This window comes from Lotus japonicus, chromosome 1, assembly GCF_012489685.1.
Source record: "Lotus japonicus ecotype B-129 chromosome 1, LjGifu_v1.2".
NCBI classification, from domain to species: domain Eukaryota; kingdom Viridiplantae; phylum Streptophyta; class Magnoliopsida; order Fabales; family Fabaceae; genus Lotus; species Lotus japonicus.
The window spans coordinates 105,860,328-105,977,914 of NC_080041.1; the positions used below are offsets into that span (position 1 = coordinate 105,860,328).

The 117,587-nt window shown below is 36.3% G+C and overlaps 13 protein-coding genes, 1 long non-coding RNA gene and 2 other non-coding genes across 18 annotated transcripts; 8 read left to right on the plus strand and 8 right to left on the minus strand.

The window, feature by feature from the left end:
* Window positions 1–2,219: 2,219 nt before the first annotated feature.
* LOC130732380 (uncharacterized) lies at window positions 2,220–2,690 on the minus strand. The gene is made up of 2 exons (XR_009017023.1): window positions 2,563–2,690; window positions 2,220–2,459 (listed from the first exon to the last, which is right to left on the minus strand). It is a non-coding gene; the product is annotated as an uncharacterized LOC130732380 (long non-coding RNA).
* Window positions 2,691–12,234: 9,544 nt separating this feature from the next.
* Window positions 12,235–15,214, plus strand: LOC130728789 (uncharacterized). Its single transcript, XM_057580358.1, has 4 exons — window positions 12,235–13,090; window positions 13,506–13,746; window positions 14,389–14,506; window positions 14,722–15,214. Exons 1-4 carry the CDS (start codon window positions 12,441–12,443, stop codon window positions 14,811–14,813), a joined length of 1,101 nt encoding a protein of 366 aa, XP_057436341.1. The 5' UTR covers window positions 12,235–12,440; the 3' UTR covers window positions 14,814–15,214.
* A 4,316-nt stretch (window positions 15,215–19,530) lies between these two features.
* LOC130732381 (uncharacterized) lies at window positions 19,531–21,641 on the plus strand. The gene is made up of 2 exons (XM_057584439.1): window positions 19,531–20,417; window positions 20,512–21,641. The coding sequence occupies exons 1-2, from the start codon at window positions 19,656–19,658 to the stop codon at window positions 20,704–20,706; spliced, it is 957 nt and encodes a 318-aa protein (XP_057440422.1). The 5' UTR covers window positions 19,531–19,655; the 3' UTR covers window positions 20,707–21,641.
* A 255-nt stretch (window positions 21,642–21,896) lies between these two features.
* Window positions 21,897–24,106, minus strand: LOC130728792 (uncharacterized). The gene is made up of 3 exons (XM_057580360.1): window positions 23,805–24,106; window positions 22,263–23,272; window positions 21,897–22,177 (listed from the first exon to the last, which is right to left on the minus strand). The coding sequence occupies exon 2, from the start codon at window positions 23,265–23,267 to the stop codon at window positions 22,686–22,688; it is 582 nt and encodes a 193-aa protein (XP_057436343.1). The 5' UTR covers window positions 23,268–23,272; window positions 23,805–24,106; the 3' UTR covers window positions 21,897–22,177; window positions 22,263–22,685.
* Window positions 24,107–24,202: 96 nt separating this feature from the next.
* LOC130728790 (glucose-6-phosphate 1-dehydrogenase 2, chloroplastic) lies at window positions 24,203–29,498 on the plus strand. The gene is made up of 10 exons (XM_057580359.1): window positions 24,203–24,575; window positions 25,060–25,298; window positions 25,394–25,488; window positions 25,773–25,887; window positions 26,963–27,168; window positions 27,244–27,393; window positions 27,476–27,596; window positions 27,692–27,921; window positions 28,157–28,357; window positions 29,056–29,498. The coding sequence occupies exons 1-10, from the start codon at window positions 24,371–24,373 to the stop codon at window positions 29,309–29,311; spliced, it is 1,818 nt and encodes a 605-aa protein (XP_057436342.1). The 5' UTR covers window positions 24,203–24,370; the 3' UTR covers window positions 29,312–29,498.
* Window positions 29,499–36,158: 6,660 nt separating this feature from the next.
* Window positions 36,159–39,832, plus strand: LOC130728793 (ACT domain-containing protein ACR4-like). 2 transcript variants are annotated; one of them, XM_057580361.1, is made up of 7 exons: window positions 36,159–36,470; window positions 36,560–36,605; window positions 36,691–36,805; window positions 36,921–36,988; window positions 37,641–38,240; window positions 38,948–39,052; window positions 39,310–39,832. In XM_057580361.1, the coding sequence occupies exons 1-7, from the start codon at window positions 36,397–36,399 to the stop codon at window positions 39,655–39,657; spliced, it is 1,356 nt and encodes a 451-aa protein (XP_057436344.1). In that variant the 5' UTR covers window positions 36,159–36,396; the 3' UTR covers window positions 39,658–39,832. The 2 variants fall into 2 exon arrangements, with proteins under 2 accessions (XP_057436344.1, XP_057436345.1); XM_057580362.1 differs by lacking the exons at window positions 38,948–39,052; window positions 39,310–39,832 and adding an exon at window positions 38,356–38,674.
* A 2,169-nt stretch (window positions 39,833–42,001) lies between these two features.
* Window positions 42,002–44,479, plus strand: LOC130728794 (uncharacterized). Its single transcript, XM_057580363.1, has 2 exons — window positions 42,002–42,146; window positions 42,505–44,479. Exon 2 carries the CDS (start codon window positions 42,537–42,539, stop codon window positions 44,295–44,297), a length of 1,761 nt encoding a protein of 586 aa, XP_057436346.1. The 5' UTR covers window positions 42,002–42,146; window positions 42,505–42,536; the 3' UTR covers window positions 44,298–44,479.
* Window positions 44,480–45,559: 1,080 nt separating this feature from the next.
* Window positions 45,560–49,495, plus strand: LOC130728795 (uncharacterized). The gene is made up of 10 exons (XM_057580365.1): window positions 45,560–45,771; window positions 46,180–46,248; window positions 46,446–46,525; window positions 47,444–47,543; window positions 47,622–47,675; window positions 48,210–48,287; window positions 48,430–48,527; window positions 48,598–48,655; window positions 48,930–49,051; window positions 49,188–49,495. The coding sequence occupies exons 1-10, from the start codon at window positions 45,586–45,588 to the stop codon at window positions 49,327–49,329; spliced, it is 987 nt and encodes a 328-aa protein (XP_057436348.1). The 5' UTR covers window positions 45,560–45,585; the 3' UTR covers window positions 49,330–49,495.
* A 497-nt stretch (window positions 49,496–49,992) lies between these two features.
* LOC130717221 (BAG family molecular chaperone regulator 6-like) lies at window positions 49,993–51,246 on the minus strand. Its single transcript, XM_057567373.1, has 2 exons — window positions 50,508–51,246; window positions 49,993–50,393 (listed from the first exon to the last, which is right to left on the minus strand). The coding sequence occupies exons 1-2, from the start codon at window positions 51,244–51,246 to the stop codon at window positions 49,993–49,995; spliced, it is 1,140 nt and encodes a 379-aa protein (XP_057423356.1).
* A 6,467-nt stretch (window positions 51,247–57,713) lies between these two features.
* On the plus strand, window positions 57,714–58,173 carry LOC130732382 (putative glutaredoxin-C14). Its single transcript, XM_057584440.1, has one exon. It carries the CDS (start codon window positions 57,743–57,745, stop codon window positions 58,142–58,144), a length of 402 nt encoding a protein of 133 aa, XP_057440423.1. The 5' UTR covers window positions 57,714–57,742; the 3' UTR covers window positions 58,145–58,173.
* Window positions 58,174–61,303: 3,130 nt separating this feature from the next.
* LOC130732383 (uncharacterized) lies at window positions 61,304–62,680 on the minus strand. The gene has a single exon (XM_057584441.1). The coding sequence runs from the start codon at window positions 62,536–62,538 to the stop codon at window positions 61,678–61,680; it is 861 nt and encodes a 286-aa protein (XP_057440424.1). The 5' UTR covers window positions 62,539–62,680; the 3' UTR covers window positions 61,304–61,677.
* Window positions 62,681–71,214: 8,534 nt separating this feature from the next.
* Window positions 71,215–71,410, minus strand: LOC130734807 (U2 spliceosomal RNA). Its single transcript, XR_009018148.1, has one exon. It is a non-coding gene; the product is annotated as a U2 spliceosomal RNA (small nuclear RNA).
* Window positions 71,411–81,130: 9,720 nt separating this feature from the next.
* On the plus strand, window positions 81,131–85,521 carry LOC130728796 (uncharacterized). Of its 2 annotated transcripts, XM_057580367.1 has the most exons (5): window positions 81,131–81,418; window positions 82,111–82,188; window positions 82,346–83,556; window positions 84,142–84,310; window positions 84,686–85,521. In XM_057580367.1, exons 3-5 carry the CDS (start codon window positions 82,378–82,380, stop codon window positions 85,300–85,302), a joined length of 1,965 nt encoding a protein of 654 aa, XP_057436350.1. In that variant the 5' UTR covers window positions 81,131–81,418; window positions 82,111–82,188; window positions 82,346–82,377; the 3' UTR covers window positions 85,303–85,521. The 2 variants fall into 2 exon arrangements, with proteins under 2 accessions (XP_057436350.1, XP_057436349.1); XM_057580366.1 differs by lacking the exon at window positions 81,131–81,418 and having other exon boundaries at window positions 81,787–82,188; window positions 82,344–83,556.
* Window positions 85,522–86,616: 1,095 nt separating this feature from the next.
* LOC130728799 (uncharacterized) lies at window positions 86,617–94,044 on the minus strand. Its single transcript, XM_057580369.1, has 4 exons — window positions 93,863–94,044; window positions 89,940–90,015; window positions 89,721–89,826; window positions 86,617–87,158 (listed from the first exon to the last, which is right to left on the minus strand). The coding sequence occupies exons 2-4, from the start codon at window positions 89,979–89,981 to the stop codon at window positions 87,013–87,015; spliced, it is 294 nt and encodes a 97-aa protein (XP_057436352.1). The 5' UTR covers window positions 89,982–90,015; window positions 93,863–94,044; the 3' UTR covers window positions 86,617–87,012.
* Window positions 94,045–94,527: 483 nt separating this feature from the next.
* LOC130728797 (probable pectinesterase/pectinesterase inhibitor 21) lies at window positions 94,528–96,719 on the minus strand. The gene is made up of 2 exons (XM_057580368.1): window positions 95,553–96,719; window positions 94,528–95,434 (listed from the first exon to the last, which is right to left on the minus strand). The coding sequence occupies exons 1-2, from the start codon at window positions 96,586–96,588 to the stop codon at window positions 94,698–94,700; spliced, it is 1,773 nt and encodes a 590-aa protein (XP_057436351.1). The 5' UTR covers window positions 96,589–96,719; the 3' UTR covers window positions 94,528–94,697.
* An 837-nt stretch (window positions 96,720–97,556) lies between these two features.
* LOC130734974 (U12 minor spliceosomal RNA) lies at window positions 97,557–97,712 on the minus strand. The gene has a single exon (XR_009018301.1). It is a non-coding gene; the product is annotated as a U12 minor spliceosomal RNA (small nuclear RNA).
* Window positions 97,713–117,587: the final 19,875 nt, after the last annotated feature.

Below are 117,587 nucleotides of genomic sequence, written 5' to 3' on the forward strand. Positions count from 1 at the left end.
ATTTTAAAATAATTTTAATTTTTAATATTTGTAAAATGCAAAACTTAAATAATTTTAAATAAATATTTAATATTTGTCAAATGCAAATAAATATTTATTGTTTTATAGTTTAATGTATTTAATGTAAAACTCAAGTCTCCTTCATATTTTTTTTTGTACATCGGAAAGATAAGTTGCACTCGCCAGGAATCGATTCTTGGACCTCCCACTATCCAACCCATATGTTCCCAGCTCTTACCACTTGAGCTATCCTACGGGGACCAAGTCTCCTTTACATATAAACTCAAATGCACATATTTATTTTTAATTGTATTTTTTGATTGTAAGATCTTTATAAATTATAATTTTTTATAAATATAAGAAATATATTAAATAGAAGAAGAGTCACTATTTCCGTCTTATAATTTTGTTTTTTAATTAGGTAATGGCTTTAAACATTGCAATTTTATTAAGTTTTTAGAGTTGTGCTATGCCACACGATTTCATATTATAATCTCATTATTTTCTAATAACTGATACTTAAATTTTTTTTAGTCGGTTACATCTCCATGGATATGCATGTAGTATAATTCTTTGCGAGTTCATTTCATTGACCTTTCATTAAAAGAAAAATGAAAATACATCATAAAACACAAATACATTCTAGGAGTACATTATTCATTGTATATTGATTATACATATTCATCTATTTATTTATTTAACCATTATTGAAGACTTTTCATTTTTGTCAGTTTTTTAATCCTTACTCCCTCATACTAGGATTATACCCGTGCGTTGCACGTAGGGTACAACATTTTAATATCGAACATGATTACTTTGACAAACGTAATTAATATTGTTGATCACTTAACAGTCCATTCATTGACGAACAAAGAAGTCACCAAACCTCATTATACTCAATTGTTATATTGCTTAAAAAAGATTAAAATTACGTTTTAAATATGGTTCTGATTGGAATTTAGGTAAGACAAAATCTAATCATTTTTTGTTGTTATTTATAATCATATATAAGAGCATTTAGCAAATAGTGACAACGTGAATTCGCGGGACATCTTCATTAATAAACTTTCTTCCGGATACCAGCAGAACACTTCAAAGTTAAATAGTAGGCAACGACACTGGATGATAAAAACATTCTCCAACACAACGGCACAGACACAACAACACAAAAACCAGATAGAACATTCATTATACGTGTAGATGAATCACTTCAATGTTGTATTACAGAAATATATATATATATATATATATATATATAATTTTTACAGTGTTATTATAATTATAATTATTTTATAATAATATTGTAATCATGAATTTATGCTTCAAAACTCAAACAACACCAATGACAAAAAGAATTGCATAAATGAGATTTATTTTGATGCACGAAAATATTAATACAAATAACAACATCAACATTGCATCGGTCATTCTGAGTATTGAAGATGTCAGCGACAGTGCTAGTGCCATTTACATGGGCAACACCATTGAGGGTAAGTTGAGCCCAACATCCTACAGTAATGACTATATGTGTTATTATTTGTCCTTATTGCATATAATAGATTCCAGTTGTATGACACAAAATATTAAAGAAGAGGTCGATCAAATATAAATATGAGCATTGCATGGGTCCTAGAATGAGAAACGATTTTACAATTTCTTAAAATGAATTACCAATTAACGAATAAGTTTCACATGTACACTACTTACAAAGAAGGGATAGAAAATAGCTCACTTCTCCGTCATCGTCATTCCTGATACATTCAACAGACATATTTTTAATGAGACCAACACTGATGAACTTGTTGCTCCAAACCCAGCCAGTAATGCTTGGTGGCACGACATGCCATATGCACACTTTGCACAACTAAGTAGATTTGATAACAAACATTTAGTACTTACTAATTTTCTAATTTATTTTTATTTTCAAAAAATATGATTTAACACTGGTAGTGCACTCTCGTGCTTCATTTACTTGTGAAATTCACCCACAAGTCAAAGAAAAAGTTGTAACCGGGAAACGAAGCTTGCCCTTTTTTGTTCTTTAGCCCTTTCTTTGTGCTGATAGTTTTTCTTGATTTTCATTGTAACTACTGGTTTACTGTCTTTGCTTCTTGTCTTTCCTTTTAGTTTGTTTGGTTGTAATGAGTAAGTGTTGCTTTTTGTACTCTGGCTCGTGACATTCAATTATTAATATATATGTTTGGTTTTCCAAAAAAAAATAATAATAGAGCCAGCCTTAAATTCATTCTTCTCAATAATATGGAAACAATTTTGGGATTAAAACTTTAAAGAGCTAGTATAGTAGATTATCAAGCAAAAGGTGACCACATCATTTCAAACTTTTCATCATTATTTCACATGTCTGCCACATCTAATATCCATTCTTCCACCATGATCTTGATTGACAAATCATTTAGCCAACAAATTATAGAAATCCCTCACATCTTTTGCTGCACAAACTGCAAAACAGTGTTGGTTGTTAGAGGTGGGTGACAGTACTATAGAACAAAATTTGTAAAGCAATAAGGTACATTTAACAATACAACCAAGTAAAAGCAATACCTTTGGACGGTACATTTGACAATTTTTTCAGCACCTGTGCGCTGCTATTTTCGGCAAAAGCTTCACACTCTTCAACCCTTTGCTCTTTTTAACCTTCTTAACAATTGTGCCTTCTTTGATTCCATAACAATTGGGAAAGAATTATAAGTTCGAGTACATAGATCCTAGCTATACAACCTCTTAAGAAAAAACCAATAGATTAAATAATATATTGAACATAGGGGTGGGAATAGGCCAGACCGTTCGTAGGGGCCTATGGCCTAGCCTACCACAGGCCCAGGCCAGGCCAGGCCAAATTGGTAAATAGGCAAGGCTTAGGCTTTTTGAAAAGTCTATTTAGTTAAAAAGGCTAGGCTCAGGCCATTTAAAAAGCCTTTTAAGCCTTATAGGTTAGCCTATTTAAGTAAAAATAATTAGTATTTTTCTGGTACATTGTAAATATGATTAGTATAAATATATTTTACTATTGATGATGTCTATATATTAGAAAATTATCATAATATCTTAATATTATATACTTATTAACATCTTTATATATTTAAGCAAATTGACTTATATAATGACTCAAAGATATAAGTCTATTTAGAAATAGATATATAACGTATTTAAATACATTAATATAAAGTTTGATTTTATACTGGCTCTCCGACTCTAAGAAACTAACATAATCTCTCATTTAGTTTCATTTCTACCTAATAGCTTACAATATTATGAGTCTGATTGTTGAAAAAATTATTTTAGTATAATTTAACCTGTTAGTTTATAAGTTTAATAGCTTCTTTATAAATAATTTTGTTAGCAAACGTAAAACTCTTGTTGTGAAATAGACCTTTAAATAGGCTACCAGGCCTGGCCAGGCTTTCGAGAAGGCCAGGTCAGGCTCGAAAAAAAGCCTTTGACAGGCCACAGGCCAGGCTCAGGCCTTAAGATTTTTAAACAGGCTAGGCCTATTCACGAAAAGCCTACCTAGGCCCATCCTATTCCCACCCCTAATTGAACACTAATGCATATGCCTAGAGTTTAACATAATATTTTATTGGTCTGCCGAACCTCAACATACAATACAATGAATTAACAGAAAGAGTATATCTGAGTATCTACCTATATTAGCATCAAGTGTCAAGTTGGATGAAGTTACCTAACCTCAATATTCTATATTCCTTGTTTTCTTGGCTTCTTGCTCTGAAAATTGTTAGTTATTCTTTTGGCATGATTGTGTGAATATGAAAATGAATCATGTGAATGCACAAGCCACTGTCTCGGCCTCAGATTTAGTTGTTTTTCCTTCATCATTCCTTACTTATGAAGACCCCATCTCTCCAAAATCCACCTCACTACTTTCACTTCCCATCTTTTCTTAGTTCTTATGAAATCAGCAAATGATTTAGCTTGCCTATATGTATTGCAAAGGTGAAAATCATGATCCTATTCCTACCAAAAATTGGCCAATGCGCTGTTAGAACACAATTGTTACATTTTAAGATTTCCTACCTCTTTGGTAAACTATTGACTATTATTTTAAGCTTGTATAACCCCTCAATAGTCAATACGTATGGAAAAAGTCGCAATAGATAAAATGTACTGAGTAATCTGCTTTGCTATGGCCTATGGTCTTAAGTTTAGGAGAAGGAATAGAGAAGGAGTTGCCACATCCATGCATCTTTTAGTTTTGATTGGGTTTCATGAATTTTAGGAGTCACTTCAATTTATTTTTTTAGGCGGGGGCTCTTAGGGATTCAGAGCTTAGAGAACAAATTATATCACTTTCAAAGTATTAAAAAAGTTTCTTACTATCTAAAAGTGTTGAATAGAAGAGGAACAAACCAGCAAATAAACCAAAGATCTGTGGAGGTGCCTTGAAATCGGGGCCAAGCCATCAACAAAGACCTTTGCTGCAAATCATAGAATCAAGAGTCAAAGTGATTACTGAATTACACAAAACCATGAAAAACACCAAGAATTTAGGGAGACTAATGCAACCAAACAATGTAATAGCATGCATTCCTAATACAAAACTGAATTTAACTATCAATACTAAAACACTAATATCTATAGATCGCCTAATTATTAGTCACATAAGAACAAAATCAGAGGTAACCAAGTAATTATGTCCATAAACAGCAAAAGGTATACAAAAAAGCAAAGTGAAGGCTAAACTTGGCAGCAGCAGACAAACTGTTCTGTATTCACTCTTCACAGCATCATATTATTATGATCAAATGTCAATATAATGTTGACAGCGGCAAATTAATGTTAACAATGTAAAACTATTTTTGAGTTCCCTTGTCTTAGTTGTTGATTGCAGCAAAACATTGGAGGTACCTTAAGGTCACAAACATCACTTGATAGCAGCACAAAGAGCTTAAGAAATGCTAAATAATTTGCATTTGAAAGAAATATAATGAACTTGAGAAATGAAAAGTAATTTGAAGTCCTTTGGGTCAAACTCATAATTGCAGCGAAATGAAATTGCTTTAGTTTTAATCTGCATTAAACACACAAAAAACAATCTTACATGTGAACCTGTGATTGCAATTTGGAACCCCATATTAAGTCACTCCATAAAATAACCATGAGTAAAAAAATACTGCACCAGAATCATGATGTACCTTAAAGCCTCACATGTAAAAAGGAAGCATTTACCTGTGAGTGATTATTAAAATGTCTCACATAAAAGAAACAGAGGAAATACATTCATAGGTATTAATAACTATGTTTCCCATTATGTTCAAAGTGATTTTAGGTAAAGGGTAAATGAATATAAAAATATTTTAAGGAAAGTATCTTCTCCTTGTGTGCCTTCTTCTTTGCCTTTGGTGGTCTAAATGCCACCATTACAGCAACATAGTTAGTGTCTTCACATTCTGAAACACAAAAAATTTAGTCTGTTGAAAATAGTTACTTGCATCATCCTTAATTTTTTGAACAACTTGCATGCCTTATTTCCTAAGTTTGGCTTAATATATCAGATTCAGCGTTGATTAAGTTATTAAATTGATAGAAGGAGGAGGTATCATTAAGTGGAGAAAAGAGAAATTCATATACATACTCTAAGAAGAAAAGATCAAAAAGGAACACAATAATAGATGTTTGATATAAGGAAACCTGGACTAAATGCATGACACCTTGAAAGAAAATGAAGCACGAGCCAAACCTCACACCTCGATGACCATGTTGTAGAACAAAGGCATGGAACATGAGCATTAGCCATAGTTTACTCAACAAAACAGGTGAAAGCACAACAAACACAAACAGATAAGGAGATTGAAGAAGCTAAACGCTGATGAGCAACAACACAACAAAAGGTGTATTTATAAACATATAATTGCAATTGAAGATAATCAACATTTATTTCTAGATGAAATCAATTCCAATATCAAATGTATCAAATCAATTTGCAAACCAGATAGAAGCAAGAATGACAGATTGAGGTCGCAAGGAAGATATACAGAACCAATAAAATAGAAGCAAATATATATGCTTTATTTTCTATATTTCAAGCTTCTTTTCTTCACCTTAATATGGATGTAAATAATGAAACCTAAAGAACATATTACATCTATCTTTTTCTCTGAAACTTGGAAAAACTTGAGACTTGTCAATTAAGGGTCCAAGAACTCAAGAAGCCAGATTAATGTTGACAATGAGCATTCACATCTGCACAATTTATTCCAGGATGATGAAAAATCTGAAATTGCTTCCAAAGTGAACTGGGATTGTTGCCGACAAAAATGATCATGCAGGGCAAGGAGCTTTCTCAACTCTCAGGAGAAAGACAAAAAGCCATGATGTAATAATTTCCTGTGTTTCTTTTGATGAACTTGTCAACATACTTGATACTGAAAGGTTCCACTCCTAGCTGCATAGAGAGATTGGTCTTTGACGAATTTTCCGAGAATTCAAAATAAGACGCCGCTTTCTGTCCTTCATTGCGTTGCTTCCTAAGTTAACCCTCATCTACAAAATTTGCAGAATCTGCTATCTCTGCATTACTCAAAGTCGAGTCTGTTGCAGTCTTTATTTCTTCCTTGTGTTGATTACTTCCACTTTATTTGTTGCCATATCATTAGCAAAAAAAATCATAATAAGCCACTGAATATCACAAAACACAAACTGATGACTACTAAGTACTAACATACAAAACATTTGCTTGTGAGATTGGTATATATGGTTAAGACTCAACCTCAGCATCAATTAATACAATATGGATAGCAAATGGATTCAATGGGTCGTTCACAGGGCATATATCCCACATCCTGATAATTCTACTCCTAATTCTCAGGAATTTCTTTCCTGTACTGAGAGTCTTAATGGGGTTGACACGGGAACTCATATCTCCCAATAAGAACAGGACAGTAGACTCAAATACACACAATAAACACAATACACACAACAAAAGTGAACTATGAACTGATCAAAGTATGAGCAGTTATATTTATAGACCAGAACTGCAAGTTGTGGCCAGCCAAATTACAACTGTAAATGACCAAGAAAATAGATTATAGCTAATAGATGATAGCATATGGGGGAGAGAAGGGCCAAACAGACTATAAAGCATCAAAGAAATATAGAAGAAGATGGTTGAAGGTGGAAAGTACCATTGATTATAGGAACAGCTGCAGGAGGATAGGCATCAGATCACCTCCTTAGGGATCGACCTTCGATGCAACAGCTGGCCGGTGGGACGTCGTACCTCCTACATCGGTGCAGAGTGAGCTGGAGCAATAGGCACAGCGGAGTCTCGGTGAAGTAGGGGGACGAATGAGGATGGTAATCAGGGGAAGATGCAAGGTGGGAAAGAGAGCTGCTAGCGACTAACCCTACTTCCAAAGGCAAATAACTTCCCCCAACGCAGCCCATGAAACAACACTGCTAGCAGGTTTCGAGTACCCTCAATCCTAACCCTACGTGAATTCACACAATACAGCTCAATACAGCTATGGTTTTCCATGCTTGCTCCATATCGATGATGTAGGGAGGACGATTGGGGAGGGGATTCACGATTTCACGCAAGTTGCAATCTGGGTTGAGTGTACACTGCTGCTAGTCTGCTACTAACCCTATTTTTTTTATTACTAACCCTACTTGAAAAGATAGTATCCATGTATCCTAACGCAGCCCATAAAAGGGCCAGACCCAAAAAGCAACCTCAGTTGTAACAAAAAAAAATGGCACTTGGTGAACAGTAACAAAACCTTGAAACTTAAGTTAGAAGATGCCAACTTGCTAATGTGGATTATCATGCTTATAAAAAAAAACTAATGTAGATTATTATTTTAATTCAATCTTTGTATTTAATACAATGATGAAGTCTCTTGTACATATACACATTTAATGCTTAAAAAAATACAAGTGTGCTTTACATATATATATATATAGAAGATTTGTAATGGATTAAATTATATGTAAAATATTTTTGTGTTTTCTTCTGCGCAAAAATAATATAAATTGATTACCTTTTTCGTTTTATAACTTGCTTTATTTTTTTCTCATGAACTCTCAATCAACTGTAACAAAAAAAACTCTCAATCAACTGTAATAATATTTTTGTGTTTGATAGGAATTTTTTTGTTATGTATTACCCGTGAATGATGACATACATAGTACAAATAATTTGTTTTTCGTTATAGGAACACACCTACCGTTAAAAACATACTATCATTTAATAAACATCAAATGCAAACACAATTCATACTTTTAGTCATGTTTTCAATTTAGTCCTTTGTATGGTAAAAAAATAAACTGAAAGGTACTTTCAATGGGTACTAGAGCGAAAGTAAGCAGTGTAGTGTAGGGGTTGGAGAGCGAGGGTAGAAGGGGGTAGAGTAGGGTAGGTAGGGAAGGGTGGGGGTAAGGCGGGTAGGGTGGGAGGTAAAGGGGTGGGGAAGGATGGACGGATGAGGGAAGGGTAGGGGTAATGAGGATAGATGGGCAGGGTAGAGTGGGCAGGGTAGGGGGTAGGGTAGAGGGTATGAGGGGTAGAGGTTTAGCGAAGGGAGGGTAAAGTGGGTGGGGGTATAAGGTAAGAGGGAGGTAAGAGTAGAGTGATAGGAGGGGTAGAGGATAGGAAGGGTAGGGCGGTAGAGGATAGGAGGGGTAGAGGATAGGAAGGGTAGGGCGGTAGAGTAGGAGGGTTGAGGGTAAGGTATGTCGGGTAAGGGTCGGGGAGGGGGGGTATGTCGGGGATGAGGGGTAAGGGTCGGGGAGGGGGGGTAGAAGTAAGGAGGTAGGAGGGTCAGTGGGGTAGGGTATGAGGGTCAGGGAGGGGTAGAGGTAGGGGAGGGTAAGGGGAGTGGGGCAGGGAGGGTACCCCTCACCCACTCCCCATATCCCACTATCCCCTGCCTACCCGTCCCCCGACCCCTCTCTACCCTACCCTCGCCCTACCTCTACCCATCCTATCCCCTACCTAGCTCTAGCCCTAACCCCCCTCTCTCGCACTCTTACCCTCCCCACCCTCACCCTCCTATTCCCGACCCTACGACATACCCCCCACCCACTCCCCGTATCGACCCCTCTGACCTACCCCTAACCCTTCCTATGACCCTTCCTATCGCCCCCAGCCTCTACTTGATCCCCTGCACTCTTACCCTCCTACCCCTCACCTTGCCTCCCCCTCTACTCTCCCCTCACCCTACCTCTACCCCCTCCCTACATAATCCCCTTCTACCCCATCCCCCTAATCCCCATACTCTCCCCTCCTACCTCTCCCTACCTCCTACTACCATTGGCCCCCTGCCACTACTCTTACTCTACCCTTGCCCTAACCTATCCTAACTCATTCCCTACCCCTGCCTGCCCCTTCCTTGTTCCACCCATACCCTTCTTGTTTGTGTTTACATTACTGAATTAAATCCAAAAGAAGAGAAAATTATGTCACCAAGGAATTGCAATTTCAGCATGCCACCAACCAATAATACCCAGACAAATCAGCATGTTAAAAAATCTACAAGCCCCATCTCAGTAGCAATTTGAGCATGCGTCTTCTTTTCTTGAAAGCATAATAAAGTCATAAACTAATATATTGTTTGAACTGCAATAGTCCTCATAATTTTTGTACTGGTACGATTTTAATCTACCAAACATTAAACACTAAATATTTTTAACGGTAATTATTTGATTGAGCACATGAGAGGGAAAAAATATTACCATGTACTACTCTAGATAAGGTTAAGCATTCATATATGTGTTGTACATTTTCAAATATGGGGATGAGGAATTGATTTAGCAGTTAAATAAGTGTTGCTTTACAAATTCAAATATGGATAGGGATGAGGAATTGATTTAAAAACAGACCCAGAGAATAGTTATATTATATTACAAAGGAATTTAACAAAGAATTGTAATTTGGGTATGTAGCAATAAGACCCAGAAACTAATCTATTTGGTGTGTGTTCTTTAAAGCATAAAGTCATGATAAACTAATCTATGTTTGAACTGTAATTGCCATAAATTTCTATCTCTGTATAAGCCGCCATAAGCTAATTAAAGTAATCTAAAAACTGAAAACAAAGACGGTGAATTCTACAGGATGATGATGCATATTTTACCCAATCTTTACTCTACCCTAAACAAACATGCAGATTAACTCTAGTCAGGTCTCCTTCCATCTTTCTTTCTCACTCGATTTCTCGTTCTTCTCTGTCAACTCATTCTCTCTATTCAATTCCATGCCCACCCCTCTCTCTCTCCCTCTCCTCGTTTAAACTGTGTGATCGAATCGAATAGAATGAAGAAAACAAAAGGGGAGAATGAATGTCTATTTATAATCCTTTTTTATTACCGATGTTGGTAGTTGGAGGATGGGTTTTAGCCGTAACCTTGGGGACCTAGCACGTCGATCTAACGCATTTGTGGTGGAGCTGCTAGCTTTTAAGTCTACCATGGACTTGATTATAAGTTTGGATCTGTCGCATGTGATCGTCGAAAGCGAATCCATGGAGGTGGTGAACTTGCTGATAGTTGGAGATGGTACTAACCATCAGGAAGCTCATGGAGCTATTACTTTCTCTCACTCCCCTAGAGAGGTTAATTGCTTAGCGGATTACATAGCCAAGGTGTGAGAAAATCTCTCTTTTTATTTAATTTCTTTAATTAACATCACATCCTTAAAATCTGATTGGCTGACGATGTAAAAAAACTTTACACCGTCGGTGCATCAAAATTAAACTCATGAAATAAAGTAAATGTGAAGTAATTATTTAGTAGAATGAGATGAAATATATTTTCATGTCCCATTTTATTCTATGTAGTCAAAACAAAAAAAAGGTTTATTTTCTTATCTATTTTTAAAATGATTAAAAAATATTTTTAATTATTTAATTCCTTTAATAACAATAAATTTACTTTTACATGTACTTTAAAATTTCATAATGAAATGTATTTAGCTCATTTGTACCAAAAAAAAAAGTGTTTAGCTTATGCTTTTGTAAAATTCAACATTGATCCCACTAAATTAGATGTGATTTTATATCTTAAAAATGTAAAATCACATTTATGTTTGCATGGACACAAAACAAATATTTTTTTGTTACAAAAGCTAAAAAAAACCTAAAGCTTCAAGGTAGACCGCCTTGAGCATGAAGAAAGCACACAATCATTTCAATAGGGGTGGAATGAACCACAAGGCCAATATCAACTTGGGCTACCAATTTTCCAAGGTCATATGCAAAGGCATTAGGCTCGCGGAGTAGTACCAATGACGCAATACTCCTCAAAATAGTACTATACTGCATGCAGTGTATTCACCTCCTTGATAATGAGAGTATGAGACTGATATGTTACATACGTTCATAAAACGCAAACACTTTACCGGAATCAATATCTTTGCAAAGTAGAAGACCTTGCCAATTCTCAATGGCTCTGCCCTTGGAAAGCCAATACTACCATGGAAGCCAATACGCCAATTGCTACACATATTCCTCAAACAATAATGTTTTATTCACCAATCATTTCCACCTCCACCTTGGGAGGTAGTGAAGGAATGAGAGAGAAATTAGTGATATGATATGTGATGTGACAGGAAATGCAGAGAGAGATAGGAAGAAAAATAGATGAAAATGAGATGGAAGAGAAAGTGAGGTGTGTATATATCATCACTCTTCCTCAAAAGACCACCAAAGCCAGCTCTACCCGGGTTCCCATGGAACTACCATCCACCCATCTATATGACACTTTCCATCCACTAACCGCAAAGTTGCAAAATTGAACACTTCACAACTTCAAACACCTAAAAGCTAGTCCTCACACAATCGGCAAATCAAAGCAACAAGCTTAACCTACCTTTCCAAACAGTCCACACAACAATGACAGAGAACAATTGATGACAAAAAAGAGTGTCAGAGATCCAATCCAAAAATGCAATGATAAAAAAAGAAGAAATGTGAAATCTAACCAAAATGCAATGCAGACCAAACCCATGAGCAAATCTACACAAAACCTTCTATACATTTTGCCTATAACAGTGTAACTCAATCAAGAATATTAAGTACTAACCTTTCAGTTCAACCAAAAAATATAGATATTTTTTTTTTTATGAATACAATATTAAGTCAGTACCATAAAATAACAATAATATAAGATTTATTATTAATATTCGATGAGGAAAAGTTATTATTATTACAATTGTAACGTTCACATTAATATATCCACGTGTCTTATTTTCCCGCTCCGTCCATCTATCCGTTAACCCTACTCTCTCTCTTCTCTCTTTCTTTCTTTCTCTCTCTCTCTCCTCTCTTCCTCTCTCTCTCTTCTGCAACTCCTCCGGCATTGCACAGAACGCAAAGCACACACCAAATTTCCTTTCTTTTTTCTTCAATTAAACAAAAAATTCCAAAATTTGAGAAAAAACTGATTACCCACATTCATTCATACCAATGGGGAAGATTTTCTGCGATTCCACCACCGTCGCCGCCGAGCCCTTCCAAGGTTCGCCGGCGGCCACCGTTTCTTGGATGGATCCCAAATCTCCGCCGCAGGTGGAGCCCATTGGACCTGTAGATCTCGTCGTTCAGGCCAATTCCATTTCCTCCGGCGGATGGGAGGATGTCGTCGGCCTGGAGGAGCAGCAGCGGCGCCACCTACAGAGGCTCTACAACAAGGGCGTTCTCTGGAAGCCTCCACCAGAGAAGGACGAGGATGAGGACTCATCGTCGTCGGAATCTTCCTCCTCGTCCGCCGATCTCAGATCTGTTGTCTTCCGCCTCTCGCACGGCGGCGAGGTTTCATCTGACGGGAACTGCCTCTTCACGGCGTCGAGGAAGGCCATGGGTGGCGGCGAGGAGGATAGGGTCGATCCGCGGGAGCTACGGCGGCGGACGGTGGCGAGGTTCTTGGAGGATTTTGGATCTGCGGGTTTTGACGAGAGGGAAACGGTTGATGATGCGATTCGGCACATGTACTCGCCGGATCTGAAGAATGGGTGGGGGATTCATGTGGTTCAGGAGGTGAAGTTGTTGGCTAAGAAGGAGGATCGGTTCGCTCTTGATTCGGCGATCGAGGAGCTCGTTCACCTCGGCATGCAAAGGTATTGGATCTTCTCTTTCCTTTTTTCTTTGTTTTTCGAACGATTTGTTCAGGTAACAGATTCACTGAGAAATTGTGTGTAATCTTCTGTATTGTTGTCTGTTTTCGAGCTTTGAATCGAAAAGAAGAAACCAGATATGAGCTGTTCTATGTTTGTTTTTTTTTAGGGTTTTAGAAGTGTTGGAAAATCATGCATAGATGTTTTCATTGTTATTTCCAACAGAAAACTTGTAGCAAGAAGAAATGAATTGAAGTATGAAACTGTTCTTGTTTGAATTTCTTTTTCCCAATGAAAATGTGATAATGAATCAGACACATGTTTTAGAATGGTTGAAATGGGGTTTGTTAGTTTGATCATGATGTTTGTGTTTGGCTTTGCTTGTTTTTTCACTATCTGTTTTTTTTTTTGATTGAAGAGAAATGGCGGCAGAGTCTATATACAAGGAGAGATGTATTCCAGTGACTGATGGTCCAAGTTGGGCCAAATACATGTTGATCTCTGGTTCTCCTGAAGATGAACATGATATCATCACTTTGCAATATACTGAGGAGGGTTTATTATCTGTAGATGAGAATAGAGAAGGCCGTGCTGCCGCTTTTGGTGATGATATTGCAATTGAGTGCCTTGCTACAGAGTTCCAGCGAGAGATATATGTGGTAAGAAATACAGGACCCTTTTGTGGAGACTTATAGTTGCTTTCTAATGTCTCTGTGTTCTGTCCATTAAGATGCTGCAGGAGTTGATGTGATATCTATTGGAGTCTCTTTTTGTAATGGAGCAGCTCATTTCATTTTTTAGAAAAAATTATCCTTATTTGACGACAATCCTTATGTTCCTACTTGTTTTGTGGCAGTTCTGTGTATTGTAGTGAAAATAACGGTTAATTTCTTTCTGCTGCTGCATGTAGTGAACTGAAATTACATAAGCATTTTTTAAAAGAAGTTTCCATAACATATTTTCGTTTGTTAATGGTTTTCTGGGAAATAATTGGCAAATTGATGGTACACACATATGTTATGAGAATGTCAAGTATTTGTGGATTGTGCCTTGCTGGATCTAATTATAATTGGGAATTCTTTTACGGTGATCCAAGTTTCATGTTTTCCCATTCTGAACATGGGTATTCATATTCAGTTATCCTGATATATGGTGCAGGTTCAATTATATGATTCAGACTCTCACAAAATAAAAGATAGTGCAAATGCAAATTTCTTCTCATACTGTTTAATTTGTTTAGATGTTTTTGTTGTTAATAGTCTGTCATCATCCTTCCATCTGAATTTTTCCATTATTTTTAGGTGCAAGCTCATGGTTCAGATGCGATGGTTGATGAAGAAAATTGTGTATTTTTCCTTCCGCATCGTCCGCGGAGCCAAATTTCAGAAATCCCCTTCTTCCTTTTCATGAAAGGAACAGGTAATATAGAATGTGTGATATATGGTTATTTTTTGTTCAAGCCTTCAGAAGTTTATTTTCAGGGAGGTTATCAATTTTCCATTCATGTCATTTTAGAGAAAGTTCAACCAGCAGCTTGAGATGTTTTTTGTTGTCTTTCCCCCTTTCTGCTTGAAGTCTAATTAATTAAAATGTTTGAATGTCTCTTTCATTATCTAATGAACATTCACGTGCAGGTTGGTGCGGTGCTGGAGCTGACCACTATGAGCCCTTGATTGCTCATCCCTCCCCCCTTGTTTCCCAAGAAAAGGTTGCTGTTGTTCTGTGAGGCTTTTGCAGCCTGCAATTTTGTGGAGTAGAGATTGAGTAGAATTAGAAATTCTTCACCCTATTTATGGCCACACAAATGTTTGGTCTATTAATCTGCTTCTCCTGAATACTGGTTTTGGTTCCAAGGAGAATCTCATTGTGTGGCTGTGGCATTTATTTTGTTACTGACATTTAGAATCAATCATCTTTGACTCTCCCTGACATTGGACAAGCAGGTTTTCCTGCAGTTTGCGCGAGTCTAGAGAATTGTAGTAGAGTTTCTCCGGGTTTCCGGCTTCTGTTTTGTTGTTTCGATTACTGAGTTTATCAGAGGCTTTATGCTTTCTAGGTAATCAAATTGGAAGAGTTGTATCTCAGTTGGACTTCGTCACATTAATGAAGCAGATTCTTTTCATTTTACGTTGCGTTTCCAAACGTGAAATGTGGTTGAGTTTTCACTTTTCAGGTGATAATACCGTGCTTCTTGGAAGCTTTTAAGCTTTGTAAATGGTAAATGCCAGCACAGCTGATTCAGTGTGAGTCAATGAAAAATGTGCTTATGTCATTGTTTTAATCTGCTAATAATAATTTGTAGTTGTGCGATTTCAGCAAGTCTATACGAAATATTCATTTTGTGAAGGAAGCTCAGAAATGCACTTTCAACGTGGATCCAGTTGAAGTTTGAGTTCAACGAAAATTCCACCTAGTAGATTGCTTTTATTGGCACTGTCTACAGCCTAATAAAATGATTTGATTTTGAAAATGATATTAAATTTGTTTACTTTTGAATCGTAGGATAAAATTACTTGTTAGGAATATAGTTTGATTTTACGGGTCTCATTCTCAACACTTTTTTTTCAACGGAAGTAAGGAATTTTTACTCCTCTCAAAAGTTTATTTTAAAGTTGAGTAGAACATAGTTAGCATCTTCTAAAATTTCTGGCGTAGAGGCTAGAGGAATTGAGACAGCCTACATCTGGAAAGGATCCTGATCTTGAATTTAATGAGTCGGCGGTGACTTCTAATTCTATTTATTGTGGAGTCAAATATCTTGGAAGAATGCTCACGTGTAGCAAAATAGTCCAACAACGGTAAGATGTTAATGTCTCTAGCTTTAACAAATTTTTTTTTTGAAACTGGTCTCTAGCTTTAACATGATTGATTAAGATAGTTTTTTTTTAGGGTTAATAGTTAAATTAGTCCATGAATTTGTAAGAGAGTTTGATTTTAGTATTTTTGAAGAAAAATGACATTTAGCGGCGGTCATTTTTACAATTATTGACGGTTTTCGACCGCCACTAAACGTCATTTTTTCTCACAGGGACTCAAATCAAACTCGCTTACAAGTTCATGGACTAATTTAACCATTAATCCCTTTTTTATAGGTAAATGTTAGTTGTTAGTAGTGTCACTAATTAGCCTCTTCTCAGGGTTCGGACACTGGACCTTCACTTTTTATCTCACCAACCCTTATGTCTCCCAACTCTTACCACTTGAGCTAACTTGTGGACGACTAAGATATGTGTTAGATAAGAAGAAATCTCAATGCTAAAAGTAAATCAATCAAAGCAAATATCTCTTTATGAATTTTATTTTAGATTTGAGTACTATGAAGAAAAGGTTAAAAGTGGATATGAGGGACAGATGAGGATCCTCATGCTGTATTATTTAAAAGTTTTGTGAGTATTTATCTCTTCGTATTAAAAAGTGAGATACTTAAAATATGTATGAAGAGATGTAAATATTTGACTTATCATTATCATGTCACATAGAATTAAGATGATGCAATGTAACATGACTCTACTAAATTTATCAAGTAACATTGGAAATTGTGACTCTAATATGACAAATTAAAAATAATAAAATCAACTAGTAAAATAAAATTAGCTCTAATTAGTTTTTTTTTTTAACTTTGACGAAGGTCACTCCCTGTTTGATATACGTTTCTCCGACTTTCTCCCAACAAATGTCTTTCTCAGATTTAAACTTGTGCTCTCATCTTTACATAAGTTTATCTTACTTCCCACTAGACTAACACCTTTGTCGGTATCTCATAAATATTTTTGAAGTATATTTCATTTTCTAATTTTTTTCAATAGCACCAATTTAGTAAATTAGCCTAAGAATTGGAAAAAATGGCAAAACTGAAACTCAATTGTCAAACCTAAACATTACATTACAATTTACAAGCATACATTGGGGAGTTGGGTTTGGGGCCTCCCCTATGGGGCTGCGCGCCCCACCCTTTTTTTTTAAACCCAAAAATGCCCTACGGAAAGGTACTTTCCGTATTCAATTTAACTGAATACGGAAAGATACTTTCCGTATTATATTTTGATGACTACGGAAAGGTATTTTCCGTATTTAACTCTGACAGGATTCCCCCTTTTTCCACCATTACTCCTCCCTCACCAACCTTCACCAACCCCTCACCAGCCCCCCTGAACCTCCTCAATGCCTCCAGACCACCCTCTCTCTCACCCTCTCCTACCTCACTTTCATTCCCAAGCTCTCCACCACCATCCACTCCTTCATTTCCCAAGCTCTCCACCACTACAACAAGTGTTGTAGTAGAGGTAAGTCTATGTGTTTATTTGTTGTTATTTTGTAGGATTAAGTAGTGGAAGTAGTTAGATTAAGTAGTTTAAGTAGTTAGATTAAGTAGTTTAAGTAGTTAGAAGGATGGGTTTTTGAATTCTGAGTCGTGATATAATACGGATTGTTATCTTCCGTATTGAATATGGAAAGGTACTTTCCGTATTCAGTATGGAAAGTAACAATCCGTATTCGGTATGGAAAGTATATTTCCGTATTGAGTATGGAATGTAACTTTCCGTATTCTCTTCCAGGGATGACAGATTCATTTTTCTTTGGTGAGTCACAATTGATTGAAGCTGGATTTCACAATGGTCAACCTGAAGAGGCCACTACAGAGGTGCCACCACCAGCATTTGTGCCCCCGTGTATAAGTATAGATGTCTCGCATTTATTTGCAACTGATCAGGTATTCTTTGAACATATTTTTGCATTGTTTTGAGAGTGTAATATATCAATTCTTATTATGTCTTGATCACCCTTGTAATCAATTCTTATTATTATAACAGATTTTCCCTACCCGTGATGATCTTATCAATTGGGTTCATGGAATTGCGATTGAAAATGGATATGTTACGTTGATCACAAAGTCAGATTATGGTGGGAATGGAAGCAGAAAAGCTTATGTCATGTTGGGGTGCGAGAAGCATGGTAAATATGTTCCTTATAGAGACCCTGACCTTGTTGAAGGGACGAGATCACAAAAGACAGGTTGTCCTTTTAGACTAAAAGGACGACCTAGGAAAAATGGCATAGATAGAGATTGGCGGCTAAAGGTGATGGAAGGTATACACAACCATGAACCAGCTAGGTCACTACTTGGGCACAATTTTGTTGGTCGTCTAAAACCCGGAGAGAAGGAGCAAGTGGGAAAAATGACAAGGAGTTGGGTTCCACCGAGAAAGATGTTGTTGACTTTGAAGGAAAACAATCCTTCAAACTTGACTACCATATCTCAGATTTATGGTGTTTGCAAGAGGTTAAGAAAATCCCTCCGCGGGGGATTGACAGAAATGCAACACTTGTTGAAGAAGTTGGACGGTGACAAGTATGTCCACTTTGAAAGACATGAGCCTGGATCGGAAGTCATTAGGGATGTATTTTGGGCTCATCCAAATGCTATCAAACTGTTCAACACATTTCCATATGTAGTGATTATGGATTGCACATACAAGACAAACAAATATGCAATTCCCTTGCTTGAGATTGTTGGACTGACTTCCACAGATAAGACATACTCCATAGCCTTTTGCTACATTGTTAATGAGGGCACAGATGACTACGTTTGGGCACTGGAGTGTATGAAGTCTCTATTAGCTGATCAAGCCATGTTGCCTAAGGTGATTGTTACTGACAGGGATCTTGCCTTATTGAGTGCTGCTAAGCAAAGCCTTCCTAACACTACACATTTATTATGCTTGTGGCACATCAACAAGTGTGTTTTGGCAAAGTGCAAACTCTATGTTGGCACAGATGATTTTGCTGAGTTGGTTATGATGAAGTGGGCAGAGGTGGTGGATGCTGCAACAGTTGAAGAATTTGAAGTGAAATGGATGCAATTGTTTAATATGTGCAAGGCAAAATACAGCAACTTTACCTCCTATTGTTCTACTACATGGTTGGTTCACAAGGAGAAATTCGCCAAGGCATGGACAAATCATGTGATGCACTTTGGAACAACAACAAGTAACAGGTAAAAAAATTACATGAGCTTAATTTATGCGTTGTTTGTTCATTTGATAGATTGTTGTTAATAAGATATCTATTTGTTGTTTGCAGGGCTGAGGGTGCACATGCCAGTTTGAAGAAGATGTTACAGGATTGCAAGGGTGACCTGGCCACTTCATGGGATGCGTCGCATAGTTTGACATGTAATCGACATACTGAAATATTAGCATCGTTTGAGCGCAGTATTCACAGAATTGATCACATTTTCATGTTCCCATTTTACACAAATATTAGAGGATTTGTGTCAAACAAATGCCTGCAGCTCATCGACGATGAACATATAAGAATGAAGTCCTACGGCGGATGCGATTGCTTGTTGAGAGAGACTCATGGACTACCTTGCAGTTGTGAACTTGCAGGTCACCGGTCAACCACTCTCTTGTCAATTAATTCTATTTGTTATTGAAAGTGAGACTTTTGTGAACTTGCAGGTTATGAAAGAGTTCCATATGAGTCAATTCATCCATTCTGGAAGAGACTGAGTTGGGAGCATGTACCTGAACCTGTTGCAGATACTACCAGCAACCATATTTGCGGCATGAACCATGGAGATATGCAACCAGAAGTTGAGGCATTGACACATTATTTCAGTTCTTTGGATACTGGAGGGCAGAGTATGGTAAGGAGGAAGCTTCAAGCGATCTATTGTCCTGAAAGCAGTTCACTTTGTACTCCTGCGGTTAAGATAAGGTCCAAGCGCACTCTTAAGGCGAATGAGAAAATACCACCTAAGAATAAAGCAATAGGATCCTTGACTCGTGATCTTTCAGGTTTTGAACATGTTGATAGGGAGATCAGAGAGGCAAAGAAGGTTTCACAACCACCAAAGAAGAAGAAGCGTGTGAAGAAGTCTGATACAAGCTATTTCATGGGTCATTTTCCAGCCTTTTTCCACCCATATATACAAACAGTTCAGAATGTTGAGGATGATGGTAACTGTGGCTATAGAGCCGTTGCTGCATTACTCGGACTACCATCAGGTGAGGAAAGTTGGTCATGGGTTAGGGCAGCGTTGATAGAAGAACTTGAACGACACAGAGGGTTGTATGATGAAATGTGGTCCAGACATGTGGTTAATGCCTTACATTCCCGACTCACTCTTCCTCCTGGTGATCCGGCTACCGAGGATAAATGGATGCAACTGCCAGAGATGGGATACCTTGTAGCAACCAGGTTCCAAGTGGTTTTCATATCCATCTCCTCTACGGGTTGTTGGTCATACCTTCCACTAAGAGGAGAAGGTCCACCGGATGTACATCCTGTTATAGCTGTTGGTCATGTGATTAATCACTTTGTACAGGTATTTTTTGATTGAGTACACTAATATCCAATTGGTGAATTGATTTGTTGTATTTGCAAGTTATCTAATTTTATTGTTATTCTCTATAATGTAGCTCCATCTAACTCCTGGACATTCTATGCCGCCAATTGCTCTCCAGTGGGAACGGTATGTTGATCCTACATCAGTAAGCTGGTGCGCCCCATATGGTACACGTTTAGGAAGATTCACATCAGAATACGAAGCTTGGCTTGTTACTTTTGGTGTTCCTCTTATTCACCAAAGCTATGTAGACATCACCTCAGATTGACACCACACTTTTGTGTGATATTCATTTGTAAACGCTCTGTAATATTAATCTGATGGGCCTTGCCTTTATGATGTTCATTTGTTGCTTTTAATAATATTAATTTGATGGTCATTGTTATATTGATGGGCCTTATTATTTTGAATCAGCATCAGGGATAATTAACATAGACAACCACTCTGTCATCAGAGTCCTGTCATTTTCATCCACCCCATCATCAGAGTCCTGTCATTTCCAACCACCCCATCATCAGAGTCCTGTCATTTCCAACCACCCCATCATCAGAGTCTTGTCATTTTCATCCACTAAATGACGAACTTGAAACCTGACATTACTATCTACCACCAACCAACCCCAACCACACTTGTATTATCCACCAAACACCATAAATCTTTTGACCATTCTGCTATAAATCTCTCTGGGTTCTTTATTCTTCTTCATCCTTTTCTTCATGTCTTGCTTTCGAAGATAAAAAAAAACAATGGAACAAGACTGGGATGCATTAGTCCGCCGTTGCAAACGTCAAGGCAGCACTTCTAGCAGCTCTCGTCCTCTCATTCATGGGCCAGCTGGCGCCGTCCAGGCTGCCATGTATGGGCGTAGATCCAACCCTAACACACTACTCATTCCGACCCAAGAATTTGTGAGGCGTGCGCTCGAAGACAGATCAACCGAAACCGATCCTGATTTCAATTCAAATGCTTGGCTTACAGCCCTGCAATTGGTGGAATCTGCCACTCCGCTGGGCACAATCACAACGAATGTTGAGAGAGTAGAGAGTGTTGTTGCTGTTATTAAATCATGCACTCCCAATGGTTTCGGAGATGCCAAAGTTACCCTCAAGGTATTTGCTCGCTTTTGTCCAGCTTCTTTAACCGTCAATTTGTTGTCTCATTTTCTCTCACGATTGCATTGATTTAGGACCCTACGGGCACCGTTGACGCTAGCGTCCATCGCAAGACCTTCACTGACGGGGAATTTAGGAATGTCATAACTGTTGGATCTGTTCTTGTTCTCCAAAAGGTCTATTACCTTAAACATTAATCTTGCTTCCTTTGAACAAGTACGCATTAATCTTTTAAATTTGCAATTTACTTGCAGGTTGCTGTGTTTGCACCGAGTAAATGTGTTTTAGCTGTGTTTGCACCGAGTAAATCTGGTTGCTGGTCCTGCGAGTACTCCGGATCCGCCCTACGGATAATGACGCGGTTAGAAAGGTACTCGTAGACCCATCCTAGCAGGAGCGAGCTAAAACCTCCCATCTGGGCCGTCCCCCTCCTGGACGCTCGACTAAGCTGGTCGTATAGCGTAGCGAGCGCAATCGCGCCCCACGCGTACTCGCACACTCGACCAAGATCCTCCAACATCCCTATCCAGTAGACGGTCGTATGGTAGCCTCCGCTCTTGCTAGCAAAGAGCGTGGCGCCTAGCTGGTTCACCAGCCAAATCCGTGCAGCGTCCTCATATCGGTGCTCTACAATGAAGTGAATTAAGTTAATAGTTTATAACAATACAATAATAATAGATACAAAGACAATACAATAATAATTAAGACATACCCGCCAACGCAGCCTCATACCGGGTCTTCAAGACCCCAAAGCGAATAGTCTGGGACCTATTCGTATCAAACTCAGCCTCATAAATACCAACAGATCCTCCCATCAACTGAGCACAGAGCGCTGCACACTCGTCCCTCTCCCCCCTCCCAGGCGTATAGAACCTCGACCCCATGGGGAGATGGAGAAGAGCCGACACGTCGTCCAAGGTGATAGTCATCTCCCCGAACGGCATGTGGAAGCTACTAGTCTCCTCATGCCATCGCTCCACAAGGGCCAAAATAAGGCCTGCATCTGTCACCGGGTAGCTGCAATAGGGTAGCTGATGAAGACCCGTCTGCTCAATCAACTCTCGAACCCGCCTGTGACTGTCTGAATCACCATCACAAGCAAGGTTCCAAACCTTCCCCCCAGCTGTGGCCACCTTCAACTGTGACGGTCCACATACCGCTCGTCTGTGCGTAGGAGTGCATGCCACGCCCAGGGAGCCTTGTGATCAGCATAATGGGTGAGGAGCGATAGCTCAACAGGCCCCCCCGGAAACGGCGGCAACCTCTGGATCAGGTCCTCCTCGCCACCCTGTGCCCCCTGCTCCCCCTGCTCTGGCGGCAGGACATCAGCATCAACAGTAGGCGGAGGAATACTATCCTCGTCAGATCCTCCCATGCCGGATGAGGCCTCGCCTGATGACTCCTCGCCGGAAGACTCCTCGCCGGAAGACTCCTCGCCTGAGGACTCCTCGCCTGAGGACTCCTCGCCTGATGACTCAACCATGGGAGAGGGCGGAGAAACAACTGTAGGTATCTCAACCGTGGGAGACGGCGGATAATCAACCAGAGGAACCTCAATCATGGGAGACGGCGGAGAAACAACTAGAGCTGAAGCCTCCACCGCCTGAGAGGTTGCAGCATGATCGCCGCGCCGGCTAGAAGCATGTAACCGCCGGTGTCTATCCTCAGTAGCCCCGACATCCTCACTAGAAGCATGAGACCTCTTTCTGTTCTTCATTCTCACTATATATTCAGAGCAAACATTCACTATATATACCATTTCAGCCATAGACAGAAACATGATGCAAGCAAATGGAAAATTCCTAGAATTTTATAAGTACATAGATGATAATCGGATCTTCTGTGGATTATGCATGCTTGGATCAACTTTTATTTTCCTAATAATCAATTATGGCATCTAGAAACTACTCACAAATGCTTTGGAAACCTTCTATAATTGATTCTGAACCCATAATCAATTATAAGTGTTGGGTTTGGTTCTGAGATGAATACGGAAAACGTTTTTCCGTATTCAATACGGAAAACCATGTTCCATACTGAATACGGAAAACCATTTTCCATATTCAATACGGAAACCTGTGATCCGTATTTACCCAGAAACGCCATTAACGACAATGAGCTATCAGCCCTAAACCCAAACCACATTCAAGACATTTCAGCCAACAATACCTCTACACAAGCAACAATCGACTACCCTAAGGTTCAATGATTAACATAATTTCAAGTTAAATGGGGAAAATCAAAAAATCCTTACCTCTAGGTTTCAATTCTGAGAATGGGGTTGTGAAGAGCTTTGATGGAGATGATGGAACCTTTCAAGTACACGGTTCAAGCAAGGGGAGCGACAGAGATCGAAGGTTGAAGAGGGGAGAAGAGCTTGGCAAAATACGGAATGAAGTTTGAAATGGGTTTGAATAAACCCTTGTCGGTTTACATACTAATATAATACGGATATAAGACTTCCGTATTGAATACGGAAATGTTGCTTCCGTATTCTATTAAAGGGGGGCGTTCCAGTAATTTCCCCACTTTAAGTGGGGCGGGGAGCCCCATAGGGGGGGCCAAACCCAACTCTCCATACATTGGTTGGTTTTACTTTTTGTTTTGTTGGTCAGCATAAATAAAAACCTAACGAATCGGAGATTCGGAGGAATCAAACATTGTATTGTCCTCTACAACCCAGCAAGGGAAAGAGACAACACCCCTTCGGAGATCTCAAGGGGTCTGGACGTCTTCTTCAACCCCCACCATCCCTCGTTCTCTCAAAACTCTCACTCTTCCCCTTATTAACCCTTTTTCATTCTCCAATTCTTGCAAACCATGGCGACCCTTTATTCAACGCATTGCCCTTCATTTCTATCATCATCATCATCTTCTTCTTCTTCTTCTTCTTCTTCTTCTTCGCCATCCAATCCTGCTTATCTTCATTGCATTAACTTATCCAAGCGATTTCTTGCCGCCAAGGTTTCTCTGAAATCGCAAACCCCTTTGCATCAGATTTCAGTCCTTACCCAGCAACAGGAAGGTTCGTCCCTGCTGATGCACTTTGCTATTATTCATAAGAACTTTGTTTTCAGCTACCCTTTTGTTTGCTTTGCTTAAATTTTGAATCTTTACTCCTTTCGTGGCACTTGAAAACTGTGAGCTAAATAGTGGTTCTGTGAACTCATTACTCATTAGTACATGGTAGAATATTATGGTGTCTTTTGATTCATGTAGTCAAACCCTCCTAGTGAGGAATTAGCTTAGCTATTTTTATTGTTATACTGCTTTTGTAGCATATGTGATGTGATGTGATCTGTTTCAGTTCTTTCCCATCCATTGTATTGTACTATATTACAATAACAATAGCAGCAACAACATCATGTCTTGACATGAATTTCAGTATACAGTGTGAACTTTTGGGTTGTGTTAGGGAGAGATGAGAGGATTTAATATGTATTGTTGATATTATGATATATGGTTTGGAAATTGGTTAGTGTTAGTAAGCAGATGGAATGTGAATGTAGGTGGAGTAGCTGCCACTGTAACCCCTAGTGAAAATGATGCTAGTCACCAGCGATTGAAAGCTGAATTATTGTCAGTTACATCATCTGAGTTGGAGGAGTCTCAAGGTGAAGCCATTTTTGAAAAGGGTGAAAATGAGTCCTCTGTTAGTATTACTGTTGTTGGAGCTTCTGGAGACCTTGCCAAGAAGAAGATTTTTCCGGCACTCTTTGCACTTTACTATGAGGGTTGTCTCCCTAAGGTTGGATTGGATATATTCCTTTTTTACTGTATATTTGGGAAGGTTTGGTTCTATGTTTGTGGTTGTGATTGAACTTGTGCTTTGGTTCATGGCAGCACTTCACCATCTGTGGTTATGCCCGAAGTAAGATGACTGACGCAGAACTGAGAAATATGGTTAGCAAGACCCTCACTTGTAGAATTGATAAGAGGTAATTATATCTCCAACTTGCTGTCTTTTGGCTTCAGTCTTACAGAATGTAGTCTTTGCTCAGGTTGTTCCTCGATGATAGGTCTTTCTTTATCTGTTTTTTTGTGGGGACGGGGTGATTTGAATTTTGAGATTTGGACTTCTCATGATGGGGGTGGAGTTGATGCCATTTGTATCGCTAAATATACAAAATTCGAGTAGCTATGGTTATTTTAAATAATTTACTTATTTACTATGTGTAGGAGACATCTTTAATGTTTGGAATTTTATGTTATGGAATTTCAGAGAGAACTGCAGTGAAAAGATGGAGCAATTTCTTGAAAGATGTTTCTACCATTCTGGTCAATATGATTCTGAGGATAACTTTGCAGCTTTAGACAAGAAGCTGAAGGAACATGAGGTAAGAAAAGGGGATAATCATGAATGACTTTAATTTATATCTTAATGTCATTAATCTGATGCCTCATTGAGTTTTTATTTTACTAAGAAAATATACTTGGATCATGAAGTGATTGACGATCGCACTCTCTTGACCGATGTAAAAATGAAGAAGAATAGTCTGATCAAGAATTGAATTTTAAGCAGAAAGACAGATTTTTAGTGGACAGTGATGTCGCTGTAAATAATTCTTATATCTATCAGTTCTTTAAACTTTTACTTGTGCTGTTACCATGACATTCATAAGTAAAACTTGTAGGTTGACTTCAACCATGTCTTGCATGTGTGGCTGGTGTGCCTTGCATGTGTGGCTGGTATATGTAATGCAGATTAAGACCTTTGGATGTAGAGCTCAGACATTACATCATCTAGATGGGTTTTGATCGTTACCCTAATATGTTTTAGTCTTCTGCTGCCTGATTCCTTCTGTAAAAAGCAAACACGGCCGTCAATCTAGTTTTACGAAATAATAGTATTTCCCGAAACGAAATAAAAATTTCTAAACTGAAAGCTTAATTACATATTTGTGTTGGGAACAGATGAAGAGGATTAAGAAAAAGAGGGTTGATATTGAAGAAAAGATGAACTAGAGCAAGTCAGCTATTATATCATTTCATCTCTATAGTTGATAACCCGCCATGTGTTTAGCCTTTTTCTTTTTGGTTCTTTCATCTATTGTTATTTATTGACATTCTAACTTTTCTATTTATTCACCAATTTCTATGACTTTATTGATGAAAAAACTTATTTGTGCAAGTTGCAATTAGAATTAGTAAATATTTAACGATTATATTTCTGAATGTGATGCTTATTTTCTTTTCTGCTCGCCCCACTCTGTACTTTTTTCATGTTGCATGCAGTTTGTGTTTTGGCATGTAATTTCAATTTGCGTCATGATCAATGTATTAAGGATGAAGGAGCTTACTCTTTTGCTTTCGTTCTGTGATTTTTTATTGTTATTGAAACTAATATGCACTTTTATTTTTTTACTCTGAATTTAACCATTCTGTTTGAATACAAAAATTGCTGTTATGTAGGGTGGGAGAACATCTAATCGTCTGTTTTATCTTTCAATTCCTCCTAATATATTCATTGATGCTGTAAAATGTGCAAGCTTGTCAGCTTCTTCTGGTAATGGTTGGACCAGGGTCATTGTTGAAAAACCTTTTGGTCGAGATTCTGAATCCTCAGCCGCGTTAACAAAATCACTCAAGCAATATCTGACTGAGGATCAAATTTTCAGGTTTTCTAACTTAGCAAGTTATTTGTGACTTTAAGGATTGTAAAGTACATCATTTAATATGGAAGTCTAATACAGGATTGACCACTATCTTGGGAAAGAGCTTGTGGAAAATCTTTCTGTTCTACGATTCTCAAATCTCATTTTTGAACCATTATGGTCGAGGCAGTATATAAGAAATGTACAGTTCATATTCTCAGAAGATTTTGGCACTGAAGGACGTGGCGGGTAACCTTTCTTTCTTGTCAGCATTCACATTTCTGATTTTTAAATGGGGATTCTCATCAATTCTCATCTTTACCATATGCAGGTACTTTGACAACTATGGCATAATTAGAGACATTATGCAGAATCATTTACTTCAAATACTAGCCCTCTTTGCAATGGAAACCCCTGTTAGTTTGGATGCAGAGGATATTAGAAATGAAAAGGTCTCCTATGGTTATATACCTTAAATTCATTCATTTGTTGGAAGTTTTAAATAATTGTGATTTTTGATCACTTTGAATTGCTTAATGGATGACAGGTCAAGGTTCTTCGTTCCATGAGACCGCTGCGGCTCGAGGATATGATTATTGGGCAGTATAAAAGCCACACAAGAGGAGGTGTTACATATCCTGCCTACACTGATGACAAAACTGTGCCAAAGGGCAGCTTAACCCCAACATTTGCTGCAGCTGCACTCTTCATAGATAATGCACGATGGGATGGGGTGCCTTTTCTCATGAAGGCTGGAAAAGCATTACACACCAAGAGGTATGTGGAGGGAGCAGATTTTGGAGATACATGTCTTGTATTTTTTAATGCCTCATTTAATGGACGAAGGTTGTGTTATGCTTTTGGCATCCAACGTAAAATTAAGCAATATCTTTAATATGGATCAAACATGACAGACGTCAGGTGTTTCATATAGCCGACCTCACATTGTGAGATAGGACTTTGTCTTGTTGTTGCTGCAGCATTTAAAGTGCTATGTTGTTTTTTGTTTCAGAGCTGAGATACGGGTCCAGTTCAGACATGTTCCTGGCAATGTCTACAATCGAAACTTCGGGACAGATCTTGATCGAGCTACAAATGAACTTGTTATAAGAGTTCAGCCTGATGAGGCTATTTATTTGAAGATCAACAATAAAGTGCCGGGTCTAGAAATGAGGTTGGATCGCAGTAATCTGAATCTTCACTATGCAGCAAGGTATTTTCCTTTTACTCCAAAAAATCAACTTTATGGGACCCCTTAAATACATTTCACATTAGATTACTTAGCTGCTTTTGTACTGCAAGTTCACCTTACTCTTACCATCTTCTTTGGCCATGGCAAAATGCAACACTAATGTAATGCACATATAATCTTTGACGCGCATGCTTGCCTCCATCAGTGCAGGTTATTTCTTGCTCAATTAATGAAATTCATCAACTTGTAAAATAGGGAAACTCCATTTGTGATTGCATTTTATGTGATCATTTAGGATGTGTTTGGGTAAATAGCTTATTAAGCGCTTATCGCATAAGTACTTATTTATAGGCTAATTTGAGAAACTTATTGAAATTAGCAGAAAATAGGTTATAGGTAGGTATGAGCGCTTGTTCATATGCTAATCTGAGAGGCTTTTGAGAATAAACTTAAATCAGCTTATTATAGTTAGGTCATGAGTTATTTTTATCAGTTCACCGAGACACTTAGTTAAGCGCTTATTCTTTAAAAATAAGAATGGCTCAAATAAGCTCTTCCAAATGCAACATTAAGCTAATATTACTTAGTTAAGCGCTCATGCTATAAGATAAATTTTCCCATATACGACCTTAAGCTAATATTACTTAGTTAAGAGCTCATGCTCTAAGATAAATTCTTCCATATGCGACCTTAAGCTAATATTTTCATGTTTATTTCAGATACGCGAAGGAGATTCCAGACGCTTACGAGAGGCTACTTCTGGACGCGATTGAAGGGGAAAGAAGACTCTTCATTCGCAGTGATGAACTTGATGCTGCTTGGTCACTCTTCACGCCTCTACTGAATGAGTTAGAAGAGAAAAAAGTGATTCCAGAGTACTATCCTTATGGTAGTCGGGGTCCTGTCGGTGCTCACTATCTTGCAGCAAGATACAACGTGCGATGGGGTGACCTTGGTATAGACGTAGAACAATAGCCCTTTTCATTTTGTTGTAGTTGTGATCAGCCTCAGATGTTAGCTAACTTGCATGTTGATTTGCAGTTTGTTGTTGGAGTGCTGTTTGTTATATCTTGTTAGCATGGTTGGCATACGTGAAATCATGTAAAGCAATAAAAAGCAAGTTCAAAGAAGAGTAATAAAAAAGCACTGAGATTTTGACTTATTTTTTGTTTGGGACAGTATGGAAAATGTTCCATGTATTACTATTCAATCTAGCTAGGCAATGTATTTTGATTCTGAATTTATACACAGATAAAATATAACGAGTTTGACCAAAAAAAAAATATATATAACGAGTGAGGTGAATCTCATCTCACTCAAGTCGTTTGTTCTCCAATATAGAATGCGTGGCACACACACTCCTCCAATTGAACTATTCACAGAGCAATATTATGAAGTGAATTTGAGTTAACTGTTTAATAAATGACATTTCCGTGATTTGTACTTATATAATATAACAATGATTGTCCCTTATAACAAATAACTTTTTCATGATTTGGACTTGTATAATCACATTTACTAGAGTCTAGCTTAGCTTCCTTACAACACATTGTTGGTCACTCCCTTCAACTTATAAACATAAAGGAAGGGCAAGATTGAACGCATTGACATTATTTATAAGAGATTGATTTTCAATCACAATCACTGTGATGTAATGATGTATTATTGTTAGTCATTAATGTTAATTGAATAACAATAACAATGCAACGTGAGACATATGTTAGTATCAGTGTGAGTCTTGTGTGTGACACCACCAAGTATGGATGCGACAGATAAAAGAAAAGAGGGACAAAAGGGAAAAAAAAGATATGATATGGCAATCAATACACTTTGTCAATGTACCTATCTTTCTTCATTTCTTTTATATTATTTTTGGGTTATAGACATCACACTTTACTTTATTTGAGTTTTGTTTGTACACGTAATAGCAGGGTAGGGAAAAATTCTAAGAGAAAAAAAAAAAGAGAGCAAATTTGTGTAAATTTTGTAGATATTTAAAACTCATGTAATTTATCTATTAAGTTCACGTTGATTTGAAAATCCCTTTGTAGAGGTATAATTTTTTTTATATCGGAAAGATAAATTGCACTCTACATGAATTGATCCCTAGATCTTCTTCACCCAACTCATGTGTACCCTAGCTCTTATAACTTGAGCTATCATTCGAGGACTTTTGCAAAAGTTAAAACAATTAAGTGTTCAAGTGTAAAATCATATAGAAAATTGATTTATGACAATAACCATCTTTTGTGGACACCATGAAGTCTCAATTATTATTTTTTCTATATTTTAAAATTTTATTTATGACATAACATGATGGATTCTCAATTTTCATTTTTACTTTTAGAATTAACTAGTAATATATATATATATATATATATATATATATATATATATATTGAAAACTGAAAAGGATTGAAATTACAGAAACAGATTGAATAACTGAAACGAATTGAAAAGAGAAAGTAAGAAAAGATAAGACTTACAGTTTATCTCTCTAAGATCTGACTATCTCTGTGTCTAAAGTTTGCCTCTTAACATAAGAGGGACTCTCTACTTATAGAAAAAATACGAGCACTGTTTGAATAGTTCCGATTATCGACAGGAACTGTTCGGTACTAACTATAGTGGAAAGTCAACTTTATTACAGTGAAAAAAGTCAACTTTGCTACCGTGAAAAAAGTCCCCCTTCTTCAATATATATATCCTTTTGATGCAAATGCAAATGAAGAGGAAGAGAAGTGAAAAAATAACTAAAGTATCATAGGAGGAGGTTCTCACTATGTTTTGGAATGTTTCTTGCCCTGACACTCATTAATTTATGTCACGAAGTCAAGACTACATTCACTTCTGGTATGAAAGAATTTAATGTCCCACTAAAGAAGATATTGAATTTTTAAAACTAGGTTTCCATACTTTTTTAGTATATAACGAAGACTTCTAATAAGGAGATTAAATGAGAGTATGAATGAGACTAGTAAATTAATTTACATTAGGGATGTCAAAATTACCCACACCCGTGGATACCCGTGGGTAAAAACCCGCTATGGATAAAATTACCCGCGCTCACGGGTATCCACGGATTTATTTAATGGGTATTTCTAATATCCATTTATTAATGGAGCGGGTACGAATATAGATGTATCCATACCCATGGATACCCACCCGATATATAAAATACTAAATATCTTTATATATATATATAGATGTATACTAAGTCTAATATCTAGTGAATTTGTGTTTGAGTTATGGTTCTCCTTTAAGTAAACTTATATACCGGTAATGGTGAAAAAAAGCCCTTTAGACCTAAAAAATGGTAGAAAAGAAGTATTTCCCTTCACACATTGATTGACTGTAAAGTCCAATCTTAAATTTTACTTTTAATATAATTTTCTTTTGAACAAATACATGTGAATTCATTTATGTTCATGGGTGTCGAGTGCCCATGGATATCCACGGATATTTTAAAATCCGGTTAAAACCCACTTAATGGATATTCATGTGGGTATGGAGCGGATACGGGTATAAATTTTACATATGGAGCGGGTGGTGGGTATATACTATCAATGTCCACCCGTACCCATTGACATCCCTAATTTAGATACATGAAGTGCATATATAAGTTAGACTAACAAATTTTTTTTTTTACATCGGAAAGATAAATTGCACTCATTAGGAATTCCATGGACTTCTTCCCACCTAACTCATATATGTAGTGACGGATCCAGAAATTTGACGTAGTGAGGGCAATGTATACATATAAGTTCGAAAAAAAAATAACATATACTATTAAGAGTGAGGACATTTTTAAGCAAAAGAGATACAAGTGATGACATTTTTTTACCAAATGGATCATAAAAAACCACATACTTTTGCTACTCAAGTGATAACATTTAGCAATGTGGGACACAAGTGAGATCATTTAGAAATGTGAAACATAAATGAGGGCATTATTTATCAAAGGGACCATAAAAAACCACATACTTTTACCACTAATTTTTTTTTCTAATGTTTTTTCCAAAATTAAGTGAGGGCACTTGCCCTCATATCCTTACACTTAAATTTGTCCCGGCATATATGTTTCCCAACTCCTACCACTTAAGCTATCATTCGGGGACTACTAACAAATTACATTAGATACATCTAAAACTTAAATTATACACATGCACCCACATAACTTATTAGTGGAAAATTTTGGGTCCGCATCCTCGATTATTTTTAAGTTTCATCTTTAATTAATTAATATATACTTGTGAGTTGTGACTACAACATTTTTTACCCATCTAGTCACACTCAGCTCGAGAGTTTGTTATACCATGATCAATGCATGTTTCTACTTTTGGCATATCATAATAAAATATTATTAGTAATTGATAATATATATTTTAATGAATTAATATCCATTATGTATAAGAAAAACATCAAAGAAAAAGCTTTATCATTTATATAAGTGAAGACATTCACGGTGGATACCACTTCATTCTTAAGCAGCTCACATTGCTAACTCATTTACAAGCTAGTGAAGCTACTTATGAAAACATCCACTACATATGCATGCCAACTCAATTATCAGCAACTTCCTGAGAAAATGCGTGTTATGATAAACTTCGACATTTGGATATTTCACCTCCAACCGCAAAAGGATTTTTTTAATGATGTGTTCATGTACTCTAAAAAGCTGTTTGAATGATAGAAGAAAATAAAAGGGAAAATAGGAAAAATAAAAATGACCAAGAGAAAAAAAATAAGAAGAAAATAAAGTGATTTTGTATTAAAGCCTTTTGTATATATGTATGAATGAAGAGAAAAAGAAAAGAAAAAAAGAAAAAACATTCTTGTATTTTGTTTGTTCAAGTAGAAAGTGAGAAGAATGAAAAGATGTGTACAGAAATTAAATTGACACAAATGTCTCAAATTTAAAACGTGTGACATTAATTAAGAGCAAGGTAAAATAGTATTTTTGGTTGAATTCACTACTTACCGATCTCATGGCTGATTTTTTTTTTTGGTGTGTGAAACCCGTTATTTTTATTTTTCAATTCCATTTTTAACTGTTTTCTAACTAAGAGAAGATACCCATTGATCTTCATTTTCTCTCGTTGAGTTTTCATTCATCGTTTTTTTGATAAGTTTTAAATGAATTTAAAGTGTGAAGGTTAAAACACTTATGTTTTGTTTATTTTATGGGAAAATAGAGGAAATGTGAGAATACGGAAAGAAAATATTATTAAAAGGGTTGTCTAAATGACCCATGATAAAAATTGGGTTAAATCACCCATATCTATGTGTACAAATCATATTATAATATGTGTCCTTATATTATCCACCTCACTTAATTAAAAAATTTTATTTTACATTTTTGTAATATTTATTTTATTAAATACTTTAATTGCAAAATAAACCTATTAATTTAGATAATAACATATGACTCCATTTCTAAAAACACAAAAATCCCTAATTCCCATTTTCTGTCATGCTTTCTTCTCAGTACCTCTTCTCCTCTGAGCAACAACCTCGTAGGCGAGAATTCCCCCACCCATTCTTTATATATGTCACTAGATTCTGGTATTTCTCAGGCTGGTATTAACTTATGCTTTGACTGCTACCATTCTTATATCACACCTCTGGTATTTCTCAGGCTGCTCTCATTTTATCTCCACCAAATTAAGGTTTCATTAATCCGTAAAAATTGAATAATGATTAAAGGGTTTTTTGTCTCTTATAATATATAGTCCGATGTCAAAACACCATGCTCATCAACCTCGTATATGACTGCAAGGTTGTTGCTGGCCAGAACTCAACAATAGAAGAGCGTAGAAGAATTAGGGATTTTCTGTTTTTTTTAGAAAATTAAAGGAGTTTTATGTTATTATCTAAATTAATAGGTTTATTTTGCAATTAAAAAAATGCTTCATTATACTAAGTTTGGAGAGTGAAGTTAGGAAAGAGAGAGATAGCAAAGAGAGAAATAGAGGGAGAGGAAGGGAACCACCCTCATTTGGTTGTGGAGAAAGTTTGAGAAGAAAAGAGAGACAACATTTGGTGGACCCCACACCTTTAGCAATCTTCTATCATTTGAGGAAAAAGTATAAGGACTTGTGATATTTTTATTTTTTTTCCCTTATTACCCTTTTGTTTTCCTATACCATCATTATTACTCTTAATTTTCAATATTTTATATTTGGGTAGAAATGCCATTTTAGAGAATCCACACCATTTTTTTTCTTCTCTTTCTATCATATCAAGCAATCTACCAAGTTTATTATATTTCTCACATATTTCTCTCTATTCATCTTTTCTATTTCTCTCATAAACTAAAGAGAATGTTATGCTTTGTTTGGTTTAGAGGAAAGATGAAGAAGAGAGAAAAAGAGGAGAGAAATGATAGATAGAGATAAGATGTGAGAAATAGAGTGAAGGAATTAGAAAACCCCTAAATTTCTTATTTATTGTGTCTTACCACAACCAAACTGAGAGAGAGGGGGAGAAGAGATATCTCCACAAGCTCTCTAATCCCTTTTTCTCTCTTAAATTTTTTTCTTATAACATAATGTTAATGAAGAAACTAATCATCACATGCTAAATTCTAGTTCACTTTAAATTTGGAGGGAGGGGACTACGAGTCATATCTTAAACTATACTTGTGATACAGTTTTTTTAACCGGCAAGAGACACACTATGTTCAAGAGGTATGTAATATTCGTGGAAAACAAACTTTTTTGCTTGACGACATTGTGTTTGAGAGGTGTGTCTTGCTCGTGACAAAACTACTTTTACCTAGCAAGCCGCACTTTGCTCAAGAAAATGAGAACTTTGCTATATTGTGATCGGTGGATGTTTCTACTTTTAGTGCGTGATAATTAAATACTTATAGTAAAAGTATTTGATTTAGTTTATTTTAGCTCTAATAATTAATAACAACTATCCTGATAAAATAAATATTTGATTTAGTTTATTTTTCTATCATCTTGGCCTCAATTTTCGTCGATAAAAAACTAAAAATTCAACATTTTTTTTCTTTTCCTTTTTTTTTTCTTCCATTTTCCTTCCGGAATCTAATAGAACACCAGCGAATAACACTAAAATGTTATAAGAAATTACTTTTTCATTATCCTCATCTTTATTATAAAAGAGAAATTGCTAACAACACTCCTTTTTATACATTATTTCACACATCTGGTTGATTAATTTTTTTAAAATGTCATTACGATATTTAACAAGTGGAAGAAATATATTAATCATTTTAAAAGTAGATAAATCATGTGTTGAAAATAATATATTGCTAGTTAAAAAAAAGTACTCTTTTATTTTATAATGATAAAGAGTAGAATTTTTCTTTCAAAAAAGATAAAGAGTAGAGTTTTGATTTACTATCATAAATGTTTGCAAAAATATACCATGTATGACAAGTTACTTTGTTCACTCAATAAATCCTTTTAGTGGTAGAAAGCAATAATCTATACTTCACCTTTTAGAGGTCAAATATCTCGGTAACCATAAAAAAGTCAAACATCTTGAACCAATAACCAATATAGCTAATCATTTATAAATTATAATGCTCGGAACAACTCAATTAATAAACTCCGGGGTGAAATGATGAGATTTGCGGTATGATAATTGTTCACTTCATCTCTTAACCATATGATTTGATAGTTTGACTCTCGTCGATAAGAATGAAATAGATTTCGTTGTCATCAATTTACTATTTAGTGCGAACATTTGCGATTGAGATTTAGTCATTGTAGTAGGCAGTGATACCCGGTTTTTCTAAAACCTCTTATAAAATGTGTAAAATTGATTTGGGGTGTTAATCTTTGTTTTGTGTTGTCGTCTGGGAAACTCTTGGTCCACCCTCACCAAATCTATCACCCAACCAAATTCCGAAGCCCCAAACACAAATCACAATCCTAATTCCGAAGGTACAAGGAAAGTGCAACAAACACACACACACACACACACACACACACACACTTTGTTATCTATCTATATATCACAATCACACCACAACTTCACTCTCCTCTGTTTCTGTTCTGTTTTTGTTCTGTTTCACACACAACCCCATGGATTGTTGGTCCACTCCTCTGCATCTGGATGATGAATTCAAGAAGCTTGTCATTCGCATGAATCCTCCGAGGTGACAATTTTCAAACAACATGTTCCTCCTTTCTCATGTTTTGTTGTTGTTCTGGAACTGAATTGTCATTTTTGTTGTCTTCTTTGCAGGGTCACTGTGGATAACACTTCAAACAGAACAGCAACTGTGATCAAGGTGACAAATTCTGAATCTTTATGGATTATCTTTTCTGCATTGCAAAAGGGTCGTTTTGGTAGCCAATTTTCTGTGGGAATTGCAGGTTGATAGCGCAAATAGGCGTGGAAGCTTGTTGGAGGTGGTTCAGGTTCTCACTGATATGAATCTCATTGTGAGAAGAGCTTACATTTCTTCTGATGGTGAATGGTTCATGGATGGTATGTTACCCTTCACAATTCTTCTCAATTTCCCTTCAAATAATCACACCATTGTTGCTTTTGTGAACATGTGTTCCTCTAATCTTGTTTTCTATGGTTTTTCCCCCTTGACCAGTTTTTCATGTTACTGATCAAAATGGGAAAAAGTGTCTTGAAGATGATGTTGTTGATCGCATTCAACAGGTAGTAGATCTGCAAAACTAACTTGAAACATTTGTTGTATGCTTATATCAATTCATGTATAATTTAGCAGTGGGGTAAAGATTAATTTTAATCATTGTTGTCAAATAGTGGATATGGCGTAGCGCTTCGAGCACTCACCGTTATCCGTTATTTTCTGTACTGAGGGCTTGACATTGCGGATTTTTGGCTTTCTTGCTAGTTTCCGCAATCCGGTATTAAAAACACTGATTTTAATTGAAATCAATGCTCTTATGATGTCTTTGTTCTGGTCAATTTTTCAAATTTCAGCTTATAATTGTGTGAATTCATGAACTTGAATTTGTGCTATTCAGCTTTTAGTCCTTAACCTTGGAATGGAATGGGAAATCAAAAACATGGGGAAAAGGGGGTAGTAATGGAATTGAAAGAACAATTGCTTGGTTTTCTGCATATTACTCCAAGAAAGAAGATAATGCATGATTCTGTTTAAGATATTTTTTTTCGACAAATCAAATCAATCACTAGATTGAGATAAAACAAGACAAAACAAGAAAAGAAGAACTAGTTTGTTTTCAAACTAGATTAGTACAATTTTGCTATTGCATGTCATTCTCTATATGAATTCATCTGAATTATTGAATGTGTACTTACAATTATCTTTTGCTTGTTCCAGTCACTGGGTCCAAGAGTCCGTAGTTTCAGATCCATGAGAAGATCTGTTGGGGGCCAACCTGCATTAGAACACACAACCATCGAGTTAACGGGACGAGATAGGCCAGGGTTGCTTTCAGAAGTTTTTGCTATTCTTGCAGACCTCAAGTGCAATGTGGTAGCAGCAGAAGTCTGGACCCACAATTCAAGAATGGCGTCGGTCGTTTACATCAATGACGAGACAACAGGGTTGTCAATAGACAACCCGGATCGCCTCGCAAAGATCGAGCAGCTTCTGCTCTATGTGCTGAAAGGGAACATTGACAAGAAGAGTGCCAACACTGCTGTTTCTGTTGATTCTACTCACAAGGAGAGGAGGCTGCATCAGTTGATGTATGCCGATCGCGACTATGACATATATGAAGGGGATTACATGGCAACAAGTGACAGGAACAAGCTATTTGTAACTGTTGATAATTTCATAGACAAGGGGTATACTGTTGTGAACTTGAGGTGTCCGGATCGACCGAAGTTAATATTTGATACCGTGTGCACAATCACAGACATGCAGTATGTTGTGTACCATGGCACTGTCATTGCTGAAGGACCAGAAGCATATCAGGTTTGTCATTGATGTTGTTGGAATTGACATCTGAGTTAGTATTTGTGTATGTTATAGCAACTTTAGGCTTTTACTTTAATCAGGATTTTAATTCGCAGTTGCGATTATATCACAGAATTACGCACGAATGTGGTTGATGCGGCCGCGATCTATGCCGTTGCAGGGACTAAAAAATGAAATTGGATTTGGTGCAGTAAAAAATGATGCAGTCATCAATCCGTAATCATTGGATGGAGATTGGAAAGCTTGAGTTTAAGTTCATGTTTTAATTCTAATTTATTGCAATTGAAGTTAGACTGTCCGATCTTCATTCAACAGTTTTGATTTACTGACTGCATTGATTGCACTCAATTTTAACTGCAACAAATCCAGGTCCCTCAAAAACCCTGTACTTTGCGGCCGCAATTGCAGTTGCTGACCGCAATTTAAAACCTTGATTATAGTAAGCTTGATTCCATGTCATGTTACTTGAGTTGAGAAGCCTATTCTTACCAATCCTTTCTATCAGCATGTTTTGTGGTTGCTATTGGAAATTAACGCATAATTGGAAAATTTGTGATATGTGCAACCTTGTAATTTAGCTTAAAGTAGTCCTTTTGAAGCTCTTTATGCGATTCTTACGATGAAAAATGCCCAAGCAAACACACTAGTATTCATCACTCAAATTACCATTAAACTTCACTAACATGTTTTGCCCGGTTCTACAGGAATATTATATAAGGCATATGGATGGATATCCTATCAGTTCTGAAGCAGAAAGGCAAAGAGTGATTCGCTGCTTGGAGGCTGCTGTTAGAAGAAGAACTTATGAGGTACTACTACAACACATGACCTGGATTCTATGCCACAAATTCTTGCAAAATGTATATCACTAACATGATTTAATTTTTATGCACCGTCAGTATTCAATCATATCTTGCTCGGTTTCTCTTTTGATATTTTCTAATTTTATTTATGACGTGACAAAAATAGTGAATTGTGACTGGATGTACGTGTAAAACATTTTTTCACTGTCAATGCGTAGTTATTAAATTGACACTATTATTATTGTTACTTGTATTTGATATAGGGCATCAAGCTAGAACTATGTAGTGAAGACAGGGTTGGTCTTCTATCTGATGTAACCCGCATCTTTCGAGAAAATGGCCTAACAGTGATCCGAGCTGAGGTTACAACCAGCAGTTCTCAAGCCATGAATATTTTCTATGTGACTGATGTATCAGGAAATCCAGTTAAGAGTGAAACAATCGAGGCAATTCGAAAAGAGATTGGCCTGACCATACTGCAGGTGAAAGATGATGGTGTGTGCTCAAAATCTCCACCCAAGGAGAGTGGAAAGTTTTCTTTGAGTCATCTCTTTAGATCAAGCTCTGAGAAGTTTCTCTGTAACTTGGGTCTGATGAAGCCTTATTCCTGAACCTGTTTCTATATGTTCTAATTTGTAAATAGCAGTTTAGTTTTCACCTAGATTTGAAGCTTTGTGGTAGATATTTGTAGATTTGGTGTCGGTCTAACTTGTATTCAGGTGTCAAATTGTAGAGTTATACTAGGCATGTTTCTTTGAAAATATTTATCTTAATATGCCTTTGTTATATCCTTGTGGTCTCATTGCCTAATCCCTATATATAGGGTTTTAAATTGTGGTTGCCGCTGCATCGTGGAATTGCAGACAATTGCGGGTTGATGCGGCTGCAATGCTGATGTGGGGACTCCTTAACCCGTTACATTACGGCTTCAATTGCGATTGTGGACGGCAATTTGAAACCTGTATACATATATAGAGCCTACTGTTAGTTCTTAAGCTGCACCAAAGCAATTCTTTTTTAAAAAAAATTGTCTTGGAAAGACATAAACATGAATGATGAATGTGGGGTAGAAATTAGGATCATAATATACAGTGTAAATGCTGTTGTCTTCTCTTAACCTGGGGATGATTTGGTTCTCTTGTGCCCTATGCAAAGTAGAAAATTTACACCAAAGGTAAAACTGTTCGAGTCAGTAATATTTATATCATGGCGGAGCTAGTTCTTTCTGCGACAGTCTTACATTTACAGGACTGGAATTTCAGACTTTGCCTGTGACTTTAACACAACAGTTAAATACAATGCACCTTAATTCTTTAGGTACCACTACTACACATAGAGGCTATGGACTATGGTGCAGTTATGTGGAAAGAGGGAGTGTAATGTGGCACACTGAGATGCTAGCAACTAGTACGTGTCCTTTACATTCTACAAGAGCTCGTGTAGTTTCAACACAGTGCTTGTTTGATTGAGATGTTTCTTAACGCTTTCAAATGTTGGTTCAGAGGAAGACTACAATTGTTTTTGAACTGCAATCACTGATTATGTCAGAAAGGCCTGACATATAAAGCCAAACAGGCATATAATAGGTTGAATATACACGTCCGTTTATAGCATGTTTCATTGGTGGTAACACACAATCCAAAGCACCATAAATCTAGAAGTTACACTTTATAGAGTTTCACACTACAGAACCAAACTCACTTGTGTTCTAGACAATTCTAAACTAACAAAAATCCTTTTTATTCTTTACTTTTGGTGCATTTTTATATGCAGCACTTATTATCTTAATTAAAAGCTCAAGAGTACTCAAAACCTGTTGTTCAATCACACATTAGGTTACTTGTCTTTAGAGGTAGTTTGTTTTACAACTTTTTTTTGGTTATAGCTGTAAAAACGGAAAAGCAACAACTAGCTTCTTTTGCAAATTAAAAGTTCCTATTTGTTTTGCCATTTCAATTAAAAATAATTATGGATATGTTTTCTTCAATGAAGAAGTTATTATACTTTTTTTTTTGAACAAGAAGAAGTTATTATACTTGGGACTACTTTGTTTTACATGAGAGGTATGAAAACGGAAAAGTAGCTATTAGCTTCTTTTACAAAACTTGCTTCAAGATGGATATTTTTTTTTGTTGCTGCAATTCTATTTCAGTTGGCATGCATATAAAAATAATTTTATAAACTTATTATTAGAAAATTATTTCAAAATATAAATTCATGCTCTCAAACTTTAGGCCATAGGGAGGAAAGATGAGAGGGAGGAAGGAAAAGGAAATAAAAATGCTCAATTTTCTCATTTGATTTGATAAAAATGAAGCGAAGTTTGAGAAAGATGAATCATATACTAAAATCTATTTCGCTCTAAATTATGGGAAACTAAATTAATTATAACATTTTTTTCGAAATATATGACAGTTTTTTTACTTAAGTTATACACTGTTTAAAAGGTATCTCAAGAAAGTATGTAAGTGCATCACCTCTCCCTTTCTCCCAAACCCTAATATCATCAAAGAAGGACTTATACCCACTCAGGTGGGTTTTCTCCCTTCTTAGTGCAACATTTCCCATAATCTTAGTAGGATTTTTCTTTTCTATCCCTTATGGTCGCTTTCCTCCTCTTTTAGTATCACCTTCTACCTCCCTGTCCACCATCTCCACCTTCTTTTAGTTGTACATTGAAAATAAGAACAAGGAAGATAAAAGGAGGGTTATTATATAAGAACCTTAGTTTTCTCTAGTGTTTGGTTGGAGGAGAGTTAGAGAATAGAGAGCCGAGAACATAAGTTTTTTTTTTTTAACTTTTCATGTTTGGTTCGATTTTTATGAGAGAGATGAAGATGCAAAAACCTTAGAACTCAATTTTGCCCTCCAAAAGTGGGGGAGAATTTGATGAGGAATATTTAATTTTTAGACAAAAATTAATCCTCTCCCTTCTTAACCAACAAACATGATAAAAAAATTAGAAATCCATCACCTCCTATTCCTTCCTGTTCCAATAAGAACCAAAAACTGTTCAAAAAAAAAAAAAGAACCAAACTGAACCTAATTTTGCTCCCTTCACACCAAAGTTTCGTCCTTTATCTCTTGCGATCAATGTCAAGTAAGTTCTCGATTTCATTTCGATCAATGATCTCACCCATGTGATATTTGCTTCATTTCCATTCTATATCTTCCAGAAATTTTGGATTTTTTTTTCTTCACTTACTGAATCACTGTTTGATAACAAAACCTAATTCCCAATTATCATTTGCTTAATTGCTTCACTTAGAATGTATGATACCACTTATGCTTCTCAATTCATGTTGGGTTGTGACATTACACTTTGAGGTGCTTAGTTAACTGTGTAGTGTGTACTGAGTGTATCATATGATAATTTAAAGCATGAAATTAGGTTTTATCATCCTTGGAAATCATTGTTTATGTTTTTTTTTTCTTTTTTGTGTTCATTTTTTATCCAGATTTGTACTATACTCATGGATGAGAAACCAAGATGAAAAGGTCTGAGAATGACAAAAGCAATTTGGTGGGAAGTAGTTCTGAGCAAGAGAGCCACATCCATAAGAAAAAGGGGAGGAAAGATATTGAAGTGATGGATGGTAATGTTGCTGATAGTGAAGAGGTGCATGTCTTTGATGAGAAGCAACAAAGCAAGATGAAGAAAAGAAAAAATTATGATGATGTTTTACCAACTGGAATACGGGAAGTGGGTTCTTCGAAACGGAGCAAAAAAGGCAAAATGACAGAGGATGGTGAGTTAAAAAACAGTGAAGGTGGTCATAGAACTGAAGAGGAAGATGATGACCAAGGTCAGAAGATGGAGAAGAAGAAGAAGGAACTGAGTGAAGAAAGCCAACACAATGAATATGATGGGTTTAAGAGTAATGAAGGTGGAGATGATGACCAAGGGAAGAAGATGAAGAAGAAAAATAAGAAGAAACTGAGTGAAGAAAGCCAACAAAATGAGTGTGATAGGTTTAAAAGCAATGAAGGTGAAGATGATGACCAAGGGAAGAAGATGAAGAAGAATAAGAAGAAAAAACTAATTGAAGAAAGCAAAAGTAAGGAAGAGGATAACAAGTTTAGAAGCAATGAAGGTGAAGATGGTGACCAAGGCAAGATGATGAAGAAAAAGAAACTGAGGGACAAGAGAAAAAATAAGAACAGTGAGTTTAACAGCAATGGAGGTGGTTCCTCTTCGGCTAGAGTCAAGGCAGGTGATGCTAATGCTCACGGTGTTGTCACTGCAGTTGGTGATCAAAGCAAGAATATGAAGACAAAAAAGAAAGCCAAGGAAGATACTGGTGAATCTTCTAACCCTGCAGCATATGATGGAACATCCAAACCCAAACGTGTAACTTTTTCTGATCAAGTGGAGGTTTGTGATGATATTTTAGTGCGTGGGAAAAGGTTTACACCAGAAGAAGATGAGAAGATCAAAGAGGCTGTTTTTGACTATATAGAGTCTCATGGTTTGGGAGATGAAGGTCTAGACATGATTCTCCATTGCAAATCACATCCTGAAGTTAGAGATTGTTGGAAGGAAATTGGAGCAGTCTTGCCTAAGAGGCCTCATATCAGCGTGTATTATCGTGCTCATATTCTGTTCGAAAGGGATGAGACGCGCAAGTGGACACCAGATGAGTTTGAAGTTTTACGAAAGCTACAGAATCAGCATGGATCTGATTGGAAAAAAATAGCTGGAGTTTTAGGTAAACATCCTGTTCATGTTAAGGATGCATGGCGGAGAATAAGGCAAACCGATACAAACAAAGGACGTTGGACCCAAGATGAGTATCAACAGTTATTTGATTTAGTAAACAAAGATCTACGCGCAAGAGCTGCAGAGGAATGTAGAAAATCAAAACATGGTATGTTGCGAGATAATGTTAGTTGGGAGGCAATCAGTAACAAATTCGGTGCGAGAAATGGTGCACGGTGCTGCCTAAAGTGGTATAAGCAATTAACATCACCTATGGTTGCTGATGGTGTGTGGAGTGATACAGATGACTACCGCCTGCTAAATGCTTTATATACTTTGGATGCTTACTCAATGGAAGAGGTGGACTGGGACAATCTGCTTGAGCACAGGTCTGGTGATATGAGCCGAAAAAGATGGAACCAAATGGTGCAATATATTGGGCAACATGGAACAAAGTCATTTGCTGAGCAGGTGGAAATTCTTGCTAAGAGATTTTGCCCTGACTTATTGGAAGCAAGAGAGGCCTTTGATAGCAAACCTGTGGTTGGTTAATGTTATGATCCTGTAGTATGATTTTCCCTGGGGTGAAGTGATTTTGTACAACTGGAGTGTGTTCTCATGGTTATGATGTTTTTGTGTGACCATGCAAACCTTTAACTGGATTGTGTTGGAACTTTAGGGTGGGTTTATAGTAGTGTTTACTTGTTATAAAATACTAATCCTGCTCACTGTGATCTATTTATAATAGAAGTAGATATCTGAGTGCACAACTTGTACTACAATCACTGATTATATGATTATATCAGAAAGTCCTGATATATAAGCCAAACAGGCATATAAACGTTGTCCATCTAGAGTTCAATACAATCCTAAACTGAATTTTTTTTTTTATTTTACTTTTGGTCCATTTAAATGCAACACTTGTTTTCTTAATTAAAAGCTTAACAGTGCTGAAAACCTATAGTGGACCTTTTTTGTTGGTTAAAAGTAAAGTTTATATCTTATTAAAGTTTGATGCTCTGCTGGTCTCGAACTGAGTCTGTTGATGACAACAAACCACACAACCGGCACTATTCAAGAGAATTGGTTCATTTTAAGTATATCTATATTCACACTTTATCTTAACATCCAAATGAAAATCAAATTTAGACTTACTTTTGCAATACTCTTTTCAAATACAAACTCAACTCTCAAACTTAAGTTTGTAAAATTTAAGTTTACCAAATATGGATTTATAAAATTCAATTTTTAAAACTTAACAAAAGTATTGATGAATTAAATTATTGTCTTTTAATTAAATAGCACAACATTCTTAATGTTGCTCTTCCTCAATATTGATGAACTAATACACAACTCCTTCATTCATCCACTAAAGAGTGCTTGCTTTTCTTTAGTTTTTGTTTTTTCTTAAAGCCAAGTATGAACTTTAGATAAAAAGTGGCAATTTTGAAGTTCTCATTTTTTCCACCTTCTGAATTCAGATTTGGATTGTTAAGTAAGCATTAAAAAAGGAAAAAAGTAGCAAACTACTACTAAAATACATAAATAATGTTCTATTCACACTTCTATCACACTCACACTAAGAAGAGAATAGAAAAAAATAAAAATATGATAAATGATGTAATAAGAAAATTAAAAAATATAGAAAAAATAAGTGAAAATGAGACAAAAGAGAAAATAGACAATGAAATGCATCATGTGAATGTAGATGATTGCTTCTAAGACGTGGCAAAATCTTACAATCTGCACGCTGCACGGTGTAGAAAGAAAAAAAGTAGATAAATAAACCATGAATAAAAAATATTAATGAAATGAACAAAGTCAAGAAACACCACCTGAAATGGCTCTAAGGCTAAGTAGTGTGCTTTCATTTGTAGGTCCGAGACATTCGAGGAAACCTACGTTGACCTGCAGAGCTCGTGCTGCTACAGTTACAATGGCCTTCAGTGTTGCTGCTGCTGGTGAAACTCCTTCAACCTCCAAAGTTATTGATTCACATCTGCACGTGTGGGCTTCCTCTCAAGAGGTAACATACAGCAAATTTTCACTCAGAGGGTTCTGTTAATTTTCTGTGAACAACACTTTACAATTACAATAATTGTATGTACTTTTTTACTACTAAATTTACTTCAGTTCATCAAACCTTAGCTGCAGAAATTTGGATATGGCTCCTTAGACTTAGAGTATAAAGGAAACTGCCATAAGCATTGATCTAAATCATTGGTTGAGATAAAGACCACTATAATTTGTTATACATGTGCAAATATATTGTATATGATATCAATCAGAACTGTTGGAGAAGCCAAATCCCAGAAATTTATGTGCACAAGTGATGATTTTATTATGTTTATGATTTCATTTCATACCTTTGTGATTATATTATAAGGTTGTTCATATACCAAGAATTATCCTTTCTTTTTTTTGGAAAATGAAGGCAGGTAAATTTCCATACTCTCCTGGACAAGAGCCCACTTTACCAGGACATGTAGATTTTTTGCTCCAGGTATACATTTAGTTAATTGACTCACTGCCCGTGTTCATTTTCAAAACTTTTTCTTTTCTTCTCTTGATATTCCATATGTGTCCATGCTTGCTGTTTCACACATATCCTAATTGCTTCTGGTTATTTACATGGAATCTTATTTTTGTTGGATTTGTGTTTATGTATCTATCATTGATGATGATACTCAATTTTCCCAGTGTATGGAGGAAGCAGGAGTAGATGGTGCACTCATTGTGCAGCCAATTAATCATAAGTTTGATCATAGTTATGTCACAAGGTATGATCCAGTGCTTTTATAGCTTTAAGACAATACTGAAAAGGGCATTTGGTGTTGATGGAATATCTAGTGGTAGTGTGATATCAGCATTTGGCATGGTTTCCTGACTAGAATTACTGGGAAAGAAGAGAACAGGGTATGCGGAGAAAGATAAAGAGAGATTTTGTTAACTCAATAATGCTAGTTAAGTTTGGACGCTATGGTACAATGAGATTTTTACATAAAAGTGGGAAAATAGCCTTTTTTTGGATAGGAAAAATGAAGAAAAGATCTCCAAAGTCTTGGAAAACTAACAATTAACCGTAGACCGGGTGAAATTATATAACCTAGAATTCAGTTATTTAAAAAGCATAATCTGCCAGGTGTATCTTCATGTGATTATTCCAAATTATGGAGATCTGTCAACTGTTCTTTGTATCAAGGGAAGTTAGAGGTTCATATAGCTTCGTCCATTTTTAGAGAAGGATGGGGCGATCTATGATTTAGTTGATGCTCATTGCATGTATCTAAGTTTTTATCTCTTAATTCAGAGAAGTTGAAGGTCAGTTTGTGAGCTTTGATGACCATGAAGTTGAGTCAAGTAGTGTTTCTGGTTTACACAAAATGGGAAAATGATTGCATTTTATGTGGCATGGAGAAATAGTTTTTATGTAGCAATTTTTTTAAGAGTAATTTTAATAAAAATACAATTTTCTAAAAATAATGTATGAGATGTGTGATTTTTTAATGCACTTCATCTGATTAGTTACTATCATTATATTAGCCGCACAGTGAGTTGGATGGTCATACACTACAGAAGGAGCTTCTAGTTTGACTTAATTGTGCATTCATTGTACTCATTACAGTTTCCATACAATGGCTTCTTTTAATTTTTGTGATATGTATGGTATTACTCATGTGAGTTTGTTCGTTGGACAGTGTATTGAAGAAATACCCCACCAAATTCATTGGTTGTTGTCTTGCTAATCCAGCTGATGATGGAAGCGGGCTTAAGCAGTTTGAACATCTTGTTTTGAAGGTACAATGATTAATTTCAAGATATCACATAGCTGATTTCTTTCGAAAGCAATTGAAGTTTTGTTTTCATTGATGTTAGGATGGTTATCGCGCTGTCCGCTTCAACCCTTATTTGTGGCCATCTGGGGAAAAGGTAGGCAGACCCTTTTCTTTTTCACGTGTCTATCTGGTCACGATATAAACTGAAAAGATACGGATGAGTCATAATAAATGTAACTTGTGCTAGAGTTTATGTAATCCACTCTTAGAGCCAGTACGGATACGGGCTAAAGAGCACTTATTGGAGCTTATCTACTAGAAAAAGCACTGGATAAGTTCCAATAAGTGCTCTTTGATCCGCATCCAAATGGAGTAACATTTTATACTATTGAGAAACAAGAAAGTGCCATATTATTCTAGACTTATAGTAAATGATTTTTCTTACTTCTAGTAAAAGATACTGCTTTTTAGATATGTGGCATCATATGTTTCACTCTTAGTATACAATCTTTTTACATTGTATTGAATCAAAGTTAGGGTTTCAGACATAACAGAATAAAATGGCATCATTTTATCCATGTAGGAAACCTCATTTCATGGGCAAATGCTTCTGTTGTTGTTCTTTTTGTTTATTGGATCAAAAATGATATATATTTTTCTGGATTATATTCAAACAATCTCATTGCAGATGACAAATGAAGTTGGGAAAGCACTTTTCCAAAAGGCTGGAGAACTTAATGTCCCTGTAGGCTTCATGTGCATGAAGGTGTTTTCAATTTCCTCGTGTAGCAAATACCCAAGAACTATTTTGCAAAGCTTCTTCTCCTCCCATTAACAGTTGTAGGAACATCTTTTTGGATATTATGTTGATCGATGAAACTATGAATTACTGAGCTGAATAATTTCAGGGGCTTGATCTCCATATCTCTGAAATTGAACAACTTTGCACCGAGTTTCCATCTACAGTTGTATTGCTTGATCACTTGGCCTTCTGCAAGCCACCAGTGTAAGCTATATAATATGATCATTGTTACAAAGGCCAAGAAACGTACCCTTATTTGGATATTATATTGCAGAAATGATGACGAAGCTCTTATCTTTTCTCGGCTTTTAAATCTATCAAGATTCCCTCAAGTAAGTGCCTGATTGTTTCTTCATGGTCAGAACTTCAAGGAGTAAAGCATGCTGAAATATTTTCATTAATGGATTTTACTATATTGCTAAAGACCTTTAGAGAAGCAGAAAACTAAAATTCTTTTAGATACTTGTTCTGTCTTTTTTAGCTAATGGCATCAACTGAAGGATTCTCATGTCAATTGAACTAGTAAATTGAATGTTTATGAGAGAAGAAGCAGAGTCTGTGGCAATACTGAAGACTTGCTCATACTAAACTTTGAAATTTTGATAGGTATATGTGAAATTCAGTGCCCTTTTCAGAGTGTCAAGGGTTCAATTTCCTTATCTGGATTTGTCTCCTCTGTTATACCAAGTTGTCTCTAGCTTTGGTGCTAACCGTGTAATGTGGGGCAGGTACCTTCTTATCATACTTGTGTTCAACTAAAATAGAACAACTAAACTTTGTGATGAAACAGTAGAATGGGGAAAAGGGTATAAGAATTTTGTCCATAAATAATCACATAAGCTTTTTTCAATCATGTTGTTGCAGCGATTTTCCATTTGTTGTTCCTGAATGTGACTACAAGGTTGCCAAAGAGGCTGTGCATCTTATTGCCAATGATATCTCTTTGCCTTCATCTGATTTAGATTGGATTATGGGGAAAACGGTTGCACAACTATTCCAAAGCTAATTGACTTCTGCTAAGCAAGGTTTTCACTGAGAGTTGAAATGCTGTCTATTGGTTGTGCCTTATAGAACAATTTTAGATGTTGCATTACAAATTTTATGTCTAAATGTATATCATTGTGTCACCATTGAAGATGTTTAATTGTCTACCTGTTCGCTTCTTTTTAGCACCATTGAGATATCGTTTTTGGCACATTTTTAGAAGTTGTATTATTAGTAGGGAATTGATAGTTATATCCAGATTCACCCCATCAGGTTAGGACTGTTCTAGTTTAAACATAAATTTTTGATTCAAGTTCTTTCGTAGCAAAATCTTCACCGTTTATAGTGATTCTATCCGAGCTATAGTGATTATAGCTGACTCGAACACTATTTGGTGGAGAAAACATGTGGTATAAAAAAAAACTTATGTATTCTTTTGAGCTTTAGGAATAAAAAAGCTTCAATTGTATCTTAGAAATTTATTTCTACATATAGAAGAGGCAATGAATTTCCAAAACTCATTGGCAAGCCACTTCGTTGGAGAATATCAACAACTTATAACTGAGTTCCATTGATCACAACATGCACCAATTTCAAAGACAAAATCAATATTTCAAAAAAAAAAAAAGAACATAAGCAAGCCAAGATCACAAAATGATAGAATCCTTTGAGGGAGGAGCAAAACTCAGCAGCATCCATTTTTAGGGTCATGATCTCTGTGTTTGGCATCAACATTTCTTCTCTTCTTCCTCCTCAACTTGTCACAAGCAAATGCTCTCTCCAACATCTCCACCCTTTGTGTTAGACAGCTAAGAAGCTTAGTCTGCTTCTCATTCTTCTCAAACAGCTGTGCCATCATCCCCATCATCTTCTCATTGTCCTGCATCATCCTCTTCAACAACTCTCTGTTCTCACCCTCACAATCCTTCCCCTTTTCCTCCTCACACCCAACTTCTTCACCCTTCTCTTCTTCAACCAAACTTGTTCCCACACTCTCTTCTGCCACACCATCCTCCTCCTCCTTATTCACCAAAGCTTCAATTTCCTTCCCTTGTTCATGCTCATCATACACAACTCCACCCTCATCTTCCTTCACCAAACAATTTTCCCCAAAACCCTCTTTCTCCTTTTCTTCCACCTCCTTCATCTTCTCTTCCTCACTCAAAGTTCCAATAATTTTTCCTTCTTCATATTCCTCACATCCACCTTTACCCTCCTCTTCCTTCACCAAAGGATTCTCCTCTATCTTCTCTTCATCCCTCAAAGTTTCAATTTGTTGACCTTCCTCATGTTCCTCACATCCACCTTGACCCTCCTCTTCCTTCACCAAACAACCCTCCTCAACTAACTTTTCTTCCACACTCTCTGCCCCCACACAATTACCCTTCTCACCATCCTCTTCCTCCTCCTCCACATTCATCTTCTTCTCCTCCTCTACCTCCAAAGCTTCAAATTTTCCACCTGCAGAATCAGTCACCGCCATCATCTCAGAAGAATCAGCAATAGAATCACCAGTACCCTCAATTTGATCAACCATTTCTTGAAGGGCAATGGCTCTTTTGATAAGAGACTTTCTACAATCCCTCAAAGCAGAGCAATGCAGAACCTTAACAGAGTCCAACCTGAGAAGCAAATTCATAATGCTCTCACCGACCCTCACCCTCTCTTTTTTCTCCTTCCTCATCTTCTCCACCGTTTCAGGAGCATGAACATTAGTCTCAATCTGCTCCAACTCCACCTTCATTGCTACCATCTTCTTCACGCTCTTCCTCACCAGGTACCCTCTCAGAACCTTCTGGATCTTTGTAGCAGAGTCTGCTCTGTTTCGCTCTGACCCAACGAAGTGCACAGGTATCTGCCTCACTCTCACCTTGGAGGGTGCCCTTTGGCGAGGTTGAGGTTGTGGCATGCCCCAGAACGGTGTCTTGCTCTTGTTCATCTGCATAATAAGGATTGGTTTTCTGAGATTTTTTGAGAATGTGAATGATGTTGTCGGAAATGTAGATGTTTTTGTGGAGATTAAGGTTGTGGATTGAGGAGATTTATATAGGAAGTTGGAACATGAATTGAGAAAGTTCGAGAAGTTTCAGGAAAATAGAGGAATGAATGAGATTAACTGCTTGCTTACGTGGAATGTTTCATTGTGTTATTCTAGATTACTGTCGATTCTTCGGATACTAGAAGAAACCAGAGGCATTTATGCATACAGCCACGTCAGCACTTTTGGTCAGAGATATTTTTCTTTTGACGATTTTTAATAGAAATAAATTAATTATATATCCATACAGCACTTTTATGATCAGTAAAGGGAAAAAAATTAGCAATCCAGATCTGTAAAAATTAATGGATGAGAAAGGTAGTTGTTTTTTTTGGTCAAAAGAAAGGTAGTTGTTGATCAGGCCTGAGGGAGAGTGGGCTTAGAGAAGATGAAGAAGCCTAACAAAAAAAAAAGGATAAAATAATAAAATATGTGAGTAAAAACATTATTTGAATGGTCAATTTATCAAACAAAAATTTGTGTTCATTGCTTTCAAATTCGACACTCATAACCAAGTGGGTTGGTGTAGTGGTTCAGCACTTCATCCTTTAAGCAAGTGGTTGGGGGTTCGAATCCCAACTCTTGCGAATAGAAACAACTCATTGGCCAGCCCCCTACCGCTCAGTGCGCTGACCGTGGGGCGAGGGATTAGTCTCATGGCTGTCGGCTATGGGGATACCTTGGTTAAGACCAAAAAAAAAATTCGACACTCATTTAATATCAATCCTTTGGCGGGTGTCTAAGAAGAAAAAATTATTGGGAAATGTCTACTCACTTAATATGATCTCAGAGTCTTGAAAAAATAGTTTCATGACAGGCGGCCGTGAGAATTCCTTGAAAGAGAAAAACACTCCCTTAATTTAAAAACCATACTGATTGATAAAAAGGAGTTTGATATAGTAAAAATGAATTTGATATAGTAATCCTCCATTTTTCCTTGATCCTTCCTCAAAATTGGTTGGCAATCTCGCCTAGTTGTATTCCGGTTCTTTTGGTTTTTGATGAACGCGTTAAGTGAGAGATTATTGTACGAGTTTGGATATTCAATACATGATTGGATTTTTCCAAATTGGGTATATTTTTCTCTTATTTATTGAAATGCGTTCTCAACATTATTTATCAGCGGTGCCTCTGGGGTTGTTTCTTTCGGGGAAGCTAGCTACTCTCTGAGAGTGTTTCTCGAAGAATTTGCTTAGATGAAGACTCTTCATCGGACGATAATCATCTTCGTGTTTGAACATCAATATCTTAAGAGTATTTTCACGTAACTGCAAGATACCATTTGGATTATTTCTATAGATACAAAAATATAAAATTCATACATGTCCATTTGTTTCTTATATTGGAGTAGGGATGTTGGAAGAACTCATGTGGTTGGAATCATATGATGAAAGTGCGATTGCTCATTCATTTGACAAAATCCATGCTAACTATTTTGTGACATTGGCTGAGTTGGTTATTTCAAATATGACATTGAGTTGCACCGAAGTTGTTCCAGCCATCTAGGCATTGGAAATTACTTAGTGGGTCTGAACTAGTAACAAGGCCCAACTGCCCATGGCTGACAATTTGTACCATTGGTTCCTTATTGAGCTGTTCTGGATAAAAAGTGAAAAACTAAATGATTGAACTTTTATTGAGCGTTCCTTACTGGTTCACTGATCTACACATAGAAACTTCTCATATCTTGACTAGCCCACTTGGTGTGCTAAGTGGCCCAGTTCAAGCCTTGATATCTTTTTTCCTTGCTGCCATCAGCCCATTTTTGTATACTTTGCTGACCACTAGTCTTGTCCAGCCAAAGTTGGATTAATGTCACTAGCTATTTGCCTTATTGACAAATATTGAGAGGTGAGAGAGAGGAAAGAATATACATGTGTGACTTCCGAGGTATATTCATTGATTAATCATTCTACAAGGTAGCTAGCTAGGGACAATTCATTCTGAAAGTGTCGCCGCGTGAGTACGGTTCCGCCGCCTGATTCCGTAAAAAATGCTGCATGCTGCCATTCAAGAACAAGAAGAAACAAGAAACAAGACCACGCCTTAGAACACCAACTGCCACTTTGTCACTGCTTTAGGTGAACACGTACCGGCCCCCTCTATATGCTATATGCTATTCCTACTACTCTAGTACTCTATATCATAAGCATCTACATGTTTTAATTTATTTATATTATATAGTATTATGTTATCTTAATTCATCTAGCTTTGTTGACTCTACGTACTTTCCTATCTCTAGCAATGTGTTTAATTAACCACACAAACTCTGAAACCAGCATGCATGCATGCTCCATTGCTGCCTGTTTCATTTGCACTGTCATTGCCTATATATACCTATTGGATTAGGAAAGCCCCTTCTTGCTTTAGTACTCCTCACCGTATCCTATCCTTAGTTAAACTGTTACACAATGTCCAGTTTCAAGTTAAATGTTTTTAGAATCATTTTTCTCTCTCCAAAACTACTCTTGAATGCATATATATTTAGAATCTTCCACAATTGATGATAAAATTAGAGTTTGTTTAATTTAAATGATACATGAGAAAGTTTTGGTTTAATGATCCATCGTTTAATTATATTGAAGATAAGTAGGTTAGAATTTTTATGTCATTTATTAATTTATTTATAATAAATCATATTGGTCCATTGAGTTTGTGATTTAGTAACACTAAAATCAATTTTGAAGTGAGTAGCTTTCAAATGTGATAACTAATTTGAAGAAAAGAGAAGCTGATTTAGAATTATACTGTGATTAATTCTAAAACTAAAATTAATGCTGGATTAACCCTATATGAAGTAGTTTTTGAATGTTAGAATTAATTTTAAAAAAAGAGAAATTAATTTAAGGCACTTCAACATAAAAATATAAAATAATTTTTAAACTCCGCACACTACCCGCCATTAAATCAACATATATAAATTATGACATTAATTTTTGGCCGCCATAAACAACAAAAGTATATAAAAAATGGGAAAAAAAATATTTTTTGGTATAGTTTCAAGCCCCTGTCCGAATTTCTGAGAAATTTTTTTTTGGTACATTGGCCAAAGAAAAAACAAAACTAAGGCCTCTCAAAGGCTACACCCGACGCATCCGCGAGAAGCAACAAACCCAAGTCTGGAGAAGGTTGATCAATAGACACAAACTCTTGATCTTGCCCAGCGCCATGCTTAGCTAAGAAGTCCGCGCACACATTTCCCTCTCGAAAAATATGATGAATGTCCACCAACCAATCTCTGGCCAAAAGATCTTTAATATCCCAAATAAGAGAGACATATAAGTGCCGAGTCGGAGGCACCGACATAACTAGAGTCTCACATTGAATCCTGAATACCTATAGGTCGGATCCAATAAAAAGGCAATATTTGAGTGTCGAGTTAGTTTCATTACTGCAAATTCCGAGGCTGAACTTATGTTTTAATGTATTCAAGGTTTTGTTGACTTAAATTCGGTTTTGGCTTCGGTGGGACAGTTGAAAAATGCTCCACCGTGGTGCAGTTGAATAGTAGCCGTTTGATAAATAAATATAAAAATGGATGGTCTAGATCTGTTACTGGGTAAGGGCTTTGAAGGTGTACTGCAGGTTTCTCTAGAATGGATAATATTGCAAATTAACCCATAGATTCAATCTAGGTAAGGGGTTATATTCTTTTACTCTGACCATCTTCTCCCATTCTTGCAATTTCCATAGGTCGCCGGCGAACCTCTGCAAATTCTCTAACCGTTTCAATTCCCATTCCTTTACTAGTTTTTCATGTCCTTCTCTTTCTGATCTCTAACATCTTCACCTGCAATGATTTAGAAATTAAAAAAAAAACATGAAAAAAAAACGAAAATTAGTTCTAAAACCAAAATAAAATGAAACAAAGATGAAATCTCCAATTTTAACACAGTATTACACGGAAAAACAACCACAGACAAAAACCCAATACCATTAACTCTCAGACTTCTCATCTCCTACCTTAGCCGGATCTACAGTGCCACCGGGCCTCAAAGTCATGCCACCACAGTCTAACCCCAAGCACTGGCAACCGAAACTGAGTCGCCGCGGAATCTCCCGTCGCGTTCGCTGAAACCACCATGGAGCGAGGTTGAAAAAGAAAACAACCTGGTTTGGGTGCGACCTCAGAAGCCATACCACTTGGGTATGGGTTGTGCGTCTCTAGATCTGATGGCCGGAGGGAAGGTAGTGGTAGCGTGAGGTGTTGGCCGGAGGTGGGAGTTTGCTGGTGAAAAGTGGTCTGAGAACTAACAAGGTTCAGAGGGACAAAACCAATAAACGGACTAATGTGTAAATATCAAAATATTCACTATGGATTTAATAGCAATTATCAGTTTATATATACCCGGTATGACCTGTTGTCCTAGGTTAATTTTTATATTTTTTAAGTGACATACGGTGTGTCACTAATCACACTGCTACACCAAAGACATAGTCCTTAAATTCTCTATTGAAAGGTTTATGAAGTAAATAGTACATTATTATTTTAAAAAAGATAGTGTAGTTGACTAATAGATAGATAAGTGCAAAAACCTGTACACACATTGCCTTAAAGTTTTAAGTGAAGGGTGTAACGTTTTTCACTAATGTGGTTTACTAGTTTGATGTGGTTATAAAAAAAAGTAGATTTATGGCCGTGCCCCTCCATGCCATAATTGAGAGATACTCTTCACACCATAACATGAACCGCACAAAGGTCGCACTAGGGTATATTTTTTAATCTTCGCAGTGGCGGTAAAAACCGCCATTAAACGCATAAATTGAGAATCCCTTGTGTTCAAATATTGGATTGGGCAAAAATCTAACTAAAAACACCTTACTATACAAATTTTTTTCATTGTGGAATAAATGATATGATACACATTTTCTTTTTTGAATTTGTTGCAACAAGGTCGTTTTTTTGGTCATAATTTGATGATGAAGAGAAGCTATGAATTGCTTGCTTTAGATGAGTTGAAGTAACGTTTACTTTAGCATGCATGTTGTAGGGAATGATAAAGTAAGCGAGTGTACGTTTTACTTTTGTGAATGACGACAGTGATTGATAAAACGAAGTTGAAGGCATGCATGCATCGTGGAGTTTGACTCTGAATTAAATTTGAATTAGTTTGTTGATACTTCTACATTTTATTGGTAATGCAGATCAATGCAAAGAAAGCAGAAACATAAGCTAGAGCTAGTGTAGTACTAGTACATGCATTGCATTTGCATATATGTCATGGGGTGAATATGCATGTCAGACAGAATTGAAGCAAAAAGGAAATGAGGCTTTGGTTACTTTGTCGACAACAAGGACGCACCGAGAATATGCATTTCACTTTTCTGTTGTCTCAAAAAGCCTGCTTCTTATGTCTCTCTAACCCTCACTACTCAATCTTCTTTTCATGCCTTTTTAGTTTTCCTTTTTAAAAAATAGTTACATGAATTTTATGGATTTCACAAAAATGTTAATGCTTTAAAAATTAAGCCTTATATCATGATATTAACATGTGGAGAATGTTTGTTTGATTGACCACTAAGAAATGTAGACACTAGCTAGAAATGAAAAGAAGAAAAGAGAAGGAAGTAATACACAAAGAAAATTACTCAAGAAGATATAATACCATTAGCACATAATTTTATTTATTAATTTATTTCCAACTCACTTATCTCTAATGTGATTGGATTATTTAACCCAACTTTATTATGGGTATTCTTAGAACATTTCCTTTATGCAAATGTTTATGAATTGTGTGCTAGGATATCAGTTGAATATAACATTTATCTCAATTTATAAAAAGATATTTTTTATTTCTTTTCTTGTAGGAAAGTGCTAACATTTGTTGGTGTCCACAGTTATCTAAACACAATCGATCTTCCATTTTCTTTTTTTTTTCTCTGGAATTATATATTTTCCCACTTTAGCTTCTTACTTCCCTTTCATTTGTCTCTATCTTGGACAAACATCAGCAGTAATCTCCCACATTCCAAAGTCCACAACATCACCTTCTGACTTTGGCTGCTAGCCAACAGTAATTTTCTCTTGTTCTTTTTCTTCTTTTTAATTTGTATGCTTGCTTTCCACACTGTTTGACATAAATGTATGCACCATGACCACACCATGCAATTGGAGTAACCATTATGGCCGGAGGTATAAACCATATCACACTAGACATAACAGAGTACACTCCTCTGAATCATAAACAACAATAACAGAACAAAAACAGAACATGCCCTGTAGACAACAGCAACAGAAAAAGCACCTGGGGCCCCATACTCTTGCCTCTTCTCCACACACACATAAACCCCTTATAAAAACCCTTCATTCCCATCCCAAACTTCACAAAAAACAAATACTTACCTTACAAATCATAACACTCCTTTTGTTAATTTCTTCAAACTTTCTGATTTTCCAATGAGCCAAGAGAAAATCATGCATTATCAAGTGGAGCAGCCAACATGGAGCTACTACATGCGGCGAGTTCGGAGCATGGATGAGGATCAAATGGAGAGGGTGGCGAGGCTGGCCTCTCAGAGTGCTGTGGTGATATTCAGCATCAGTAGCTGCTGCATGTGCCATGCCATGAAAAGGCTCTTCTGTGGAATGGGGGTTAACACAATGGTGCATGAGCTTGATCAAGATCCAAAGGGGAAAGAGATGGAGAGAGCATTGATGAGGCTTCTAGGAAGCTCAACTACTGTTCCTGTGGTTTTCATTGGAGGAAAGCTTGTTGGATCCATGGACAGGGTTCTGGCTTTTCACATAAATGGTTCACTTGTCCCACTTCTCAAACAAGCTGGAGCCTTGTGGCTTTGATTCTGAGTCCACATCATGTATTTCAAGTTATGAGTCACAATGCTCAAAGAAAATAAATAGATGCACTGACTTGATTTATTTTCACAATGGTTGAGATCCAACAATCTCCATACATGAGAATTTGCTAGTTAGTTAGCCAGAAAAGTTTGAACTGTCTCCACTTTCTTTTGCTTTGTAGTTTGTATAAAGATGCAGCACATGTAATTTGAAAATGAACAAGGAGCTCTAGTGAAACTCTTGATTCTATTTTAATTGGAATTCTATGTTTGTATTTATATGCTCCTCTACCTCATGGACCTTTTTCTCTCACTGACACCATGATTCTCAATGAAAGTGGTAAAAGAGTGTAGCAACTTGTTTTTCTTTTTTATCTAAAAATTAAAATGTAATATAAGAATTTACTAATAATGTATGTGTAAGTAAGAACGGATACAAAGTAAGATTTTTTTTTTTCATATTATACCCTGCTACTGATAAAAGAAAATAATTTTCACACATAATTAAATTTTCAAACATTGTTTAGACTTATCTGTTCACATGTGAAAAGAGAGGCATAAAAAAAATACTAATGAATAACATATATCACCCTAACTAAATGGATGTGCAGGTTTCATTGTTGCCTGCAAAATATTTTTGATTGTACATTTTACAATTAGCATTTATGTTGTTCATTATATAACAAACACATTAGATCGCATTCTTGTTTAAACTCTTGCAAAACAGAAGTCTCTCAACATGGTACAAGTGAAAAAACATGTGAATTAATAATATCTACATCTCACTTCAAGATGTGAATTTTTGTGTAAACTCCTTACAAATTGTGCACAAGGCCCCCAAATATCTCTTTTTTTCTCTGCTAGCAAGTAGGCTCAAATACCAATTGTTGGGTTTGGTGCATGGAGGGCCCAAAACTACTAGATCAGGGATAGTGGGCTTGAAGAAAGGTGTGTAGTGCAGCCCAAAAATCTTAAAAAATGTACTTGAAATCAGAACCGTTGACCAGAAAAAGAACGATATATACCTACTCATTTACTTGGTGGACTGGCCGGTGTGGGACTACGAGACTACTTTTATCACTTTCCCTCAAGTGAAACTTCAAAAACCGTCGCTTTTGGGAAGGATGTGTGAACCTCAATCTCAAAGGTCAATGGCTACATTCTTTTTGGCTGAATATTTTTTTCTAAGCTCATTTTATTTTGGTTTAGTTTTTTCTTGTTTAAACTCCTGCAAAACACAAGGATCTTAATAGTAATATCTACATCTTTTCTAATGAAAAGGTTTAACACATCAATTCATTATAAAGAAAAAAAAATGTGGCAATATCAGTCTAAATTTACTTCAAAGTATCGTGCCCCATCCCTTCCAGCAGTGCAAAGCATGGGCGAGGGCGACTAGCTGCAGTATCAGTTTTCCGATGTTGGACTCATGTAAGTACTTTTCAATGCAGAGTCCCTTGGCCAATGTGCATTCTGGAGCAAAATGATTAAGTTAATTTAAAATTCCAATCCTTCTATACTAAGAATTATCTGAATTTAACATGTCATATGACTATGTTAATTAACTATGACATGTTGAACATTTGTAGCCGTGGAAAAATTTCTTATCTCATCTGTCATCATGGGATCATATCCTTGGAGTGTGAACAAATTACAAACACTCAACAGAAGAATCATCCACAAAATGCAGACGAGATAAAAATTAATTCCAAGCTCAGTTAAAGAGTAAATAGGCGGAGATGAATGCTTGAACCAATCACTTGTTCTGTTTTTATATCAAACACATGTGCTTTAGTTTTAATGCACAAACAAGGTGGGACATAAAATGCCATACTCTCAGAAAGCATCCTTGTATTTCATTTTTCTCAGAAAAGGTCAATCTTCTTTATGCCTCAAACTAATGCTGAATATGTCTGTCAATCTTGTTTCCTTTCACTCTGTAATCTTCCTTGTATTTACAAATCACTATAATCTTCTGATTAAACTGAAACTGTGGTTTTGAGTGAAGGAACCTGTGGACCAATAGAGGGTCAAAGTACTTTTGAAAAGCATCAGAAAGTGTGGTTGAGTTTAGAACTCCATAAGGATGAAGTATAATATACAGTTTCTTGCAAAATTAATAAAAAAATAGGACCAACATCAATTGCATCAGTAGCTAACTAAAAGTGTCCATTGGATTGAACTCCCTTACAAAGGGGTTTTAAAAAATGTTGAATTAACATGGACAACTCATTTGAAGAATTTCTTTTAAGCTCGGTCCTTCTATTTAACTCTTATCATGCCTCTAAGGATGGTTTCCTTGTCCCACTTAAATAAAAGCACTGATTTCATCGTCCCGGTAAACATTTGAACTGTCTCACATCTTTTACAAAAATGATGCAGATTTAACTAATTCTAGTTTTGAAATACCAGCCTTTTACAACTTCCAAATTCTACATTTTCTTAGTTATTAAATACTAATAACAACATATAAAATATGGAAGCCCTAAAAAGTATTTCCGACTATATTTATATGTAGTAGAGGATGACCATTTTCTACCACTTGTCTCTACTTTTATATCCAATACACATAGTTTCGTTTCGAGGCACAAACAATGTGGGACATAAAGGCCACACAGTGAGAAACAAAATTGCCATCGAGAATCAGTAGAGTAGACGTTACAATGAACATGCTATTAGTTTCCACATGCTTCGTTACAATTGCTAGAAATATAACCAACCAGCTATAATTCTCACAAGGTAAAACTAAAGTACCTAAACAAAACCTTTCATTTTTGTCAGCTGAATTAAACCATTCAAGGTGCACAACTTACACAAGAAAAGAGGTGCAAGTTTTACTGTCTAAGAACATGGCTGCAACCACAACACTCACATGTTCTACTCCTACTGTTTCTCTGATCCAATTGAGGCTGAAGTATTCATTATTTTGGTAGTTTTCTCTCCGTTTCTCTCTTTTCTCCAACCACAATGTTGCTTCTCTTCGGATTCTACATTTTTTACTTATTATTTGATGCAAAACATGAAAGCTGAACTGTTATCAGAATATGGCAGATGAGGGTAGAATTCCAGAAAAAAAAATTCAAACAATTAGATCAAAACATGAAGCTCTTAACTTGCTTCTATTTTGAATACTATGTTGGTAATTATACGCTTCTATGCGCCTCACGGACTTTTTTGTCACTGAAACCATGATTACCAATGAAAGTGGTAAAGTAGTGTAGGGTGCAAGTTATTTTTCTTATTCATCTAAAAAAATCAAGAATGTATGTGGAAGTAATGGTGGATATAAAGCAAAAATGTATTCATATTACACATGTTCAGGGCATGTTTGGCATTTGGCACTCAATTTATACACAACTCTTTAATCTTGAAGACAACCTACTTATGTTTGATCATCATCCCACTCTGTCCCTGCAATGGTGGTAAACTTCAAGTGCAGTACTCCCCACGGTTCAAGTGCAGTACTCCCCGTTGGTGTTCATGATCGTAAACTTGGCATCCCAAATCCTAAGTGGCATCAAGTTGGCAAATAAACACTCACATGAAAAGTTGGCAGTTAACGGGTTTGCCCCCATTATCCAACGTGCCAAACCCAGTATTATTCTGAAACACAACCTTCAACCCTTGACAAACTGCAAGCATCAACGCGTTTCTAGTGGAAAGCGAGCTTGACTTAAACGCCGTCATTGAAGACACCTTCAACCCAAACGTGACAGACCCACTTTCTCTCTCCTTGGCCATCAAATCCAGGTCCAACTTCTGAAATGACATGCTATTTGCTACGTTTGATGACGCTCTCATGTCAATTTGCTTCTTCTCCTTCTTCTCCATCTCGAAATTGGGCATTGAACTCGCTGCAACGACGTTGTTTACTCGCACCATTTCCACCTTGAAATCGGAGAAAAATCCTCGCAGCTTGTCGTTAGGGTTCTCGATCACAACACTGATGTTCCAATCGCCGGTTAGCGACGGCGTCGTGTTGAAATTCGCCACGGATAGGGAGGTTACGTTGTAGAGAGGGAGCTGGGGGTGTAGCACTAGTGCCATGACGACGGTGGCGACGAAGAAGGTTGTGAAAATTATGCATGTGCACATTATGAAGCCGCGGCAGAAGCCGCTGCCTCGGTTTCCGGTGCGGTACGGCGGCGGGGCGCCGTAGTATTGGGGAGGGTAATTGTAACCGTTAGGTGGCTGGTTTGGGTAGGGAGCGTAGCCGTGCGGTGGTGGTGGTGGATAAGGATTCTGATAGTGGCCTGAGTACCCCGTTCCCGGCGGGTAATTGTACATCATGTGCGGCGGTGCCACAGGTGGTGGTTGTTGTGATGAATCCCTGTTTGTTGAGGACTGGTCGCCGGAGGTGGATTCTCTTCTTCCATTGTGGGGTGGTGGTGAATCCATGATGAATATTTTTTTTTGGTTTGATCCCTCTCTCCCTCTGTGATTGTGATGATAAAGAGAGAGGGAGGCTAGGGGAGAATCAATGTGAATGTTAGCTGTTGGGAGATGAAATCAAAGTAAAAATAGATTGACAGGACAGGAATGCTTGAGCATCGTAGCTAGCTAGGTTGTTAATTTGTTTCTATTACACTATATTTTGTACCCATCGTCCAATCCGTTTTTTAAGTTTGATTCCCATTTGCTATAAAAAGTCCTGCTTATTCTGTTCTTAATTTGTAACATTATCGAACAGACCATTAATCCTTAAACAGTGATGCATTCTTTCTCCTTTTCTGTTCAGATTATGTCAAGCCACAAACCCAAATGGGATTAAAAGTCACTTATTTTCAATGCATGAGATTAAAAGTCACTTATTTTCAATGATTTGCAATTATTTGTTTTAACAATGCATGTCGATCCCCAGCATCCAACAATGTTCATACATGAGAATCAGCTAGTTAGCCAGCATATATATAAACAAAATCACTAGTGAAACTCTTTTATTGCTTCTATATGTTGGTTATTATATGTTCCTCTACCTCATAGACCTTTTTCTCACAGAGACCATCTCACTAGTCTATTGCCATAAGGGAGCTCTTTCTATTCTTTGGGTTGTTATCTTTCTACATATAAGGTGGGTTGGTCATGTTTTTTATTTTCTACTCTATTTTATTTTTCTAACTTCAGAAGACTGTAAGAAAAGTAACCACTTGTGGGAATGGTGACACTGTTAGGAATGTATAGCATTGTCAATACACTTGAACATTCTCCATTCTTATTTCTTGGACATGACAAAGCCTTTTGTTGCATGGTTGGCATATTGTAACTCAACCTTCTATTAGATTTTTCAAAACTTGCTTTCAAACTAAGGTTCACGTGAGTTCACGTGATACTCACGTGCTTCCCTCTCTCCTCATACCTCATTTTTCTCTCTAACTAGACGTCCACGTAAGTCTCCTCCATTAAGAAATAAACGGTAGGACTAACGTTGCACACGACCTACAACGTCGGGGACCATCCATGTAATTAAATTAGGTGGGGGACCAAAATCGTGGCATTGATAAACGTCGGGGACCAAAGTTGCAATTAAGCCTTTTCATTTTCTACTTTACTTTATTTTTCCAACTTTAGAAGAAGACAGTAAGAAAAGTAACTATTTGTGGGAAATGACACTTTTAGGAATGTATAACATTGTCAATACACTTTACATTCTCTATTCTTATTTCTGGGAAATAAGAAAGCCTTTTAGTGCATGTTTGGCGGCTGCGCCTACCATGGGTCAGTTTGAAACTGACCCACCGTGGTGCAGTTTTACTGTACATATTAAAAGACAAAAATAACCTTTATTCTTCAATTTTTTCCATGTTTATCCTTCCCTCAAATTCTTTCTTCTTCATCTGTTACCAGTTACCACCGACAGCACCAAGCCTCGCCGCTGCAGCACCACCGTAGCCTCGCCGCTCCACCCAGTTCTTGTCCGCCTCATCTCTCCCCTTTCTCTCCCATGTTCTTCATGCAACAATCAATCTTCAACAACCATGCTGCTCCTCCCATGCAATTCTATTTGATTGATTATTACTAGTACAAATTTATTCGAATCAGTGGTCTCCATTTGCCCCCAAAATGGTTAAATTCAACCATTTTCTCCAAGAATCACAAAACCATGAAACCAAAACAGAGTGTGAGTGATCATAACAGAACAGAGTGTGATCAAAGATAAACCATGAATTCTTCAACTCCATCGCCTCCTCTACAAATCCATCACCAAAACCCACCTTTACTTCCTCACCGCCCTCCTCTGCACCGCTCAAACCAGCGTACCCGACCTGTTTCCTGCAAGCGAACCAGATCTGGTTGTGTTGAGAGGTGGTGGCGGCGCTGCGGTACGCAAAGGAAGTGGTGGCGGCGTTGGCATGGGAGGGAGAGGGAGGTGGTGGCGGCGCTGCCATGGGAGGGAGAGGGGTGGTGGCGGCTATGGGTTCTTAGAGGTAGGAGAGAAAGCTTCTACGGGGCTTTGGGTGGAGATGATGGGTTTGCATGTTGCTTCAACTTCGGATCTGGGATTTTGGTGGATCCATGGTGGCGGTGCTGGTAGCTGAGGGAGATTAGCGGTGGCGGTGTTGGTAGGCGCAGGAAGATTGGCGGACGAACCGAGTGGTATCGACCCATGCGGCTCATGGAAACGATGTCGCCGGGTTTGTAAGCGAGAGCAGTGGAGAAAAGCGACGGAAGAAGAAGGAGTAGCAGTAACAACGGCGGCGAGAGAAGCGGTTTCACGGTGGCTGAAGCCATGGCTAGTTAGTTGCTAGCTACCAACTGAACTTTCTTCAGATTTCAAAGTCTTGACTTTCACTACAAAGGGTAGTTTAGTAAAGTTATATATATTTAATTAATGAATTATTATTATTATCAGTTAATCTGGACCATCCAAATAAAAAACATTAAATCTAATGGTGGAGAGTTGAACTGATCCACGGTGGGTCAGTTTCAAACTGACCCACTCTAGGCAAAACCATGTTTGGCATTTTGAAACTCAACCTTCTATTAGATTTTTCAGATTTTTCAAAACTTGCTTTCAAACTAAGGTAGCTCTTAAGCCTTGAGTATTTGACTCTTGAGTATTTGACTGATGCAGTACTAATGTCCTTTTATTATCATGTACTGATTGATGTCTTTGAACTTTTCTAATTATCTTACACTATTAACGTCGTCAAACAACCATGTTGATGTCAAACTAGACAAAGATGTGAAAGTAAATTACTCAATAGATGAAATGGAAGTTTTTTTCACATATGCCTATGGGATAAATATCTTGCCTGAGATTCACTACAAGAGATGAACAAATTTCTAAGAGCATTAGCAGTAGAAATCAAGAAGTGAGTGAGTGCGTAAAAGTCAACAATAAAAACCACATGACCAAAATGCCATAAAGAAGTTAAAGTAGTTTGGTCAAATATGTATGAAATAAAACCCCAAGGGTTACCAAACGACACTTACATCATGCGAGATCTAGTCTCTAGGAGTGCTACACAATGCACAAAAACATATAAAAGTGAAGAACAAGCATGCCCACCCAAGCTGACAACCAGCCGAAAACATGATATAAAACCCTAAAGGCCAATCAGTAGCCCTCTAAAATCCCCAAAGACCAAAGAAGCAAATTGACTTCTAAGCGAAAAGATCCTATCCTTTTTGACCAGCGCTCCCAAACACAAACAACTCAAGTGGCTCTGCCAAGGTTGTGAAAAGTGTGGCTATCAAGAAAGCTCAACAAGCTTCTGCGACACTATGGGGGTCAAAACACCAACTCTGGAGACATGGGGAAGACAAAGGGGCTTCTGAAGTTCCATACAAACCTCAGCCAGAACTGAGTAAGGAAGCATAGTCAACAACAGACATCAACTAAGGGGTGGAGGTGGTGAAAGAGGCGGGGAAGAAAGGCAACCGTTGCAGGCACACCACCATAGATGGTGATGAGGGGGCGGAGGTCCGGTGGCTGTTGCTGGCGGCGAGAACTGGTGGTGGTCTCAGATCTGAGTGATGAGGAAAGAGGCGGATGATAGGCGGTCATGGCCCAAATTTGACAGTGAAAAGACGGTGATGGTGCGGTGAATCTGCGGTGGTGGCCTGGAACTGCTGCTGGAGGCGAGACGGCGGAGGAGGTTGCAGATCTGAAGATGAAAGGGGAGCGGCGGTTGGACGCAGATCTGCTGCACATGTGGAAGGGCGGCGGTGGGGAAGGCAGAAGATGAAGGATGGTGGTGGTGGTAGAACAAGAGAAGAGGACAAAAGACCCACTTATTTGGGTAATAAACCACCTAATGTGGTACAAAACTCACCTAAAGTGAGAATAAACCTGCCTAATGTGGGAGACAAACCTACCACTTACAGGAAAGCAACCTCCCTAATGGAGGAAAGAGGATCCCCCAAGGGGGAGAGGCCCCCAAGGGGGAGAAGCAACAGATCTGGTTTTCTGAAGAAGCCCTAGCAGAGCAGTTTTTCTTGAGCCTATTAACCTTGTAATCTTTCAATTCCACATTTTGTACTCACTTCCAATTGGGCTTAGCCTAACTAGCCAAATTACCAGCTCAATCAGGACTGGTTACACGGATGGGCTGGCCCAATGGGCTGGATCCATATTGACATCCCTAAAATATCTATTCTATAAATACTTCAAACACATAAAAGCCTAAATAGTAAATACTATTAAAATGCTTATCTTTCAACTAATAATTGAAGTATTAAAGATCAACTAAGGCCCCGTTTGGAAAAACAGCTTAATTAAGCGCTTATGGTCATAAGCGCTTATGACATAAGCGCTTGTTCATAAGCTATTTTTAAAAATTTATTGAAATAAATTGAAAATAAGCTGTACATAAGCATAAGCTGTTTCTCATAAGCTATCCTGAGTAGCTTATGAAAATAAGCTGAAAATAGCTTATGGCTTGCCATAAGCTGTTTGCATAAGCCATCCCAAACACTGACATAAGAGTTTATGCTGTCAGATAAGCTTAAATAAGCTCTTCCAAACTGGGCCTAATTTTCAATAAAAGTTTCAACTGTATCTCTGGATTAACGTTTTTTACCGAAAGTTTAAGGCTTAAAAGCATTTTTGGTCCCCCACAAATGCTATGTGTGCAAACATGGTCCCTAAATTTTAAAAATAGCATAATGCATCCCCGACGTTACTTTCCGTCAACACTTTTGGTCCCTCTTCAATTTTCCATCCAAAAACTAACGTTTTCTCATCCCCTTCTTCATCTTCTTCACACATCCTTCTATCATCATCATCATATTCTTCAAATTTTTTTTCCAGAAAATCCAATTTCTTCAAAAACAAAAAAAAAAATCAAATTATTTGAATCAAATAGTGAGACAGATTTTCAAATCAAAAGTCCATTAACACCAAAGATAAAGTCCCAGTTGTTAATCTTGCCAAAAGCCACCTAATAAATTAAGACCCCTTCTTAAACCTTCCTCAAAATCCTTCTCACTTCCTACTTCACTAGCAAGCATTTACATTGAACAAGGGAACCAATAATCTTCAACTAGGCTATCCTCCTAGCATATAATGAAAAACGCTCCATGTCAGCAACCCCAGAATTTCCCCAAGCAACAACACTTTCTTTTACAATTCCAAAAGTTCTTTCATGAACGCCAAAACACCATCACCTCAAATCCTTTCCATTTCTCCTCTCACTCAAAGGATTGAAATTGAAGTACCTCTTTGTGGATCCGAGTTCAGATCTGAGGCTGAGAAAAAAATAATGAGAATGAGGACCAAATTAAAGAGATTAGTGCAGTAATACAGAGGACAGAGAAAGCAAAGCAACCAGATCTGAAGGGAATGACGCGAGTTCCAGATTAGAGAGAACGACCAGCCACACAACCAGATCGAACCAAATTGAAGAGAATGACAACGAGTTCCAGATCTGCTTTCTTCTTCATCTTCTTTGTTATGATCGAAAAGGACGACAGCTAGATCAAACATTGGTGGGTATGTAGAAGAAGATGAAGAAGTGTTGCTGCGAGGTCATTGATGGAGGAGGTAACAATGCAAATGGGTTCGGTGGTTGAGGAACCTGGGGTTTGACAAAGGATAGAAGAGGTCGAGCTTTTTATTTTCCTCTGTTGTGGAATTTCTGGTTTGAGTTTGAGAAATTTCAGAGAGGGTGGCTTGATTGAATGTTAGCTGTTAGGGATTCTGAAAATCTGGAAAAAAAAATGAATTTTTTGGTTTTGAAGAAATTGAACTTTATGGGAATTTTTTTTTTTTTGAAGAATATGATGAAGATGATGGAAGGATGCATGAAGAAGATGAAGAAGGGGATGAGTTTTCTGGAAAATCCAGAAAACCGTTAGTTTTTGGATGGAAAAGTGAGAAGGGACCAAAAGTGTTGACGGAAGGTAACATCGAGGATGCATTATGCTATTTTTAAAGTTTAGGGACCATATTTGCACACATAGCATTTGTGGGGGACCAAAAATGTTTTTAAGCCAAAGTTTAACTAATTTTAAGGCATTAGAATAACTTTTTGGCGGGAAGAATCCGTGAACAATTATTCTACTAAAATTTATTCTCGTATGAAAATTTTAAAAAAATAATGGTTCGAGGACTTTCCAACCAAAAATTAATTCAACGCCAAAATGAATACCTCAGCATAAGGAACGGTAATGGTAGATAAAAGTTTACTAGTGTCTTATTTTATATCTAGTAGATGTGCTTTAGTTTTGATGCACAACCAATGTGGGATATAAAAGGTGCCTAGCTACAGTACAGTGAGAAACAATTATGCTAATATTGAGCATTGCAGCTGCTGTTACTATATCAAGAAAGACATTTACTTGGCTTCATTCTGGTCTGTGCATGCTTTCCAATATCACCATCAGAAGAAATCAAGAGATGCAGAATTTGCCAGTAGCTAGTTCTTTTCACAAGCTTCAATGCTAAAAAGTTTGATTCAAAACATGAAAGGTGAACTGTTATGAGCATGTTGCAGATTGAGTACGGTAGCATTCAAAAGAGTAGTTCAAATAAACTTTCCATACAGTTAGCACTTGAAACACATTACTAATAGACAGTGATTGTGTGAGGGAACCGAAAATAAGAAATCTAGCAAGTAACAAAAGCACTCTCCAAAATAAAGTTTTTGATTTGATTGGAACTAGTAGGAATTGGGAATAGATTTCGATGTGGGACTCACCTTCAGAACATAGAAAAACAAATATGATTCAACTATCGGCACTATTAGTTTTCCGATGTGGGATATACCTTCAGACCAAAACAATATCAAACTTGCATAAATGCAACTCTGTCTTAGCCATAGTTTAAGATAAACACCAAATTTTTAGAAACACAAATTTATAATATTGTATATCAAAGATAAATATAAAACTAGGTTTGGTGGGGTGTACTAGGCCCTTGCAGAAGTGTCTATTATTTGGTAGTTTTATCTCTGCTACAATCCACAACTAGTGCTGCTTATCTTCAGATTGTACATTTACTTATTATTTGATGCAAAAAATGAAACCTGAACTGTTATGAGAATATGGCAGATGAGTGTAGCTTTTAGAAAACAAACTCGTAAACCATGTAATTTCTACATCTCACTTGAACATGTGAATTTTTGTTTAAACTCCTTACAAGATTTTTATTTAGTAGTTTTACTTTACTAATTACACAAAACAATCAGATAGTGCAAGGCTTTGGTTTCTCTGCACGACCAGTGTGGGACTTGGAAGATAAGTTGGCATAGCTCACAGGAGGTTATAACTATAAACTTTCACCTTATGAGGCTCTGCTCGGTGGGGTTCCAGCCTCCAGGCACACTCTTTGAACACTATAGTTGCATTAATGTATTTGGGTTTATTTTTAATGGTATGCAGAAGGAGTTCCGGTCAATAAAACTTCAAACACATTGCATTGCACATACTGCTGGTTTTAGGTTTGTAAATTGATTTTGGTTTTTAGTCAAGGAACCTGTGGCCAGAGGAGGGCCAAAGTTTTGCAAAGCATCAGAATATGTTCAGACATATATTCATGAGCTCATCATATCAAATTCAAATAGACCTCTCATATTTTAAAAATTCATTGTGCATCAACAACAGTCAACACTAATGTAATTAACAGTACTGAGAGGACAATTTGCTGACCATGTACGCAGATTATAACAACAAAACTTTGAGTAAGCATAGTTGAACTGCTAGGAAGTGGTAGAAATTAAGTACAAAATATTTGTAGATAGCAAAAGAGGACTGAATTTGGGCTCTTTGAGTAGTATTCTTTATTATAAATGTTATGTGTTAAATTGTTTTCAAAACTTTTAGATAATTTTAGGCACAAAACTTTTAAATATTTGTATGCACTAGAAGAACTTCCTAGCACTGAACATCCTCGTATTAATTAACGACACTTGATCAGCCAAGAGATGATGTTCAGAAGTGAATGGACTACAGGGAGTTGCCCCACGCTTCTTCAATCAGAATCGCTTCTAACCATTAAGCAGGGAAGGGTCATGTTGCTGATTTTATACCTAATACATGTGCTTTAGTTTGCCTGCACAACCAGTGTGGGACTTGAAAGATAAGGTGATATCATGTAACTCACAAGTATACTACAAGGTTCAACTCAATGTGCATATGATATGATATGAGACTCTTCTTATGTCTCTAAATCTCTAATGCTGAATATTTCAATCTTGTTTTCTGACTTGTGCTGCTAAGTAACCTAACCAACCGTTCTTCTTTTTAATTTGTGTGCTTACATTTTTCTGTTTTTTTCACTATTTGACATATATGTATCCACCACACCATGCAATCCTGGAGCAACCATTATAAAACCATACCACACCAGACATTACAGAGCACAGTCCTCTGAATCACAAACAAGAAAAACACGTGACCTAACCTCCAAACAACAATGGTGCATGAACTTTGATCAAGCTCCAAAGGGGAAAGAGATGGGGAGAGCATTGATGAGACAAACAATGATTGGATCAAAAGACAGAGTTTCAGTGCCTCTGCTTTGAAGTGCTTCTCCTTCTATCTATGTTGTCATCATATTTTGAATTTAATAAAAATTAACTTTTGTTTCAACTATAAATAACTGAAAGGAAATTCAAGTTTAAACTAGATTTGGTGGGGTGTGCCAGACCCTTGCAGCAGTGTAAGGCATGGGCGACACATGAAGGCCCATGTAGCAAGCTACATTAGTAGACCCTCCCCCTTAAAAAATTAATTTAATATCGTGTGGGCCTATGACCCACATATCAGATATTAAACTGATAAGAACAGATACTACACTTGATCTTAGCCAAAAGGCCGAGAAAGGTATGCTTCTAACCGAGCCATGTCTCTTCTTTTATACTCGATACAACTGCTTCCGTTTTGGTGCATAGCTGATGTGGGACTTGAAAAGGTGGATACGGTGAGAAACAGAAATGCCAATAAACACTCACATGTCCTACCTACTCTTTCTCTGATCCATTTGAGGTTCAAGTATCCATTATTTTGGTAGTTTTTTCTCTGCTCCAACCCACAACTAGTGTTGCTTATCTTCAGATTGTACATTTTACTTATTATTTGATGCAAAACATGAAAGCTGAACTATTATGAGAATATGTCAGATAATTTAGAAAACAAACTTTAGACCAAAACAGAAGAAACTTAGGGGATTAATGACAACGAGTACAAAATTTGAGGAAAGAGGAGGCCATACAAAAAACTTACTGACAAAATTCAGAATTTGATTTACAACTAAAGAATAAGTGCAAGCAATGAGGCCTCAAAGGAGTTGGCCTAAGTATTGTGTGACCTGATTGTCAAGGACAACGCCTTAATCCATTTGAGACCTTGTGTCCCTATTGTGGATTTGAGCTTTTGAGTCCCTCTTGATGGAGCCAAAAATAAAAGTATAGGAAGTACATCTAATAGCATGTATGGATGATGGATCAGTTTAATTGTCCTCAGAATGAGCCAACACTCATAAAAGACTACTCACATGAGCTATTTCGCATTATTGTTTTTGCTTTTAATATCAATTACATAAAGATTGTACTAGCAAGCTTCATAATTCCATATATATACATATATATATATATAGTCAATTTTGGGGTGTGAAAAGGGCAATGAACTTTTGTACAACCCATGGATGGTTACTCATTGGAAACCAAATCCTAACACTAATAGTAAACTTTATAGCATGTTTGGAATCACCTTCAGATCTTTCTAGAATCAATTCTACTATCATAAAAGCTATTAGGAGCAGCTTCTCCCATAATCTATTCACCTTCCAACGTGAGAATCTGCCATATATCCATAGATAATCATCAAAATCTGATTGTCAAACCATGGCTAGATGTTGTTGTTCTCCTTCTATAGGTGTGGCGGGTGCAGGCACAACCTTGATGCTACTTTGGATTATGTAAAGCACACCACAGCCAGAAAATATAGCAAAGACAACAAAAGCAAAGGCAAAGATCATGAACAGAGCAATGCCAAACCCTGCCCACAGCACTTCATGGTGTCTTCTAGCACCATCTGTGACAGATGCCATCTCCATTATGAAATGAATCACAAGGACGAAGCAGAAACAAACCATGAGTGCACTGAAGAAAAGTGAAAGTGCAAGAATGGCAATTTTTTCTCTGCCATTCAGCATGGCTTTATTGTGAAGACAAATCAGGAATGAATTTGTTAGAAAAGGGAAAAGAAATTGCTCCTGTATTGTACTATATATACTCATAGGCTAGTAGGCTACACAATAATCTTGAACCGAATGAAATTTTGTTAATTATAAAATAAGAATGATAGAACTTGTAGCAGTGGTATATACTCCAAATTTATGTACAATTTTAGTGAAAACTTATCATTGGATTTAATATTATATAGTTAATATATGTGACGTATATTCATATTTTCTTAATATATAACTTTTAGCAATCACTGAGGGGGTAACTTGTCTCTCACCAAAGCCTTTGGTGAAAAGTTGTTTGTATTGTTTAGTGCCTAGAGTGGCCTGATCAAATATTTTAGAGTCATGAAAAATAAAATAATCAAGATTGTTTTGTGTGCTTGATATGATATTATTATGAGTTTGTGATGTACCAAGATTCAAATAAAAGTTGTAAATAAACTTCAAATTGTAACTGGTCACCTCATATTTTAAACCCCTAATGCCCCATATAAACATGAGTCAATGGCTAAGATACAAAGGCTAAGAAAGACATGATTTTTTAAGGCTTCCTCTTGTTATTTACAAGTAAAACTACGTTACAATTAATCATACTTGAATTAAGAGGCTTATTATTGCACAAAAAATATAGAAAGAGTGGTAAGCTAATTAAGTTTATCTTAGTAACTTGAAGTCTAGCTAGTTGACATAGCACAATGTGAGGGTGAGAGAGAAAAATAGAGCCTCCTCATTCTCTAGACAGACTTCTCCTTGTTAGGTGTTTCCCCATAATAAGTGGCTTCTCTACTATATCACGTAGGTTTGCTACTCGAATAAGTGAGTTTTTTTTCTTCTTGCTTTTAGTGTGGTTTTTTTACTTTCTTGTTGATTCTTCCTCCACTAGTTCAGTGACCACCACACTGGAACCTTCGTTGCCACCTAAGAGACACCTCCATCTCCACTCACTCACAAAATTTGTCACCAGCCACCGGTCGCAGCTCCTCCAACGACCATCACCACCCTATGTTTGGCTTTGTCCGGTGTTCCATGGTTTTCTCTTCATAATTTCTTCTTTGCATTGTTCCTCCTCTCCCCTCGGACAACATTTGTCAACCTCCAACATTTGCCAAGGATTCATTAATTTAAAAGGGATTTTCTGGATGGGTCAAAGTTCATGGAATTGGAAAAAGACTATGGATTAAGGTTTTTGGAGGCTGATGAAGAACATGTAGCCAAGCTTTTGCCTGGATATGGAGGAGGCAGTGATGGCGAGATTCTAGCGATAGCAATGGGTCTCGGACCCATAGGGTACCCGCAGAAAATACCCACTATGGGTAGGGTAAAAACCCGTTAGATGGGTATGGGGTTGGGTATGGGTAATTACCCGCAAAAAGTAGTGGGTATGGGGCGGGTTGGATACTATAGTACCCATACCCGCACACATATATTATTATTATTATTTTGTAATATATTAAGTTATTAACAAATTAACTTAAAATATAGCTTTTCAAACTTACTTACTCTTTTTCTAAAAAAATAGGTGAGTATTTAAGATATTGATAATTATTGCTAATTTACTCCAACTTATTTTTAAAATTAGTAATTTAGTAACCTACAATTTATGAATGTATTATAAATCTAAAATTATAAATTTGAGTTATATCTTTCTCGCTTATTTTTAAAGTTGTATTTTTGTTTTCTATTAACAAAAGTAGTGAAAAATTATATTTTGGTTAGCTAATTTGCAGGTAATGGGTTCGGGTACGGGCATATAGGTATCCAGAGGGTACGGGTACGGGCATTCAAGTTGCTACCCACGCGGGTATGGAGACGGGTACGGGTAATTTTTGAAAACGCGGGTATGGGGATGGGTACTATAGTACCCTACCCAGACCCTGCCCATTGCCATCCCTACAGGATTCCCAAAATTCAGTCCGATCAAATTGAGGTTTCTGATGCTAATACAGAAAAATTGGTGCCTTTGTGTTATTCTTGACCTTAGTTAACTAGTAAGAATGATAAATTAGAACTAGCTCTTGGACTAGGAATGAATGGTGCTCCTTTAACGGCGGTGATGGCTGAGCTCCGACGACGTTGATAGGGAGGGAGAAAGGAGAATGTGGGGCATCAAGGGTTTGAGTTTGGAGTAATTTAAAAAAATTGTTTCGGGTAAACTACCAAATAGGCCCTTGCTCGACTTGTGGAAAAAAAAAGTGATCACCTCAATCCTCCTTATAAATAATATTTTTTTTTAGGTTTTTGCAACTAAAAAAATTATCATGCTTGTATGTAAGCCATAGGAGACTAGAAGTTGATCCAACATATAAATAATATATTTACAGTCATTTTATATAATATTGAGCTCAATTTGATTTTTTTTTTAAAACCAAGTTAATCCTCAAATTAGTCCATGTCTTTATTTCGTCGTCTGACCTAGGTCCCTTACCGGAAAAATTATTGAAAAAATTCTCTTCTTTATAACTTGTTTGAAGCAGATTCTCGCCTGGGTCCGAAGTTCCGATGAGTGATAAAGTGTCACACTGACTAGGCTAATAACGCCTTAATCCGCATAAGTGGAGGCATTCCGAGCGAGAAAGTCAGCTAAAAAATACCCTTTCATTGCAGAAAAGCAAATAAAAAAGAACTACAAAATGAAATAGCAACACTACATTATTGAATCTAAGTAGGAGTGTCCTCTAGATCCCTTCTTCCACCAAAGAAACAAACCCAAACAGTCAGTCTCAAAAATCCAAGCTCCCAAGCAATTCGTAAAGCCCACCTAAAAAATCTTGAATTATTAGAAATGATAAAGTATAAACATAATATAAAAGAACAATTCATGGCTTAAAAAAAAAAGCGATTCACAAGTGCTTCAGTTCCGCTTGAATAAGCGATGTGGGACTAGGAAAATGTTACAGAGAGGAACCGAAAGGGTCAAACGAATGTTGGACTTGTTCTCTGACACCAAACTTGAAAAGGGTACCAATGGAAGTAGAGATTAAGCTTCACCCCTCAGACAATGCCACTCACAGAAAGTCTACAACTTGCTCAAGGAGATCGATACTGAAGAGGGTGAAAGTCCGAGAGATGAGGGACAACCAAGATGCACGCTGCAGTCGCAAGATTAAACACGATATCGATTAAAGCCAACATTCCACCTGCAATGTTCCATCAAATTCGCCACTTTAATTAGAGAAAACTCGGAAACTATAAATTTGCATGATAAACCAATGGAGAGCCATGTGGAAGCCACAGATCTGTCCAAATATTCAGAGTCTGACATCACCAATCCTCCATATATCTTCCTCCCCTTTTAAATGCCCGACTAGACTTTAAAATGTTTGACCACTCATAACTCGGGCTATAGCCCTTCTTTGCACGCAAGAGACTTCCACTAGGGAAATACACCGATTTGAACACACGGCTCAACAAAGAATCAGGATAATTATAAATTCTCCATCAATTTTTCGCAACAAGGGCCATATAAAATGACTTAAAACCCCTAAAACCCAATTCCCCCTCATCCTTTGATCGACACAACTTGTCCGATTTGGCCCAATGAAGGCTACGTTTTGTAACATCATCACCCCAATAAAAATTGCTAATCATTCCCTCAATTTGATTACAAATCCCATTCGGGAGAATAAAACAAGACATCACATAGGCCGGTATAGTCTAAGCCATTGCTTTGACAATAACTTCGCGACCCGCACAACGCACATGATAAGGACCTCTCTTTCCAACCCTTTAGCTTCTTCCAAACTCTATCTTTAACCAAATTAAATATTTGGGTCTTTGACTTTCCAATAATAGTCGGGAGACCCAAGTATTTATCAAAGCTTTCATAAATAGGAATATGTCAACTCATGGAAACAATATTTTGGCACATTTCAGCTTTCACAAAGTATTTGGGTCTTTTTCGGCTATTGGGTCTCCAAACTTTTTCGGTTGTTGAGTCTCCTAACAGCTCGTTAACAACTCTTTCAGCTCATGGAAACAATTATGTGGCACATTTCGGCTAACTAAAAGCATTGATTTGTCAAAATTAATAGCTTGGCCTAAAGCCCGCTCATTGGAGGCAAGGATCCCTCGAATACACTCCGCCTCCTGCACATTTGCTCGTGCAAAAATTACACTATAATCTGCAAACGGTAAATGGGAAATAATGGGCACAAACCTCAATATTTTAACCTCATGCAAAGAGGAATCTAACACTACCTTATTAATCATTGCAGAAAAACTTCGCTACACAAAATAAATAAGTAAGGAGATAGGGGTTCCCTTCAACACAACCCTCTATGACAGGCAAAATGAGCATGCCTATTACCATAAAGCAGAATAGATAAATTCAATTATGAACCACAATTTATAATCAAATCCACTCATATCTGAAATTCCACAAATAGCATTACACTTTAAAGGAAAGGTCACTCAACTCGATCATATGTCTTAGACATATCTAGTTTGAGTGCCATACTAGGTCATTCCGGCTCAGAATCCACTTCTTAATAAAATGAAAATATTCAATAAGCGTGATCAGGAGAGCAGGAAAGTTTCAGTAGGAATTTAGATTTAACAAATTTAAAGCATTATCCAATCACAAAATAACGAGCAATATATTCATTGTAATTTCAAACTAGGTTTAGGTGAGATGGTCCTCTAGGAAGAATTTAGATTTAGATTTAATTTAGGGTGACCTTTACCTTCTAACACAAATCTAATAATAAAATTTAGATTGAAAGTAAAGCACCACACTGAATCGGAACTAAAAGAACGAGATATGAAGAAACGTATACTTTGCGACAATCCATGTGGCGTGTTTTATATCTAGCACATGTACTTTGGTTTTGCTGCACAAACCGATGTGGGACATAAAAGGTCATAAGAAACGGAAATGCCAATAAACACTGCAATTGTGGCTATATATCATGAACACATATACTTGGCAAGAAATTCTCATATAACCCAATTGGTAGAACTAGCAAGCAGCTAGAATTCTCACTTGACAGAACTAAAGTACCTAAACAATCATAATATAATCAGTACTTGTAGTCTTGTACTCTTTCACTTAACTTCAGTCATCATATCTGTATCTGTTATAATGTTAAAGAAAAGAAGCAAAAAAAAGCAGACAGTTACAGAAATTCACAATTTTAAGCATTAGAACTCTGTATGAGAAGTTCATCTTCAGTTTCTTTCTATTTTGAACTAATTAAAATCGCCCCACATTGGCACCCTAGTACCCTACCAATATATAAAGAAATTGAAAATTGGCTTTAAGTGAAGAAGAGTAAACATTAACAGAGCTTAAATTCCATCAAACATCAATGGGCAACATTCTTTTAGATATACACACAAGAAAGAATATATGTAGTATGTGAACAGAGTTTAGCACTTTGAAAACTACGCTAAAAGTAATATAAGAGCAGCATTATATTGGAGATATGAAAAGGAAGGTCTTGTTTTTTCTCAGCTTATAAATCTATCTAGATCACCTCAAGTAAGTGCCTGATTCATTCCTCAAAGAAGAAGTGAACCATTGCTTATTTTTTTTATTCAATAATTTCATTTTTGCTATATTGCTGAAGACCTCGAGAGAACAGAATTTGTAACGTAACTCCCAACTCCCAAGTCCCATACATGCTTATTCTGTCTTTTTTTGTTGATAACAAAGGCCCTTATATAAAAGATGCTAGTTGATATTGATATGAATTGTAATTTGTAGTTTTTGTACTAATAGTACAAAATAATTTCACTATTCCTCTTTCATTTTTTCACTCTCTTCTAACTTTTTCTCATTTTATATTTTCTCTCATTTACACTCATTTCTATCTAGCCAATTACCTCACTTAGTAGGTCATTTCTACCACCTGTTTCTAAATAAATATCATTTCTCAATTTTTTTCACTCTCTTTTACTATCTTTTTCCCATATATTTATCTCATTCTCAAATAATTAATTTGTAAAAAATCAAGGATGAATCATAAACCATTGAGTGTGTTTTTTCTTCAACGTTACTTTTTAGAGTAATATTGTGAAGTCCAATTGTCTCATGATTGATTATCCTTAACATACTCCTTGACTCTTTGTCATGGTTGTCAATCTCACAATATATATTATAATCTCAAGCGAGATTACGAGTTTAGGTACCTAAATCGCAATATGTAGCATGCAAACTTGTTTTTTCATCAATATTGTGTGATCTCGAGCAATCTCGCGATATTGAGAGCAAGTTCATGAGATCAAAATTCATGGTCCAATGGTAAAAAAAATAGTTAGGCAAAGGGACATTTTAATCATTTTAGGTACCGTATTAGGGTTTCTCATTCTCTCTCATCGACCCTCTTCTCCTCTTCTCAGTTCCCTCCTTTTCTCTCTAAGATACCACATGAGGAGTGACTTCTGACGCACAACTCCATGGTTCCTCTTCTCCTTCCTCCACAACATCGCTCCTCTTCTTCTCCTCTGCACGGCAACGACTCCTTGCTGCGAAGTTAAAACCTCATCTCTCTTCAGGTGTCTTAGTTCTGTTTTGCAATAGTCCTAACTCATGAGAGGAGCATCAGAGGATTTTAATCTCTTTTTTGTTTGGGGTGCTTACTCTGGTACCCAAAAATTCAAGTGAGTGTACCATACAGGAGTGATATGTACCAATTAAATGAATACACTTAATAAATGAGTGATGACTTGGTACCATTTCTAATTTGTACCCTTTCTTTTCAGTATTTACTCAATAACCCCACTTTTATTAAACAAACTCCCCACTTTTATTTCAAACACCTGATTCAAATGTTCTTGATGTTCTTCATCTTCTTCAAGCACCCATTACAGACCCACACATTCAATCTCTTCCATTTCCACTTTCTCACTCTTCTTCTTTTTCAATCTCACCCAAAACAAAACCTAAAAACCCTTTAAACCCTTTAAACCCAGAAACCCTTTAACCAACTTCTTTCTATTTTAATGGTTTAAGATGAAATTGACTCATACAACTTCTCCGCTTTCCCCTTGATATCGACGGTTGAATAAAATTTGTCCCTTTATATGGGTTTTGAGGTTCAATTTTGAACCAGGACCATGTCGATTATCCAGGGCATGTCTTCCTTCAGTATGGATCTGGTGTTTTATAGGTGCTCTCTAGATATCAGTTGTGTCGTGGATCGGATCTGTTGTTTGGTTTTATTAATCGAGGGAGATAAATTATACGTTCTTTGTTTTGGGCTTTGAATTGAGTATTTTATGCCATTTTGGCATAATTTCCCATTTTAAATCAATGATCTTCTCTTCCAAGAAAAACTGAATCATCCTCAGTAGCGTAACAACCCATATTTTATTTGGGTTTGTTGCATGTGTCAGCCAAACGATGATCTCATAAGAGGACTGAAATGATAATAATAATACTACGGGGCTGATTTAAAATTATAATAAGTCTGTAACCTTAATTACTAAACAAAATAATATTTACAGATGTAATTATGCAATTGGTACATGTCATTTTTGTACCATACCCATAAAAATTTTCCTGTACCACAGAATCCACCTTTGTTTGGTATCTAGATACTAGTACGATTTGAACAAGAATTGTAATCTATCAAGTACCATTTAGGCTATCCGTACCGGTAGTGAGTTTTAATCCCTAAAGCAAAACCTTGTTTTTTTTAATGTATTCGAATACATTATTTGGTGCGATGGTATAAATACATACTAAATAATGTTTAGAAGCTAAGAGCTTTGAATAGTTAAAATCTCAACTCCACCATTGAAATAATAAAATTCCATAAGGAACACCATGACTAGGACTGTTCATGGTTCGGTTCTTTGCTTGAACCGAACCGAACCGAACCTGAACCAAAATTTTGGTTCGAGAGAACCGAACCGAACCGATATAGTATGGTTCGAACCGAACCGAACCGGTTACAAATTTTGGTTAACCAGTTCGGTAAAATATGCATATTTATAGATGGTTCGAACCGAACCGAACCGATATACTATGGTTCGAACCGAACCGAACCTGAATTGGTAGTTGATATTTTGGTTCGGTTACCGAACCGGTTTTTCAATTTAGGTTCGAGTTCGGTTCGGTTCTTAAAGGTTCGGTTCTTAAATGGTTCGGTTTTCGGTTCGGTTCTTGGTTAGCTTCGGTTCTCAGAGAACCATGAACAGTCCTAACCATGACCATCATTCCCATTAATTAGTCATATCTTTATGGCGCCAAATGCGCAAACAAGACAATCATTGTTGGCGCGTAGATCACACACAAACACAAGAACAAAGCAAGCAAAATAAAACATTAAATTAAATAAATAAAAAATAAAAAACACGAGCCCACTTCTTTGTCATCATTTCCATCATTATTGCCTCAATCAATTCCAATTCCATTTCTTCTATACTTTTCAAATACAACCTGAAATTTTCTTGTTACGTGTCTGTCTGAACGAAAATTCAATGCTGCTTCGACCCAATTGATGTTTTTGTCGGCTGTGTCGTTTTCCTTCAAAAATTTGGTTTCCAACGATTCGTTTATTTACTACCCATGTTGCTTTCTTGCCAAAGTAAGCGACTTTGATTGGTTTTGTTTCATGCAATGGAGTTTTTGGATCATGGGCACCCAGCATAATCCAAATATTTCACAAAGTTACTATTTTTTTTGCAGAAAAATTGTCAGAGAAGGTTATTTTCTTCCACCCCTTTTTCTTCTTTTTGATGATGATGATGATCTTTGGGTTTTTCTTTTGTGGGTTGAGTTTAGATTTTAGAAAGTCATGATTTTGTTGGGATCTTGATTTTGCTTGTGTTTTTTTGTCAAAGTAGGTTACTAATTTTGTTTTTTTCATTTTCATTTTCTTGGTTTCTGGTGGGATCAGAATGATTTTGTCTCCTTCTTCTGTCTGCATCAATTCAAAGAATCTTTCCATCAATCATATTGTGTTTGTTTACCTAACAACACTTTGAACTGTTTCTTTGCTGTCAGTTGATTACACATGTGTGGAATCAGATTCATTGACTTGTTGATCTTGATCTCTTCATCTTTATGTTTTCATATTGATATTATTGTAATTATCATTTTTACTTTAGGAAAGGCTAAGTCCTAATTTCAGTTTATGAGATGCTTTGATTTTAGACGAATTTCTCCATTTTCTGCACTTTCTTTCTTTGCTCTTCTTATGAAATATGCATATTTGGTTTAACTGTTGTAAATATAGTCATGCTTATGGTTCAGGTTATGATGTCATTGACTTTTTTTTAAGTTTAATTTTGCTCAAGTTGAATTTGCTTTAATTCCTTTTCCTAGATTCATTTTCTTTTCAATTTCTTCTTTTTTGGTCTTTTCTTTTTGTTGATGGTGTTAAAATCATTTGCAGGGAAACCGGAGGCGCCAAAGCGTAGGAAGCTCTTGATTCCACATCCAATTTTTATTAGTGAGGAGATGTAATATAAAGGTTTGTTTGCTACTCTTCCTGCATTGAGTTCATTGGTTTGATAAGTTTTTCATATTATAGCTGAAAAGGGAAGAAATGGTTGAGTAGAGTGTGGTTAATTAGCCTGTATTTGTCACCTTCATTTCCCTTGTAACAATCATTGTGATTTGTTGCAGAGAGTTCTATTGATTGTAGAATAGTTATTGCAAAATGGAGTCCAAACATCAGACACCAAGTGTAATTTTAAAATTGATGGGACTTGGTAATGTTTATGTGCCTCCTCAACATGCTGTTAGACTTAAACAGAAAGTTCTCTCTGAGAATTACCTACAGAAAGTTGCTTCTATTGGTCTCAGAAAGCGGCGTTCGTCTCACCAGCATCATTCCTCTAGAATGAGTACTGATGAAAAGGAAGAATCCGATTATGTTTTGAAAGTAGTCAAAACAATAAAGAGAGACAAGGACCATAATCCATCAAAGGGATATGGCAAAGAGAACCCATATTTGTCAGGTATAAAGCTAAAAAGTGTAAATTCAGCAATGCGACTGCAACAGAAAATGAATAATGAGCTTCAAAATGATGTGCCTGGAGAAACTGGATTATATGAAGCATTCAGGCCTTCAAAACCTCAATTGAACCTGAAGGATGATGACACTTTCAACTCAAGAATCTCTGAAGCCGAGAATAAAACTTTGGAACTGAAGGTTCTGACTGAGAAATTGCTAGAAGTTCAAGAGCATGGTTATTTGTGTCGTCAAAGTGGTTTTTGCAATGATAAAGTTAAAAGGAACATTAGAAGTAAGGTTGGTGCGAATTATAACTTTGCCAGAAAAGTGCCAATGGATCTTTGTGAAGCTTCTGTTGTTGGTGATAATTGTGGAACTGTGACTAAGGATTACTTGTTTCAGAAATATTGGGGTTTGAGGAAGAATGCATCTGTGAATTGGTCAACCCGGAAGCTAAAGAACCAAAATATTAATCAGAAAGATTGTTCAGAAGATATGAACCCCAGGTCCAGCAGTGCGAATTCCCCTTCTTTTTCCTCTGATTTCAGTTGTAATCGTACTGAAGAGAATTGTATTGTTATGCATAAGTTGAAGAATAGATGTTGCAGGAGTGATTGGTTCCATAAGGATCCTATGCTTCTTCAATTTTCTAAGCTGATCAAAGAAAGGGAGAACGATAAACACGAAAACAGTAATATGTCTAAGCAAATTGCTGCATCTCCTGATTCATCAGTTGATTGCTTGGTGTCTGGTGCAAAGACTAAGGTTGTTGTCCGGTCACATAATAATCGTACCAAGCAGCAATCTGAATCAACAGCATCCATTTTGTCACATCAAGACAATGATGCTTGGAGTCATACTTCTAATGCTTCAACGCAACAGGTATGATTTTTCTTTCTCAAAGTTCTTAAGATTGTTTATATTTTGGAAGTAAAAAGTTTTGTCATCTCATTCATTTTTAAAAGATTATACGTGGAAATCAAGTGTCCTGTTGAGAGTAATTGATGTCTAACAATCAGATGAAACAATATTGAGCATCTGAAACCATTAAACTGTCAATCTCTTGAAATAGTTTTTTTCCTACTTTTCATTTGGTGCATTCGATGCAAAGTTGTTCTGTATCAGAGGCTTTGGGCATAGAATGTGATTTGCCGAATTATAGTGATCATGTCAATTTGATAGTGTCTTAATTCATGAAGTTAATTTTGCATCATCATTTTCCTTAAGGAGCATCTTTAAATTTCCTCAGAATATTAAATATTTTCTCTTTGTTGATTTAATATCAAATAGTTTTAGACAATTGATTTTTAATTCTAAGAGTTCATTCTTCTCTGTATATGATTACATAGAACTAGGTGATCTTTTGGTTTTTCTGTGTGATTGCTGTTATTTATGTGATGTTAAGTTCTCTCCTCACGCATCGTTGCTGAATTCACGCTTTTGCATTATGTTGTTCTTAAACTACAGGATACATCAGAGCTTCAAGAAGATTCTGTTTATTCACTTTTCTCTGGGGCTGACAAAGATTCCCTTGGTAGCTTCAAGGAGGCATACAAACCTAGTCCAATTTCAGTTTTGGATCCCTCATTCAGTGAAGGCAATTCATTCACCTCTGAATGTGTTGCTGGTTTATGTGGTAAGTAATGATCATTGTGAAGCAACGTTCGTGAAACTTATTCTTACATATAAGCCCTGTTTGGAGATTTTATTTGAACTTATCATATAGCATAGCACTTGTACAAGTGTTCGGCAAAGTATATGTAAATAGTTTATGACCTACCTATTAGCCGTTTTTAGCTTATTTTCATAAGCTGTTCAGATTAGCTTATGAATAAGCATTTATACCTATTTATAACATATTTTGAGTTTATTTCAATAAGTTCTTAGAATGGCTTATGAGTAAGCCCTTAATTAAGTTGTTTACCAAAACTCACTCATTTTTCCCCCCTATTTCTAAATGTCATCCAATTTATTGAATTACTAATAATGTGTAATCATTTCTTAATTTCAGATTCCTCTGAAGTGGATGATGAAGGCCTTAGTTTGAATGTTTCAAGTGATGAAGAGTGTGAGAATGAATCTGTAGGAAACTTTGGAGCACAGAAAGATATAGTAGGATTATCTAGAACTGAAGAAAGTAGGGATTTCTCCTATGTTGTTGAGGTCTTAACCGAGGCAGATACATCTAATAGGAAGTTGTTCACAGACTTCTCTACATGGCACTCTGTAGAATGCCCTATTAGCCCTTCTGTTTTCGAAATTCTGGAAAAGAAATTCGGCGAGCAGCAACTCTGGAAAAGATCCGAAAGGCGGCTTCTCTTCGATCGCATCAATCTTGGGCTGTTAGAGATTCTGCAGCCATGTTTATATCTCCCAATGTGGGAAAAGCCTGTGTCAAGAAGGTTGAATGCTGAACCAAGCCAGGACATGATCCAGGAGGAGATGTGGGGGTTGCTTGTTGCTGAAGAAAAGAAAGCCGGTATGGGGTCGGTTGACGATATGCTTGGAGGGGAAATCAGGTGGATAGAACTAGGTGAAGATGTTGAAGATATTGTTAAGGAAATAGTTAAGTTGTTAATAGAGGAGCTAGTTAGCTTGGAGAATTTTGAAAACTCTAGTTTTGTGTGAGGCCATGCCATCTTTATACAAGCATTTCATGCATAGCTTGATTTGGAGAGGTTGAAGTTTTTGAATTAGGATATAGGTTCATTATATTCATTCATGTTGAGCTCTGAAAGGTTGAAGTGTTTGAATTAGGATATAGGTATAGATTCGTTATTCATTCATGTTGAGCTTCATGTATTTCATTTGTATAAAAAAAAGAAAAAAGGAAAGTGCTTGTTGGTTTGTTGTGTTTGTTTCATGCATCTCATTACACTTTGCAAGTAATGTTGCAAGAAATGCACTTCACTTGGGAAAAATCTATAGCCTCCCGTAGTACTGACTCGTGACTACTTTTATTGTATCAATTATTCATGTATGGTTAGTTATCGATACTTTTCAAATATTTTATTAAATTTAGGATTTTACAAAGGAGGTGGATTGAGTATTCGGTACTACAAGAGGACCGAAAATATTCTCAACTTGAGACAAGTTTCAGGGTCCAAGTTTCATCCATAATATTAATAAACTTCCTACCATTTTGACATGTTTTAATTTCTAACTAATATTTTTTTTTGTGGTTATAGGAAGGTGAAGAGCTTAATGTATTAATCAGTTTAAACCAGTACCCTGTTTCACCACTTCCAACGCTCTTGTTCTCTTTCATGTGGAAAGGAAAAATGTGCATTTCTATAATTTTCAATTTGAGTTCATTAGTAGGAGCTGAACAGTTAATAAGGGTCAAGACTTACTCCTCCCTTAAAATTTTGTGGTGAGATTATATGAATGATGTTCAAATCATTTATGATCTTAATCTCTTAGCCCAATGTAGAAATAATTACATTTTCCTCTATTTCATTACAAGCCCAACAATAACTCAAAAATCGAAATAGTAATCGGTTTTGATCCCTTATCGATGGATTACATAAGCTTCTCCAATCTAATTTCTCCTCCCCTCTTCAAAACTCCACTTTCCCCTTCATCAATCATTCTCCACGTGTTATATTTACCTTTCTCAAAATTTTTATTCTAACTTCTCAAGTTAGTCACTATTAATTTTGCTTAGGGAATTAAAGTTTTGCCATCTTACCTATTTTTTGTGGTTCTTAGACGAAAATGTGTTATCATATCTATTTTATCACTTTGCTCAGATTGGTGCAAGTTTCCTACTTTTGGCCACTTCCTGACCCCATCAAGAATCACTTGTCTTGACATTTCAGTGAGGTTTAATTTGTGATCATATATTATTCATGTATTCAATTGTATTGCAAATATAGACAACATAGAGAAAATGGTATAGGGCACATCAACATCTACATCATACTATTATGCAGCATTATCTGAGATATCAAATTAGAGGGAAATCCTTGTACTGCTGACTTGGCATTCTTTCATTTGCTAATTCATGACAACTACCATTTACATAAGATAGGGAGATTTATTTATTGGCCATAAGGATCAGTCTCCCTGCTTCTTCCGTAAGAGAATACATATATTATTGTACAATATCGCAATAATAACAACCATATATATAACCTTGCATTTCAAATTAAGGGACCACATATATGATGATTGTTATGTAGCTAGCTAAGAGACACACCTAGAAAGTAGCAAAGAGAGTAGAAAAAGCCTTAGTGTTTTGGCTGCTTGCAAGGGAACTTGAGGAACTCAAACAAACATATATACCCCATATATATACATATACTAGTGCAGCAAAACACAAAGGCGAGATCGTTTTCAAGGGCTTGAGCCTTTAGAGGAATCTGAGATCATCTTCTGTATCATTTGGTTTGTCTCTTCCTCGGACATTCGATCGTCTTTACTCTTAGATTTTGCATAGGCCTCAAAAAACTCCTTGTTTTCTTTCTCCAGCTCATTCCACACTGCAATTGTTACTATATTATTTATGTATATATATGCTTCATCATGCACATGTTCCTTAAAAAGTGATTATATATATTTTGCACTCTTCAAACATATGACTTATAGTAGCACTTAAAAGTTGCCGCTAAATTTTATGTTCGAAGGGTGTTTGGCGAAATAGTATATTTGTCAATCATGTTCGAGAATCGGATGTTATAACTTTACCAAAAACATAAAAACATTGAGTTTATAAGTCGTATTTCTAATAAAATTTTTACATCACTCATATTTAATTAATGTGGGACTTTAACTCATATTTAAATTCTAAACATGCTGCATAACCACACATGTAGGAAGACTTTTGATACAATGAGTCGTTATTAACCATTGACTTTGATATTGCTTGTTGGAGAGATGGCGGGGCTCATGGGCTACGAAAATAAGACACAAAAAGAACTTTGACGCAACATCTTCACCCAAAATCTAAAGACATTGGTTTATGGTCACATTTTTTTTATAAAATTTTCATCTCACTCATATTTAATTAATATGTGGCTCAAACTTACACTTGAATTTTCAAAATGTGTATACTCTGAATGTTGTTGTGTGTTTGGATTGTTTGTTGGAGGTGTCATAGGAGAAATAGAAATGATACAAACATACTTATATTCACATTTCTCCTTAATTTCAAGGGAGGATACGTAGCTAGATCAATGAAAAAACTCTCTCCGGTCCTATTTATAAGCATGAAAGAGAAGAAAAATTTTGGTCATTTTTATAAGAACCAAATGAAAGTTTGAGCTATATTAATGATTTTTTTCCAATGATGCCCTTATTAATTCTAACTTGTAAAATGTGTCTCATTAATTATTCTCTCTCTTTTTCACTTTCCAACACTAATAATAAAGGGTAATTTTGGAAGTTTATTTTGATTCAAGACATATTTAATGCATTTTATCTAGTTTAACTACATTTCTTAAACTATGTGAATTTTTTTTGTTGCTTATAAATAGGACCGGAGAGAGTAGTTGTATTGAATAATAGTACTCTTCATCTTTCAATCTTAGACATATCTATCAAGTCCCTTGAAATTTCACATCAGGTACTAGGGTGCGTATAATAATATATCAATTTGATCCCTTACTTGTCAATATATTCATATGAATTTTTTTTTTCCAGTGAATAGAGTTTGGGTAAATTCAACTACAATTACTGTCACGGATCAAGGCATGCTCAGAGACTATAGGTCGTTTATAGAGATATTTTTATATTGTCCACCAACACAGTCATCATATTAATAGCGAGAATCGAACACACATTCTTTTAAAGGATGGACCGTCTAACCAATTTATTGGCTCATTCGAAACTAATTAGGTTTCAAACAAATTTTCATAATATAATAAATTTATTACTTCTTTTGATTAGATTTGTCTCGAGTATTGTCTCACAAAGGACTGAACTAACAATTAATCTTTGTATGGTCACTAAATTTAAAACAGAAACTGGTGAAGAGTAAGAATTCATTTGTTTAAGTTTTTTTCATAAAATATATTAAGAGTGCTTAGTTGTTTGGGAAATTTTTTGTCAATAATCATTTGTTAGGTTGTTTGGGAAAGTTTTTGTCAATAATCATTTTTAAAATAATTGATTTTAATATCATAATTATAAGTTGTTTGGAATAGAGATTTCTTAATATAGTCTTCGTTAGAAGAGAGAAATCATCCTGAAATAATTAAAGAACTTTTTTTATAATCAACTCAAACACAAATCAGCTTCTGTATGTTTTTTTTATAAAAAGTTCTAAAAGGTAACTAGTACGTATTTGTATTTAATTTACCGTGTTACAAATCATATTTATTTTAAACTTAAACAAACATGTCCTAAAATATGAGGAATTTTAATATGTTGTCCCACAAATAACTTTTCAACTTGCTGTTTCCAGAGAAGAAAGTTCGAATCTGACAACTTCTCAGTGATCGCATGAGAGAACGTTGTAGAATTGCGTGGTAACAGTGATGACGTAACATTCAGGGGTTGAACGCACGGCGGCGAACGCGGCGGTGACGGCGGTACTGGGCGTGGCGAGGTAGGTAGTGGATCTCCGGCGCTAGCCATGGAGTTTCCGAGATTTCAAGCTCTGATACCATAACAGAAACAAAACAGAAAAGAGAGAAGAGAGAGAAAGCTTTCTAACTGAATTTTGTTATTATGATAATTGGTAATTGACACAGTACACAATTGATCTATTTATAACTAAGACTAGCAGCTTATACAATAAGCTACTTCTGCCTAATCCTAATAGTACAATACATCATATATTCCTAACAGAGTGCTATACACTCCATTAGGAATTGTCAAGAATGAATTAGAGTTGGAAAACTCTAGCTCAATAAATTACTTTATTCATAACTGGCTAGGTATAAGTTACTTCAATTCTTTTGAAATGATCCTGTCATATCATGCATATCTCTTCAATTTTACACGACATGCACATGTTCCTTGGTCCTATATATAGTTATGCTATATTAGTTTTTCAAACTAGATGGCTTGGAATGAAATATTAAGAGTGATTATTAACATACCAGTGGATGTTATGACAGGTTTGATATTTGCATGCTTAGAGAGAGCTTCCATGCACTCTTCCTTTGTCATGTGATAGATCAAACACTTCTCAATCAGGTGCTGCACCTATTTTTTGCACAAACATGTCATCATGAATATGTATACATGTATGACTTGGTCTACATATATGATCAACTCATTAAAATGAAAAATTAAGACGAAAACCCAAGATTTCTTACCAGATGAATGTATGAAGCAGAAGAATTAGAAGGCTCTGCCATGATCTTAACACTATAGCTATGTAGTGATCTTCAGCTAGCACAATTATGATGCAACTATGTCAGTAAAAACAGTGTTACTAAAGATGTGGTGCACTCATGTGATCTTAATGCAGAAGATCTTGTTAATGCAGACACAAGAGAATGAAAAAGAGTACCATATAAAGAGGAGAGGGTGGTGAAGTGGGACCTTAAGTCCCACGTGAGGGATAAATGTTAATTGGCTGAGAGGGGATTAGAGGAGATTGTAAATGACTATTCCTTTGTCTTTTGCAACTTCCCATTGGGAACCCCCTCCACGTGATCTGTGGGACACCCCCACATAGAATTCTCCAAACAGACAAACCCACATCAACAAGATTGATTCTTCTTCAGTGATCATAGTGTCTATATATATAATTATTTGAATACATACAAATTATCGTCAAATTACGATGATAAAAACCGTCGGTGAAATTTTTAAAAAATTTGGTAAAATTTTTAAAAATTTGGCAGGCTTTTGAAAATTTGGACATTAGTTATTGATAAAGATAATGGTAATTTAAGAAATTGAAATTTTCATCGGATGATAACTTAGTAAGATTTTGAAAATTTTATCGTTGAATATTGTGATCAAAACTGCTGGTAACCTATAAGTATCCTTAGAAAAGTCATCGATAAGTTCCTGATGGTTAAAACCATTGGTAACCTATAAATAAGTGTTTACTGAAACCTCTTACTCAAACTTCTTTCTTCTCACGTTCTTATAAATTATAAATAGTGATAGTTTTAAAGGCGGTAAAATGCTTTTTGTTGCAAATATGAATGTTATTTTTATCGATGAAAATAACATTTTTACTCATAGCAAAATGAGTTTTTTGTGCAAACCAAACTCATAATTATTACTAACAAAAATAGTCCTGGGTAAGTTACTGACAGGAGTCGTCGGTACGCTATTGATAGTTTAGAACGTCAGAAGTTACAGACGACTTTCAAAAGCCATCGAAAAAATATACTAATGAGGCTAAAACCCACACCTTTTTGGTCATCGGTCGGATGTCCTTAATTAAGCATTACCGACGGCTTTTGACCGTCGGTAAAAAAACCGGCAAGACATTTTTCTTGTAGTATTTGGTAGTAAGAGTTTCGAGATGAATTCGTGGCTGCAAATTACAAGTGATGTTGTGGCTACATCTATGCTTCTAAGCAATATGGTTGTGTTGAGATGGGGTTTGGGTCTTGTGGTTGTAAGGTTCGTTCGATGAAGGAATGAGTCGTGCGTTGGAGGGGTTTAGTACCTCCCGTGACGGAAGCCAATTAACTGTCATCAAAACCTCAACACGAAGGTGATGCGAGATTGAAGGGTAATTAGTTCTTTGTTTCTGTAATTGCTTCTGCTCTCTTGTGTCTTATTTCACTTCTTTATGTTGTTAATTATGCCTAACAAACACAATTAAATAAGGTTCAATTATCGTTGGTTTTTGGCCCACTCTTTCATTGATTTTCTTGTAGTAACCTCAACATGCCCGAACATAGCTAGCCCTCATATCTAGACAACGTATTCATCATACCAAGAGTGTTGGATCGCGCAATCTCCAAGCTCAGTACGTAAAATAGGCTTTTTTAGTGCAGTGCAGATGTTTGTTCATTCTACACCAGTGCTTTCTCTTACCACCATCCAAAAATTGCCCATGCCTTGTCAAGTTGTCATGGATCCGTCAATATCAACTTATTTCACTTACACTTGATCTTCAAATAATTAACGTAATGTTTGCACAGGAGTGGATATTGATGATGTTTACACTTCATATTCTATTATTCACATGGTATAATATCATATTTAGGTATGTTTTTTTTTACAATATTTAGGTATGTTTGATTGCAACAATTGAAAACTGTTTTTTGTTTTTAAAATCTGAAAAAATTTAAAAACACTTTATCACGATAAAAAGTTTTTATTTTCAGTTTTTATGCTAAAATATGATATCAGCGCGCTCTGAGATATTTTTTGTTTCTATTATTTTAATTTTTTAATGTTAGAAAACATCACAGTCAAACAGTTTTTTCTTATTTTATTTAAGGCAAAATTCCAAAACAGTGTGTAAAAACAATTTTTAAATAAAAAATAAATTGCAATCAAACATCCCTTAATCCAAGTTAGAAAGTGAAAGTTGAATCATATCAAAGCTTTCGTGTGTAACAAAATTGGGCTAGTAATCTCTTGAAGTGAATTCTATACTTCTTTTGTTTTCCAGCGGAATAAAATATCAATTACAATTATCTTTTCGTGGTTGGTTATTTTGTTTTTTGGGGTGTCTGATCTGATCATCTTAATTTGGTTGTTCTCGTCTTTTATCAATCTCCTACACTTAAGAAATTTGTTCTCATGTTTTCTCAATATACATAAATTATTTCTGAAAAAGAATACCAATTGCGTACATGAGGCCCCCCAGCAGCTTTCTCCCATCTTGGCTTTTTGCCTGTTTTTTCCTTTTTGGATGTACCAAAAAAAAGATTCACAGGTCTGAAATGAATTAATGTGAAATCAATTTCTCCTCCTTTTTGCACTTCAAAATCTGATGGTAAAATTTTATTAACATTGTTTGACAGGTAGTTGCCTATATTGAAGGAATTAAAGGCCAATCATATTTTATGTAGAAACCATTTGCAGGTTTCGACCCCGTAAAAAGCAATTTTCATGTTTTAAATCTGATTAATACTTTGTAGGCTGCTTTTTAAAAGGCTTAAATATCCCCTGTGTTGTAGTACCAACTTGAGAATGGTAGGAAAAAAAAATCAAATTCTTGTTTGGTAGCCATTGTGAGGTACTATTAGATATTTAGATACATGAATTCAAAAGAAAAAGGAAGGCTTAATTCCAGTTTGGGTCCCTGATGTTTCATAAATGTGCGGTTTGCACCTCCTGTGTTTAAAATGTGCGGTCAAACTCCCTCATGTTTCTAAAACGGTTGATTGAAGCCCTTCCGTCTATCTCTGTTAGTTGACCAAACGGAAATGCTGACGTGTCACTTATTTAATTCATAAAATATAAGCTACTAATTGGTGACGGAAATAATCCGTCACAAAACCCTTCAGCCAATACCTTTGTCTTCTTCCTCACACATTTCAGAATTATCACATTATTTTCTTTCAAACACGCTGCAACCAGCCACCAAAGGGAATAAAAACCAGAAACCTATATAGACACAGACCGTACCAGAATGCACCCATCGATCCAAACCCCCAAAAAACCAACCCAGATCCCAGAAACCTGTTCGTTCATACCCATAAACTTGTTTGTTCATCGTTCAGAATCAGAAACCTGTAAAGAAGCACAACTGCAAAGTAAATCTAATTTACTTGAGACCTACATGTCAAAGGCACACAAATGAACAGTTCAAGTTCAAAGATTCTTTGAATAACTAGTAAAGATAGTGTCTTTAGGAAATGATTTGAGAAAATTGAATTCTGGAAGATAAAGAAGCAAAAAACCAAACTTGCTAAGTTGAAGATAATTGAAAAAATCTCAGCTTTAAATATTCACCTCACACTCTCGCAGACTCCCCAGTCCCCAACAACAGAAAATTTAGAGAATGGAAACAGAGCATAGGAAAATGCTAACCATGACCAATAGTCCAAGCCATTGACTGAAAATCAAAGATATTACCACTTCAGAATTTTGGTAAGTGCAAATAAAATTTCGAGGTAAGAAAAAAAAAGAAACTTTCACTTTGAATTTAGCAGATCTTGAGTAAATAGAGAATACCCAAATTGATATTTTTCTTGGGGAGTTGGGAAGAGAAGATAGGACAGTTAATATCTTTGGTAAATTCAGAAAATAATGAGTATGAGAGGGATAGAGAGTACAAAAATTACTCAGATGCAGCAAAAAGTATGAGATTTACCAGAGGGAAAATCTTGAGTTAGGAGACAGTGTTACTTCCAGGATCTGAGCTATGGAAGCAGTTACCAGCTAATTCGCCACATGTGCCTGTGACATATCTTTGAGTGTTTTGCAGTTGTGCCACATGATTTGAGTGCTTTTCTGGTCTGGGAAGCTTTAATTATTTGTTCTGCATTACCAGTACCTGCGAGAAAGAAGAAGAGGAGAAAAAGAAACAAGAAATGTGTGAGGAAGAAGACAAATGTATTGGCTGAAGGGTTTTGTGACGGATTATTTCCGTCACCAATTAGTAGCCTATATATTATGAATTAAATAAGTGACACGTCAGTATTTCCGTTTGGTCAACTAACAGAGATGGACGGAAGGGCTTCAATCAACCGTTTTAGAAACATGAGGGAGTTTGACCGCACATTTTAAACACAGGGGGTGCAGATTGAACATTTGTGAAACATCAGGGACCTAAACTGGAATTAAGCCAAAAAGGAAAGATGTACGAACAATAGTTGTTTCTTATGAACAATGAACAATGTCCATTACATAGTGAGATCTTTGTTGAGAAGGTTGATTGTGAGTATATGAATCATTATATTCTTGTTTGAATACCACACGGAATGGGCTTAGATTTTGTGATTTAAAATGTGAGTCTTTAGTTTACAAAGTCACAAAAACAAAACAAAAAATTGAAGTCACAAAAACATTGATCAATTGCGAGTCTTTACATCCCTTCAAGAATATGAAGACTCAAGAACAAATTAATAAAATCAAGAAGAAAAAAGGAAATGAATAGTGGGAGAATTAACTAACTATTAGTCTCTCTCGAGCATCCGTCATCACCATCACCAATTAAGTGATGTCTTCTTGTGTTTGTAGTGTCCTGGAATGCTAGAAAAATAAGGAATTCCAGTAACCTCAATCCAATCATCTCCATGGAAGAATTTGGATGGTGAGAACCAATGTGCAGCCTTTGAGTTTAGGTTCCAAATCCCAGCCCAATTTACGCGCTTTGATTTGTCAGAACCGGGGCCGGTGTTATGGTACTCAGCATAGAAGCAAGTGTCCATGCCAGAAGGTCCATTTAATCCTTGCCATGGCAAATATCCATCAGGATGAATCAAATCATCAATGTAGGTGTCCATGAAGACGGTCCTCGAGTAATTCTTCCACGGACGGGCGAGGTAGGCCTTGTTATCAAACCTCACCGGGTAGAACTCAGGGTCAGATACAATGGAGCCCCCTTGAATTACTATTCCAGATGGTCCCTGCCTCTCTTTCCTACCTTGTGCAGTTACAATGCATTGCTGGTTTGCCATAGGCTTTCGGACCACGAAAGTGCATTTCTGAAAAACGACTAGCCCATTACCAAAGACAAAGTCTATAGTACCTGAAATAGTACAATCCCTATAGAATTGGCGCATGGTGTGTGCATAGAGTGTATCTTGATACCCATCCATTGAACAATTATAGAATATGGACTTGTCAGCTTGAACCCTTAGAGCTACTGCTTGATGCTTATGGGGGCCTGCAGAGTTCTCAAAACCCATATTGATGGCAGCAAAATGATCTCCTTGGATAGCTGCATGAGTTTGTGCATAAAAATATTATTTCACTAATTTACATTTCATACATAAATATGTCTCTATGGTTTTGACTAGCAATTTTTCAAAATGTATTTGTTTAAAAGAGGAGCTTACCAACAGTTGCGGTTCTGTAAGTGTTGATTCCATCTATGAAGTTTTTGTTGCCAGTGATTCGTGTCTTCTTGCCACCATCACCAACAAACACAACATGGGTCATATGCTTGTTAACTTCAACATACTCATGGTAAATCCCCTCCTTGATGTAAATCACAAATGGTTTTTTGTTATGCTTAGGAACCTTCTCCAATGCCTCATTGATGCTCTTGAAATCTCCACTTCCATCTATGGCTACAGTCACATTAGGCTTGTGTTTTAATGTATTTTTCTTTGCATCAAGGAGTCTACGATGATCAATTTCAACCCATGAGGGAGTCTCAGAATCCTGAAGAAGGCGACGCCCGGTTAATTTTGTAATGTTCCATTCTGATACGGCGTCAGCAAGCTTAGAGACAATAGCCAGGGCATTGCTGCTCATGTGCATGCTTGTTGTTAAAAATTCCTTCATCTTTGTACCAGCTTCACTAGTGGTGTTCTCAAACCCATCCAAGCATGTATCTTGGTATGTGACTGCACCACTGAGCCAAACCTTAACATTCATGAGGATTTTGTCAAGATTCTTGAGATGAAACTCACCTATTCCATCAATTGACCTTGTTAACTCCTCAATTGAAAGATCCATGAGTTGTTTGCACGAGTCAAGTGCCATCTTGGCTCTTGGCTCCTTCTCAACCTCATGCAACAGATCAGTTTCCTTGAGTTTGTCACCAAGTTTCTTAATTGTAATGTTGAAGGCAATTTTGATTAGTTCTTTTGGGTCTGTGGTGTTGTGACTGTTGTCAGCCTCAGCTATCAAGGTTTCCTCACATTCCTTCTTGTAATCAGTGGGATGGCAAAGGGTTTGGACTGCGTTTACCGTGGCCGCGACGCGGCTATTGTCCTTGATGTTGTCTTCTATATCATTGTTTGCTTCGCTCTTATGATGATTGCTGTTGATGCCAACTGTGACGGCCACAACCATAGCCACCATTAGCAAGGTTGCAACACCAATGGTGGCGACTCTTCTTCCCTTCTCTGCATCTCCTCCAGACATTTTGACTACTGATTTTAATAGGTCCTGTTGTAAATTTATGAATAATGAGATGAACTTTGTAAAGATTTATCAAACACTTAGCATATAATCTATGGAGAATGCATCATGTTTGATAAAACTCTCAAAGTTCTCTGAAGAATGCATCTATGAGGTTTGGTTATTTATATATAAAAGAGTCATGCTATTTTACACTAGCTGGTTAAATTTGGTTCTGCTAAATATGATGTGGTTTAGTCAAGAGGCCAGGTAGCTATTTTTAAAAATGGTCAAAACACGGAAGCTACACTGCATATATGGATAGCCTCTCTGTTTTGTTTCTAAAGCACTATGTTCTTATTTATCATTTTCAAATGTAGCTTTACAAGGTTATATTTGGTAAAAACTAAGTAAAAGAAGTTAAGAATGGAAGTTTATTTTAACTTTCCCCCGAAGCTTAAGGAATAACGCAGTTGCATTCAAACTTAAACCCGAAACTTCTGTCTAAGTTATAATCTACACGTGTAGTGATTTTTACGTACTTAATCTAATAATAAAGAACAAACTATAACGAGCTATTTACTTTATGAATATTTTACCAAATTGACATTATATTCTTTATTGTGACCTTTCCTCCTTATGACGTGATCACTTAAGTAATATTATTCGTTTGAGAAATGTTGTTGACCTACATGCTTCTCAATTAGGGGAATCCGCAATAGAAATTTTGAAAGTTGTCAAACTCTTTTTTTAAATCCATGCCTTGAGGCTTGAAGAGAGTTATTTCAATGAGCAATGACAACCTCATCGATCATCTATTTGATGAGTTATGTTGTTTCCTGATTTCTACCCTTTTTAGTGTTTATCATGAGAATTACATATCATGTAGGAGAGTATCTATTAGTTTGAAAAGGTAAGAAAAATTAATTTGACATGAGAATATAATTTACCGTAAGGTTTGAAAAATAAAAAATTTAGAGACTAGGTTAGTAGGGTTGGGAGGCCCGCTCATGTGAGTTCTGCAAAGTAAGCAGCGTCAACACATGGCCGGCCTATAACCCCTCCATAAATTCTTGCACCTCTATACTGGGTACTGCGGCCGGCTCCCACCGCCCGCTTTGTTTTCCTTACTCATTAGTTTAAGGCAAATTTCTACGTTGCACCAACCTCTGTATTTATAGCACTAGATGTTCAAGTGAACAAAACTCACTTACCGATGTGGGACTAAAAACCAGTTACAATGTCAACAACACCATCTCTAACGATGTGGGACTCAATATCACATCCTACTACTTTACTCTGCATTAGTTAGTCTCTGGTTCATTCAATTGGTGCTTGGTTCTTCTTTCACCATGAAATTCTGAGATTCATTTTGCTTTGTTACTACTACCTCAGACATCTGAGTAATTGTGCCATCTTGTCTGTTGTCCTGCACATTTGAAGAGAAATTTTAGACCATGTTTGGATCATCTTCTCTTTTCTCAGAATCAATTTTGGCTATCAAAAGTCTCCCCAGAATTGATTTTGGCTGCTAAATCAATTGTAGCAAGATTTCCAAACGATTGATTGTGCAGCCAAAATCAATACTCTTCTGTGAGTAGCTTATGTGTAGAAGTAAAGTTTTGGCAAAGATGCACTTGATTTTGTATGATCCAGAACTTCCGGTCACATGAAAATGGGCCTTCCTATTTACAATATGCTGATTGAACAGGCATGAAAGTTTGATTCCAGTTACATGTTGTAACACAGATGAAACTTGACATATAAGAACTTCTTTCATTTTATTCCATTCAGCTTTTATTGTTGGTAGAATATGCTACTGAAACTTTTATTAAGAATCATTTATCTGTGAAAATTTGACTGAGAATATATTCATTGGACATTTTCCTTTGTCATTTAATTTGCTTCTAATCATTTCTGCGTTAGTTCTGTACCTTTCTGATCAGTTTTCTCTGACTCTGACTTTGTGTCCTTCTATATGTCTTCATCAGAGTCTTGATTAAGGTTCCAAAATTCAGGGTCTTGACTAAGGTATCTCACCGCCGACAGTCATGAGACAAATCTCTCACCCCGCAGTCAGCGCACTAAGCGGTAGGGGTTGACCAAGGAGTTTTCTTTTTGTAAGAGCTGAGATTCGAACACTCAACTACTTGCTTAAATGATGAAATACTGAACCACTACACCAACCCACTTGGTTTCCAAAATTCATGTTAATTAAGCATGAAAGATAAGTTTTAGTATTAAAAATGTTATCCAAACCTTCGTTTAGATTCCACTTTGATTTTGTGATTTGGGTGTGCAGAATCACGTGTAACACAAAGTGGCGTGGGAATTTGAAAGAGATATGAAAGAAGTTGGAAGGATGTTTATGTTTTTAGAGATACGAAAGAATGGGATTGGATGGATTAGAAAGGAAGAGATTTTGACTACAGAAAGAGAATGATTCCATTATCAATTGATTCAAACAGTGAAAGAGCTGCAAAGTGTTTCCTGATGATAATCGTTCGAATGCAATAGAAAATTGTGTTGAAATAAAGAAAATCCATGTCCATGTCGTGTATTTGTATTGATAAAAATATGCATAAAACTTTAAAAGCGAACATATTTATAGAGCTGCGAAAACTATGAACCTCTTTAGTTCACCGTTAAAAAGTATGAAAACGAGAAATAATGCATTCCTACATCAACTAAGGCTATATTTTAACTTTTTTCGATACAACGGAAAACAAGACTATGTTTTAATTGATCGAACGTAATATAATAATATATTGTAGCGAATGCAAGGAAAAGGAAGCAAAAAGTAAAATGTTGTAAATAAGTATTCTTTAAAAAATGAATTTCTCACATTAAAATCGTCAAATCAAATGATGACTTACCTCAAACTTGTACTACATCTGTTCCTTATTAACTGTGAACTTTGAAAAAAAAATTATTTCTATATAATTATCTACTTAAAGTTTCAAGAAAACATTAAATGATATTTTTCTAAGAAATGCCCTTTCAGGAACAATAAATGAGAAAAAATAAAATGTATTTTGAAGGGTGAAATAGGAAAACAAATAATATTTTCATGAAAATTAACAAAATTAATTGCACTCCTTAATATGTGTATTTCTTCCCTCTGAACAATTATATAAAAACAGAGGTAGTAAATAAGAAAGTTACACCAAATCCATAAATAAATTATCAAATTACACCGGACTCGCCCATCCTTTTGGGCATAGGGACGCGAGAAAAAGTAGTAATCAAAAAAGTCGATCTTTAGGTACTAGATATTTAAACTTGACACCTCATGTCTTCTATATCTTTATATGTTTGTGTCGTCGATCTCATGTGTTTCTTCCTTTCTCAGCGAACTTCCATATGATTTTGATTTTGATTTCTCCCTCTCAATGAATTGCTCTAAGTAGTATGGTCCTCTCAACTTCTTTACTATCTAGAGAAAGTAGTAATTTTTTTAGAAATCCACCTTCTTTTTCTTTTCATAAATTAATTCGCGTTTTCCGGCTGCCCTTACTGTGAGTTTTTTCAAATTGGACCACTGTGGTCCAATTACTATTCCATACTAAAATTACAAAATTATCCACGCCTAGAAATTTGCGGTCCGAGAATCTCCATTCCCACTTCCCCTGTTTAAGAACATAGTAAAAGTATTTTTCTCTGGAAATTCCTCTGCTTCTTGTAAGGTCAGGTTTTTCATGACATAGATTTCTCCCTTGAAAGCATTTGGTGAAGGAGAGATGCTATATGTTGAGAGATTGTTCAAGTCACACCCACAAGCTTGTTTGGTGATAGTCTCCAACACCATGGACTCTCACACAGGAACTCGGATTCTGGGGCCTTTTGTGAGAAACAGGTTTAGAGCCTTTGCAATTCCCCTTATTTCAATTATCTATTCAAGGACACCCATGTTGAGACATGGTTCAATCGGTTGAGAAAAGGGTTTGTGAATCCAGGTGAAGCTGGCCAAAACCTCTCCAATTTGCTTAGGCTTTCACTTTTATACAAGTTTGGAGGCATATCCATGGACCTACTTGAATATATTTAATCAACTGCCATATCCACCACCCTCCACAACCACCGTCGCTACCGCCTCCGCCACCACCACTGTTGTCGCCATCGTCGCCGACACCACCACCACGCTCCACCACTGGCACCATCGTTGATACCTTCATCGTTATCACCACCCTCCACCACCACTATCGCCACCACCCTCCACCACAACCACAATCGCCGCTACCGCCACCACCACCATCCACCACTACAGCCACCTTCATCACCACCTTCCAATACCACCATCACCCTCCACTCCACTATCTACCGCCACAACCCACCACATTTGTCGCCGCCACTTCTGCCGCCGCGCCACCTCTGCCACCACCACCTACCGCCACAACCACCTCCTTCCACATCTGCCACCACTCAGCATCACCACTACCACCTATACAACACTGCCACAACCTCCACCCTCCATCACCGCCACCACCGCCACCACTCATCACCACTATCTTCACCACTCATTAACACCATCCTCATTTTGATACTATCTATCATTATTCAATATTTCACAAAGCATATGATTATATTAACTTAAACAATATGATAAATTATACAATTTATAGATGACCAAACAGTGTATAGTATTAAATTTTTATCAGGTCTTATCCTATCAGGCCTAATACAATCCTGACTTATACTATCAGACTTTATACTATACAACATACCAAACGGGCTCTGAAGACTAGAATGGATAATTAAACGGGTGCCCCGATCGTGTATAGATGGTACATGACATCATTATATTTGATTTTAGGGTTCCTTTTTTTTCTATCACATTTAATCTGAGTTAAGTTGAGTTGGCACCCAAAAATAATACTAATAAATTATTATCTGAGCTGGAAACGTGCTCGAAGGTTAGCTCAAGTGGTAAGAGTTATGAGACATTAGGGTTAGGTTGGATGAAGGGTCTAAGGTACAAACCCTAAGAATGACTAATGTACTAACATTACTAACAACTAACATTTGCCTATACAAAAAATTTGAGTTGGAAAAAATGACATTCTTGTGGACAAGTAGGTTGTCCAAGACCCAAGAAATGTATATGACTGTCGGATGTCTAAAGTATGTCAACACTATTCCGAGTTAAATGTCAATATTATTCATTCTCCATTATGTAGAATGAGCAAATAGGAAAATTAAGCTCAATGTTCAATAAAGAAGCGGTATAAGAGTAATAAATTGCCTGAGTTGTATATTAATTATGAGTATTTAATTTAATAAATATTTCAATGAGTTACCCTTTGGATAATAATTGCCAGTGAGAAATCATTAAACTTAATTAAATATTTTTTATAATCTAGAAAAGAAGATTAATGGGCGTGTATAAATGCTATTATTGAGATAAAAATGCTTTTAAACAATTACAAACCTAATTAATTTGTGTTTATAGCAGCCCCATACCATTTAGCTTGCTGATTGTAGGGTGATAGATTAGTTTTATGACCATTGGTAGTGGCAATACTTTGGATAGGACCAAAAACTTATTAAAACGGAAAAATAACACACTCAAAACACTTTTTCTGCACAATAAATAGTATAAATACACACTTAATGAAGAATGAAACAGGTTCCTCGTGTATAGATGGTACATGATACCATTATGTTTGCATTACTGTAATTTGTCAGTTTCCACGTAAGTAAAGCTCAGATTCATAGAATAGAATGAAGTACTCATTGTTAGTATTCATTGTGGGCAGCATGTAACAGCAGATGCACAGTTGGATGAGAGTAAAAACCGGAATTGCCAACCAAAACTGCCACAGCACAAGGGTGAAAACAAAACACCAGAAGGTAAGAAATTAAACGTGAGTGATTAACTAGTTATTCAAGAAAACCATGCATGTTAATTTTCCAGAATAAGATTCACTGGCAAAGTAGAAAGCAAAATACATATAAAAAAGAGCTTAGGCTAGTGCATATCTCACACATCTTCGATCATATATTTTTTTTACTAGCACTTAGTCATTTTCTTGCTAGAGGAAAAATTGAAGGATTCAGATTCTCAACCACATATGCAACCTCTGCATCTAATAAATCACTGTAAATTATTTTACTTATGTATTTATTTTTTATTTAAATTAATATTAATCAGTGATTACAATGATTAATAGTTATACTTGTGCAGAAGCGAGGCTGTAAACAACTTTGCTACAACAGATCCATATACGAAGTTGAAGGTACTTTTGACATGGCCAGTGATCCATGGCCATTTCGAGTTAAACTCACTACTGATTGCATGTTGTGGGATAGTCTCAAGATCTCGCCTTCAAAGGAGTTTGAAGAACACATTCTAGCACAAATGAATGAAAGTAGCTGCAAAATCTTGGAGTCTTGGATTCCGGTGAACATTTTGATTCATGATGTTGATACTTGTGAAACTTATGATACAAAGTTGTGTAAGAAAGAAGCCTTTTGGTTTGCTCCTATGCCTGTTTTGGGTGAAAAGCCAAAGAAGGGTAAAGAGACTCCACCTTGTTATGATTTGGAGAAGGCAAGGGAAGAATTTGCTTATTCAATTGAGCCTTTTAGACACATTATAACGAAAAGGGGTCTCAAATATGATCAAGAAATTGGACTTCGCTTTTGTGGTGGCAAAGAGATGGTCGGATTGGAGTTTTCGGTTCTACACTCCTCAACTTTCGATAGTTTTTGCTTTAGGGTCTAGATTGTGATGCTATGAATTAAGGTAAAAGATTATATGTCCAAAGCAAGTATTTGTATTGATTTTAGGGTTTCAAGGAGTTGCAACTATTTATGTTTTCATGAATGATTTTGGATTTGGGAGTTCAAGAGGGGGCAAACCAAGAAATGTCATTGTTTGCATGTTTGTAAGGAAAAGGAGAAAAAATTGTAAGAATGGTGAAAAAAATGAAAAAATAAATAAATATAAAAAAGGTTTAAGTATATTTTGATTTTTCATGCGTAACACCCTTGTTTTCCATTTGATTTTTATTCAAAGCAATAAGTTATTCCTCAATATAATTTCTTTTGGTTACGTTTAAAAAAATAAAAGACTACAAAACGGCAAGACTTACACATCCCGACACAATCATGTGAAAAGAAGATGCATCACTAAATGTTAAACACACTAGAGCATCAACTACAAAATTATGTTCCTTAAGATCAACAAGAAACAATTTAGCTCTCCATCTCCAACTAAATATTGCTTGAATGCACATATAGATATACTTTAAAATTAATTATTTTCATTCAAATAAAATAATTTTTAATGGAATGTTCTCCGTTTCAATATTGTCATGAAAGTCTAGATTAAATTATAAATAACTATACGTGCGAATTGAATTAAAATTGATTTGTATAGAAAGAACAAAAATGAAAATAAGTATCATTTCTGAGGGAAAAAAGAAATAATTAAATGTAGGGTGTGTTTGGTAGACAACTTATTAAGTGCTTATTATATTAAACTAGGAAGTTGTATGTGCATTGCACGAGTTTCTTAAAAAATATTTAAAGTATAAAATTATATTTCTTAGTATTACATAAAAATCCTTTTGAAAACAATAGTCAAAATATTTATGTATTTTAAAGTAAAAATATTATTCTACTTGTAATTTGAGATCATGGCTTGGAATTGTTCATGACAGCAGCTCTGTAGATTCGAGCGCACACCATATCTCATCAGATGGCAGCTGGGATCCTGCACTGGTAGAATAAGGGTAGCTGTGGTGCTTCGCGCACCGGATGGTTAATGGACAGCAGCGATTTCTGATAGCTGTGACCAGGGCTCAGCCTTCAGAGCGGAACTTTGGGCTATCCAGCTTGGACTTCGACTAGCTTGGGACCATGGTGCTAGAACAGTGGTTTGTGCTTCAGACTGTCAAGAGGCTTTGCATGTTATCCAGAGCTCAATGACCGTGGATACCTACTGGGAGCGTGAGGCGATCTTGGAAACCAGAACATGGCTTTTAAAAGACTAGAGAGTATCTTTTATGTATATCCAGCGGGAGAAGAATAACACGGTGGATTGTCTTGCTCGGAGGGCATCTAGAGAAGGGACACCACAACGAATTTGGGGTCACCCACCTTCGTTCATTTTTGCGTCTCTGTACTTAGACGCTAGGCCTTAGTTTGTTTCTTGCGTTTAATTTTCCTCCTGTAACCAAAAAAAGATCATCTGACTAATATTAAAATCACTATACAAAATATAAACAAAAATTGAGTTTATGATTGAGAAAATCAAGGGAATTTGAATTTAAAAATATCATGTTGTTTGAATTTGAGATATTTTCTTTAATATTTTGCTTTAAGGGATGAGAGAGAATGTATGAATATAAAATTGTAAAATTGAGAATTTGAGATAATAAACAGAATTCCTCTCTGATCATCAGAATGAGGTCTCTACTTAATTATTTAATATGGTGGATTTGAGAATCTTATTAAAACAGAATACAAATTAGCTAGAACTTATTAAGCATTTGGATAAACAAAGTTCTTGGCGGAGTATATATATATTAAATTGGACATTTTCCTTTGTCATTTTCTTCTAATCATTTCTCTACCTGCTTTGAGTTATGTACCTTTGAATGATTTAATCAGGAACTGATTGTCATTTCTGATCACTTTTCTATGACTTTGTGTCCTTTCTATAAGTCTTTATCAGGGTCTTAATTAAGGTTCAAAAATTCATGTTAATTAAACATGAAAGATCGATAAGCTTATCTTTTAGGATTAAAAATGTTACCCAAGACCTTCCTTTAGATTGCCACTTTGATTTTATGATTTTGGTGCAGAATCACAATAACATCAGAATAATTAAGGAATTTGAAAGATATATGAAAGAATTTGGATGGAATGTTTATGATTTTAGAAATACGAAAGCATTGGACTGGATGGAATAGAAGGAAGGGATTATGATGACTACGGTAAGAAACTGCTGCAAAGCGTTTCCTGATGATAATTGTTGGGATGCAAAAGAAAATTGTGTTGAAATAAAGAAGATCGACCCATGTCTATGTCGTGTATTTGTATTGACCTAAAATTGCATAAAATTTTATTAAAGGCAAGGTGAAAACTATGAACTTGTTTCGTTTACCGTTAAAAATATGAAAACAGGAAATAATGCATTGCTACTTCAACAAAGGCTATGTTTTGATTAATGGAACACAATAGAATGAAACGAACATAAGGAAAAGGAAGCAAAAAGTACAATGTTGTTCAAGGACAGGCGGCCATGAACCTTGTGAAGCAGGGTTGTTCTTATTAGTTTTAAGAACCGTGACTATATATATATGCGTTGAGTGCTAGCATAACCACTTGTTGTCAAGTTAGCAGGGTGCATTTTAGCATGCACGCCTGAGCATAATGGTGCAGCCTAATTACATTCTATTTAAAGGAAGAACAATGTTAGTGCTGAATATAGGTAGAGAGACCAGACAGAGACAAAAATGCAAAATTGGAGTTAGGATTTAATTTAGAGCTAAGGATTATTGGAGTGCTTCAGTGTTTCACCCGTGCCATCGCATGGAGATTAGTTTTTGTATCTTCTCTCTATCTTGTATGATTTTAGCTTATTACGTTTGTCGTGTTTTCAACTTGTATCATGAGTAGTTAAACATTCTCTTTGGAGGTTGCGATGCAAGAGATGATTTAAACCCCTTTTTTATACATTTTATTGTTCAGTTTCTATATATTTGGTACCTCTTCTTCTCTATGCTTAATGATATTACGACGTAATTAACCATATATAGTTAGGTCACTCTTGACGAATTATATTACTGAACTTAGAAGAGATCGAGTGTAGGTAGTTAAGAATAATTTGCTCTAGAAGGAGGCTTTAGGACTAGCTTTTTATGCTTTCAACTCGTTTAAGTTAGTGGACCATGAAACGTCCCCTAAATAGCTCATATGTACTTCATCCCTTATTATGCAATCACGCGTGCTTGATGGTTGTTGCTAGCTAGTGACTTGGTAGGTGGTGGGTAGAGCCTTACGGTTCATTAACAAATTAAGAAGTATAGTTCAATTAATTTCGCAACCTTGAGACTTTTCTAATCCTATCTCTTAATTTTCTTTAATTGCTTTCTTTGTTTTCTCTCGCATGCTTAAAATAAACCAACTCTATGGTTTTTAATTGCCTAAAAAATGAGCCCATTAACCGTGCCTCTGTGTTCATTAACCTTATAGACAACAGAGTTCATGCACTAGAGATCACGTAAGCTCTGTCCCCCCAAGCATGCACTTCCACATACAGAAAATATTCAACGTTAAGGAATTTGGTGGAGAGGACATTCCTGGATCCTTTATCGTAAAACTCAGCTCGATCACCAATATCCTCGCTCTTCTTAATTTTTGGCTTGAATGAGAGCCAATCAATTGAGCGTCCATATCTACCATTGTACGTAGAAACAGAAGAAAACTTGGGAAGCAAGGGTATTAGGAGGGTTTTCTCTTTAGTTAGCCACGGTCCTCTACTATAAATCAAATGCATATGGTCGGTTTTTCAAACGATAGCTCAAGTGAAAAAGTTAGATTATCACATATGGGTTGGGTGAGGAAATCAATTTCTGAAGTATGCAATTAATCTTTCCGATTTAGCAAAAAAAAATACATACTGTCATTTGTGTACCACAATATCCTTAAAAATAGCTTTAGCTTAAATTGTCGTATAAATTGTATGAAAGGAAGCAATAAATTTTTACATAAGCTTTAGTGGTTGAACCGAGAGAGTAGAGTTTGTCCAACGGTGGCAGGATAAGATAAAAAAAAAAAGTTTTTTGTGCATTATACGTGCATTGCACCGGCAACGAGGTAAAATAGTAGAATCACATTAAATTAGATTATATGTTTAAAACTCACTCTGAAATCAAATATTATAAATCATTTCATAAAGTAACACGTAATGTACTCTAATGTTTAAAATTAACTATTTTAAATGAAGCAATTGATGAAATAAATGTATGTGAATTGCTAATTATTATATTTTATAATAAAATCGGTAGAATATTCGTTTGGGTTGAAGTACTCCTTGTACTTCATTTCAATATGATTCTTAATTATTCAATTTATGTCAGCATGTTGGTGTGTGGCTGGCGGATTGGAGCGGGATGCTCAAGGACAGTGGTTGTTTGGTTTCGTGGCACGCCAGGGTGGCAGAAACGCTTTCATGGCGAAGGCGCAAGCTATGTTGTTGGGCATGGAGCTGGTTTGGGATCGTGGTTACAAGGATGTTATTGTGGAAGTCGATTGTCAGGAGGTAAGAGACAGAGCCTGGCGCATCTCAATTGAGAGGGTGAAGCGAGAGTGCAATGCTCCAGAAGATTTTCTAGCTATGCTGGGAATGCGTTCTCCAGGGGTGGCGTTCAGATTTTTGGACAAACCTCCTTGGGAGATCCAGACCCTTGTCATGAGAGATTTAGTGCTAGCTCGTTAGTGTGTGGGTCTCTTGTGTGTGTGAGAGCTTCAAGTATATGGAAATGCTTTTCTTGCTGAGATGATGGTTGTTGGGGTTTGAAATATGTTTGGGAGCTTGGCTTTAGGGACGTTGCATGCACATCGGATTGTATGCTAGCAGTGCAAGTTCTCAAAGGGAATGATGATGTTTCGACTTATTGGGAGAAGGAGGCTATTGAGCGAGTTATAGATCTTCTTAGTAAGGATTGGAGTGTTTCAGTGGCGCATATTCCGTGAGAGAAAAATAATGCAGCAAATTGCTTAGCCCACCTTGCTTATAGCGAAGGTTGGTTGTGTTGTGCTTATAATACTCCCTCTGTTCCAAAATATAAGTTGTTTTAAAATTTGTGTTATATTCTAAAATATAAGTTGTTTTGCAAAATCAAAGCATTTTTTCTCTCTTTCTTCCTCATATACCCTCATTTAATATTATATCTCTTAATTACCACCTCCAATTTTCACCTATCACAGCTCTAATTATGCAATTAACATATAGTAACAAGTGCGAAACCAGATAAATTTCAGATTCTCAACCACATCTGCAACCTCTGCATCTAATAAATCACTGTAAATTATTTTACTTATGTATTTATTTTTTATTTAAATTAATCTTAATTATTGATTACAATGATTAATAGTTATACTTGTGCAGAAGCAAGGCTGTAAACAACTTTGCTACAACAAATCCATATATGAAGTTGAAGGTACTTTTGGCATGGCTGGTGATCCATGACCATTTCGAATTAAGCTCACTACTGATTGCATGTTGTGGGATAGTCTCAAGATCTCGCATTCAAAGGAGTTTGAAGAACACATTTTAGCACAAATGAACGAAAGTAGCTGCAAAATCTTGGAGTCTTGGATTCCGGTGAACATTTTGATTCATGATGTTGATACTTGTGAAACTTATGATACAAAGTTGTGTAAGAAAGAGGCATTTTGGTTTGCTCCTAGCTATTTCTGTTTTGGGTGAAAAGCCAAAGAAGGGTGAAGAATGCTCTTCGTCTTGTTACGATTTGGAGAAGGCAAGGGAAGAATTTGCTTACTCAATTGAGCCTTTTAGACACATTATAAGGAAAAAGAGATCTCAAATATGATCAAAAAATTGGACTTCGCTTTTGTGGTGGCAAAGTCATGGTCGGATTGGAGTTTCGATTCTACACTCCTCAACTTTTGATAGCTTTTGCTTTAGGGTCTAAATTGTGATTTTATGAAGCTAAAAGATTACATATCCAAAGTAAGTATTTGTTTGCTTTTAGGTGCTTTAGGGTCTAAATTGTGATTTGAATCCAAATTTATATTCATTTTATAAATTTAAAATATACTTTTCAAATTAAAAATTAAATAATAATTATCTAATAAATTTATAAAAACACATTTGATATATTTTCTAAAAATAAGCAACTGAGTAAAAAGTTCACAGGAAATCATATGTCCCCCAGCTCCTACCACAAGAGCGATCATATGGATACTCACTAAGTTGGATCTATTGAAATTTATTAATATATATTTTATATATAATACATATTATTTATATTAAATAAATATTATTTCAATAATTTTGAGATTTGGCAAAAAGTTTAGGCTTAAATAAGTTTTTGGTCCCTAACCTTTACCAAATGCTTGGTTTTCGTCCCTCGCCGGAGTAAAGGTGGGTTTTAGTCCCTAACATTTGCCACAAGATTTGGTTTTGGTCCCTCCGGAGCTCTGGGTCAACGCCGGAGCTCCGGTGGCCCATGTGGCATGACCACGTGGGATTATTGAGCTGACGTGGAATTTCTTTTTCTTTTTCATTTAAAATATTATTAATTTTAAAAAACGAAAATGTTTAAAATTCTAAAAAATAAAAAAAAAACTTAATTTATTTAACTTTAATCCTTCTTCATCATCTTCAACCATCATCTTCACCATCTGCTTAAAAAATCACCAACACCATCTTCATCCACCATCTTCAACAAAACCCAGAAAATAAATTCTAATCCTCAAAAGTTAAACCTCAAATCTTTATTATAGTGCATCAAATTGATACCTTTTTTTTGAAATATCAAAATTTCATTAAGAAAGGTCCAAGACCACATTACACAGCATCATACTAAGTTATCTAATAAATCCAAAAGCATAGCAGCTAAAAGAGTCCCCTAACGAGCATCGCCTCAAAAACCCAAGAAAAGATACCAAATCTCACAATGTCCTCTGTAATGAGCAAACAACCAGATTCACTGAAAAAAGCCAAGAGTCTCAAATTTAATGTTGGAAAATCTTGCAAATTTAGAGAGAGGAATGGAAAAGAGTGAGTGGTGGGGGATCAAAACCAGCAAACCCAAATTGAAAAAGCAAACCCAGAAACCCAAATGAAGAACCCAGATGAAGAACCCAGCAAATCCAGATGAAGAAAACCCAGAAACCCAAATGAAGAACCCAGCAAATCATTTTAACCAGCAAACCTAGAAACCCAAGAACTACCAAAACCCCAACTTAGAAAACCCAGATCGGGAGAGGGAGAGTGAAGAAAAATGGCACTGATTTCCTTCAACAACCACAACCGAAATTCAGAAAGATTAAGAACATATTTGAAGAAAAGGTTGGAGGACGGTACTCGAACGTGAAAAGCCAACAAATTAGATCGCAGATCAAATTCCAAACCTCTGCAATTTTCAACTCTCTTACCTTCTTCTCGTTCAGATTCGTTTTTGCAATCTGCATTTTCAATTCTGAAACCCCAATTTTCTCTCATCTCCTCATTCATTCCCCTTCCATCCACCATCGCCGTTTCTCAAGATCGAGCCCCTGTCTGTCGGGGTTGAGTTCGTGGTCGCTGAGAGAGGATGATGAATCGGAGGAAAGCTGGAGGCTTTGGGGGTTAGATCCATTGGAGGTTGCAGGCACTGACGGAGAATGGTGAGATGAAGAAGATTCAAGATTGTGTTGAATTTCCATTTTTAATGTTTTTATTTAAATAATATATGCAATTAATTAGGGAGGTTATTTAGGGACATTAAATATTGAGGTTTAATTATATTTTTAATATTTTAAATGAAAAAGAAAAAGAAATTTCACGTCAGCTCACTAATCCCACGTGGCCATGCCACATGGGCCACCGGAGCTCCGGCGTTGACCCAGAGCTCCGGAGGGATTAAAACCAAATCTTGTGGCAAAGGTTAGGGACTAAAACCCACCTTTGCTCCGGCGAGGGACGAAAACCAAGCATTTGGTAAAGGTTAGGGACCAAAAATTTATTTAAGCCAAAAGTTTAATTAATATATAAGAATTCAATACAGTCATAATATTGAATTTCTAATTTGGGTTTTCAATGGCATATTAATTACGCGTAATTATTGTCGGAAGAACCCTCTCGAAGATATAATTTTATAACAATTTCGGAATATAAAAATAAATTCATTTATATTAAATTTAAACTTTTTAAAATTGGAAATATTAATATTTTTTCATTACAAGAGAGAATTAATTACATTGATGTAAAACATTTTCCTTCTTAGTTTTTTTTTGACGTTCCTTCCTTCTTAGTTTTTAAAATGAACGATTTTGTTATAAATTTAAAAGGATTATTGTTAAATGTATTTAAATATATTATCATTAAAATTTTAAATTTATCCTACAGTTTTTATTTTAAGTTTCCTTTTTATAGTTTCAAAAAAAATTTCCTTTTTATTAAAATAAGATTTGAAAAGTAATTTTTCAAAAAATATATATACATAAAAATGAATCATACATATAAAAAAAATTAAGTCAACGACAAAAAGTATGATTTACACGTTATTCTTTAAGCATTTGAAAGAAGCTACAAATAGACTTCAAAATCACATCCATATTATATGTTTATTTTTTCCGACTTTAAATTTATATGGTCATAATAAAAATTAAATAAAAATTAAATCCCTAATTAAATCAATAATAGTAATTATAAATTTCAAATTTATATTTTTTAATGGCATTATATTGATGGGTAATTATGGTCAAAAGAAATGCATGATATCATTTTATATCCTTATTAGTAAATTTGGTTTTTGGTATTCAATAATAAATTCTGATGTATTAAATTTGAATTTGTGTTCGAATTTTTTTTTTTGAAATTTAATTTATTTTAAATTTAAATTAACTGAATTTGTAAACTCTTCCTTAATAGCTTTTACTGTGAATAGTTATGTAATAGATTTAAATGGATTTAAATATATTATCATTATATTTTGTGAAAGTTAAAAATATTAATTGAATTTCTTATGAAAAAAATATTAAATGAATTTCTGGATAAATTTGTTTTTCTTCTCTTTCTATACGTTGGACAAAAACCTATACGTTGGACAAAAACCTATGAAAGTTAAACATTAACTGGATTCCTTGATAAGTGTGTTATTCTCTTTCTGACCGATGGATATAAATAGATGGAGCATATATAATAAACGCATATATATAGTCTTCTTGTCCTTGTTTCTCTTCCTCTTTTTCTTCCTCCACCTTTGATCTCTTCTTCTCATTTTTCTTCTACCTCTCTCTTCTATGTGAAACCAATTTTGGACCCTTAATTTCTCAACGACAAGCATTTTTTTACTCTCAGCTCCTTCTAGTCCGACAATCGTAAGCATTTTTTCTCAATCTTCTCTGGTTCACTATAAAAATCACCTTTTAATATTTTATCCATGCTGATAATGGGGGTGAATGTGAGACCCAAGTTTTTGAGTTGGAATAAACCGAATAAAATTTCTTTTCACGATTAATTTGATGTAACGTGAAGGGAAAACCTGAACAAGGGGTAAATGGATGGAATGAATTTGTGAAGGAGAAAGTTCAAGAAAAGCTAAAGATTGTATCAAAGTCGATAAGAGTTATAGCACGACTAATATTCGCATTTAAAACCTAGGACAAGAACTTTAGGAAACAAAACTATGTTCCAGCTTTGGAACACTATAGGAATATAATTTCCAACAAACTTCCAGCTTTGGAACACTATAGGAAATTTTCCAAAAATCTTCTAGAGGAAAATAAGACTTTCTCTTATTCCTTTCCAAAACGAGCGTTTCGATACGAAACTCTAGGATGTACGAACGTCTGATTCCGATACTCGGAAGTTTGCCGAAACGGAATCCCTGATAGTTCAGAAACCCTAAAATCGACGGACGATGGAGACTTTTCTACTCGGGGCTTCAAATAAAGATTTCATCCGCGGATGCTCACTCTAATCGACGTTCCAAATCTTTCTTCAGAAGGAAGTTTCTGCATCCGAGGTCAATATCATAAAGTGCATAAAGTGCATTTTTAATGCCGGTAAGCATTAAAAACAAGCCTCGAAAACCAAAAATCATACTGATATTTCTTTGAAGAATTAGAAGATTCAGCGGGAAGAATATTGTGTCTAAAATACGTTGGAATCAGTAGGAAAAATCGGAATCGCGAAATTTTCATTTTTCCGCGTTTTCCATTTCCTATATATAGTATGAAAAATGAAAAAAAAAAACAAAAAATTGCCATTTGGAGAGGGAGTGGCCGAGAGCTTGGAGGAGAGAAAGAGGAGAAGTGATTTTCGCCGTTTCTTGCCCGATTGCTTCACCGTTCGTTGCTAATCGAAGACATCGAGGTATAGTTACTATCTCTCACTTCTGATCGTCAGATCTGTCGACTTCTTCTATGTCTTTCTGTGCTCAAAGTTTTGAGCTTTTTGTAAAACTGTTCAAATAAGCTGATTTCAGTGTCTAAACTTATTCCCTGCATGCTTCTGAGCGTGTTCTGCGGATTAGATTTTGTCAGATGTCGACGAAATGCCGCCGGAATCAATTTTTGCATCAAATACCCATTTCTAGGCAAAGTTTCGTTCTTTACGCTTAAAACTGACGATTGAGCTTAGTGCTAGTAGGATTAGTCGTCATAAACGTCGTTGTTGACATTCCCATCCAATTTGTTTTTCGAAAATTCAGTTTTGAAATTCTGAGCTAAAAATATTGACCAAAATACCCCTGCGACAGTTTTTAACCCGATAATTTTTCTGAGAGTTTCCCTGGCCTAGATATCGCCTAAGAATACCTAGGAATTGATTTAGATCGAAGAAAAAGTTCGAAAACCCTATTTTCCATAGTGGCCGAAACCTATTTGCTTGGGTACCGTGTCCAAAAATAATTTTTGGGTCTCTATGACCTGAGCCATTGCGTAGCTCTTTCAATTGTCGAAATTTTGGCGCCGGTTTCGTGTCATTCCGAGTTCTGTAGCTCGAGTTATGCACGTTTTAGCGAATAAAGTGTTTTTGCACAAAACTTGAATCGAGTCAAAACTCATCCATTCGGGGAAAGCCCTTTCATTCGTGCCTAAGTGTTGTACTCTGAAGTTTCTTGAGCTTTGTCTAACTCTAGTTAGTATTGTTTCGATTATGTCGACTTAATTTGATTGATTTCTGCTTTGTTTGCTCTAAGGTTCGTTTGTGGAAACCTTGGGCTTGACTGAACAAGCTTGTGAGCGAGACCTGCACCGCGAGACTAGAACAACTCGAGGTTAGGGCAACTTACTTACTAGCTATTTCCTTGTAGGCGTCGATCAATTCGACTGGGTTATTGTGTTGATATTGAATATTGCTTGGATATTGTTTATCGCTTTATGGAAAAATGTTTTCTGAGAGGCTTCGGCCGTTTGCTGGTTAATCTAGGATGTGTTGGAATATGCTGTTTATGCTTATTGATTGGGCTGATTTAGTTATGCTATTCCACTTATATCTGTGATACTGATGAGTGAGGATAACGGGCAAGTCATGCCGAATTTTATGAGATTTTTGAGAGAGTTCGAAAGGACGAACGGAGTTCGGACCTTGTTATGTTTTAATGGATCGAGACCTTCTCAAGGAATTGTTTGGGATTATGGGATCCCTGAAACTTATAGGAAGTATTATAAGATTAAAAGAAACCTATTTTCTCAAGGAAAACTCATAAGACATTAATCAATCTCTAAAACCATTGAATAATGGTAACAACCTTAGATAAGAGCTTGGAGCTTGAATATTAGTTTGAAAGATGAGAAGGGTCGCCGAGTCCAAGTTTAGAAGAAACTTACAAGTTTCCGAGTATGTTGATACTCTTTTGCTCGATGAGCAGTTTATTGTTTGGCTATCTAAAGTTTAGCCGGAAATTATAAGTTTCCAAGTACTTCGGTACTCTTCGCTCGATGAGCAGTTTATTGTTTGGCTATCTAAAGTTTAGCCGGGAACTATGAGTTCCAAGTTCATTCTTTCTTCTTTTGATTAATTCATTTTGTCGCATAATCGACATTATCTTCGGCTTAACGGGCGCGAATCCTTATGTTCAACCCGACGGGTTGGACCGATTCGGCAATAATCGTTTGACACGCGTGAATCCTTATATTCAATCCGAGGGATTGGATCGATTCGGCGGTAGTCACTCGGGCACGCGTGAATCCTTATATTCAATCCGATGGATTGGATCGATTCAGCCATCGCCATATAAACTCGCGTGAGTCCGTGAGTTCAATCCGAGGGATTGGACCGATTCAGCGATAATATTTCGACACGCGCGGATCCTTATATTCAATCCGAGGGATTGGATCGATTCGGCGATAGTCATTAGACGCGCGCAACGTCCGTATGTTCGACTCTAATGAGAGAACCGACTTGGCGTTGTCATTTACTGCGTGTGCGAGTCCTTGTGTTCGACCCAATGGGTTGGATCGACTTGACATGCCTATTTTTGGGATCAACGTTTGAATTGACATTGCATGCATACATGCGCCCAATATGGAATTGTTGAGATAATGCTTATTGTATTGTTGAGATATTATTCATTGAATTGTTATTAGAGCCTTGATAACATGCTAAGTATATACCTTAGGGTAGGCAATACAGAACATATAAATATATATATACAACATATATATATACATACCCCCTTATTCTTCACATGCTGTTTGTATTATCTACTATATTCCGTGAGTTGACCCTAGCGCCGTGGCTTTGTTTGTATGTTTGTGTTTGGGCGGTCGGCCTGCTGCCAGACGTTCAACAGATGATTCAAGAAGGTTCGTCGTTCGGGGAGGACCCGGAGCGAAATGACTACTACTGAGCCTTCGACGTGGACCCGGACTTCATGGAAGATCAGATGAGGGTCGAAGATAGTGGTGTAGGATATGGGTGGTTAGAGTTACTGATTTTGGTTGTCATGGTCATAGCTCTGATTCATCAGTTGTATTTTGGGGCAGGGTAGGTTCCCGACTATTAGCTTTTTTGTGTGATTCTCTTCCATGAGGATCACAGGGAGTTTGTCGGGCGTAGGAAGTCTTTTGGAGGCCGTTTGGGGCTAATTTATTTTCTTGGAGGACTGTAGTTATAAAGCTTGTGACTCTGACTATGAGCCGCACTTATTTGCCCGCGGGCACTACTTTCAATTACTTAATATTACTTTCCGTCACTTGAGGACACTCGTGACGATGTTTTTAGTTGCAGCAAGGGCTGTGCTTATTTTGTATATTAATCGCTGTTAATTGCGATTGGGTTGAGACCTTATTTCGACAAGTCTTTTTATTTAAACAAAACAAAAAAAAAAAACCTGCTTTTCCGCTTTATTTTATTTTTGAGTTACTAAAGTGACGCCACCGAAATCGGGGTGTTACAGTGAATATTTAGTTATTGGATGAGTTGATATACATATCAAAAGTTTTAAATACTAGATGCAACAATTCTAATAGGTTAATTGTTCAATTTTTACTTTTAAGTACAACTTTTTTTTTAATCATGTTATGAATGATATAACATGATTATTTGTATTTTTTTTCCATAGATCTATATTTCTCTCTTGGTATGCATTCTGGAGAACCTTTATATATATATATATATATATATTAGATCTATGGTTATATCTATAGCGGAGGCAAAAGACAGTAAGCCCCGCAGGTTAAAGGCTGTAAGTCTAATATGACCATACTATAGATAAAATTTGTCAGATCTGAACAAGATTAATGTCCTTAGTTTAGCGCAATTTTTGTGGTGCTTTGGTATGATCAAATCTTTATTTCCAGCCTAAAATATAAGAACAACCCATACATAACTTATAATTCCAATTTAATTATCTATTTTTATGAAACCAAGTGATGGCCATGATATTAATGTGTAAAGAAGATTTATATATATATATATATATATATTCTCAATTGACCTCTTAATTTTTCCTTGATAATCTAATTATGATACCCTTATTTCAAATTATAAATGTTGGAAAACAACACACATGATCAATTTTTCTGTTCAAAAAACATATATTCGGTGTCAAATGAGGAAGTTGGCGCCTAATTGGTTTCCGTACTTGGAGACTTGGGCTTTTTTTTTTTTTTATCAAACTATTCCCAATCCAGGTTTGATTATTATTTTATAAAATAATTTAACTTTTAAAAATTGGAAAAAGAAAATTGCTTGATAGGAATTATTATAAAAATTGATCTTATTTCTCTTTAACATTTTTAAAACTAATAAAAGCTGCAAAACATCTTGGAGATGCTCTGCAAAACATCTCGGAGTGTTTTCTTATTTTATTTTTAGTTTTCATATCATGGGT

Bases quoted from the DNA above. Each gene is read 5' to 3' on its own strand.
- LOC130728789 (XM_057580358.1), top strand. From the start codon at position 12,441: ATGGGGAAGATTTTCTGCGATTCCACCACCGTCGCCGCCGAGCCCTTC. The intron at 13,091-13,505 runs GTATTGGATCTT...TTTTGATTGAAG, and splicing joins GTTCACCTCGGCATGCAAAG to AGAAATGGCGGCAGAGTCTA. The intron at 13,747-14,388 runs GTAAGAAATACA...CATTATTTTTAG, and splicing joins TCCAGCGAGAGATATATGTG to GTGCAAGCTCATGGTTCAGA.
- LOC130732381 (XM_057584439.1), top strand. From the start codon at position 19,656: ATGAACCATGGAGATATGCAACCAGAAGTTGAGGCATTGACACATTAT. The intron at 20,418-20,511 runs GTATTTTTTGAT...TCTATAATGTAG, and splicing joins TGATTAATCACTTTGTACAG to CTCCATCTAACTCCTGGACA.
- LOC130728792 (XM_057580360.1), bottom strand. From the start codon at position 23,267: ATGAAGAACAGAAAGAGGTCTCATGCTTCTAGTGAGGATGTCGGGGCT.
- LOC130728790 (XM_057580359.1), top strand. From the start codon at position 24,371: ATGGCGACCCTTTATTCAACGCATTGCCCTTCATTTCTATCATCATCA. The intron at 24,576-25,059 runs GTTCGTCCCTGC...ATGTGAATGTAG, and splicing joins CCTTACCCAGCAACAGGAAG to GTGGAGTAGCTGCCACTGTA. The intron at 28,358-29,055 runs GTATTTTCCTTT...TGTTTATTTCAG, and splicing joins AATCTTCACTATGCAGCAAG to ATACGCGAAGGAGATTCCAG.
- LOC130728793 (XM_057580361.1), top strand. From the start codon at position 36,397: ATGGATTGTTGGTCCACTCCTCTGCATCTGGATGATGAATTCAAGAAG. The intron at 38,241-38,947 runs GTTTGTCATTGA...CCGGTTCTACAG, and splicing joins AAGGACCAGAAGCATATCAG to GAATATTATATAAGGCATAT. The intron at 39,053-39,309 runs GTACTACTACAA...TATTTGATATAG, and splicing joins TTAGAAGAAGAACTTATGAG to GGCATCAAGCTAGAACTATG.
- LOC130728794 (XM_057580363.1), top strand. From the start codon at position 42,537: ATGAAAAGGTCTGAGAATGACAAAAGCAATTTGGTGGGAAGTAGTTCT.
- LOC130728795 (XM_057580365.1), top strand. From the start codon at position 45,586: ATGGCTCTAAGGCTAAGTAGTGTGCTTTCATTTGTAGGTCCGAGACAT. The intron at 46,526-47,443 runs GTATGATCCAGT...TTCGTTGGACAG, and splicing joins GATCATAGTTATGTCACAAG to TGTATTGAAGAAATACCCCA. The intron at 49,052-49,187 runs GTACCTTCTTAT...ATGTTGTTGCAG, and splicing joins AACCGTGTAATGTGGGGCAG to CGATTTTCCATTTGTTGTTC.
- LOC130717221 (XM_057567373.1), bottom strand. From the start codon at position 51,246: ATGAACAAGAGCAAGACACCGTTCTGGGGCATGCCACAACCTCAACCT. The intron at 50,394-50,507 runs GTGAGGAATATG...TGGTGAAGGAAG, and splicing joins AGAGGAGGGTAAAGGTGGAT to ATGAGGGTGGAGTTGTGTAT.
- LOC130732382 (XM_057584440.1), top strand. From the start codon at position 57,743: ATGAGCCAAGAGAAAATCATGCATTATCAAGTGGAGCAGCCAACATGG.
- LOC130732383 (XM_057584441.1), bottom strand. From the start codon at position 62,538: ATGGATTCACCACCACCCCACAATGGAAGAAGAGAATCCACCTCCGGC.
- LOC130728796 (XM_057580367.1), top strand. From the start codon at position 82,378: ATGGAGTCCAAACATCAGACACCAAGTGTAATTTTAAAATTGATGGGA. The intron at 83,557-84,141 runs GTATGATTTTTC...CTTAAACTACAG, and splicing joins CTAATGCTTCAACGCAACAG to GATACATCAGAGCTTCAAGA. The intron at 84,311-84,685 runs GTAAGTAATGAT...TCTTAATTTCAG, and splicing joins ATGTGTTGCTGGTTTATGTG to ATTCCTCTGAAGTGGATGAT.
- LOC130728799 (XM_057580369.1), bottom strand. From the start codon at position 89,981: ATGGCAGAGCCTTCTAATTCTTCTGCTTCATACATTCATCTG. The intron at 89,827-89,939 runs GTAAGAAATCTT...TGCAAAAAATAG, and splicing joins CTGCTTCATACATTCATCTG to GTGCAGCACCTGATTGAGAA. The intron at 87,159-89,720 runs GTATGTTAATAA...TAACAATTGCAG, and splicing joins ACCTGTCATAACATCCACTG to TGTGGAATGAGCTGGAGAAA.
- LOC130728797 (XM_057580368.1), bottom strand. From the start codon at position 96,588: ATGTCTGGAGGAGATGCAGAGAAGGGAAGAAGAGTCGCCACCATTGGT. The intron at 95,435-95,552 runs GTAAGCTCCTCT...AAACTCATGCAG, and splicing joins TTACAGAACCGCAACTGTTG to CTATCCAAGGAGATCATTTT.